Here is a 144,179-nt window from a genome sequence, read left to right as displayed (position 1 = left end):
AATAATGAGCCCTACATAGTCCTCCATACAGTATAATGGCCCCACATAGCCCTCCATACAGTATAATGGGCCCCACATAGCCTTCCATACAGAATAATGGGCCCCACATAGCCCTCCATACAGAATAATCGGCCCCACATAGCCCTCCATACAGAATAATGGGCCCCACATAGCCCTCCATACAGAATAATTGGCCCCACATAGCCCTCCATACAGAATGAATTGGCCCCACAGAGTCCTCCATACAGAATAACTGGCCCCACATAGCCCTCCATACAGAATGAATTGGCCCCACATAGCTCTCCATACAGAATAATTGGCCCTACATAGCCCTCCATACAGAATAATGGGCCCTACATAGTCCTCCATAGAGAATAATGGGCCCCACACAGTGATCCATACAGTATAATGGGCCCCACATAGTCCTCCATACAGAATAATTGGCCCCACATAGTCCTCCATACTGTATAATGGGCCCACATAGTCCTCCATACAGTATAATGGGCCCACATAGTCCTCCATACAGTATAATGGGCCCCACATAGCCCTCCATACAGTATAATGGGCCCCACATAGTCCTCCTTCCAGTATAATGGGCTCCACATAGTCCTCCATACAGAATAATGAGCACCACATAGCCCTCCATACAGTATAATGGACCCACATAATGCTCCATACTGTATAATGGACCCCACATAGCCCTCCATACAGAATAATGGGTACCACACAGCCCTCCATACAAAATAATGAGCCCCACATAGCCCTCCATACAGTATAATGGCCCCACATAGCCCTCCATACAGTATAATGGGCCCCACATAGCCCTGCATATAGTAAATGGGCCCCACATAGCCTTCCATACAGAATAATGGGCCCCACATAGCCCTCCATACAGAATAATGGGCCCCACATAGCCCTCCATACAGAATAATGGGCCCCACATAGCCCTCCATACAGAATAATTGGCCCCACATAGCCCTCCATACAGAATGAATTGGCCCCACATAGTCCTCCATACAGAATGAATTGGCCCCACATAGCCCTCCATACAGAATAATGGGCCCCACATAGCCCTCCATACAGAATAAAGGGCCCCACATAGCCCTCCATACAGAATAATGGGCCCCACATAGTCCTCCATACAGTATAATGGCCCCACATAGTCCTCCATACAGTATAATAGCCCCACATAGTCCTCCATACAGTATAATGGGCCCCACATAGTCCTCCATACAGTATAATGGACCCCACATAGTCCTACATACAGTATAATGGGTCCCACATAGTCCTCCATACAGAATAATTGGCCCCACATAGTCCTCCATACAGTATAATGGGTTCCACATAGTCCTCCATACAGAATAATTGGCCCCACATAGTCCTCCATACAGAATAATGGGCCCCACATAGTCCTCCATAGAGAATAATGGGCCCCACATAGTCCTCCATAGAGAACAATGGGCCCCACATAGTCCTCCATATGGTATAATGGGCCCACATAGTCCTCCATACAGTATAATGGCCCCACATAGTCCTCCATACAGAATAATGGGCCCCACATAGCCCTCCATACAGAATAATGGGCCCACATAGTCCTCCATACAGAATAATAGGCCCACATAGTCCTCCATACAGTATAATAGCCCCACATAGTCCTCCATACAGAATAATGGGCCCCACATAGTCCTCCATAGAGAATAATGGGCCTCGCATAGTGCTCCATACAGTATAATGGGCCCCACATAGTCCTCCATACAGAATAATTGGCCCCACATAGTCCTCCATACTGTATAATGGGCCCACATAGTCCTCCATACAGTATAATGGGCCCACATAGTCCTCCATACAGAATAACAAGCCCCACATAGTCCTCCATTCAGTATAATGGGCCCCACATAGCCCTCCATACAGTATAATAGGCCCCACATAGCCCTCCATACAGTATAATGGGCCCCACATAGTCCTCCATACAGTATAATGGGCCCCACATAGTACTCCATACAGTATAATGGCCCCACATAGTCCTCCATACAGAATAATGAGCTCCACATAGTCCTGCATGCAGAATAATGAGCACCACTTAGTCCTCCATACATTATAATGGACCCACATAATGCTCCATACTTTATAATGGACCCCACATAGCCCTCCATACAGAATAATGGGTACCACACAGCCCTCCATACAGAATAATGAGCCCCACATAGACCTCCATACAGTATAATGGGCCCCACATAGCCCTTCATACAGTAAATGGGCCCCACATAGCCTTCCATACAGAATAATGGGCCCCACATAGCCCTCCATACAGAATAATGGGCCCCACATAGCCCTCCATACAGAATAATGGGCTCCACATAGCCCTCCATACAGAATAATTGGCCCCACATAGCCCTCCTTACAGAATGAATTGGCCCCACATAGTCCTCCATACAGAATGAATTGGCCCCACATAGACCTCCATACAGAATAATTGGCCCTACATAGCCCTCCATACAGAATAATAGGCCCCACATAGTCCTCCATACAGTATAATGGGCCCCACATAGTCCTCCATACAGTATAATGGGCCCCACATAGTCCTACATACAGTATAATGGGTCCCACATAGTCCTCCATACAGAATAATTGGCCCCACATAGTCCTCCATACAGTAAAATGGGCTCCACATAGTCCTCCGTACAGAATAATTGGCCCCACATAGTCCTCCATACTGTATAATGGGCCCACATAGTCCTCCATACAGTATAATGGGCCCACATAGTCCTCCATACAGAATAACAGGCCCCACATAGTCCTCCATACAGTATAATGGGCCCCACATAGTCCTCCATTCAGTATAATGGGCCCCACATAGCCCTCCATACAGTATAATTGGCCCCACATAGTCCTCGATACAGTATAATGGGCCCCACATAGTCCTCCATACAGTATAATGGGCCCCACATAGTCCTCCATACAGTATAATGGGCCCCACATAGTCCTCCATACAGTATAATGGGCCCCACATAGTCCCCCTTACAGAATAATGGGCCTCACATAGTCCTCCATACAGAATAATGGACCCCACATAGTCCTCCATACAGAATAATGGGCCCCACATAGCTTTCCATACAGTATAATGGCCCCACATAGTCCTCCATACAGAATACTGGTCCCACATAGTCCTCCATACAGTATAATGGGCCCACATAGTCCTCCATACAGAATAATGGGCCCACATAGTCCTCCATACAGTATAATAGCCCCACATAGTCCTCCATACAGAATAATTGGCCCCACATAGTTCTCCATACAGTATAATGGGCCCACATAGTCCTCCATACTGTATAATGGGCCCCACATAGTCCTCCATACAGAATAATGGGCCCCACATAGTCCTCCATACAGAATAATTGGCCCCACATAGTCCTCCATACAGTATAATGGGCCCACATAGTCCTCCATACTGTATAATGGGCCTACATAGTCCTCCATACAGAATAATGGGCCCCACATAGTCCTCCTTACAGAATAATTGGCCCCACATAGTCCTCCATACAGTATAATGGCCCCACATAGTCCTCCATACTGTATAATGGGCCCCACATAGTCCACCATACTATATAATGGGCCCCACATAGTCCTCCATACAGTATAATGGGCCCCACATAGTCCTACATACAGTATAATGGGTCCCACATAGTCCTCCATACAGAATAATTGGCCCCACATAGTCCTCCATACAGTAAAATGGGCTCCACATAGTCCTCCGTACAGAATAATTGGCCCCACATAGTCCTCCATACTGTATAATGGGCCCACATAGTCCTCCATACAGTATAATGGGCCCACATAGTCCTCCATACAGAATAACAGGCCCCACATAGTCCTCCATACAGTATAATGGGCCCCACATAGTCCTCCATTCAGTATAATGGGCCCCACATAGCCCTCCATACAGTATAATTGGCCTCACATAGTCCTCCATACAGTATAATGGGCCCCACATAGTCCTCCATACAGTATAATGGGCCCCACATAGTCCTCCATACAGTATAATGGGCCCCACATAGTCCTCCATACAGTATAATGGGCCCCACATAGTCCCCCTTACAGAATAATGGGCCTCACATAGTCCTCCATACAGAATAATGGACCTCACATAGTCCTCCATACAGAATAATGGGCCCCACATAGTCCTCCATACAGAATAACGGGCCCCACATAGTCCTCCATACAGAATAACAGGCCCCACATAGTCCTCCATACAGTATAATGGGCCCCACATAGTCCTCCATACAGTATAATGGGCCCCACATAGTCCTCCATTCAGTATAATGGGCCCCACATAGCCCTCCATACAGTATAATGGGCCCCACATAGTCCTCCATACAGTATAATGGGCCCCACATAGTCCTCCATACAGTATAATGGGCCCCACATAGTCCTCCATACAGTATAATGGGCCCCACATAGTCCTCCATACAGTATAATGGGCCCCACATAGTCCCCCTTACAGAATAATGGGCCTCACATAGTCCTCCATACAGAATAATGGGCCCACATAGTCCTCCATACAGAATAATGGACCCCACATAGTCCTCCATACAGAATAATGGGCCCCACATAGCTTTCCATACAGTATAATGGCCCCACATAGTCCTCCATACAGAATACTGGTCCCACATAGTCCTCCATACAGTATAATGGGCCCACATAGTCCTCCATACAGAATAATGGGCCCACATAGTCCTCCATACAGTATAATAGCCCCACATAGTCCTCCATACAGAATAATTGGCCCCACATAGTTCTCCATACAGTATAATGGGCCCACATAGTCCTCCATACTGTATAATGGGCCCCACATAGTCCTCCATACAGAATAATGGGCCCCACATAGTCCTCCATACAGAATAATTGGCCCCACATAGTCCTCCATACAGTATAATGGGCCCACATAGTCCTCCATACTGTATAATGGGCCTACATAGTCCTCCATACAGAATAATGGGCCCCACATAGTCCTCCTTACAGAATAATTGGCCCCACATAGTCCTCCATACAGTATAATGGCCCCACATAGTCCTCCATACTGTATAATGGGCCCCACATAGTCCACCATACTATATAATGGGCCCCACATAGTCCTCCATACAGTATAATGGGCCCCACATAGTCCTACATACAGTATAATGGGTCCCACATAGTCCTCCATACAGAATAATTGGCCCCACATAGTCCTCCATACAGTAAAATGGGCTCCACATAGTCCTCCGTACAGAATAATTGGCCCCACATAGTCCTCCATACTGTATAATGGGCCCACATAGTCCTCCATACAGTATAATGGGCCCACATAGTCCTCCATACAGAATAACAGGCCCCACATAGTCCTCCATACAGTATAATGGGCCCCACATAGTCCTCCATTCAGTATAATGGGCCCCACATAGCCCTCCATACAGTATAATTGGCCTCACATAGTCCTCCATACAGTATAATGGGCCCCACATAGTCCTCCATACAGTATAATGGGCCCCACATAGTCCTCCATACAGTATAATGGGCCCCACATAGTCCTCCATACAGTATAATGGGCCCCACATAGTCCCCCTTACAGAATAATGGGCCTCACATAGTCCTCCATACAGAATAATGGACCTCACATAGTCCTCCATACAGAATAATGGGCCCCACATAGTCCTCCATACAGAATAACGGGCCCCACATAGTCCTCCATACAGAATAACAGGCCCCACATAGTCCTCCATACAGTATAATGGGCCCCACATAGTCCTCCATACAGTATAATGGGCCCCACATAGTCCTCCATTCAGTATAATGGGCCCCACATAGCCCTCCATACAGTATAATGGGCCCCACATAGTCCTCCATACAGTATAATGGGCCCCACATAGTCCTCCATACAGTATAATGGGCCCCACATAGTCCTCCATACAGTATAATGGGCCCCACATAGTCCTCCATACAGTATAATGGGCCCCACATAGTCCCCCTTACAGAATAATGGGCCTCACATAGTCCTCCATACAGAATAATGGGCCCACATAGTTCTCCATACAGAATAATGGGCCCCACATAGTCCTCCATACAGAATAATGGCCCCACATAGCCCTCCATACAGAATACTGGTCCCACATAGTCCTCCATACAGTATAATGGGCCCCACGTAGTCCTCCATACAGAATAATGGGCTCCACATAGTCCTGCATGCAGAATAATGAGCACCACTTAGTCCTCCATACATTATAATGGACCCACATAATGCTCCATACTTTATAATGGACCCCACATAGCCCTCCATACAGAATAATGGGTACCACACAGCCCTCCATACAGAATAATGAGCCCCACATAGACCTCCATACAGTATAATGGGCCCCACATAGCCCTTCATACAGTAAATGGGCCCCACATAGCCTTCCATACAGAATAATGGGCCCCACATAGCCCTCCATACAGAATAATGGGCCCCACATAGCCCTCCATACAGAATAATGGGCTCCACATAGCCCTCCATACAGAATAATTGGCCCCACATAGCCCTCCTTACAGAATGAATTGGCCCCACATAGTCCTCCATACAGAATGAATTGGCCCCACATAGACCTCCATACAGAATAATTGGCCCTACATAGCCCTCCATACAGAATAATAGGCCCCACATAGTCCTCCATACAGTATAATGGGCCCCACATAGTCCTCCATACAGTATAATGGGCCCCACATAGTCCTACATACAGTATAATGGGTCCCACATAGTCCTCCATACAGAATAATTGGCCCCACATAGTCCTCCATACAGTAAAATGGGCTCCACATAGTCCTCCGTACAGAATAATTGGCCCCACATAGTCCTCCATACTGTATAATGGGCCCACATAGTCCTCCATACAGTATAATGGGCCCACATAGTCCTCCATACAGAATAACAGGCCCCACATAGTCCTCCATACAGTATAATGGGCCCCACATAGTCCTCCATTCAGTATAATGGGCCCCACATAGCCCTCCATACAGTATAATTGGCCCCACATAGTCCTCGATACAGTATAATGGGCCCCACATAGTCCTCCATACAGTATAATGGGCCCCACATAGTCCTCCATACAGTATAATGGGCCCCACATAGTCCTCCATACAGTATAATGGGCCCCACATAGTCCCCCTTACAGAATAATGGGCCTCACATAGTCCTCCATACAGAATAATGGACCCCACATAGTCCTCCATACAGAATAATGGGCCCCACATAGCTTTCCATACAGTATAATGGCCCCACATAGTCCTCCATACAGAATACTGGTCCCACATAGTCCTCCATACAGTATAATGGGCCCACATAGTCCTCCATACAGAATAATGGGCCCACATAGTCCTCCATACAGTATAATAGCCCCACATAGTCCTCCATACAGAATAATTGGCCCCACATAGTTCTCCATACAGTATAATGGGCCCACATAGTCCTCCATACTGTATAATGGGCCCCACATAGTCCTCCATACAGAATAATGGGCCCCACATAGTCCTCCATACAGAATAATTGGCCCCACATAGTCCTCCATACAGTATAATGGGCCCACATAGTCCTCCATACTGTATAATGGGCCTACATAGTCCTCCATACAGAATAATGGGCCCCACATAGTCCTCCTTACAGAATAATTGGCCCCACATAGTCCTCCATACAGTATAATGGCCCCACATAGTCCTCCATACTGTATAATGGGCCCCACATAGTCCACCATACTATATAATGGGCCCCACATAGTCCTCCATACAGTATAATGGGCCCCACATAGTCCTACATACAGTATAATGGGTCCCACATAGTCCTCCATACAGAATAATTGGCCCCACATAGTCCTCCATACAGTAAAATGGGCTCCACATAGTCCTCCGTACAGAATAATTGGCCCCACATAGTCCTCCATACTGTATAATGGGCCCACATAGTCCTCCATACAGTATAATGGGCCCACATAGTCCTCCATACAGAATAACAGGCCCCACATAGTCCTCCATACAGTATAATGGGCCCCACATAGTCCTCCATTCAGTATAATGGGCCCCACATAGCCCTCCATACAGTATAATTGGCCCCACATAGTCCTCCATACAGTATAATGGGCCCCACATAGTCCTCCATACAGTATAATGGGCCCCACATAGTCCTCCATACAGTATAATGGGCCCCACATAGTCCTCCATACAGTATAATGGGCCCCACATAGTCCCCCTTACAGAATAATGGGCCTCACATAGTCCTCCATACAGAATAATGGACCTCACATAGTCCTCCATACAGAATAATGGGCCCCACATAGTCCTCCATACAGAATAACGGGCCCCACATAGTCCTCCATACAGAATAACAGGCCCCACATAGTCCTCCATACAGTATAATGGGCCCCACATAGTCCTCCATACAGTATAATGGGCCCCACATAGTCCTCCATTCAGTATAATGGGCCCCACATAGCCCTCCATACAGTATAATGGGCCCCACATAGTCCTCCATACAGTATAATGGGCCCCACATAGTCCTCCATACAGTATAATGGGCCCCACATAGTCCTCCATACAGTATAATGGGCCCCACATAGTCCTCCATACAGTATAATGGGCCCCACATAGTCCCCCTTACAGAATAATGGGCCTCACATAGTCCTCCATACAGAATAATGGGCCCACATAGTTCTCCATACAGAATAATGGGCCCCACATAGTCCTCCATACAGAATAATGGCCCCACATAGCCCTCCATACAGAATACTGGTCCCACATAGTCCTCCATACAGTATAATGGGCCCCACGTAGTCCTCCATACAGAATAATGGGCCCCACATAGTCCTCCATACAGAATAATGGGCCCCACATAGCTTTCCATACAGTATAATGGCCCCACATAGTCCTCCATAGAGAATAATGGGCCCCACATAGTCCTCCATACAGTATAATGGGCCCCACATAGTCCTCCATACAGTATAATGGGCCCCACATAGTCCTCCATACAGAATAATGAGCCCCACATAGCTTTCCATACAGTATAATGGCCCCACATAGTCCTCCATACAGAATACTGGTCCCACATAGTCCTCCATACAGTATAATGGGCCCCACATAGTCATCCATACAGAATAACGGGCCCCACATAGTCCTCCATACAGTATAATGGGCCCACATAGTCCTCCATACAGAATAATGGGCCCACATAGTCCTCCATACAGTATAATAGCCCCACATAGTCCTCCATACAGAATAATTGGCCCCACATAGTTCTCCATACAGTATAATGGGCCCACATAGTCCTCCATACTGTATAATGGGCCCCACATAGTCCTCCATACAGAATAATGGGCCCCACATAGTCCTCCATACAGAATAATTGGCCCCACATAGTCCTCCATACAGTATAATGGGCCCACATAGTCCTCCATACTGTATAATGGGCCTACATAGTCCTCCATACAGAATAATGGGCCCCACATAGTCCTCCTTACAGAATAATTGGCCCCACATAGTCCTCCATACAGTATAATGGCCCCACATAGTCCTCCATACTGTATAATGGGCCCCACATAGTCCACCATACTATATAATGGGCCCCACATAGTCCTCCATACAGTATAATGGGCCCCACATAGTCCTACATACAGTATAATGGGTCCCACATAGTCCTCCATACAGAATAATTGGCCCCACATAGTCCTCCATACAGTAAAATGGGCTCCACATAGTCCTCCGTACAGAATAATTGGCCCCACATAGTCCTCCATACTGTATAATGGGCCCACATAGTCCTCCATACAGTATAATGGGCCCACATAGTCCTCCATACAGAATAACAGGCCCCACATAGTCCTCCATACAGTATAATGGGCCCCACATAGTCCTCCATTCAGTATAATGGGCCCCACATAGCCCTCCATACAGTATAATTGGCCCCACATAGTCCTCCATACAGTATAATGGGCCCCACATAGTCCTCCATACAGTATAATGGGCCCCACATAGTCCTCCATACAGTATAATGGGCCCCACATAGTCCTCCATACAGTATAATGGGCCCCACATAGTCCCCCTTACAGAATAATGGGCCTCACATAGTCCTCCATACAGAATAATGGACCTCACATAGTCATCCATACAGAATAATGGGCCCCACATAGTCCTCCATACAGAATAACGGGCCCCACATAGTCCTCCATACAGAATAACAGGCCCCACATAGTCCTCCATACAGTATAATGGGCCCCACATAGTCCTCCATACAGTATAATGGGCCCCACATAGTCCTCCATTCAGTATAATGGGCCCCACATAGCCCTCCATACAGTATAATGGGCCCCACATAGTCCTCCATACAGTATAATGGGCCCCACATAGTCCTCCATACAGTATAATGGGCCCCACATAGTCCTCCATACAGTATAATGGGCCCCACATAGTCCTCCATACAGTATAATGGGCCCCACATAGTCCCCCTTACAGAATAATGGGCCTCACATAGTCCTCCATACAGAATAATGGGCCCACATAGTTCTCCATACAGAATAATGGGCCCCACATAGTCCTCCATACAGAATAATGGCCCCACATAGCCCTCCATACAGAATACTGGTCCCACATAGTCCTCCATACAGTATAATGGGCCCCACGTAGTCCTCCATACAGAATAATGGGCCCCACATAGTCCTCCATACAGAATAATGGGCCCCACATAGCTTTCCATACAGTATAATGGCCCCACATAGTCCTCCATAGAGAATAATGGGCCCCACATAGTCCTCCATACAGTATAATGGGCCCCACATAGTCCTCCATACAGTATAATGGGCCCCACATAGTCCTCCATACAGAATAATGAGCCCCACATAGCTTTCCATACAGTATAATGGCCCCACATAGTCCTCCATACAGAATACTGGTCCCACATAGTCCTCCATACAGTATAATGGGCCCCACATAGTCCTCCATACAGAATAACGGGCCCCACATAGTCCTCCATACAGTATAATGGGCCCACATAGTCCTCCATACAGAATAATGGGCCCACATAGTCCTCCATACAGTATAATAGCCCCACATAGTCCTCCATACAGAATAATTGGCCCCACATAGTTCTCCATACAGTATAATGGGCCCACATAGTCCTCCATACTGTATAATGGGCCCCACATAGTCCTCCATACAGAATAATGGGCCCCACATAGTCCTCCATACAGAATAATTGGCCCCACATAGTCCTCCATACAGTATAATGGGCCCACATAGTGCTCCATACTGTATAATGGGCCTACATAGTCCTCCATACAGAATAATGGGCCCCACATAGTCCTCCTTACAGAATAATTGGCCCCACATAGTCCTCCATACAGTATAATGGCCCCACATAGTCCTCCATACTGTATAATGGGCCCCACATAGTCCACCATACTATATAATGGGCCCCACATAGTTCTCCATACAGTATAATGGCATAGTCCTCCATACAGTATAATAGCCCCACATAGTCCTCCATACAGAATAATTGGCCCCACATAGTCCTCCATACAGTATAATGGGCCCACATAGTCCTCCATACTGTATAATGGGCCCCACATAGTCCACCATACTGTATAATGGGCCCACATAGTCCTCCATACAGAATAATGGCTGCTCTGGTCTCTTCATATATCACCTATGGACACACGTGCCATCTCCTCAGCACTGACCCCGCCGCCACTCTCCTTTGCACGCACGCCGCTTCAGCACTAGCTCCGCCTTGGAGGGCGCACGGCCTGGTGAGAGTGCGTGTATGCAGAGAGTGGCGGCGGCGGCAGCGATGAGGGGGGGGGTTGTCCGAGGGCTGAGGAGTGGATGCGCGTGCAGAGGAGAGATGCGACGGCGATAGAGCTAAGGAGATGACGTTCGTGCCCTCTCTGGCACGTATGCCATAGGTTCGCCACCACTGCCCTAGGGTCTCCACAGATAGCGGGTATTGAGGATACCTACTACTTCTGCACCACCAGATTCTACACCAACTGAAAGGAAAACTGTTTTTGTCATCAGTATAACAAAGGGTTCTTTACAGTAAGAGCAGCGAATCTTTGGAATGCTCAACCACAAGAGCGAATAATGAGAAACACGGTGATGAAGGAATATAGAATGTATGTTTGATAAATAAGATCTAATGCGTTCCTACACTTATATTTTGATTCTCTTCAGTGCCCCACTGTGCATTGATTCAGTACTATGTTAAGCTGGAACTTGTAGTGCATTAATGTTCCAATCTGTTCTGTACCTCCTGTAGCTACACCAAGTGAAAAATACTGTGCTGTCTTCAGTATAGGAAAGGGTTCTTTACAGTAAGAGCAGTCAAACTTTGGAATGCTCGACCAGAAGAGCGAGTAATGGCAAAAACTGTGATGAAGGAATATACTGTAGATTGGATGCCTCGTAAAGGATCCATTGTTCATATGACCTAGTAGAGGATATGAATGTTATAGAGGGGTCTCCTAATGAAGGACCTGCAGAAAAACACTAAAGGGAAGTTTTGCATGTATGAATTGAGCACTATCCTTTGTTACAACCAATATTCATTTTCTTCCATGTGGAAGGAAAGTTCTTTTTACCTGGAGGAGGCAGCGCTCTTGTCACTTGGTGCAAAGAGGGGCACCTGTAATGTGTGAGATCCGAGTGCTGTTATGGCTGACATGAGCATTGGGGGATGGTCTTTTATTTTGATTGCCGCTACGTAACACTGCATTCTGGCTCATAGAAGTGGGGGGGTCTCAAGTAAGGGACCTCCACTATGATGACCTGCTAAAGACATATGAACGAGGGCTTTTATAATAGGACACCTTTAAATTAATTAATTACTGTATATACCATCTCTTTCCAACATTTGACTGCTCTTACTGTAAAGAACCCTTGCCTATATTAATGATAGAACATTTTTGCTTTTATATGAAAATGCCTGACTTTCCAATGCTTTCCCTACCAAAATCAGCTGTTTGCAATAAAGTCAGAGCAAGAACCAAAGGGTGATGAACTGATCGCATGGCAACAATGATTTGTAACAGATTGTCTCTGATAGTACAACCCCTTTAACAAAAAGTCAAGACATCTCATCATGACTAATGAAAGTGAGAATTATTATTAAAAGGGGGGTAATGTTAAATTGATCCATTCACTTCTTTTTAAAGTGTCAGAATTTGGCAACAATCTGTTACTGTGTAATCTTTGGATGTGAATGGAGAAGGAAACAAAAGTTGTTGACAAATAATTAAAGCAAAATATGTTACAGATTTTCTGCAGATTTTAGTGATGAAATAGAAATCCAGCCTTAGATCAATTATTCACCTCTGTAAGGGCGAATTCATCATTGGGTCTCAGCTGTGCTTGCAGCCACTTGTATCCATCGGTCACACACACAAGAGTATTCATCATTTTTATTTCATGAATCAATAGTACATATGAAAACAACAAGCTTCACAATATATCTTATCAGAGAAATCTGCTTTCTTCTCCTCCTGAACTGATGTTTCACTCTGTAAACTCAGTGCAGACCGGTTTTCCCATTAGTGAGGTAGGACATGACAGTTGGTGCTCATAAAGTGCTATGGAGGGTAAAGGAGGAGGAAGAAGAAGCTAGAGACAGACATTGACATTCTGCTGCAAGTTCTCCTGAAATTACACTTATAGTTCTCCATAGAACTTTACGAGCACCAACTGTCATCTCCTATATCAGTAATGGGAAAAATAGTATTTACTGATCACATATTTTACCTGTGAATTGAGAACTTTCAGAATGAATGTTCGGTTGTTTTTGGGGCTCCGGCTCTACAGAATTGGGTGCCTGTGCAAATACCCAGTTTTCCACCCCCTAAGAACTGGCACATAGACTGATAATGGGAGATGATTGGGTCCATGACTCCTCAGCGCACCCATATAATGCACCCAATGTAGAGTGACAGCCGCACAGTATAGGAAGCGTCAGCAGCGTTTAGCCCCCGCGGCGCCTCCTTTCTTTCTGGGATAGGGGATAGGATGAGACTTGTTGTATTAGTGTGCAATTAGGTATTACTAGGTTGCTCTGGGACTTGTAGTGCCTTGCTGCTCATTGCATACTTCTCTATTCCTAAATGTATATATCCACTACTCAGCTATGCTGGGACTTGTACTAACTGATTATTCATTGTGTAATTATGGATTACTAGCTTATTCTGGAACCTGTGGTGCTTCAGTATTCCTGATAATACTTAGTGATTCTGTTCAGTGCTCCACTGTGTATTTATTTAGTATTAGGTTAAGCTGGGACTTGTAGTACGTCAATGTTCCAGTGTGTTATTATCATTCAGTTTAGGTTCCTATGGGACTTGTAGTTCCTCAGTGCTCCACTATATATTTATTTATTGCATGGTTATGCTGGGACTTCTAGTACTTGAGTGTTCACTGTGTTGTTATTTATTACTTGGTTATGCTGGTACTTGTAGTTCCTCACTGTTCACTGTGTATTTAATTATTGAACGTTTATGCTGGGACTTCTAGTACTTGAATGTTCACTATGTTATTATTTATTGCTAGGTTATTCTGGGACTTGTAGTACTTGAATGTTCACTATGTTATTATTTATTGCTAGGTTATTCTGGGACTTGTAGTACCTCAGTATTTTTACAATAATACTTTGTGATTCTATTCTGGAATGTGCAGTTTCTCAGTGTTCCATTGTGTATTTTATTATTGCATGGTTATGCTGGGACTTCTGGTACTTGAGGGTTCAGTATGTTATTATTTATCACTTGGTCATGCTGGCACTTGCAGTTCCTCATTGTTGACTGTGCATTTAATTATTGCATGGTTATGCTGGGACTTCTGGTATTTGAGGGTTTAATATGTTATTATTTATTACTTGTTATGCTGGGACTTGTAGTTCCTCTGTGCTGTTTTTTTCCACATTCTGCTCTATTTAATCCATTAACTCTCAGGATGCTGTCCATTAACTATGGAATTGAATGTTAGATATTTTCTGACCATTAAATCACAGGAGCATCCAACCAGCGTTGATTCTTTCCACTCCCCTTTGAAAGGCGGGAAGTGACTTGGCGATTACCCATCACCCCGTCCCACAGCGAAATAGGAGATGGAAAAGTGGTCCTACTATTGCCCATGGTGTTAGCCTTGTGTCCCTATGACAACACTTCCTGCTCACTTTGTTATCATAGAGGATCTGAGCTTCTCTGCAATCAATCTGCCAGGAGATTCATTATTCTGGTTACTGTGGAAAGATATTAGATAAGTTACATGTTTTCCTGGTCATCTATAATCCAGATAGGCAGGACTCAATGTCGGGCAAAGCATTAATATATCTGGATTGGAGAAGAGACGGAAGCAATGGAAATAAAATGTATTCTGGAAACGTGAGTCAGTACAGACAGGGAAGAGCGGGTGAGCGGCATAGCTGAGAAGTGTGAACAACTCCGGGAAACACCGTGTTACCTGGTACGGGAAGCACCTGCTGTCTATCGGTGTCCTAGAAAACCAACAATCGGCCACTTCCCAGCAATCGAAGCAAATGAGCAACTAGGTCACAAATGACAATTTACCAAAAATAAAGATATTTCCAGCTTTGCTTCTGAGATTGTTGAGGCTCGGTATGAGCTCTATATGATTCAGTTTTCTATGGAAATGTGGAATATTGAAAATCCTATGGACATGACAGGCTTCCCTGGAAGACCCTCTACTACAGGGGTCACATATAGCAGATGCAGAGATTGTCGTCACACCAAGACCCTGAGAACAGCAGTGATATAAATTCTGGGATAAGGGGCTGTTATAGACCCTGCACAGGGGACCAGGAGAGGCAGCTCCACAGGAAAAGAGAAGATCTTAGAACTTCTGCAGAACTTTGCAAAAACTAAGACTGTAGCTCATTGCTGCCATCTAATGGTAAACATATAAACCTACAACCCCAAAGTTCAATGCTCTGAAGTTGTTTTAAGTTTATGAAATGGATAAAATTGCAAAGTATTTGTAAAAACAAGTAATCTCTTATTTAAAAAAAGAAAAAAAATAAAGATAAAAAAAATAAATAAAACTTTTTATTTTATAGTGTACTGTGCACGGACTACCACTTCTACATCACTACTCCACCGGTCCTTATTGCTGTTCCAAAATGTTGACGACTTCTCTATTATTTGGTTTTTCTACACGACAGATTACTGAATTCCTCAGATCTCTGAGTAGTTTCAGTAATGAGTATAATTTATAGAATTATTATTTACAGTGGCATGTAAAAGTTTGGGCGCCACTGGTCAAAATTACTGTTATTGTGAACAGTTAAGCAAGATAAAAATGAAATGATCTCTAAAAGGCCTAAAGTTAAAGATTACACATTTCCTTTATATTTTAGGGAAAAAAAAATTAAAAATATATATGTAGTCAATTTTTATATTTTAAAAATTACAAAAAGGAAAATGGGCCGATGCAAAAGTTTGGGCACCTTTGGAGATTTGCGTGCCCACATAACTTTGACCAAGGTTTCAGACCTTAATAAGCCTGTTAGAGTAAGGGCTCTTTCACATGTCAGTATCTCTGTTACAAGTGGTGACAGTTTCCACACGTGCCGGAGACACTGACACACGTAGACTCATTCAAATCTATGGGTCTATTCACATGTCAATGTGTTTTCACGGACCGTGTGTCCATGGTCAAAACACGCTGACATGTCCGTTTTTTTACACACTGCACGGGCCGCAAAACGTCCCACACACTGAAGACACACGGATGACATCCATGTGTCATCCATGTGACACGTACCAGCACCTGAGAATTAGCATACAGGTAGCGCTGTTCGCAAGCGCCGGTTGCTGAACACTGCCCTCATCATTGTTCGCTGCTGGCGCTGCGATCAGCGCCAGCAGGGACAATGATGAGAGTAGTAGTAGTGTCTTCTCCCGCTGTATCCACCTGTAAAAATAAGAATAAAATAAAAAAATACTTATACTCACCTATGCGAAGATGTCCCCCGCTGTAATCCACCTGACCTATCACGAGAATGACTCGCTTCAGCGAGCGCGCCCCGGCGCTGCGCTGAGCTCAGTAAGTGACAGGAAACCGCTCCGGGGCTACTCACTGCAGGAGTAATTCTCAGCGTGAGCGGTCACATTGTTCTACTGTTCAAAGACACCTGTACAAATATGGCCTTCATGAAAGAGTCATCAGAGGAAAACCTCTCCTGCGTCTTCACCATAAAATTCAGCATCAGAAGTGCAAAATAAAATCTAAACAAGCCTGGTGCATTTTGGAAACAAGTCCTGTGGACCGATGAGGTTGAAATGGAACTCTTTGGCCATAATGATCAAAGGTATGTGTGAGGAGCTGGCCTTGTTATAAAGACTATTGGACCAATGCACGTAGAGTGGAATCCACGGCTCTAAGGGATGCAGACTTTTTAAAGCACGGAGCACCAGTTACGTCAAACTTATTGTTATGTTTTATTAGAGACTTGCTTGCTCGTCATTTTAAGTGCACTAATGTCACTTGAAAAGTGTTCAGCCTCTGGAATCAATGTTTCCATTCAGTGACAGTAAGCAGAGGAAGACTCCTGTATCTTATGCATACATAAGGCCAGACAGGAGATAGGTAAATGTAAAAGCAATCATTCCCGCAGGGGCCTCAATTAAGCCATTGTTCTTCTAGTCACAAGTCCCATTGTGTGGATGGGGGAAGTAGACCCAGTGGAGCTGTCACCACATGTGATGGGCTCCACATCAGGAAAATACCTCCATCAATGCACAGTTAGCTAAGGGGGAGGGTGTGAACACTTCTGCTCATACAGGAGCCTGATCCCAGGAGGAGAACAATAAGCCACATGTTTAGTGAGACAGTTAATGCAGTGACGCCATCCCTGTATGGATGGCCTATGGAAATTCGAGATCAGCTGCTGGATGGAGCTTGATACACATTCTACGGTCATTATATCTATAATCTAAATGTGAGGTACTATCTTAAGGACTGTTGTTGCCAGCTGGAGCAGGCGACATGTGCTACGGTCGTAGTATGGAGCATGGACTGTGACAACAGACTATACTGGCGAGACATGCAAGAGCTATGGGCCAACCAAAAGTTGGGAGACAGTTCCACTGCCCCTGTACCAGGCGATACTCACTATCGGCCCCAGGATGGGATCTTGTCGACTGGGGACATTGCATTGTGACTGTCTATCTGGAATTGCTGTAAGACCATGGATGTAAGGAATAAAAAATAGTTGCATTATTAACCTGCCTAAGTGATTATTACAACCCACAACCTCAGATCTTCATAGTATATGTGGAGAAAAAAGGGCACAGAATTTCAGGAAAATAACATCTCGCCAACCATTAAGCATGGGGAAGGATCAATCAGGCTTTGGGGTCATGTTGCAGCCAATGGCACGGGGAACATTTCAAAGGTAGAGGGAAGAATGGATTCAATCCAATTTCAACAAAGTATTAATGCAAACATAACACCACCTGTAAGAAAGCTGAAGTTGTAAAGAGGATGATTCTACAAATGGAGAATGATCCTAAACACACATCAAAATCCACAATAGACGACCTCAAAAGTCACAAGCTGAAGGTTTTACAATGGCCCTCACAGTCCCCTGATCTGAACAGCATTGAAAATCTGTGGCTAGACTTCAAAATAGCAGAGGATGCAAGACGCCCCAGGAATCTCACAGAACTGGAAGGATTCCTCAAGGAAGAATGGATGAAAATCTCTCAAACAAGAATGGAGACACTTGTCTGATTGCAAAAAAGTGCTTACAAGCTGTGATACTTGTAAAGGGGGCGCTACTAGGCACTAACCATGCAGGGTGCCAAAACTTTTGCATAGGCCCATTTTCCTTTTTGTAATTTTTAAAATGTAAAAGATGAAAATATATATATTTTTTTGCCTAAATTACAAAGGAAATGTGTCATCTTTAACCTTAGGTCTTTTAGACATCATTTTATCTTCAACTTGCTTAACTGTTCACAATAACAGTAATTTTGACCAGGGGTGCTCAAACTTTTACATTTCATTCCCTATTGAGCTTGGTGCTGGTTACTACTGTCTATAACATTCTGGCAGATCTGCTGCATGACGAACGTTAGCGGCACCCAAAAAAACTCTACTGGCTTATAACAGTGTCCGTCGGGTTACTGAGGTGTCTGTCATTTTGTCTGAAATAATCAAGTAGGAAATGAAAAATCTGTGAAAATAGTGAGTGAGCGATAGTATGTCTCCTCTATGGGTGACTGCACTGTAATAAACTTTACCAGCCACTTCATCCACATGTGATGATGATTATCCACCATCTCCTCTCCGGGGGCAGCAGAAATCAATGCATCCTGCCCTGTGATCCCTCACACCACCCCATTAATGTACTTTCTATGGGTCTCGGTTGTACATTTATCATCCTCATTAATATCCATTAACTCCAGTGTCATGTAATGTATGCGGGAAATAGAATGGAAATCAATGCTCCACATGGTTCAGACGGTCATTATCAGGCTGGACACGTGCCTCCATACATGGAATTAAATGTCACACTCACATCAATGTATAGCGGTCTCTGCAGGGGCCCTGTGCTGCCCCCACCGCTTCATCCAGGAACAAAAAACCAAGCAATGTGAACTGAGGTCTAAGATGGTAGACATGCAAGAATTAGGAGCATGTTCACACTAGCAAAAAGAAGCAAAACCTACAACAGACAAAAATATATCTCATACCCTACCATCATTATATATAAATGTAAAGCAAAGTTGCATAATAAATATAGGGTACTTAGTGAACTATTTTTGATCAAAAAAAGTATACAAGTCGTCCCACCAGCGGCAAGGTGACCCTAAATTGGGACGGTACCTATACTGCCTATATTAAAAACCTTACTGTATATCAAAGTTGAAGTAATGCATATAAAAGGGTAGACAAATAGGACCGGGTCCCAACTCCAGACCACCCAGGCCCGTGGTAAGCTACATATATACCAGTCAGCTCAACAAAGGGGATGCCACACCCTTAAATTGCACAGAATGCAAACAAGACAAAAAACCAAGCAATGTGAACTGAGGTCTAAGATGGTAGACATGCAAGAATTAGGAGCATGTTCACACTAGCAAAAAGAAGCAAAACCTACAAAAGACAAAAGACAAAAATATATCTCATACCCTACCATCATTATATATAAATGTAAAGCAAAGTTGCATAATAAATATAGGGTACTTAGTGAACTATTTTTGATCAAAAAAAGTATACAAGCCGTCCCACCAGCGGCAAGGTGACCCTAAATTGGGACGGTACCTATACTGCCTATATTAAAAACCTTACTGTATATCAAAGTTGAAGTAATGCATATGTAGCACCCTGAGGATTCGGCTGCTACAGGGGTTTTACACCTCAAGCCAGAGGTGTGGTATTCCACTCCCGGGTAAGGATGGAGTGTGGAACTGAGCTCAGTTAGCTGCATACACTACATACATCCCATTTCCGGGGGACAGATCGACGGTACTCCCACCAGTATATGTGCAGGTACGACAGTGTCTGTCCCTGGCTGGAGTGGGAGGGGGGTGGAACATCCCAGTAGTGTAGGGGCAGATAGGGGGAGCAGTCTGGGTAAGGCTAGGAGCTCATTGGGTGCTGGTCACCTGAGCTCACACATAGAGGGAGTATATAAGGTGGGCACCATCTTAGGACAGGGTCAGTCTGTCAGGAGAGTGCTGAGGAAGAGTTCAGCCAGGAGGGCTGACAGGGAGCTGTGGCTCCGGCTGGGCCCAGCTCCAAGGCCATGTCTGCAGAGAGAGAGAGGAGAAAGGAAGGCCCAGAGAGGAAAGAAGAAAGAACCCCAAGACCCCAGAATACAGACAGAAGGGTGAAGGGTTGGCGGACCAGGGTACCGGAACCCAAGCTGGCAGAGGCCAAAGCACACCTTAGCCAGGAACCGGAGGTCGTGGTCAGGATCTGCCACGACCCTCACCAAATCCACTAGAAAGGCACACCAAGCATAGGGTCAGGGAACCCAGAAGAGGTGCAACCAACAAGAGACCCGAGGGAGCCGGACATAAGTGGATCCCTGGTGGGAACGGCCAGTAGAAAGGGAAAATCAGAAAGGAGCTCAGGACCACGCTCCAGAATTGCTTGGGGGTTGGCCGAGTCCAGGACCTGGTGGACGCAGCACGGCTCGGGTGGTCACTCAAGGCCAGAGTGACCAAAAGGAACATCAGTAAGTAAAAACCCCTGAACTGCACAGCCCGACTCTGAGTCTTCTTGCTTAACTCTCCTGCACCTTCACAACCACCATCCTCTACATCTGACCCCCTGAGGCTATACCCCTCCCGTTGGGGGTTATACTACCACAGCTGCACACATACCGCCAGCCTCAGCGGACCCTTCTGCAGCGGCGGCCCTTTTGACCGCAAATCAACGGGTGGCGTAGTCGACACTAAGAACATCTAACAACATCTACAAAAGACTGCCGCACACTGAGTTTGACACCCTGGGCACGGACCGGGTCGCCGCCACTCGGAGACTACAACCCCCATCTGATCCGGTTCCGGGTATCCCCAAACAGCACTGGCCCAGGGGGCGCGTCACATATAAAAGGGTAGACAAATAGGACCGGGTCCCAACTCCAGACCACCCAGGCCCGTGGTAAGCTACATATATACCAGTCAGCTCAACAAAGGGGATGCCACACCCTTAAATTGCACAGAATGCAAACAAGACAAAAAACCAAGCAATGTGAACTGAGGTCTAAGATGGTAGACATGCAAGAATTAGGAGCATGTTCACACTAGCAAAAAGAAGCAAAACCTACAAAAGACAAAAGACAAAAATATATCTCATACCCTACCATCATTATATATAAATGTAAAGCAAAGTTGCATAATAAATATAGGGTACTTAGTGAACTATTTTTGATCAAAAAAAGTATACAAGCCGTCCCACCAGCGGCAAGGTGACCCTAAATTGGGACGGTACCTATACTGCCTATATTAAAAACCTTACTGTATATCAAAGTTGAAGTAATGCATATAAAAGGGTAGACAAATAGGACCGGGTCCCAACTCCAGACCACCCAGGCCCGTGGTAAGCTACATATATACCAGTCAGCTCAACAAAGGGGATGCCACACCCTTAAATTGCACAGAATGCAAACAAGACAAAAAACCAAGCAATGTGAACTGAGGTCTAAGATGGTAGACATGCAAGAATTAGGAGCATGTTCACACTAGCAAAAAGAAGCAAAACCTACAAAAGACAAAAGACAAAAATATATCTCATACCCTACCATCATTATATATAAATGTAAAGCAAAGTTGCATAATAAATATAGGGTACTTAGTGAACTATTTTTGATCAAAAAAAGTATACAAGCCGTCCCACCAGCGGCAAGGTGATCCTAAATTGGGACGGTACCTATACTGCCTATATTAAAAACCTTACTGTATATCAAAGTTGAAGTAATGCATATAAAAGGGTAGACAAATAGGACCGAGTCCCAACTCCAGACCACCCAGGCCCGTGGTAAGCTACATATATACCAGTCAGCTCAACAAAGGGGATGCCACACCCTTAAATTGCACAGAATGCAAACAAGACAAAAAACCAAGCAATGTGAACTGAGGTCTAAGATGGTAGACATGCAAGAATTAGGAGCATGTTCACACTAGCAAAAAGAAGCAAAACCTACAAAAGACAAAAGACAAAAATATATCTCATACCCTACCATCATTATATATAAATGTAAAGCAAAGTTGCATAATAAACATAGGGTACTTAGTGAACTATTTTTGATCAAAAAAAGTATACAAGCCGTCCCACCAGCGGCAAGGTGACCCTAAATTGGGACGGTACCTATACTGCCTATATTAAAAACCTTACTGTATATCAAAGTTGAAGTAATGCATATAAAAGGGTAGACAAATAGGACCGGGTCCCAACTCCAGACCACCCAGGCCCGTGGTAAGCTACATATATACCAGTCAGCTCAACAAAGGGGATGCCACACCCTTAAATTGCACAGAATGCAAACAAGACAAAAAACCAAGCAATGTGAACTGAGGTCTAAGATGGTAGACATGCAAGAATTAGGAGCATGTTCACACTAGCAAAAAGAAGCAAAACCTACAAAAGACAAAAGACAAAAATATATCTCATACCCTACCATCATTATATATAAATGTAAAGCAAAGTTGCATAATAAACATAGGGTACTTAGTGAACTATTTTTGATCAAAAAAAGTATACAAGCCGTCCCACCAGCGGCAAGGTGACCCTAAATTGGGACGGTACCTATACTGCCTATATTAAAAACCTTACTGTATATCAAAGTTGAAGTAATGCATATAAAAGGGTAGACAAATAGGACCGGGTCCCAACTCCAGACCACCCAGGCCCGTGGTAAGCTACATATATACCAGTCAGCTCAACAAAGGGGATGCCACACCCTTAAATTGCACAGAATGCAAACAAGACAAAAAACCAAGCAATGTGAACTGAGGTCTAAGATGGTAGACATGCAAGAATTAGGAGCATGTTCACACTAGCAAAAAGAAGCAAAACCTACAAAAGACAAAAGACAAAAATATATCTCATACCCTACCATCATTATATATAAATGTAAAGCAAAGTTGCATAATAAATATAGGGTACTTAGTGAACTATTTTTGATCAAAAAAAGTATACAAGCCGTCCCACCAGCGGCAAGGTGACCCTAAATTGGGACGGTACCTATACTGCCTATATTAAAAACCTTACTGTATATCAAAGTTGAAGTAATGCATATAAAAGGGTAGACAAATAGGACCGGGTCCCAACTCCAGACCACCCAGGCCCGTGGTAAGCTACATATATACCAGTCAGCTCAACAAAGGGGATGCCACACCCGGTCCTATTTGTCTACCCTTTTATATGCATTACTTCAACTTTGATATACAGTAAGGTTTTTAATATAGGCAGTATAGGTACCGTCCCAATTTAGGGTCACCTTGCCGCTGGTGGGACGGCTTGTATACTTTTTTTGATCAAAAATAGTTCACTAAGTACCCTATATTTATTATGCAACTTTGCTTTACATTTATATATAATGATGGTAGGGTATGAGATATATTTTTGTCTTTTGTAGGTTTTGCTTCTTTTTGCTAGTGTGAACATGCTCCTAATTCTTGCATGTCTACCATCTTAGACCTCAGTTCACATTGCTTGGTTTTTTGTCTTGTTTGCATTCTGTGCAATTTAAGGGTGTGGCATCCCCTTTGTTGAGCTGACTGGTATATATGTAGCTTACCACGGGCCTGGGTGGTCTGGAGTTGGGACCCGGTCCTATTTGTCTACCCTTTTATATGCATTACTTCAACTTTGATATACAGTAAGGTTTTTAATATAGGCAGTATAGGTACCGTCCCAATTTAGGGTCACCTTGCCGCTGGTGGGACGGCTTGTATACTTTTTTTGATCAAAAATAGTTCACTAAGTACCCTATATTTATTATGCAACTTTGCTTTACATTTATATATAATGATGGTAGGGTATGAGATATATTTTTGTCTTTTGTCTTTTGTAGGTTTTGCTTCTTTTTGCTAGTGTGAACATGCTCCTAATTCTTGCATGTCTACCATCTTAGACCTCAGTTCACATTGCTTGGTTTTTTGTCTTGTTTGCATTCTGTGCAATTTAAGGGTGTGGCATCCCCTTTGTTGAGCTGACTGGTATATATGTAGCTTACCACGGGCCTGGGTGGTCTGGAGTTGGGACCCGGTCCTATTTGTCTACCCTTTTATATGCATTACTTCAACTTTGATATACAGTAAGGTTTTTAATATAGGCAGTATAGGTACCGTCCCAATTTAGGGTCACCTTGCCGCTGGTGGGACGGCTTGTATACTTTTTTTGATCAAAAATAGTTCACTAAGTACCCTATATTTATTATGCAACTTTGCTTTACATTTATATATAATGATGGTAGGGTATGAGATATATTTTTGTCTTTTGTAGGTTTTGCTTCTTTTTGCTAGTGTGAACATGCTCCTAATTCTTGCATGTCTACCATCTTAGACCTCAGTTCACATTGCTTGGTTTTTTGTCTTGTTTGCATTCTGTGCAATTTAAGGGTGTGGCATCCCCTTTGTTGAGCTGACTGGTATATATGTAGCTTACCACGGGCCTGGGTGGTCTGGAGTTGGGACCCGGTCCTATTTGTCTACCCTTTTATATGCATTACTTCAACTTTGATATACAGTAAGGTTTTTAATATAGGCAGTATAGGTACCGTCCTAATTTAGGGTCACCTTGCCGCTGGTGGGACGGCTTGTATACTTTTTTTGATCAAAAATAGTTCACTAAGTACCCTATATTTATTATGCAACTTTGCTTTACATTTATATATAATGATGGTAGGGTATGAGATATATTTTTGTCTTTTGTCTTTTGTAGGTTTTGCTTCTTTTTGCTAGTGTGAACATGCTCCTAATTCTTGCATGTCTACCATCTTAGACCTCAGTTCACATTGCTTGGTTTTTTGTCTTGTTTGCATTCTGTGCAATTTAAGGGTGTGGCATCCCCTTTGTTGAGCTGACTGGTATATATGTAGCTTACCACGGGCCTGGGTGGTCTGGAGTTGGGACCCGGTCCTATTTGTCTACCCTTTTATATGCATTACTTCAACTTTGATATACAGTAAGGTTTTTAATATAGGCAGTATAGCTACCGTCCCAATTTAGGGTCACCTTGCCGCTGGTGGGACGGCTTGTATACTTTTTTTGATCAAAAATAGTTCACTAAGTACCCTATATTTATTATGCAACTTTGCTTTACATTTATATATAATGATGGTAGGGTATGAGATATATTTTTGTCTTTTGTAGGTTTTGCTTCTTTTTGCTAGTGTGAACATGCTCCTAATTCTTGCATGTCTACCATCTTAGACCTCAGTTCACATTGCTTGGTTTTTTGTCTTGTTTGCATTCTGTGCAATTTAAGGGTGTGACATCCCCTTTGTTGAGCTGACTGGTATATATGTAGCTTACCACGGGCCTGGGTGGTCTGGAGTTGGGACCCGGTCCTATTTGTCTACCCTTTTATATGCATTACTTCAACTTTGATATACAGTAAGGTTTTTAATATAGGCAGTATAGGTACCGTCCCAATTTAGGGTCACCTTGCCGCTGGTGGGACGGCTTGTATACTTTTTTTGATCAAAAATAGTTCACTAAGTACCCTATATTTATTATGCTACTTTGCTTTACATTTATATATAATGATGGTAGGGTATGAGATATATTTTTGTCTTTTGTAGGTTTTGCTTCTTTTTGCTAGTGTGAACATGCTCCTAATTCTTGCATGTCTACCATCTTAGACCTCAGTTCACATTGCTTGGTTTTTTGTCTTGTTTGCATTCTGTGCAATTTAAGGGTGTGGCATCCCCTTTGTTGAGCTGACTGGTATATATGTAGCTTACCACGGGCCTGGGTGGTCTGGAGTTGGGACCCGGTCCTATTTGTCTACACTTTTATATGCATTACTTCAACTTTGATATACAGTAAGGTTTTTAATATAGGCAGTATAGGTACCCTCCCAATTTAGGGTCACCATGCCGCTGGTGGGACGGCTTGTATACTTTTTTTGATCAAAAATAGTTCACTAAGTACCCTATATTTATTATGCAACTTTGCTTTACATTTATATATAATGATGGTAGGGTATGAGATATATTTTTGTCTTTTGTAGGTTTTGCTTCTTTTTGCTAGTGTGAACATGCTCCTAATTCTTGCATGTCTACCATCTTAGACCTCAGTTCACATTGCTTGGTTTTTTGTCTTGTTTGCATTCTGTGCAATTTAAGGGTGTGGCATCCCCTTTGTTGAGCTGACTGGTATATATGTAGCTTACCACGGGCCTTGGTGGTCTGGAGTTGGGACCCGGTCCTATTTGTCTACCCTTTTATATGCATTACTTCAACTTTGATATACAGTAAGGTTTTTAATATAGGCAGTATAGGTACCGTCCCAATTTAGGGTCACCTTGCCGCTGGTGGGACGGCTTGTATACTTTTTTTGATCAAAAATAGTTCACTAAGTACCCTATATTTATTATGCAACTTTGCTTTACATTTATATATAATGATGGTAGGGTATGAGATATATTTTTGTCTTTTGTCTTTTGTAGGTTTTGCTTCATCCAGGAACAGTACCACTTGGGGCTGCTGGTCATTTGTGGAACTGCAGCTCAGCCCCATTAATGAATATGGATTGGAAAGAAACCTTCCTGTCATCCCCACATTGCTGTATAAAAGGTAAACGAGTCATTCAAAAGCCTGGAAAGATGTTTTTAGTCCGACGCGAGTTTCACATAGAAATGCTTCGTCCAGGGATCAATGTGAAACGCGCGTCGGGTGTGGTGGATCCCCGAAGCAGCTACGGAGGTAGAATGAGATTTTTATCCCTTTATATTCGCTTGTAGTCACTCTGTATCCTAGAACATTGATTATTGGAACATGGCTAACATGGATATACTATTTATTGTCAGATTCATTATTACTTGGTCATCCTACAAAGGATTCAAATGTATGTATATTAATTCTGAAATATTCTTACCACAAGGTTGTTGATTAATTATTCTTTTTCTGGATGAATTGTTTAATGTAAATATGTATCTCTTTAAGGTATTGACGCATATGGGTATTCTTTGATTATAACAGATACTTTTATAGTCCGATAGCTAGCAAAGACCATTTTACTCATTATCCAGGTGTACCCACCTTGTGCCTTATTTGTGGTCTGTCTCTATTTTTAAATGTTGCTGCTATTGTTCATCCACATCTTCTTGTCATCCATACGTCTATCTCTTCTCATCCGTCTTTTCTTCACACATCAAAATTTTAAATAAGTAATAATTGGAAAAAATCAAAATTTCAGTGGATCCATTAATAAAACCGGATGCCATGGTGTCCTCATGACAGATTATTTTAACGCAACAGTTCAGCATAATGGGCGAAACTTACCAAATAACAGGTCAGGGTGCCGGGTACTGGAGTGAAATTGTGTAAACATTTTACGCAGTATGAGAAGTTGCAAATGCTGAATTAGGCTAAAACATGTGGCAAACCAAAACCACAATGGTACGGCCGAAAAAAAAAATCTGATGAGACCAAATAGAAAACTGAAACATGTGCAAATTAAATTAATGTATAAAAGTGCAAATAAAAAGTCACTATCAGGCCACGGCCCCACTATCTAATAATAATCTTTATTTTTATATAGCGCCAACATATTCCGCAGCACTTTTACATACATTATCATCACTGTCCACATTTGGGCTCACAATCTACATACCCTATCAGTATGTCTTTGGAGTGTGGAAGGAAACTGGAGAACCCGGAGGAAACCCACCAAACATGGGGAGAACATACAAACTCCTTGCAGATGTCCTTGGTGGGATTTTAACAATCGCCACACTCGTGCCTCGCCCTACTTTCCCTGGCGTATGGCTACGGCTAGGGATGGAAGGAGATAAGCACTAGTCAACCTACACTAAACACTTTAGACAACAAGAGTAGACAAAACAGGGGGAAATAACTTAGCTTTAGATTACTCCAAAAATGCACACGGCCTCAAGTTCCAGAGAGGATGAAACACTGCTCCTGCTAAGCCTCACAAGTAGAAATGAATATAGCCGGTGACTCCCTCTCAGACGCACCAGGTATATACACACCCAGGCCAGAGAGCTAATTAGCAAGAGGGAGGTAGCCGTTCGGTCCTAAAGACAGCCTCTTATCTAAGAAGCTGTCTGCAATGCCAAACGTACAGATCTCCCGCAAACATCTGCAGGGCGACTGTCTGTCACCTATGACACACCCGTGAAAATACCCCCCTCACCCTCTACGAATGGCCTCAGGACCAGGTTTCTCAGGAAAAGAGGTCTGGAATGAGTGAACCAATCTGGGAGCGTTCACCCCTGACGCTGAAACCCACATCCTCTCCTCTGGACCATAGACTTTCCAGTGCACCAAGTATTGTAGAGAGCGACGTTTGAGACGAAAATCTACAATCCTCGAAATCTGGAACTCCAGATTACCATTACTGAGGTGGTGTTAGAGGTGAGGGCTCAAGAGGTTCCACATACCTTTTGAGTAAGAACTTTTGGAACACATTGTGGACCTTAAGGGCCTGAGGAAGTTCAAGACGAGACGCTGCTGGGTTAATGACGGCGGTTATTTTATACGGACCAATAAACCTAGGTCCCAGCTCCCAAGAAGGAACTTTCAATGTTATATTCCTGGTAGACAACCACACAAAGTCATTCACATTCAGGTCCAGACCTGGCAAGCGTTTTCTGTCAGCCATACGTTTATACCTGTCACCCATGGTCTTTAAATTACTCAGCACACCCTGCCATACCGAGGAGAGCGACGAAGCAAACCGTTCCTCCTCAGGAACTCCTGAAGTTCCTCTCCCACTGACGGTGCCAAACTGTGAATGATAACCGTATGCACCGAAGTACAGTGACCTGCCAGTGGATTCTTGACAATGATTATTGATGGCAAATTCTGTCAGCGGTAAGTAGGATGCCCAATCCTCCTGATTTTCGGAGGAGAAACACCTGAGGTGGGTCTCCAAGTTCTGATTGACACGCTCGGTCTGACCATTCGACTGAGGGTGGAAGGCAAAGGAAAAGGACAGTAGCACCCCCAATCGAGAACAGAATGCCTTCCAGAACTTGGAAACAAACTGGGTCCCCCGATCAGACACCACATCGGAGGGAACCCTATGAAGTTTCACAATCTCATTTATGAACACCTGAGCAAGTGCTTGGCATTGGGAAGTGCAGGTAATGCGACAAAGTGAACCATTTTACTGAACCTATCTGCAACCACCAAAACCATCGTTTTTCCTGCAGAAACTGGTACGTCAGTAATAAAATCCATGAATAAGTGTGTCCATGGCCTACTAGGGATAGGTAGTTTCAGAAGAGTACCAGACGGACGGGTATGCGAAACCTTAGAACGCGCACAAATACTGCAAGCAGCTACGTGTTTAATTACATCCCGATGCAACCCCGGCCACCAAACGACGAGAGAGGAGGTCCGCGGTTGCTTTACCACCTGGATGCTCAACAAGCATAGAGTTATGATGTTCCTTGATTACTTTACGGCGCTGATCAGATGGTACAAATCACTTTCCTGAAGGGCAGGATGCAGGGGCGACACCCTGAGCCTCCAACACCTCACCCTTCAGTTCAGGATAAAGAGCCGAAGGCAGGGTTCTCATGGTCACCACCACCAGGGAACCTCCGGGACAAAGCATCAGCCTTGACATTTTTGACCCTTGGATGAAAAGTGACAACAAAATTGAACCTAAAAAACTGGGACCATCTGGCTTGCCTAGGGTTGAGACGTTTAGCTGACTGGAGATATGATAGGTTCTTATGGTCAGTAATAACAGTAATAGGATGGACAGCCCCCTCCAACCAATGTCTCCATTCCTTGAACGCCAATTTGATTGCCAAAAGATCCCTAGTACCCACGTCATAATTTCTCTCAGCCGAAGACAATATTTTACAAAAGAAGGAACATGGACACCATTTACCAGGGGACGAACCCTGAGACAACACAGCCCCAACCCCGACATCCGAAGCATTGACCTCCACAAGAAAGGGTTGATAAACATTGAGTTGACTTAGTATAGGTGCAGTGACAAAATGATTCTTTAAGGAAGAAAAAGACTGGAGGGAAGCATCCGACCATTTGGAGAAATCAGACCCCTTCTTAGTCATGTCAGTAAGTGGTTTCACTATAACAGAGTAATTTTAGATAAATTTCCTGTAAAAATTAGTAAAGCACAGAAAATGTTGTAGAGCCTTCAGGTTCTCGAGAAGTTCTGCATGGATCTTCTCTGGATCCTTCCGAAAACCTGAAGATGACAACAAGTACCCCAAAAACTGCACCTCCTGAACAGCGAAAACACATTTTTCTAGTTCGGCATAAAGTTTGTTATCCCTTAATATCTGGAGCACCTGCTTAACATGCCCCCGATGGGTCTCAAGATAAGGTGACTAAACCAAAATATCATCCAGATAGACCACAACAAACTTCCCCACCAAGGGATGGAAAATATAATTTATGAAATGCTGGAATACCGCAGGTGCATTGGTCAAACCAAAAGGCATAACCAGACTCTCGAAATGTCCTTCCGGGGTATTGAACGCTGTCTTCCATTCGTCCCCTTCTCTGATTCTAACCAGATTGTAGGCTCCCCTTAAATCCAACTTGGAGAATACCTTAGCTCCCACAACCTGGCTGAACAAATCAGGAATAAGAGGAAGAGAGGAAGAGGGTATGGATCACGGATGGTAATTTGATTTACTTCCCGGAAATCTAAACAGGGACGTAGACCGCCATCTTTTTTCTTCACAAAGAAGAACCCTGCCGCCACGGGCGAAGATGAGGGTCTGATATGTTCCTTATCCAGATTTTCCGCAATGAAATCCTTCATGGCTTGTCTCTCAAAATCAGAAAGATTATACAGTCTGGATTTCGGTAGTTTAGCTCTGGGAGTCAGGTTAATAGGACAGTCATAAGCACGATGAGGAGTCAAATCCTGACACCCCTTCGTAGAAAAAACATCTTCAAAACCAGACAGAAAAGCAGGTAATATTTCTGTAGAGACAGCAGCAATGGAAACATTCAGACAGTTCTCATTGCAGTAATCTCTCCATTCAGTAATCTCCCTGGATTGCCAATCCACCAACGGATTATGTTTAACAAGCCAAGGTATACCCAAGACAATCGAAGTGGGAAGATTGTCCAGAACATAGCAAGGGATGATTTCACAATGAACTGACCCCACCCTCAGTTTTACATTATGTACAATCTGAGTAAATGCTTTCTGTGCAAGTGGCGCCAAGTCAATGGTAAAGATGGGAATAGGTTCAGCTAAAGCACAGCAAGCAAGACCATGAGTTTTCAAAAACTCAGCATCAACCATGCTGACTCCGGCTCCACTGTCAACAAACACAGACATTTTTTCGATTTTGCTCCCTAGCACCACTTCTGCTGGCAGGACAAAGTGGGAACTGCAGTTTGGCCACAAATGCACCCCTTGTTTATCCAACTCCAGACTACCAAGAGTTAATCGAGTCTCCTTTTGTTTAGGAATTGAAGGAAAGGTCCCAACAAAATGTGCCTTTTTCCAACAAAAAAAACATACGCCTTTTTTCTTGCAAATCTCCGGGGAGATGTATGATTTAGAGACACCCCATAACTGCATGGGTTCCTCCACCTCCCCTAGCACTGGTTCACCCCCAGACCGCTCCCTTGGCAGAGGTACACAACCCTGATAAGAAGGCCCTGGAGAAGGTGGTCGCACCTATGTATCCTGAAGGCGTCTATCAAAACGTATGGCCAAAGACATGGCAGCATCCAAGGACTGAGGGGTTTCATATACAGCCAAGGCATCTTTCAACCTTTCAGTAAACCCCTCACAAAATTGACTTCTAAGGGCTGAGTCATTCCATTTGGAATCCGTTGCCCATCTACGGAATTCCGAACTGTACGACTCCACTGACCGAATCCCCTGCTGAAGGCGACGTAGCTTAGACTCAGCCAAGGCAACTCGGTCAGGGTCATCATAGATGAGGGCAAGAGCTCCAAAAAACCCTCCACAGACAGGAGACAAACCGAGTCCTGTGGTAACGAAAACGCCCATGACTGAGGATCGCCCTGCAGTAGAGAGATCACAATACCAACCCGTTGCTCCTCATTACCGGAGGAGTAGGGATGAAGTTTGAAATACAATTTGCAGGCCTCGTTAAATACAAAAAACCTGTCTCTACCTCCTGAAAACCTGTCCAGGAGGGCAACCTTGGGTTCAGGCTGGACAGGCCTACCTGCAGAGACCCCCACATTGGCGACCTGTAACCGCTGGAGTTGCTGCTGAACCTCACAGCGGAGGTCATTCACCTCCAGAGACAGATGGTGGAACTGCTCTGCGAGCTCTGCAACTGAACCCATACCAAGGGATAAAGGAAAAAAAAAAGTGCACGGCCCAAAAACACACAAAGAAAGTCGGTTGTTTTTTTTTCCCTTTTCAAAAACGTGCTCGGCAGGCTATAATGTCACACCAGGTGTTAGTGCAACACAGAGGGAAAAGGGAAAGGGAGCCCAGACAATAGGGAAAGAGGGAAGTGGAGACTAGTGTTGAGCCACCCCTGTAGTGTTCGAGTTCGGTTCGGTTCGTCGAACACCCGTGTGTTCGCCGAACTGTTCGTCGAACTGTTCGTCGAACACCTTCGAACACCGTTAAAACCAATGGCAGGCAAACAAAAACACATAGAAACACATAGAAAACACCTTCAAAGGTGTCCAAAAGCTGACAAACTGCTCTGAAGACACAACTAACACATGGAAAAGTGACAAGTACATATAGTCATGCGAAAAGAAAAGAGGTGGAGGAGTAAAAGGAGGGGGAGACACAGATATAGGCATGTCATGCCCTTCTAAAATCCAAAAAGTGAGAAGCCGACACGTTCAGTCCGCTCCTGCCTGTGCCACCTCCGTGTCGCCGGGTTTGTGCCAGAGCCGCGGTGAACCCTGACGGCCAGCCCCCCTCTCCCAATACTGGTGCCTGTCCGCTGGTGGATCGAGCGAGCCCCCCTGTGGTGGAGGCAGCTCTAAGCTTTTTAATTTAAATTGTCTCTCTAATTTGAATGAATACACTTTAAATCCATTTACAAGGATCTATTGGAGGGCAAGTCTCATGCCAGCAGCAGCGTAATTCCAGCTCCAGTAGCGTCCACTAAAGCTGCTGCAGTTAAAAAGATTTTATAAGGATCGAGCTCGGCTGTCCACCGCAAGCGTTCCTACTGCCAGTCCCAGCCCCTATGCCTTGGGGTGCCTCCTGATGCTCTTCACTGAGTATCCCGTGGTCCCGAAGCATTTCCTTTGAAAAAATTAAGTGTCAAAACTACAGGTGGTGTAGCTTGCTTAACAGCCGGGATAATCCGCTGACTAGCAGACACTGCTACTAGGCACAAAGTATTTCCTGGGCTAGATGCAGTTAAAAATTTGTAATTAGATACTCTCGTTGGATGCTGAGAAAGCATTCCATAGAGTCTCCTGGCACGCCATATATGATTCTCTTAAAAAGCTTGGGGTAGGGGTCTAGGGGACCCTTTTATAGCCAAAATCACGGCCCTGTATCGCAATACGTCACCTAGGCTGAAGATAAATGGAACTGTATTACCCTGAGGGCTCGGTTGCTACAGAGGTATTGCACCTCACCCAGAGGTGTGATATCTCACTCTCAGGTAAGGATGGAGTGTGGATCAGGACCCGACACCTGCATGCATTACACCACATTGCCGTGGGGCAGGGCGACCAATATGCCCCTGAGATGGTCACGACAGTCCCTGTCCCTGGCTGGAGTGGGGGGAGGGAACACTGAGGAAGGGGAACCCTGTAATGCAGGAGCAGGGAGGAAGCAGTTCCTGGGTGTAATGAGAAGGGAGTATAAAAGGTGGGCACCATCTTAGTTCAGTGCAGAGAAGTCTGAGCAGAAGTGGCAGGGAGCAGGGGCTCTGCATGAGCTCTGCTCCGGAGGCGGGCCTAGTAACAGAGGCCCAGGCCTGGAAGAGGGAGGAGGAAGGAAGAGGAGCGGAGAAGGCTCCAGGAACGAGGAACGAAGGGATCCCAGGGGTGCGGACGGGCGAGTCGCCACCGCACGCCCGAATCCACCTGCGTGGAGGGGTCAGGCCAAAGGGGGAGACCGGTCCCCGAAACTAGTGGAGGCAGGAAACGACCCTCAGCTAGAAACCGGAGGCTGTGACATTTTATGTGGCGCAGCCCCTCGCTACACCCGCTAGGAAGGCACCACATAGGGTCAGGGAAACTGGTGCCAAGTTTACCAAGAGGAGGCCCGAGGCAGCCGGACAGAAGGGTTGGTAAGAAAGGCCAGACAAAGGACACACAAAGGGGGTCCTGTGAAGCGCTCCAAAGTTATCTGGGAGTTGTCTGAGCCCCTCACCTGGTGAGCACAGTACGACGTGGGCAGCCGTTACCTGCAGACGTGGTCTGGATAATAAGAACTGTGAGTAAAGGCCCTGGACTGCATCACTGACTCCGTGTCGTTACTGCTGCTGCCCTAAACCATCACCCCCATCCTCCGCATACACTGCCCTGAGGCTATACTCCTCCTGTGGGGAGTTATGCTACGCTCTGCTGCACCCGCAACACCAGCCTCAGCGGTCTGCCCCGGAGCGGCGGTTCACTCTGACCGCAATCCACGGGTGGCGTAGTCGGACATTTAAACATCAAAACCACATAAATAGTTCCGCCACTGGTTTGACCGCCCTGAGCCACGGAACCGGATCGCCGCCACGGAGACTACAACCACCAGCATCCACCAAAAAGGGTCCGGCTCCGGGTGTCCCAAGGCCCAGGGGGCGCGTCAGAACATTTTCATCACCTTTCACAATCACCAATGGGACAAGGCAGGGATGTTCTCTGTCCCCTCTCTTATACATCCTAGTGACGGAGCACCTGCTCTCATCAATTCGCCATAACCCCAATATTAGGTGGATTGAGGTGGGAGGCACCGAGTACAAGTGCTCTCTATTTGCTGATGATGTCCTAGTATATATCACTCAATCACATATATCCATCCATGCTGTTATGGCTGAAATAGATCACTTTGTTACATGGTCAAAATTTAAAATCAATGCAGCGAAGTCTGAGGCCCTCGATGTCTCCCTCCCCAAATCCATATAGGATTCCATCCAGTCCAACTTTCCCTTTGCCTGGCCCTCACAGGGTATCAAATACTTAGGAATTCCTATTCATAGAGACCTCTCCCATCTATGTTATCTTAATTTTGGGCCCTTTATTGAACAACTCCATACAGACCACGGTTGGCAAGTTAGAACTGTAAGATTCACTACGTGAACCACTGGTGTTTTGTGGAAAAGCACATGTACACTGCGTTCCAAATTATTATGCAAAAAGTGTTTAGGAGTGATAAGGGAAGAATTTGTTTGTTTGTCAGTTAAACTCATTGATGGTGATGTGTGTCAGGGCTCTTTATATCACTGTAAGCAATTGCAGACACCTGTGCTAATTAGTTTGGCAGGTGTGTCCAATGAAAGGCAAGACTACTTAAGAAGGCTGTCTCACATTATTAAGCAGCCTACATTTTCTGCCAAAATGGGAAAGAAAAAGGATGTGTCGGCTGCTGAGAAGCAACAAATTGTGGAGTGTTTAGGTCAAGGCATGACTACAATCAACATTGTGCGATGATCAGGATGAAGTGTCTTGGCAATCAAGAAGTATGTAGCTGATTCACAGTACACACGTGTGCGTGCTGATAAGGGCAAATTGAGGACTCTTTCCTACAGGCAATTACGTCAGGTTAAAATAGCAGCGGCAAAAAAGCCTTGTCATAGCAGCAGACAAGTTTTTGAAGCTGCTGGTGCCTCCAACGTCCCCCGAACAACAAGATGCAGGGTCCTTCAGAGGTTTGCAGCTGTGCATACGCCATCCTGTCGACCTCCTCTATCCACTTCACACAAGCAAAAACGGCTCCAGTGGGCCAAACATTACATGAAGACTGATTTCAAAACTGTTTTGTTCACGGATGAGTGCCGTGCAGCGCTCGATGGTCCAGATGGATGGAGTGGAGGATGGCTGGTTGATGGACACCCCACGCAAACACGGCTACAGCGCCAACAAGGAGGAGGTGGAGTAATGTTTTGGGCTGGAATCATGGGGAGAGAGATTGTCGGCCCCTTTAGGATCCCTGAAGGCGCTAAAGATGAACTCCATAATGTATGTGGATTTTCTCAAACAGCACTTCCTGCCATGGTTCAAGAAGAAGAACCGTGTATTTCACAGCAAGATCATTTTTTTGCATGATAATGCACCATCTCATGCTGCACATAAAACATCTGCATCTCTGGCTGATATGGGCATAAAAGGGGACAAACTTATGGTGTGACCCCCATGCTCCCCTGACCTCTACCCCATTCAGAACCTCTGGAGCATCATCAAAAGGAGTGTCTATGATGGCGGGAGGCAGTTCACATCTAAGCAACAGCTCTGGGAGGGTATTCTGTCCTCATGCAAAACAATTGAAGCAGAAACCATCCAAAACCTGACAAATTCAATGGACGAGAGAGTTCAGAAGCTCCTTTCGAACAAGGGGTCCTATGTGAAAATGTAACATCACCTAGAATAAAGTTTTGAGTTGAAAACTGTTTGATTTCAGTTTCTAACAACCTGCTAATGCTTATAATTTCAAAAATGACCATTTTTTTGCTCTTTATTAAAATGAAAAGGTTGATCGAAAAGTTTGGGGGATCTAAGAGTGTGGCAACCCAGTAGTCATGATTACTTTGAATTCTGACAATATGACGGTCATGTTGCAGGTAGTGCAGCAAGAAGGCACTTATGTGTCTTGCGCATCTCGGAGCCCCAAAATTATTTTCCGGGCTAGATGCAGCTAAAAATTATTATTAATTTTAAATCTGGTGGAGCTTAGTATAGATGGCCTAATAGGATCAGTGCTGCACACTGCTACAAAGCCCAAATTATTTTCCAGCCAAGATACAGATAAACATGATTATTAATTTTAAATCTGGTGGAGCTTAGTATAGATGGCCTAATAGAATCAGTGCTGCACACTGCTACAAAGCCCAAATTATTTTCCAGCCAAGATACAGATAAACATGATTAGTAATTTGAAAGCTTAAAACGGTTGGTAGGGTGATTTTAACCAATCATCCATCTTTTACTCTCACCAGGATGACACAGGGGTAGAAAAGTCGTTTCGGATCCATGATTTGTTCATCTTTATGAACGTGAGTCTGTCTACATTATCAGTGGAGAGCCGCGTGCGCTTATCTGTCAGCACACCACCAGCAGCGCTGAACACACGTTCAGACAGAACGCTGGCTGCGGGGCATGACAAGATCTCCAAGGCGTAAGTGGCTAGCTCCGGCCATTTATCCAGATTGGAAGCCCAAAAAGAGCAAGGGTCTAGTGACACAGTCATGGCTTCAATGTTTACTTGGAGATACTCCTGTACCATCGTCTCTAGGCGTTGACTATGTGTCAGACTTCTTGTCTCCTGTGGCCTTGCAAAGGATGGGCTAAAAATGTGGTGAAATGATTGCGCAAAATTGATGTTACCAGCAGATACTGTGGTTCTGTTACGGTTTGAGTGCTGAACACTTGACGGTCCCACGGTTGGCAAGTTGGAACTGTGAGATTCACTACGTGCACCACTGGTGTTTTGTGGAAAAGCACATGTAAGATTCTGCAACAGTCTCTGCTGATACTCCTGCATGCGTGCATCCCTTTCTATAGCAGGAATAATTTCTGCAAATTTACTTTTGTACCGGGGATCTAACAGTGTGGCAACCCAGTAGTCAGGATTATTTCTAATTCTCACAATTCGAGGGTCATGTTGCAGGTAGTGCAGCAAGAAGGCACTCATGTGTGTTGCGCATCCAGGAGCACCAAGTCCCTGTTGTGTTGGTGGCGAGGTAACAATCATGCTTCCTTCCTCTGTCCTCTCCCCCCAACCTCGCACAACAGAAATGTGATCAAGGTCTCCCTCATCTGATGAGTCTTCCATCAGTTCGTCCTCCACTTCTTCCTGGGCTCCTGCACCTTCCTCACTAGTTTGGCTGCTACCATGCGCCCTGGTAAAACCATCTCCCCCACCCTCACATGCCTGACGCCTTGGTGCTGCCGACCGTCTGGACCTTGCAGATGTTAGCCCTTCCGCATACAACTCCTCCTCCTCTACTTCCTCCACCTCCTCTTGTGCCACCACCTGACTCCGAATTCTGTTTAACATGTGCTCCAGCATGTAAATCCCCGGAATAGTCATGCTGATAATGGCATCGTCAGCACTAAACATCTTCGTCGCCATTTCAAAACTGTGCAGAAGGGTGCATAGCTCCCTGATCTGAGACCACTCCTCCAGTGTGATTTGCCCCACCTCTGGATCTCGTTGGCCCAGGCTATACGTCAGAACGTATTGCACCAGGGCTTGTCGGTGCTGCCACAGTCGCTGCAACATGTGCAGAGTTGAATTCCACCGGGTAGGCACATCGCATTTTAGCCGGTGAAGTGGAAGGCCCAACGACTTCTGTAGAGATGTAAGTCGCTGAGCTGCGGGATGCGAACGGCGGAAGTGAGCACACAGCGACCGTGCCCTCTGCAGAAGGCCATCTAGTCTGGGATAGTGGGCTAAAAATTGCTGGACAACCAGGTTCAACACGTGAGCCATACAAGGCACGTGTGTGACATTGCCCCGGCGAAGGGACGCACCCAGGTTTGCAGCATTGTCGCACACGGCCTTCCCTGGTTTCAGGTCCAGTGGAGACAACCATTCATGAAATTGGTTCTCCAGAGCTGACCACAACTCCTCAGCTGTGTGACTCACATTTCCTAGACATTTCAAAGTAAAAACCGCCTGATGACGTTGAGCCCTACTGCCAGCATAGTAAGGAGGTGTGCAGGATCCCTTCTGCGCAGTTAGAAAGCTTGTGGCATGACCAGACAGGCTTTGGGTGCAGGTGGAAGACCGAGAGGAGGTTGAGGAGGCAGAAGCAGTGGAGGAACTTTGACATAAAGAGGATTGACGCACAACTCGTGGGGACGGCAAGACTTGGACAGCAGCCCCTTGTCCTGCTGTCACCATAGTTACCCAGTGCCCAGTCAGCGACATGTAACGCCCCTGTCCATGCCTACTCGTCCAAGTGTCTGTGGTGAAATGCACCCTGTCACACACAGAGTTTCTCAAAGAAGCGGTGATGTTGTGTGCGACATGCTGGTGGAGCGCAGGCACACCTTACTTTGAGAAGTAGTGCCGACTGGGCATCTGGTACTGGGGCACTGCAACGGACATAAGGTCTCGAAAATCCTCTGTGTCCACCAGGCGGAAAGGCAGCATTTCTGTAGCCAAGAGCTTGCAGATGGTGAAATTCAACCTCTTAGCTTTCTCATGGCTAGGAGGAAATGGTCTTTTACTTGTCCACATCTGAGGGACCGAGGGCTGGCTATTGTGCTTAGACGGGGTTGATAAGGGTGTCCCCGGCAAACTGCCGGTCTGTGAGGAAGATGCAGGCGGACATGTTAGGTTGCCTTGATCCAAAGGTGGTGCTATCGATGTCGGACAGCGCTCAACACCAGCTGGTGTTACCACCTCCAAAGAAAATGATGACCTGCCAATCACGCTGGCTGTTGCGGGTAAAGAGGTGGCAGGTCTGCGCCCCAAAACAGGTGTGACTGCTGTCCCCCCAGTCACAGAGGATGAAGAGGCCGCGGATGCACAAGATATGGCAGACGGTGGTTGGCCCGGCCGGCTAGGCCGCATTGTAGCACACTGAGCTTCCCACTGCAACTTATGCTTCATGTCCATGTGCCGGTTCATGCATGAAGTACTCAAACTATGTATTTTTTGGCCTCTACTTAGCTTTTGCTGACAAATGTTACAGATAACACAAGTTGGGTCATCTTTATCGATCTGAAAAAATGCCCAGGCTATGCAAGGCTTAGCACCCATGCGACCTGAAGAGCCACCACGACTTGTGGTGAGAGGCAGAGTTGTGTTTGAGGATGCAGTTGTTGACGTGCTTCCAGTACTACGTCTCTGTCCAGGAAGGCGCAACCTGACCTCGCCGTCACTAGCATCTTCCTCCACCTCCTCTGCTGACCTCATCTCTTGGCTGACTGTGGGTTGACAGTAAGTGGGATCTCCAACCTCATCATCATCACCCTGTGCGTTATCACACCCGTCGTCCTCAGAGCCAACCTGTTCCTGCCCTGACAAAAAACTAAGTTTGGCTGGAAGATGGTCTTTCTTCTGCAGATGTTACTGTTGCTTTAACACCTACCCCACGGACACAACCTTTTTTCCCCTTCCCAACACGCCTATTCCCCTTTACACCAGCAGCAGGCCTTTTTCCACTCATTTTGGTGGTTAACTAATTCACAACTCTGGAGTTGTTTGCACAAAAAAACAATGGATGGGAACCGAGCAGAGCTGAGTGGCCAAACTGTAGTATTAGGCCAAAACTATTGGCTGGGTTAGATGCAGAAAAAAATTATATTCAATTTGCAACCTGATGGAGGTCAGTATAGATGGACTAATAGAACAAGTCCCACACACAGCTAGAAGCCCAAATATTTTTTCAGAGGTAGATGCAGAAAAAAATATATTCAGTTTGCAACCTGATGGAGGTCAGTATAGATGGACTAATAGAGAAAGTCCCACACACTGCTAGAAGGCCAAATATTTTTTCAGAGCTAGATGCAGACAAAAAATTATTTTGAATTTGCAACCTGATGGAGGTCAGTATAGGTGGACTAATAGAACAAGTCCCACACACTGCTAGAAGGCCAAATATTTTTTCAGAGCTAGATGCAGAAAAAAATTATATTCAGTTTGCAACCTGATGGAGGTCAGTATACATGGACTAATAGAGAAAGTCCCACACACTGCTAGAAGGCCAAATATTTTTTCAGAGCTAGATGCAGAAAAAAATTATATTCAGTTTGCAACCTGATGGAGGTCAGTATAGATGGACTAATAGAGAAAGTCCCACACACTGCTAGAAGGCCAAATATTTTTTCAGAGCTAGATGCAGAAAAAAATTATATTCAGTTTGCAACCTGATGGAGGTCAGTATAGATGGACTAATACAACAAGTCCCACACACAGCTAGAAGCCCAATATTTTTTCAGAGCTAGATGCAGAAAAAAATTATATTCAATTTGCAACCTGATGGAGGTCAGTATAGATGGAGTAATAGAACAAGTCCCACACACAGCTAGAAGCCCAAATATTTTTTCAGAGCTAGATGCAGATAAAAATTATTTTGAATTTGCAACCTGATGGAGGTCAGTATAGATGGACTAATAGAGAAAGTCCCACACACTGCTAGAAGGCCAAATATTTTTCAGAGCTAGATGCAGAAAAAAATTATATTCAGTTTGCAACCTGATGGAGGTCAGTATAGATGGACTAATAGAACAAGTCCCACACACAGCTAGAAGCCCAAATATTTTTTCAGAGGTAGATGCAGATAAAAATTATTTTTATTTGCAACCTGATGGAGGTCAGTATAGATGGACTAATAGAGAAAGTCCCACACACTGCTAGAAGGCCAAATATTTTTTCAGAGCTAGATGCAGAAAAAAATTATATTCAGTTTGCAACCTGATGGAGGTCAGTATAGATGGACTAATAGAACAAGTCCCACACACAGCTAGAAGGCCAAATATTTTTTCAGAGCTAGATGCAGATAAAAATTATTTTTAATTTGCAACCTGATGGAGGTCAGTATAGATGGATTAATAGAACAAGTCCCACACACAGCTAGAAGCCCAATATTTTTTCAGAGGTAGATGCAGAAAAAAATATATTCAGTTTGCAACCTGATGGAGGTCAGTATAGATGGACCAATAGAGAAAGTCCCACACACTGCTAGAAGGCCAAATATTTTTTCAGAGCTAGATGCAGAAAAAAAATTATATTCAGTTTGCAACCTAATGGAGGTCTGTATAGATGGATTAATAGAACAAGTCCCACACACAGCTAGAAGCCCAATATTTTTTCAGAGCTAGATGCAGAAAAAAATTATATTCAGTTTGCAACCTGATGGAGGTCAGTATAGATGGACTAATAGAACAAGTCCCACACACAGCTAGAAGGCCAAATATTTTTTCAGAGCTAGATGCAGATAAAAATTATTTTTAATTTGCAACCTGATGGAGGTCAGTATAGATGGATTAATAGAACAAGTCCCACACACAGCTAGAAGCCCAATATTTTTTCAGAGGTAGATGCAGAAAAAAATATATTCAGTTTGCAACCTGATGGAGGTCTGTATAGATGGATTAATAGAAGAAGTCCCACACACAGCTAGAAGCCCAATATTTTTTCAGAGGTAGATGCAGAAAAAAATATATTCAGTTTGCAACCTGATGGAGGTCTGTATAGATGGACTAATACAACAAGTCCCACACACAGCTAGAAGCCCAATATTTTTTCAGAGCTAGATGCAGAAAAAAATTATATTCAATTTGCAACCTGATGGAGGTCAGTATAGATGGACTAATAGAACAAGTCCCACACACAGCTAGAAGCCCAAATATTTTTTCAGAGCTAGATGCAGATAAAAATTATTTTTAATTTGCAACCTGATGGAGGTCAGTATAGATGGACTAATAGAGAAAGTCCCACACACTGCTAGAAGGCCAAATATTTTTTCAGAGCTAGATGCAGAAAAAAATATATTCAGTTTGCAACCTGATGGAGGTCAGTATAGATGGACTAATAGAGAAAGTCCCACACACAGCTAGAAGCCCAAATATTTTTTCAGAGCTAGATGCAGAAAAAAATTATATTCAATTTGCAACCTGATGGAGGTCAGTATAGATGGACTAATAGAATGATGCTATGCCCAAAAGATTTTACTTCACTAGGTGCAGTAAAAAAATTGGTATTCTATACACAGGTGGTATATCTTGCAACACAGATAGGCTACTCCACTGACTAACACACTCTGCAATAGGCCAAAAAGGATTAGCTTTGCTAGATTCAGCCAAATGCTGTGAAAAAAACTTGCACAGCACTGGCACAGACCTGCCTGGCAAAAACTGATAGGAACTGATGTAACCTAGTCCTGAAAAGGACTCCAATTACAATTAGTCTTTACTCCCAACCTATCTATTTAAGAGCACAGACCTGTCTGATAAAAGTCATAGGAAATGCTGTAACCTAGTCCTTAAAAGGACTGCAATCACAACTATTCCCTACTCCCAAGCTATCTGTAGATGTGTGCGAAAATTGGCTTGAAATTAACAAGGTATAGCGCACACAGCAACAGCGGTGCCGTCTAACACGCAGCTGCAGCAGTGAGAAAATGGTGGCGACGGGGAAAATGGCTTGGTCTTATAGGGCAAGGACATGTGACATACACAGCCAATGACACATGCCCTTGCTTGTGTGAAAAAAAGCACTTCGCTCCGTGTGTGCGCTGCTGATAGGCTGACAGATTGCACCTCCCCACTGTAAATGCGGGAAAGAGAAAAAAAAATGGAGATCTTCATTATTCCTGCAGAGATCCATCCCCTGCCCCTCCCCCCACCCCGCTGTACACTCAAACTGCGTATTAACATTAATTTTCATCATTACTGAGAAAAAATCCAGTTATGATTTTGGTGCACGAACAGTTATCGAACATAACCTCGAACAGCCGAATTTTTCTCAAATCGTTCGTGTTCGCCGAACGGCTCGAACACCGCCCAAAACAGCTCGAATTTGAGATTGGCGAACAGTTCGAGTAGAACAACGCTCATCTCTAGTGGAGACCTCCTAGTGTGGTCTAGCGTCACCCTGTCTCAACTACCGTCCCTATATTGCCTCTTCAGCAATCACCGCATGTGTGCCTCACCCAACTTTTCCTGGCTAGGGATGGAAGTGTAGCACCCCGAGGGCTCGGCTGCTACAGGGGTATTGCACCTCAAACCAGAGGTGTGATATTCCACTCCCGGGTAAGGATGGAGTGTGGACCAGGACTCTGTAAGCTGCATGCACCACACACACCCCATTTCCAAGGGACAGCTCAACTGTGCTCCCACTAGACAGAAGTGCAGGCACGACAGCATCTGTTCCTGGCTGGAGTGGGGAGGGGGGAGGAAAACCCAGTGGTGTAGGAGCAGATAGGGGTGGGTCTCTGGGCATAGGTAGGAGCCCATTGGTTGCTAGTCACCTGGGCTCTGGTGTCAGAAGGAGGTATAAAAGGTGGGCACCATCTTAGAACAGAGTTCAGTGCAGTGCAGAGAAGAAGCTAAGAGTGAGAGGAGAAGACAGGAAGCAGAGCCCCTGCATGGGCTCTGCTCTGCAGGCAGGCCTTGTCAGGAGGCTGGAGCCTGAGAGAGAGAGAGAAGAAGGAACAGAAAGGACAGTAAGAAAGGAAGCAAGGAACAGGAACACAGAGAAAGGCCCAGAGACACGAGGACAGAAGGAACCCCATATGCCCAGGAGATACAGGGTGAAGGGTTGGCAGAACAGGGTACCGGAACCCAAATTGGTGGAGGCGACTAATCCACAGCCAAAACCGGAGGTTGTGACCACATCTTGGTGCGACCCCTCACTACATCCACCAGGAAAGCATACCACATAGAGTCAGGGAAACCGGAGAGAAGTTTCGCCAACAGAAGGCCCGAGGAAGCTGGACAAAGGTGGGTCACTGGTGGGGACGGCCAGAGAAAGGAAAGGAAGGAAGTCATGTGCCACGCTCTGGAATTGCCTGGGAGTTGGTCGAGCCCCTTGCCTGGTGGACGCAGCACGGCTTGGGCAGTCACCGCCGGTACCGAGGTGACTAGGACCAGTAAAGAACTGTGAGTAAAGCATTGGAAACTGCAACCACACATCTCTGTGTTTCATCGCCGCACCAGCACCATTAGTACTGGGACGCTCACACCATCACTACCATCATCTACTCTAGCTGCCCTGAGGCAATACTTCTCCCGTGGGGAGTTATCCCATTCTTGGCTGCGCATATAACATCAGCCTCAGCGGTCTGCAGCGCAGCGGCGGTCCCCACTGACCGCAATCCACGGGTGGCGTAGTCGAACACTTATTACAACACAAATAGACTGCCACTGGTTTGACCGCCCTGGGCACGGACCGGGTCACCGCCACGGAGGACTACAACCCCCAGCGATCCGGCTCCGAGTATCCCCCTGCACAGCACAGGCCCAGGGGGCGTGTCAGAAGGAGATGAGCACTAGTCAACCTCCACTAAACACTTTAGACAACAAGGGTAGACAAAACGGGGAAATAACTTAGCTTTAGATGACTCCGAAAATGCACACGGCCTCAAGCTCCAGAGAGGACAAAGTACTGTTCCTGCTAAGCCTCACAAGTAGAACTGAATATAGCCGGCGACTCCCATTCAGACACACCAGGAATATATACACCCAGGCCAGAGAGCTAATTAGCAAGAGGGAGGTAGCCACTCGGTCCTAAAGACAGCCTCTAATCTAAGAAGCTGTCTGCAATGCCAAACGTAGAGATCTCCTGCAAGCCATTGCAGGGCAACCGTCTGTCACCTCTGACAAACCTGTGACATCCACACTATCAGTATTTGGCCAGGGCCCAACTATAGGTATTTGGCCACGGCCCCACTATCAGTATTTGGTCAGTATTTTTTCTCAGGAGTGGGAGCCCAAACCTGGTGGGGAACAATCAGAGAAAAGGTAGAATAGAAACAAGTCACCAATTCTGCATTTATCACCCACTCCTGGTTTTGGCTCCCACTCCTGAGAAAAAATACTGACCGAATACTGACCAAATACTGATAGTGGGGCCGTGGCTTTAGAACTATTTATTACTCCAGAAAAAAACAGTTGCAAAGGCATTAAGCTGTAGATGCAATGAAGCAAGTGATAAAATACAGTCATGGCCGAAAGTGTTAACACCCTTGAAATTGTTCCAGAAAATTAAGTATTTCTCCCAGAACATTATTACAATTCCACATGATTTGTTATACACATGATTATTTCCTTTGTGTCTATTGGAACAACCTAAAAAACTGTGAAAAAGGAAAATTGGACATAATTTCACAGACAACTCCAAAAATGGGCAGGACAAAATTGTTGGCACCCCGAACTTAATATTTGGCTGCACCCTTTGGAATAAATAACTGCAATCAATAACTTCCTATAATCCTTTGGTAATCTTCAGATTTCATGGTGTCTTGCACACAGTCAAGTCACCCAGTGTCAGAGGCAGCGAAACAACCCCAAAACATGTGTGTACCTCCACCATATTTGACTGTAGGTACTGTGTTCTTTTCTTTGTAGGCCTCATTCCGTTTTCGGTAAACAGATAGAGCTTTTTGGCAAAGCACATCATTCTATCTTGGTCTCTTCTGTCCACAAGACGCTTTCCCATAAGGATTTTGGCAAACTGACGTCTATCTTTTTATGTCTGCCAGCAGTGGGGTCCTCCTGAGTCTCCTGCCATAGCATTTGATTTCATTCACATGTGGATGGATGGTTCGTGCTGACACTGATCCACTCTGAACCTGCAGGACAGCTTGAATATCTTTGGAACTTGATTGGGGCGGCTTATCCACCATCCGGACTATACTGCATTGCAAAATTTCAGCAATGTTTCTCTGCCGTCCACGTCCATGGAGATTAGCTACAGTGCCATGGATTGTAAACTTCTTTATTATGTTGCGCACTATGGACAAAGGAACATCAAGATCTCTGTAGATGCAATTGTAACCTTGAGATAATTGATATTTTTCAGCAATTTTAGTTCTTAAGTCCTCAGACAGTTCTCTTCTCCTCTTTATGTTCTCCAGGCTTAGCATGGCACACACATTGCCAAGATTAAGTCTTCTCCCATTTTTTCTGGTTTCAGGTGTGATTTTCATATTGCATACACCTGTTACTTGCCACAGGTGAGTGTGAACGAGCATGGGATGCTGGAAACAAAGTTGTTTACACACAATTTTGGCAAGGTGCGAACAATTTTATCCGGCCCATTTTGGGGTTTTGTGTAAAATTATGTCCACTTTGCCTTTTTTCTTCTGTTTTTTTTGTATTGTTCCAATACACACAAAGGGAATAAACATGTGTATAACAAAACATGTGGAATTTTTTGGGTGAAATACTTAATTTTCTGGAACAATTTCATGGGTGCCAACACTTACGGCTATGACTGTATCTGCTGGTGGAAGACAAAGTGTATGGAGCAGCCGAAAGGAGTTTTAAAAATCTCATAGGAAACGAACAGAAATCCATAACAATGAGCATTATACAAAACATCAGGATTCTCTTCGCTGCCCTATAGGAGCAGGGGCCTAATTCATCAAATTACTGAAACTTCTGTAATAAAAACTAAAATAAGCAGCGAATGTAAAAATATTGCGAGATTTATTCAAGTGAGGACATAAGACAATCCAGTGTACAGACACATTGGATTCGGCCAGGTGACGAGCCTTTACTACGTTCCCCGGGACATCCAACTCTTGTCCTAAGCAGCACTTTATAGGGAGATGAGAGATACAGAATATATTCTGTGCAACTATGAGAATCAGGACAATGGCTAATAATATAATGCCGAATATTAGACCCAGACCCCGGGTGGAAAGCGTCATGTTATTGTGTCATTTCAAGTGTAACCTACATAAAAAGTTGAGTCATTTTGGAAATACTTTACAACCCTAAGTTACATCCTGTATTATACTCCAGAGCTGCACTCACTATTCTGCTGGTGCAGTCACTGTGTACATACATTACATTACTGATCCTGAGTTACATCCTGTATTATACTCCAGAGCTGCACTCACTATTCTGCTGGTGCAGTCACTGTGTACATACATTACATTACTGATCCTGAGTTACATCCTGTATTATACCCCAGAGCTGCACTCACTATTCTGCTGGTGGAGTCATTGTGTACATATATTACATTACTGATCCTGAGTTACCTCCTGTATTATACTCCAGAGCTCCACTCACTATTCTGCTGGTGCAGTCACTGTGTACATACATTACATTACTGATCCTGTACTGATCCTGAGTTACATCCTGTATTATACTCCAGAGCTGCACTCACTATTCTGCTGGTGCAGTCACTGTGTACATACATTACATTACTGATCCTGTACTGATCCTGAGTTACATCCTGTATTATACTCCAGAGCTGCACTCACTATTCTGCTGGTGCAGTCACTGTGTACATACATTACATTACTGATCCTGAGTTACATCCTGTATTATACTCCAGAGCTGCACTCACTATTCTGCTGGTGCAGTCACTGTGTACATACATTACATTACTGATCCTGTACTGATCCTGAGTTACATCCTGTATTATACTCCAGAGCTGCACTCACTATTCTGCTGGTGCAGTCACTGTGTACATACATTACATTACTGATCCTGTACTGATCCTGAGTTACATCCTGTATTATACTCCAGAGCTGCACTCACTATTCTGCTGGTGCAATCACTGTGTACATACATTACATTACTGATCCTGAGTTACATCCTGTATTATACTCCAGAGCTGCACTCACTGTTATGCTGGTGCAGTCACTGTGTACATACATTACATTGCTGATCCTGTACTGATCCTGAGTTACATCCGGTATTATACTCCAGAGCTGCACTCACTATTCTGCTAGTGCAGTCACTGTGTACATACATTACATTACTGATCCTGTACTGATCCTGAGTTACATCCTGCATTATACTCCAGAGCTGCACTCACTATTCTGCTGGTGCAATCACTGTGTACATACATTACATTACTGATCCTGAGTTACATCCTGTATTATACTCCAGAGCTGCACTCACTGTTATGCTGGTGCAGTCACTGTGTACATACATTACATTACTGATCCTGAGTAACATCCTGTATTACACTCCAGAGCTGCACTCACCGTTCTGCTGGTGGAGTCACTGTATACATACATTGCATTACTGATCCTGTACTGATCCTGAGTTGCATCCTGTATTATACTCCAGAGCTGCACTCACTATTCTGCTGGTGCAATCACTGTGCACATACATTACATTACTGATCCCGAGTTACATCCTGTATTATACTCCAGAGCTGCACTCACTGTTCTGCTGGTGGAGTCACTGTGTACATTATATTACATTACTGATCCTGACTTACATCCTGTATTATACCTCAGAGCTGCACTCACTATTCTGCTGGTGGAGTCACTGTGTACATATATTACATTACTGATCCTGAGCTACATCCTGTATTATACTCCAGAGCTGCACTCACTATTCTGCTGGTGCAGTCACTGTGTACATACATTACATTACTGATCCTGTACTGATCCTGAGCTACATCCTGTATTATACTCCAGAACTGCACTCACTATTCTGCTGGTGCAGTCACTGTGTACATACATTACATTACTGATCCTGAGTTACATCCTGTATTATACTCCAGAGCTGCACTCACTATTCTGCTGGTGCAGTCACTGTGTACATACATTACATTACTGATCCTGAGTTACATCCTGTATTATACTCCAGAGCTGCACTCACTATTCTCCTGGTGCAGTCACTGTGTACATACATTACATTACTGATCCTGAGTTACATCCTGTATTATACTCCAGAGCTGCGCTCACTATTCTGCTGGTGCAGTCACTGTGTATATAGATTACATTACTGATCCTGAGTTACCTCCTGTATTATACTCCAGAACTGCACTCACTATTCTGCTGGTGCAGTCACTGTGTACATACATTACATTACTGATCCTGAGTTACATCCTGTATTATACTCCAGAACTGCACTCACTATTCTGCTGGTGCAGTCACTGTGTACATACATTACATTACTGATCCTGAGTTACATCCTGTATTATACTCCAGAACTGCACTCACTATTCTGCTGGTGCAGTCACTGTGTACATACATTACATTACTGATCCTGAGTTACATCCTGTATTATACTCCAGAGCTGCACTCACTGTTATGCTGGTGCAGTCACTGTGTACATACATTACATTACTGATCCTGAGTAACATCCTGTATTATACTCCAGAGCTGCACTCACCGTTCTGCTGGTGGAGTCACTGTGTACATACATTGCATTACTGATCCTGTACTGATCCTGAGTTGCATCCTGTATTATACTCCAGAGCTGCACTCACTATTCTGCTGGTGCAATCACTGTGCACATACATTACATTACTGATCCCGAGTTACATCCTGTATTATACTCCAGAGCTGCACTCACTGTTCTGCTGGTGGAGTCACTGTGTACATTATATTACATTACTGATCCTGAGTTACATCCTGTATTATACGTCAGAGCTGCACTCACTATTCTGCTGGTGGAGTCACTGTGTACATATATTACATTACTGATCCTGAGCTACATCCTGTATTATACTCCAGAGCTGCACTCACTATTCTGCTGGTGCAGTCACTGTGTACATACATTACATTACTGATCCTGTACTGATCCTGAGCTACATCCTGTATTATACTCCAGAGCTGCAATCACTATTCTGCTGGTGCAGTCACTGTGTACATACATTACATTACTGATCCAGAGTTACATCCTGTATTATTCTCCAGAGCTGCACTCACTATTCTGCTGGTGTAGTCACTGTGTACATACATTACACTACTGATCCTGAGTTACATCCTGTATTATACTCCAGAACTGCACTCACTATTCTCCTGGTGCAGTCACTGTGTATATACATTACATTACTGATCCTGAGTTACATCCTGTATTATACTCCAGAGCTGCACTCACTATTCTCCTGGTGCAGTCACTGTGTACATACATTACATTACTGATCCTGAGTTACATCCTGTATTATACTCCAGAGCTGCACTCACTATTCTCCTGGTGCAGTCACTGTGTACATACATTACATTACTGATCCTGAGTTACATCCTGTATTATACTCCAGAGCTGCACTCACTATTCTCCTGGTGCAGTCACTGTGTACATACAGTACATTACTGATCCTGAGTTACATCCTGTATTATACTCCAGAGCTGCACTCACTATTCTCCTGGTGCAGTCACTGTGTACATACATTACATTACTGATCCTGAGTTACATCCTGTATTATACTCCAGAGCTGCACTCACTATTCTCCTGGTGCAGTCACTGTGTACATACATTACATTACTGATCCTGAGTTACTTCCTGTATTATACTCCAGAGCTGCACTCACTATTCTGCTGGTGCAGTCACTGTGTACATACATTACATTACTGATCCTGAGTTACATCCTGTATTATACTCCAGAGCTGCACTCACTGTTCTGCTGGTGGAATCACTGTGTACATTATATTACATTACTGATCCTGAGTTACATCCTGTATTATACTCCAGAGCTGCACTCACTATTCTGCTGGTGTAGTCACTGTGTACATACATTACACTACTGATCCTGAGTTACATCCTGTATTATACTCCAGAACTGCACTCACTATTCTCCTGGTGCAGTCACTGTGTACATACATTACATTACTGATCCTGAGTTACATCCTGTATTATACTCCAGAGCTGCACTCACTATTCTCCTGGTGCAGTCACTGTGTACATACATTACATTACTGATCCTGAGTTACATCCTGTATTATACTCCAGAGCTGCACTCACTATTCTCCTGGTGCAGTCACTGTGTACATACAGTACATTACTGATCCTGAGTTACATCCTGTATTATACCCCAGAGTTGCACTCACTATTCTCCTGGTGCAGTCACTGTGTACATACATTACATTACTGATCCTGAGTTACATCCTGTATTATACTCCAGAGCTGCACTCACTATTCTCCTGGTGCAGTCACTGTGTACATACATTACATTACTGATCCTGAGTTACATCCTGTATTATACTCCAGAGTTGCACTCACTATTCTCCTGGTGCAGTCACTGTGTACATACATTACATTACTGATCCTGAGTTACATCCTGTATTATACTCCAGAGCTGCACTCACTATTCTCCTGGTGCAGTCACTGTGTACATACATTACATTACTGATCCTGAGTTACATCCTGTATTATACTCCAGAGTTGCACTCACTATTCTCCTGGTGCAGTCACTGTGTACATACATTACATTACTGATCCTGAGTTACATCCTGTATTATACTCCAGAGCTGCACTCACTGTTCTGCTGGTGGAATCACTGTGTACATTATATTACATTACTGATCCTGAGTTACATCCTGTATTATACTCCAGAGCTGCACTCGCTATTCTGCTGGTGGAGTCACTGTGTACATACATTACATTGCTGATCCTGTACTGATCCTGAGTTACATCCTGTATTATACTCCAGAGCTGCACTCACTATTCTGCTGGTGCAATCACTGTGTACATACATTACATTATTGATAATGAGTTATATCGTGTATTATACTCCAGAGCTGCACTCACTGTTCTGCTGGTGGAGTCACTGTGTACATGCATTACATTACTGATCCTGTACTGATCCTGAGTTACATCCTGTATTATACTCCAGAGCTGCACTCACTATTCTGCTGGTGCAGTCACTGTGTACATACATTACTTTACTGATCCTGAGTTACATCCTGTATTATACTCCAGAGCTGCACTCACTGTTCTGCTGGTGGAGTCACTGTGTACATACATTACATTACTGATCCTGTACTGATCCTGAGTTACATCATGTATTATGCTCCAGAGCGGCACTCACTATTCTGCTGGTGCAGTCACTGTGTACATACATTACATTACTGATCCTGAGTTACATCCTGTATTATACTCCAGAGCTGCACTCACTGTTCTGCTGGTGGAGTCACTGTGTACATACATTACATTACTGATCCTGTACTGATCCGGAGTTACATCCTGTATTATACTCCAGAGCTGCACTCACTATTCTGCTGGTGCAATCACTGTGTACATACATTACATTACTGATCCTGAGTTACATCCTGTATTATACTCCAGAGCTGCACTCGCTGTTCTGCTGCTGGAGTCACTGTGTACATACATTACATTACTGATCCTGAGTTACATCCTGTATTATACTCCAGAGCTGCACTCACTATTCTGCTGGTGCAGTCACTGTGTACATACATTACATTACTGATTCTGTACTGATCCTGAGTTACATCCTGTATTATACTCCAGAGCTGCACTCACTATTCTGCTGGTGCAGTCACTGTGTACATACATTACATTACTGATCCTGAGCTACATCCTGTATTATACTCCAGAGCTGCACTCACTATTATGCTGGTGGAGTCACTGTGTACATACATTACATTACTAATCCCGAGTTACCTCCTGTATTATACCCCAGAGCTGCACTCACTGTTCGGCTGGTGGAGTCACTGAGTACCTTATATTACATTACTGATCCTGAGTTACATCCTGTATTATACCCCAGAGCTGCACTCACTATTCTGCTGGTGGAGTCACTGTGTACATACATTACATTACTGATCCTGAGCTACATCTTGTATTATACTCCAGAGCTGCACTCACTATTCTGCTGGAGCAGTCACTGTGTAGATACATTACATTACTGATCCTGAGTTACCTCCTGTATTATACTCCAGAGCTGCACTCACTATTCTGCTGGTGCAGTCACTGTGTACATACATTACATTACTGATCCCGAGTTACATCCTGTATTATACCCCAGAGCTGCACTCACTATTCTGCTGGTGCAGTCACTGTGTACATACATTACTTATCCTGTACTGATCCTGAGTTACATCCTGTATTATCCCCCAGAGCTGCACTCACTATTCTGCTGGTGCAGTCACTGTGTACATACATTACATTACTGATCCTGAGTTACATCCTGAATTATACTTTAGAGCTGCACTCACTATTCTGCTGGTAGAGTCACTGTGAAGATGACGCGCCCCCTGGGCCGTGGGGTATCGGTGCCGGGCCGGTCGTTGCTAGGGGAGATGTCACAGTGACGGTGACCCGGTCCGTGACCCAGGGCGATCAATAAAAGGGGTTATTTACATGGGATTTATAGTTCTTGTATAGAGTTTGTGATGCCACCTGTGCTATGCGGCTATATGGAGCCGCTGCTGCGGAGCAGGTCCTCTGGAGCTGATGTTAATGCAGCAGAGTTGGTTCAGCTCTCCACAGGTAGAGCTAAGCTCCAGGGGGGTGCAGTGATGTTATTGTTGCTGTGCAGTGTAGTGCAGGGAATGATGGCGCAATAATAATTCACAGAGACAGTGGGGTGCAGTCTTCTGGATTTACTCACAGTTCTCACTTTGATCCTGGTTACAACTGCAGATCATAACTTCCCAAGTCGTCCTGTGCTTACTCAGGGAGGGGTTCAGCCAACCCTCAAGTACCTCCGGAGTACATAACGGGACCCCCTTCTGTGTGTTCCTTCTGGCCGTCTCCCTGCACTGCACACCTAGTGTCCCAATCCAGTGACCACGGACCTTGTCGGGCAACATCTTCTCTGTCCCCTGGGTCCTCTATGGCCACCTTCTTGGTGATATAGATGTGGCTTTTGGCTGCAGTACCTGAAATGCTGTACCCTCCGGTTACCTAGTTGAACGTTGCAATTCTCACTAGTTAGGGGCCGGTCCCCTCTGCGACCCGATCCCTCCACCTGATTTCTGCAGGCTGACCCAGCCGGGTCATCAGCCTCGTACTGCGGGAGCATGTCCTTTCTCTCCTTCACCATTCTGTACACCTGGAGGGCATACCACCCGCGCTCTCCCTTGTGTCGGGTAAAGGTGACGCGGTCACCGGGGTAGAGGTCTCGGCCGGGATGTCCCTGTCGGAGATGGGGTTCGACGTCTCGCCGATTTACAAAGATGTCCCGGTCCATCTGCGGCTCTCTGACGAAGACCCACCCGGCTTCCAGGTCCAACTTCATCACTATCCCCTCCAGACGGGGACTGGATGTGGTAGATCTAGTCTTGCGGGCCCGGGTTTTGGCCGCCATGTTCAGGGCCTCCATCTGCTCCCACCGCACCTGCCCGTCATGACGCTCCTTCTCTAGCTGCAGGAGCTCCCGTCTGCAGTGCTCCTCCCTCCTGAGGGTCTGGGTCTGGGTCTCCCACGGGAACCCCATGAGGTCGCCCTCCCGGTTGTCCCACCGAAACTCCTCTCCTCCTTGGCATGCAACCGGGGGTGCAGGTGTGACGCCCTGCTGCGCATGTGACGCGCCCCTGGGCCTGTGTCGCGCTGCGTTGCGCATGCGGGAGCTTACCCAGAGCCGGATCTCTTGAGGGTTGTAGTCTCGTGGCGGTGATCCGGTCCGTGCCCAGGGAGTCAGACTAAGTGGCGCTGTATTAGCGGTAGATGTTGGACGACTACGCCACCCGTTGAGTACAGCTAAGGAGCTGCTGCTGCAGGGCAGACCGCTGAGGCCGGTGGTAGGATTGTGCAGCGTGATAGTATAACCCCCAACGGGAGGGGTATGGCCTCAGGGCAGCCGACGTGGATGATGGGGGTAGCAGGCACCACTCAGAGACGGTAGTTCAGGGTCTTTACTGGTGACAACGATAGACCCTCCCGGAGTACTGGCTAGCGATTGGGGCCTGGTCAGTCCTTGAGCAGATGGGATCTCCCCTGGCCAGGCGGAGTTGTAGGCCTCCCAAACTAACGATACTCTTCTGGCTACCTTGCTAGAAGCGGGTATAAGTAGCCCACGTCCCTGAGTGTACCGTGTGGTGCTCACCCGTATGGCCGGTGACTCGGGGCCTTCTAGTAGCTTCCGCTCCACGACGGCGGTGCTGGTCCCACGCGTGTGACCGTGCCTTCGGGTTTCTGGGCCAGAGGACCTGCAATCCCCTGCCGGTCGGTTTCTGCTGCTGGATAGGAGTTAGTCCCCACAGCCTCGGACTCCGGGTCCGGTGATAACTTCTCAGTCAGGGCGAGCTCTGCAGCTGCCAGCCCCTGACTCCTTGTAGCACTGCTCCCACAGAGCTCCTGATGTTCTTTCCTATATCTGCTTCTCTTCTCTGTCTCTACTTCTTCTCTACTCATTAACCCTGCCTCAGCCCTAGGTTTATATAGGGGAAGTTCTTCCCCTCCCAGGACTGGGCAGGAGGTGTGGCATGCACAGGATCCCTGACCAAGAGACCTCCCACCTGCTCTCAGACATAACATTGCCGTTACTGTGGAAACCAGACCCCTGGGGTGCCACATTCCCCCCTAGTGAAATTTAGTACTCCGGGACTAAACATATTTTTAGAAAAACATAACAAGGTATAAACAATAATAATACAATAAGAAAAACACATAAAGATGGTTACGGCGTGTCCGCAACCGGGTGCAGTCTTTGAAGAAAAGCAAGGTGTCCATTTCACCAAAACAGGGAGACGTAACCAGGTAGGGGTCTGTCCTGCCCCGAGTCCTTAACAGTCTTTAGTCCGTCCTGGGTTACGCTCCAACTATACACAAAGGATTCCCGGTAAATCCACCAAGGACTCCTATAAATAACTAGAAACACATAATTATACACAAGCAACAAGAAAAACAGGTAACCACAAATAAAACAATTTATACACTTCAAATCCTCCAACGTGCGGGTAACTGGCCTCTAGTGGCCCTAGTGGACCTACGGAGCTGACTGTCTAGCCCTGAACTACAGGGTGTAGGAGCTGTCAAGGGTAAACTGGGCAGCTGTCTACCGGCTCTTTGACTCACTAGGGGTACGGCAGGCTCACTATAAGCAGAGGGTTGATCCTCCTGTTCTGCTTGTGTGGAGTCTTCTGCCTCCTGGACCGGCTGCTCTTCCAGCTCTACCTGTTGCTCCGTAGGCACTTGGGATGCTGGTTGGAGGAACGTGAGGACGGGTACCACAACTGCACCATTGACTTGAGTCCAGGACCGAGGGAAGTCTCCGAGCACAGTACTAACCATATCTTCCCTTTCCTCTACGGGTCGATGGTCTTCTTGTTCCTCTTCAGGGTTCCGTAGCTGTTCAGGACACTTCTTCAGGTGATCCCGGGATACAATGGCTATGGTCTCCCCTCCGTCTTTACTGATGGTACAGACTTTCGGGTTCTTGTGGCTTGAGGGCAGTACGGTGTACGGGTCCTTCTCCCACTGGTCGTCCAACTTGTGGAGCCATCTTTTCCTCTTCAAGACCTGCTCTCCGGGTACCAGGGGAACAGCGGGAGCATACTGGTTGTAAGTTTTCTCTTGTCTTTCCCTAGCCTGACAGAGACTTCGCTCCACGCTCTCCTGTACTTTCCGGTACTGCTGCTGCCTCTCTCTGTCCCAGTCTGCTTCTGGTGAAGTGTCCTCGGGTGTCAGGACTCCCATTTCCAGGTCAACAGGTAACTTACCAGGTCTCGCCCTCATTAGGTAAGCCGGGGTACAGTTGGTGGAACCTACCGGGATGTGGTTGTATAGGTCCACTAGATCGGGCAGCTTCTCAGGCCACAGACTGCGTTCTTCCAGGGGCAACGTTTTCAGGAGATCCATTACCACCTGGTTCATTTTCTCACAAAGTCCATTAGTTTGCGGATGATAGGGTGTCGTCCTTATCTTCCGGCAGCCATACAGATTGCAGAATTCCCGGAAGACCTCCGCTTCAAAGGCAGGTCCCTGGTCCGTCAGCACTTGGTCCGGGTACCCGTGTGGACGGCAGAAGTGCTGCTGGAAGGCTCTAGCTGCTGTTTGAGCCGTTAAGTCCTTAACGGGGACGACAACCAAGAACCGGAAGTAATGATCCACAATGGTTAACGCATAGACGTAGCCACTTCTGCTTGGGGTCAGTTTTACATGATCCAAGGCTACCAGTTCCAACGGCTGCCGGGTGACGATGGACTGCAGGGGAGTCTTCTGGCTGGCACGGTCCTTCCTTCTTAGGTTGCACGGGCCACAGTCTCTGCACCACCTCTCGATGGTTCCCCTCATGCCTACCCAGTGGAACCGCCCACGCAGCAGGAACTCCAGCTTCTTCCATCCGAAGTGTCCAGCCCCGTCGTGGTATGCTTCCATCACCATGGCTGCGTCTCTCCGTGGCACCACTACTTGCCAGATTAGTTCATGCGTCCAGGAGTTAACCATTCTGCGGCACAACTTCCCCTTGTAAAGGAACAGTCGACTCTTCTCAGCCCACAGTTGCTTGGCTTCCTCCGGAGCGTCTGGGTCAAGGCGAGCCTCTGGCCGAGTCAGCATCTCCTTCACCAGCCGGACGGCAGGGTCACTGTCTTGCGTTTCCTCCCAGTTGTAGTGAGGCAAGGGGTTAAACGTAGCAGCTTGCTTACTCCTTACCCGATGGGAATACTGGATAGTCCCATGACGGTGGAACGCGGGGAGTTCAACTTCTTCCAGTCCCTCTGGATCTTCTCCTACGTCCGGTAGGTTTGGCATCCTGGACAGGGCGTCCGCGTTGGTATTGGAGCGTCCTGCCCGGTATTTGATTGTGAACTCGTAGTTGGACAGACGGGCCATCCATCTCTGCTCTAGGGCACCGAGTCTTGCAGTGTCCAGGTGTGTCAACGGGTTGTTATCCGTGTACACGGTGAACCGGGAAGAAGCGAGGTAGTGCTTAAAGCGTTCGGTGACTGCCCACACCACTGCCAGGAACTCTAGCTTAAATGAGCTATAATTCTCAGGGTTTCTTTCGGTGGGTCGCAGTTTTCGGCTGGCGTAAGCGATTACTCGTTCTTTCCCCTGCTGGATCTGGGACAGCACGGCTCCTAGCCCGATGTTACTTGCGTCGGTGTAGAGGATAAAGGGCTGGCTGTAATCAGGGTACGCCAGGATTTCATCCCCCGTGAGGGCCATCTTCAGCTGGCGGAAGGACTCTTCTTCTAACTTCTCCCATCTGAAGGGTGGCTTCTGGTTCTTGGCCTTCCGGGACTGGCCTATCAGGAGGTCCTGCATAGGAGCTGCCTTTTTGGTGAAACCGGGGATGAATCTGCGGTAATAGCCTACCAACCCGAGGAACTGCCGCACTTCCTTTACACTGGAGGGACTTGGCCATTCCTTAATTGCGGTGATCTTATCAGGGTCGGGAGCCACTCCATCAGCGCTCACCACGTGTCCCAGGTACTGCACCTTTGGTTTCAGGAGGTGACACTTGGAGGGTTTCACCTTTAGGCCGTAGCTTGCCAGAGCTTCGAACACTTCCGCCAGGTGTTTCAGGTGGTACTCATACGTCTTGGAATATACGATGACATCGTCCAGGTACAACAGGACCGTCTCAAAGTTTCTGTGGCCCAGACAACACTCCATTAATCGTTGGAAGGTTCCTGGTGCATTGCAGAGTCCGAACGGCATGCAGGTAAACTCGCTAAGTCCCATCGGGGTGGTGAATGCGGTCTTCTCCCGGTCCACCTCTGCTACAGGAACCTGCCAGTACCCACTAGTGAGATCCAAGGTAGAGAAGAAGTTAGCAGATCTTAAAGCAGCCAAAGACTCCTCTATCCTTGGTAAGGGGTACGCATCCTTGTGTGTGATACGGTTGATTTTCCGGTAATCTACACACATCCTCATGGTGTTGTCTTTCTTTTTGACTAAGACTAGTGGAGCTGCCCAGGGGCTACAGCTATCCCTGATCACCCCAGCCTCCTTCATGTCTCTAAGCATCCCCTTGGCGTGTTGGTAGTGTGCAGGGGGTACGGGTCGATACCTCTCTTTTATGGGAGGATGGTCTCCCGTGGGGATGTGGTGTTCTACCCCCTTGACTCGCCCGAAGTCTAACGGGTGTTTACTAAACACTCTCTCGTACTCTTGCACCACCCGATAGACTCCCTGTTTCTGGTGTGAGGGAGTGGAGTCAGTACCCAAATGTAGTTGCTGACACCAGTCCTCCATTGTTTTCTGAGAGCCGTTACCTTCCTCCGGGGAAGATGGAGGCAAGGGTTCTACGGACTGTATGGAATCTTGATTGATGGTATACAATTTGGCTAGCGTGGCATACCGGGGCAGGTACACTTCCCTCTTCCCGATATTTATTATGCGAACGGGCACCCTCCCATGGCGTACATTGACCACCCCCCGTGCTGTCAAAATGGTGGGCCTACTGTCTGAGTAAACTGGTTCTACCATTGCCTGGTAATCTCTACCTCTCAGACCAATAGCTGCCCGGCACCAAATCATCATTTCACTTTTCGGGGGCATGGCAATAGGGAAAGGGTCACACATTCGCACGCTACCAATCTCACCACCGGAGAGTTCTAGCTGTTGCCGTCGCATCAGTGCCCGGATCTCTTTCTGGAGCACTCGCTGCTGGCCGGAGCTGGCGTTCTTGGCAACCTGCTGTAAAAGGAAAATCACCTCTGCAAGACAATTTTCAATTACATTAGTTCCTAGAGTTATCTTTGGGTGACTCTCGTGTTTGTCAATGTCTACAATGATCAGTCCCTGTGCTGCCAGTTCGACTCTACCGATTTTAATGGTCACCTCTTTAAATCCAATCTGTGGCACGGGCTGACCATTGCTGGCGATGATACTCAAGTCGTCGTCAGGGTAGCGGGTGATATCCGAGTCATTCCAGTACTGCTTGAAGAGCACGTACGGGATGGTGGTGACCTGTGACCCGGTGTCCAGTAGGGCACTCATAGGAATGCCATCCAGTACCACGGGTAAGACTGGACGTCCTCCCACATATTTGTCGCGCCAGTTCGATGGGCCTGGTGATCTTTTTCCTGGGGGTTGGCCCTCTACCCCAGGTTGTGCCAGTTTAAAGGACAATACCTTGCCATATGTCCGGGTTGATTGCAGCGGCGGCAGATGGGTCGTCCGTCCTCGTTGTATCGGTCGCTGGGTCTTCCTCTGGCCGGTGGGGTCCTCCTTGGTCGACGCCACGGGATGTCCTCCGGTCCGGATGCCAGCTGGATCTTCCCTGGAGTGGAAACCTGTAAAGACTGCACAGTTCGGGTTAGCGCAGCAACGCTTTTAGCTAGCTCTTGGACCTGATGGTGCAGGTCTGGAGCCGGGTCATTGTTCAAAGCCTGCGCATCAGCTCCCACAGGCCCTGCCGACAAGGGCGCCGCCTCCTGGTGGTAAGTGGTAGTGGGGCGTCTGGGGGTCACAACGCCACCTGGTGCCGGTTCTCGAAGCACCCGGATGGCTCTGTCCTTGAACTGTGCAAATCCCAGATGAGGGTCCTGTAAGGCCATTGCCCGCAACTGGGTTCGGTGGGCATTGCAATATAAACCCTCTATAAATTGTTCAGTCAACAGCCTGTCCTCGTCTCCCAAGCCGTCAGGGTCGGTCTGCTTAATGGCTCTCAGGGCCTCTTGTAGGTTCAGGGCATAGTCCCTTATACTCTCATGTGCCCGCTGTTTGCACCCGTAGAATCTAAGCTTGATCTCGGCTGAGGTGCGGGTATCAAAGGTGTCCCTCAGCCGGGTTAGTATCCCTGCGACAGTCCTCCCCCCAGGTGGCCAGGTCTTTACCTCCCTTTGGGCTGCTCCGGTTAATTGGGCCACCAGGATGCTCACTTTTTGCTCCTCTGTGAGGGGGTACACCTGGAAGAGGCTATCCAGCTTTTCTCTAAAGTCATGCAGGGTATGTGACTCCCCTGAGTACTGGGGTAGCCAGGCTGCCCCCGGGATATAGGGCATGGTGAAAGGCATGACCGCAACAGCGGTGGCGCTGGCGGGGATTGAAGCGGTGAAGCTCTCCTCCGTATCCGACATCCTTCTCCCCCCTAGTGGACCGTGGCCTACCTTGCGATGATCCTCTTCCGTAGGCCGCGGCTCCGCAGTGGATCGTCAGGGTTGAAGACCTTCCGTCGCGCTCCTGTGACGTCGGCGTCTGCTGGGCTCCTTCCAGGACCTTATGCAACGTCCGGACGTGAGGCGGGGCTTCAGTTCTCGCGCGCTTTCGGAGTCCACGCCCCTCTTCTTCCCGCGCGGCGTCCTCAAGATGGCGTCCAATGGCGGGAAAACTCCACGTATGGCGGGAAGAAGGCCGAATATGGCGCCGGATGGCGGGAAAACTCCACCGATGGCGGGAAGGAAGCGGAAGATGGCGCCGGATGGCGGGAATCTTCACCACAGGTAAGTTTGAACAGTCTTTTTCAGGCACGCAGTACCCGGTGGTTGCGGGCACAAAATCCTGCCGACTACGCCAAAAGTTGACGCGCCCCTGGGCCTGTGTCGCGCTGCGTTGCGCATGCGGGAGCTTACCCGGAGCCGGATCTCTTGAGGGTTGTAGTCTCGTGGCGGTGATCCGGTCCGTGCCCAGGGAGTCAGACTAAGTGGCGCTGTATTAGCGGTAGATGTTGGACGACTACGCCACCCGTTGAGTACAGCTAAGGAGCTGCTGCTGCAGGGCAGACCGCTGAGGCCGGTGGTAGGATTGTGCAGCGTGATAGTATAACCCCCAACGGGAGGGGTATGGCCTCAGGGCAGCCGACGTGGATGATGGGGGTAGCAGGAACCACTCAGAGACGGTACGGTGTAGTTCAGGGTCTTTACTGGTGACAACGATAGACCCTCCCGGAGTACTGGCTAGCGATTGGGGCCTGGTCAGTCCTTGAGCAGATGGGATCTCCCCTGGCCAGGCGGAGTTGTAGGCCTCCCAAACTAACGATACTCTTCTGGCTACCTTGCTAGAAGCGGGTATAAGTAGCCCACGTCCCTGAGTGTACCGTGTGGTGCTCACCCGTATGGCCGGTGACTCGGGGCCTTCTAGTAGCTTCCGCTCCACGACGGCGGTGCTGGTCCCACGCGTGTGACCGTGCCTTCGGGTTTCTGGGCCAGAGGACCTGCAATCCCCTGCCGGTCGGTTTCTGCTGCTGGATAGGAGTTAGTCCCCACAGCCTCGGACTCCGGGTCCGGTGATAACTTCTCAGTCAGGGCGAGCTCTGCAGCTGCCAGCCCCTGACTCCTTGTAGCACTGCTCCCACAGAGCTCCTGATGTTCTTTCCTATATCTGCTTCTCTTCTCTGTCTCTACTTCTTCTCTACTCACTAACCCTGCCTCAGCCCTAGGTTTATATAGGGGAAGTTCTTCCCCTCCCAGGACTGGGCAGGAGGTGTGGCATGCACAGGATCCCTGACCAAGAGACCTCCCACCTGCTCTCAGACATAACATTGCCGTTACTGTGGAAACCAGACCCCTGGGGTGCCACACATGGTGCCACAGAACCCGGAAGGATGCACAGATGGATTTCTCCACAAGAGGCCCTTACTACATGCAAACACCTCCACCTTCCACCTCATACCAACAGAGGGAGCCCTGATAGGGATATATAAAGGGAAGGTGGAGCCAGGCAGCTCAGTGTGAGCTACAGAGAGTTTAGAGTGTGCTCAGGATGTAGCAGCACGCACGCTGCTGTGTGAGGCAATCTAGGCCTCCAGCAGCCCTGAAGCCTAGTGAGGGCCCCGAGCGTGGCCGAAGGCGAGAGGAAGGAAGGAGTGATAAAGGGGGCAGAGGAGCATAGTAAGCTCACCCCGATATATATACCGGACACCGGGTCCGAGCCTACAGGGACCCTTTACGCCCAGTAGGGACAACCGGAACCCCTGGAGTACAACAGGTCCCAGGAACACCAAGCTGAACTCATATACAGGACTAGGAATCACGAAGGCCCCAGCGTCCAGGGAGAGTGATTGCCAAAAGAAAGTCCTACTACCAAGTCAGCAGGTGAAGGAGAGATCTAGCATAGAAGCCAGGCCTAGTTCCAGGCAGGTCAGGAGCTTACACAGAGGCAGACACGGATCAGGAGGCCTTATACCCGCTCCCTGGGGAGAAGTCCAAAAGTGCGCCCTTCACCTAGAGTACCCTGGACTGTATCTACCAGCTGTACCAGTAAAGGTAACGAAGCAAAACCCCCTGTCTCTGTCCGTTACTCCTGCTGCGTTCTCTACCTGCACAACAACGCCCAGCGCACCCACCATCTATCTATCTACACTGCCTTGAGGCCCGCTCCACCTGTGGGGAGCTGTACCATCTTTAGCTGCCTTGTCACCTGTCTCAGAGGACTGCTGCAGCGCTGGTGACCTTCACCAGACACCACAGGTGGCGTCACGAATTTCTCTGAACTTTGTTAGTAATCTCTACCCCTTTTGTGCACTGTCCGCCCTGGGCCAGCCACCGTGATATACAGTACAGACCAAAAGTTTGGACACACCTTCTCATTTAAAGATTTTTCTGTATTTTCATGACTTTGAAAATTGTAAATTCACACTGAAGGCATCAAAACTATGAATTAACACATGTGGAATTATATGCTTAACAAAAAAGTGTGAAACAACTGAAAATATGTTTTATATTCTAGGTTCTTCAAAGTAGCCAGCTTTTGCTTTGATGACTGCTTTGCACACTCTTGGCATTCTCTTGATGAGCTTCAAGAGGTAGTCACCGAAAATGGTTTTCACTTCACAGGTGTGCCCTGTCAGGTTTAATAAATGGGATTTCTTGCCTTATAAATGAGGTTGGGACCATCAGTTGTGTTGTGCAGAAGTCTGATGGATACACAGCTGATAGTCCTACTGAATAGACTGTTAGAATTTGTATTATGGCCCCAAAAAAAGCAGCTAAGTAAAGAAAAACGAGTGGCCATCATTACTTTAAGAAATGAAGGTCAGTCAGTGCGAAAAATTGGGAAAACTTTGAAAGTGTCCCCAAGTGCAGTTGCAAAAACCATCAAGCGCTACAAAGAAACTGGCTCACATGAGGACCGCCCCAGGAAAGGAAGACCAAGAGTCACCTCTGCTTCTGAGGATAAGTTTATCTGAGTCACCAGCCTCAGAAATCGCAGGTTAACAGCAGCTCAGATTAGAGACCAGGTCAATGCCACACAGAGTTCTAGCGGTAGACACATCTCTACAACAACTGTTAAGAGGAGACTTTGTGCAGCAGGCCTTCATGGTAAAATAGCTGCTAGGAAACCACTGCTAAGGACAGGCAACAAGCAGAAGAGACTTGTTTGGGCTAAAGAACACAAGGAATGGACATTAGACCAGTGGAAATCTGTGCTTTGGTCTGATGAGTCCAAATTTGAGATCTTAGGTTCCAACCACCGTGTCTTTGTGCGACGCAGAAAAGGTGAACAGATGGACTCTACATGCCTGGTTCCCACCGTGAAGCATGGAGGAGGAGGTGTGATGGTGTGGGGGGGCTTTGCTGGTGACACTGTTGGGGATTTATTCAAAATTGAAGTCATACTGAACCAGCATGGCTACCACAGCATCTTGCAGCGGCATGCTATTCCATCCGGTTTGCGTTTAGTTGGACCATCATTTATTTTTCAACAGGACAATGACCCCAAACACACCTCCAGGCTGTGTAAGGGCTATTTGACCAAGAAGGAGAGTGATGGGGTGCTACGCCAGATGACCTGGCCTCTACAGTCACCAGACCTGAACCCAATCGAGATGGTTTGGGGTGAGCTGGACCGCAGAGTGAAGGCAAAAGGGCCAACAAGCGCTAAGCATCTCTGGGAACTCCTTCAAGATTGTTGGAAGACCATTTCTGGTGACTACCTCTTGAAGCTCATCAAGAGAATGCCAAGAGTGTGCAAAGCAGTCATCAAAGTAAAAGGTGGCTACTTTGAAGAACCTAGAATATAAGACATATTTTCAGTTGTTTCACACTTTTTTGTTAAGTATATAATTCCTCATGTGGTAATTCATAGTTTTGATGCCTTCAGTGTGAATGTACAATTTTCATAGTCATGAAAATACAGAAAAATCTTTAAATGAGAAGATGTGTCCAAACTTTTGGTCTGTACTGTATATATACTGTCCCCAAACAGTAAGGCCCCCGGGGGCGCGACACAGGTGTAGGTGCTAGAGGGAGTCCTTGCTGGTCCTCGAACTTGGCGGACCAGTCATAGCCGGGGCTTAAGTACACACACTCGGGTGCGGGGGCAGGTGGCCCTGGGAGGGGGCCTAGAAGCAGGTCAGCGGAGCAGGCGCCCGGGATTGGAGGTTCCGCCAGGGGGCCCAGGAGCAGGTCAGCACTCTCAGCACCCGGGACAGGGAGACTCCTCTTACCTTCTCCCGCGGCCGCTCCTGTGCTGTTTTCTGTCTCCTGGCCCGTTCAGGCTCCTCCCGGGCTGGGACGCTGCCGGTGGAACGCAGCACTGGCTGCTGCCGGGTCACGATCTTCCCCAGCAGCTCCTCCTTCCAGCTAGCGATGGCATCCTGCTGGGCCCTCTCCATCCTGCAGCCTAACTCCTGGACCTCGGCATGGAGGAACTCAGTATCCTCCAGGGATAGTTTAGCAATTGCCTCCTCCAGGGTGAGAGGCATTTCAGATAGCTGCAGGCCATGGACGGGAGCTTGCTCCTGACTCTCCTCCATGCTGCCTGCCGGGTGCGGTCTGTCTAGACGGCTGGAGACTCCGCCCTGTCTCCCCGGTTTCTTCTCTCCTCTCCCCTTTCGGGGGCGATTCCATGGCAACTTGCTGTCGGCCACACCTAGGAGCAGCCCCCCAGCTTGATGGACACATCTACATACATGGTCACTGCTGCTCGAGGCTGGCCCCGCTTTTGGCGCCATTCTGGACCCCGGCCCACGATGGTAGGTGGTTTCTTGCTGTCTTTAATCACGCACATAATGGCGCCCGTTCTTCTGGGGCGGGCGCCACGTTCAGTATCAAACATAGTCTCTAGGCGCACAATACCCGGTGATAACGGGTGGGTTCATATCCTGTTCGTGACGCCAAAGATGACGCGCCCCCTGGGCTGTGGGGTACTCGGTGCCGGGCCGGTCATTGCTAGGGGAGATGTCACAGTGGCAGTGACCCGGTCCGTGACCCAGGGCGGTCAATAAAAGGGGTTATTTACATGGGATTTATAGTTCTTGTATAGAGTTTGTGATGCCACCTGTAGTATGCGACTATATGTAGCCGCCGCTGCGGAGCAGGTCCTCTGGAGCTGATGTTAATGCAGCAGAGTTGGTTCAGCTCTCCACAGGTAGAGCTAAGCTCCATGCGGGGCGGTGATGTTATTGTTGCTGTGCAGTGTAGTGCAGGGGATGATGGCGCAATAATAATTCACAGAGACAGTGGGGTGCAGTCTTCCGGATTTACTCACAGTTCTCACTTTGCTCCTGGTTACAACTGCAGATCATAACTTCCCACGTCGTCCTGTGCTTACTCAGGGAGGGGCTCAGCCAACCCTCAGGTACCTCCAGAGTACATAACGGGACCCCCTTCTGTGTGTTCCTTCTGGCCTTCTTCCTGCACTGCACACCTAGTGTACCAATACAGTGACCGCAGACCTTGTCGGGCGACATCTTCTCTGTCCCCTGGGTCCTCTATGGCCACCTTCTTGGTGAGATAGATGTGGCTTTTGGCTGCAGCACCAGAAATGCTGCACCCTCCAGTTACCTATTTGAATATTGTAATTCTCACTAGTTAGGGGCCGGTCCCCTCTGCGACCCGATCCCTCCACCGCCTGGTAGATTCGGCCGTACGGGTGGCATCCAGCACTGCCTGCACCCCTGGGATCCTTTCTTCACTCCTGGAACCTGCTCTCTGCTCCCGTTCCTTCCTCCTCTCCTTCTCCTGGGCCTCCTCACTAGGCCCTTCTCCTGAGCAGAGCTCCTGCAGAGCTCCTGCTCCCAACTCTTCCTCTCACTGAAGACTGTCTGCTTCTGACTGGACCTGACTCCTTCTAGATGGTTCCATCCCTTTTTATATCACTTCTTTCAATGCTCCCCTGATCTTCTTCCTCCACCCACACCCACTACATGGTTCCCCCTACTTTGGTTCCCCCCACTCTAGCCAGGGACAGGGCTCAGCAGAGAAGCGACGCATCTTGCCCCTTCTGCTGGTCTGGAGTAGTGTAGTGTTGGATGCAGGTGTTAGGCACTTTAGGTACGCCAGCAGGCAAATCTATAAAAAAAATAGTAAATACAGATTGCCTAGGTGCCACGCTGTATAGCACTGAGGTTCAGCAGGTCACTAATGTTTGCATAATATTTAAATGTTTTGTACTGTCTGGGTGAAAATATACACTTAAATAAGTAAAACAGTTCTTTTGGGATCAAACTGTGTAAGAGTTGGTTTTCTCACCCGTGGCTCCGCCATGTACTGAAGAACCCTCCCGCTACACGACTTACACAGTCACTATGTACATATATTACATTACTAATCCTGTACTGATCCTGAGTTACATCCTGTATTATACTCCAGAGCTGCACTCACTATTCTGCTGGTGCAGTCACTGTGTACATACATTACATTACTGATCCTGTACTGATCCTGAGTTACATCCTGTATTATACTCCAGAGCTGAGCTCACTATTCTGCTGGTGCAGTCACTGTGTATATACATTACAATACTGATCCTGAGTTACATCCTGTATTATACTCCAGAGCTGCACTCACTATTCTGCTGGTGCAGTCACTGTGTATATAGATTACATTACTGATCCTGAGTTACCTCCTGTATTATACTCCAGAGCTGCACTCACTATTCTGCTGGTGCAGTCACTGCGTACATACATTACATTACTGATCCTGAGTTACATCCTGCATTATACTCCAGAGCTGCACTCACTATTCTGCTGGTGCAGTCACTGCGTACATACATTACATTACTGATCCTGAGTTACCTCCTGTATTATACTCTAGAGCTGCACTCACCATTCTGCTGGTGCAGTCACTGTGTACATACATTACATTACTGATCCTGAGTTACATCCTGCATTATACTACAGAGCTGCACTCACTATTCTGCTGGTGCAGTCACTGCGTACATACATTACATTACTGATCCTGAGTTACCTCCTGTATTATACTCTAGAGCTGCATTCACTATTCTGCTGGTACAGTCACTGTGTACACACATTACATTACTGATCCTGTACTGATCCTGAGTTACATCCTGCATTATACTCCAGAGCTGCACTCACTATTCTGCTGGTGCAGTCACTGTGTACATACATTACATGACTGATCCTGTACTGATCCTGAGTTACATCCTGTATTATACACCAGAGCTGCACTCACTATTCTGCTGGTGCAGTCACTGTATACATACGTTACTGATCCTGAGTTACATCTTGTATTATACTCCAGAGCTGCACTCACTATTCTGCTGGTAGAGTCACTGTGTACACTCGTACATTACATTACTGTACTGATCCTGTACTGATCCTGAGTTACATCCTGTATTATACTCCAGAGCTGCACTCACTATTCTGCTGGTGCAGTCACTGTGTACATACATTACATTACTGATCCTGTACTGATCCTGAGTTACATCCTGTATTATACCCCAGAGCTGTACTCACTATTCTGCTGGAGAAGTCACTGTGTACATACATTACATTAGGAACAGTACATGATATGTAATGTATGTACAGTGACTCCACCAGCAGAATAGTGAGTGCAGCTCTGGAGTGTAATACAGGATGTAACTCAGGATCAGTAATGTAATGTATGTACAGTGACTCCACCAGCAGAATAGTGAGTGCAGCTCTGGAGTATAATATAGGATGTAACTCAGGATCAGTAATGTAATGTATGTACACAGTGACTGCACCAGCAAAATAGTGAGTGCAGCTCTGGAGTATAATGCAGGATGTAACTCAGGATCAGTAATGTAATGTATGTACACAGTGACTCCACCAGCAGAATAGTGAGTGCAGCTCTGGAGTGTAATACAGGATGTAACTCAGGATCAGTAATGTAATGTATGTACAGTGACTCCACCAGCAGAATAGTGAGTGCAGCTCTGGAGTACAGCTAAGAATTTGTACTCAGTGACTTGTCTTTCTATGTAGATTGTTTCTGTATATTAAGTTGTGGGATAATAATTTAATGTTTAATTACAGCAGGAATCCAATGTATAATAATTACAAAGTGCCGTGTGCCTGGTGGGAGTTTTCACAGATTTGCTTTTCAGTGTCAGGTTTATTATTGGGGTCTCGGGTCGGGAATGGATGATGGAGGAATATTCAACAGTTGGACTTCAGATGCTGCAACAAATCCAGCACTTTGGTCGGGTTTGTAAGATCCGGGTGCTGCAAGAGAGGAGAGAAATGAGTTATTCACAAGTCTCCTCACTACGACGGGCACGAAGAGAATCCGGCAAGATGTATATGTGGCGCCCCTGAGGGTTCAGTCGCCACAGAGGTACTGCACCTTACCCAGAGGTGTGGTGTCTCCTTCTCTCAGGTAAGGAGGGAGTGCTGCCCAGAACCCCAACACCTGCATCCAACACTACACTACTCCAGGCCGGCTGGAAGGGCAAGATGCATGTGCACAGTGCTAAGCCCTGTCCCTGGCTTGAGTGGGGGGAACCCAAAGGTAGGGGGAACCAGTAGTGGGTGTGGGTGGAGGAAGCAGTTTAGGGGAGCACCATAGAAGGAGGTATATAAAGGGAAGCCATCTTAGGGTGGCAGTTCAGGACAGAATGTTCAGTCAGTGAGAGGAGAGAGTGAAGACAGTCTGGGAGCTGAGTCTCTTTAGCAGCTCTGCTCCACAAGTAGGGTCTAGTGCTAGAGGCCCAGGAGGGGAGCAGAGGAGGAAGGCTCCGTTGTACTGAAGGGATCCCAGGGGGTAGAGCGAGTGCAGGACGGCACCCGTACGCCCCAAATCTGTCTGAAGACAGAGGGATCAGGCCGCAAGAAGGGGACCGGCCCCTGGACCAGCCGTGTTACTCCAGGTCTCGGCTGGAAAAACCGGAGGCTTCGGGCTTTTATAGTTCAGTTGCCAAAGCCTCATTCTAGTCACCGTGAGGGTCAAGTAGGTCCGGGAACTCCAGTTTGACAGGAGGGACTTCAGAGCACCTGAGCGGGATTGTGAGTGGGGAAGCGCAGGGCAGAAGGGAGAAGACCCAGCGTGAAGTCGGTCTAGAGAGGAACACAAGGAAGGGGGTTCCGTCAGGTGCTCCTAACCCACCTGAGGAACAGCTGAACCCCCGGTCTGGTGAACACAGCGCGACGTGGGAGGCTGACACCTGTATAGTGCACCAGTGGAACCAACAATATCTACACTGCCCTGGAGCTAGCTCTACCTGTGGAGAGCCACACCATCCCCACTGCAGTAACATCAGCTCCAGAGGACCTGCTCCGCAGCGGCGGCTCCCTTTAGCCGCATTCCACAGGTGGCGTCACAAACTTTATAAATCCCCTATAAATAGAAAACCCCCCTTTTTATTGACCGCCCTGGGTCACGGACCAGGCCAGCCACCGTGATATCCCCCACCAGCATCCATAGGCCCAGCTGCCGAGTACCCCCACGGCCCAGGGGCGCATCATATACGGCTGCGTACAGTATAGAGGGAGCTTCACCTATGTACCACAATACAGTATATAGAGCAAGTGATCAGACGAATCCCAAAATGTCGCCACATCTGTAAAAGTTCAATCAATATGCAAAGTTATTTGACCCCGTAAAGCAGGAAAAAGGGAAATAAAAAATGACAGAATTGCCGAAAATCTTGGCGAATATTCAGACAGTCAAAATAGCCTGTCACCTGTGCAGCAATGTTATTATCTGCAATGATTGGGGAGTGATTGGATTGCTGCAGGTCTCGCCCCTCTGGTATAACACCCCTTTAATAAATGGGTAACTTTTTGTTTTTGGGGTGGAGGAGGTCAGCAGTACTCACCGCAGCCTGCAGTGCTTGGTCCAGGTCCTCTATGATGTCCTCCGCATCCTCTAACCCTATGGAGAGGCGGATGAGCGTGTCGCTGATGTTCAGGACGGTCCGTTCCTCCTCTGGCACGGAGGCGTGGGTCATAATGGCACTAGAGGGGGAAACAGGCGATAATTATACGGCCCATAAAGTGCTGGAAATAGACGAGGCACTTACAAGCCCATCTGTCCGCCCGCTCCGTGCACATTGTGCTGGAGGATCTGCGGATGGAGCATCAGGAGCCAAAGTCATAAACTGCTGGATAAGGGGGAAATAAAAGCCGAGCAAACGGGAGGGATAAAAAAAAGTCAACTAAAAACTCCACGAAAAGTTCTGCAAAAAGCTGAATGTAAAAGCAGCGATCAGATTCTGTGCAAAACTTTTCCTGGAGTTTTGATGGCATTTGTCTCTGTTCCTCAGCAGTTATTGCACACGTGTCTGATACAGTCACATCTGGGTGCTGGGGTCAGAGACCCCTCTACTGTATAAGAAAGAAGTTGTCCGCCTTTGGGGACATTTTTTTTTTTCATTAAATGCATGTATCTGGGGCTAACAATCAGTTTTGCATTTGGGTTTCATGAAAAATGTGGCACTGTTTGCCTTCTACAGCCTCTGAAGAAAGAGTTAACTAAGAGTCCATCAGTGAGCTCCTTCTGACAGTCTAACTGGAAAGTTTGTAACTATTATCCGTCATTTTCTCAGCTTGTCTCCATTTATTTATGATATCACAGATGAATGTGCAAGAAGACAAAGAGCCTGGAAAAGTCAAACAGTGCATTTAAGTAAGACAATTGTCCCCAGAGGTGGAGAATTCCTTTAAGTCTTCAATCAGGGGCAAAACTATAATTCTGAGCACGGACTGAAGATCACGGCCATAGAGAGTCAGTGTCAGGAATACTTACGGATGCTCGGCCAGACTTTCATATCCACCAAGACTTTCGGCAAGTGTAAGTAACTGTGGGGTCAGAAGTGAGAGGGGTTTACAATTAGAAATAATAAAACACAACAGAAGATGCCAAGTATTTCCAGATTAGAAGCTGCAGGGTCACATACTGGAGCAAAAGGCATGTGTATGGCATATAAATGGCGCCCCTATGTGTCTATAGGAGGTGTCTGGTATTGCAGCTCAGACTCTTTCACGTGACCTCTGCAATTCCAGACGCAGCTGAGGATACCGGTGTCTGCTGATATTTTTTTTCTAGAAACGGCTCCGCTGTCATCTCATTCTGGACAATCGCTTTACTCTTTGGTGACATCCATCATGTGCGCTCTGCCTGTAGGGGGCGCGCTCTGCCTGTATGGCATGTGCTCTGCCTGCAGGGGGCATGCTCTGCCTGTAGGGGGCGTGCTCTCTCTGTATGTGGCGTGCTCTGCATGCAGAGGGCGCCCTCTGCCTGTAGGGGGCGCCCTCTGCCTGTAGGGGGCGCGCTCTGCCTGTAGGGGGCGCCCTCTGCCTGTAGGGGGCGTGCTCTGCCTGTAGGGTGCGTGCTCTCTCTGTATGTGGCGTGCTCTGCATGCAGAGGGCGCCCTCTGCCTGTAAGGTGCGCGCTCTGCCTGTAGGGGGCGCACTCTGCCTGTAGGGGGCATGCTCTGCCTGTAGGGGGCGCACTCTGCCTGTAGGGGGCATGCTCTGCCTGTAGGGGGCGTGCTCTCTCTGTATGTGGCGCGCTCTGCATGCAGAGGGCGTGCTCTGCCTGTAGGGGGCGCCCTCTGCCTGTAGGGGGCACGCTCTGCCTGTAGGGGGCGCCCTCTGCCTGTAGGGGGCGCGCTCTGCCTGTAGGGTGCGTGCTCTGCCTGTAGGGGGCGCCCTCTGCCTGTAGGGGGCATGCTCTGCCTGTAGGGGGCGCCCTCTGCCTGTAGGGGGCGCGCTCTGCCTGTAGGGGGCGTTCTCTGCCTGTAGGTGGCACCCTCTGCCTGTAGGGGGCGCGCTCTGCCTGTAGGGTGCGTGCTCTGCCTGTAGGGGACGCCCTCTGCCTGTAGGGGGCGCCCTCTGCCTGTAGGGGCATGCTCTGCCTGTATGGGGCGCACTCAGGAGCCGTATTATACAGCCAGTATCCGAGGCTTTGATCGCAGCAGTGTAACCGCTTAGATGCCGCTGTCTATCACGACCCTAGCATCTAAGAGGTTATGAATTGGGGTAGGAGAGCCGGGTGTCACTCTCTTCATGGACAGCAATATTAAAGTGATTGTAGGTTTATCTCCTCTATAGAGGATTTTTTTATATATATATATATATATATATATATATATATATATATATATATATATATACAGTACAGACCAAATGTTTGGACACACCTTCTCATTTAAAGATTTTTCTGTATTTTCATGACTTTGAAAATTGTACATTCACACTGAAGGCATCAAAACTATGAATTACCACATGTGGAATTATATACTTAACTAAAAAGTGTGAAACAACTGAAAATATGTCTTATATTCTAGGTTCTTCAAAGTAGCCACCTTTTGCTTTGATGACTGCTTTGCACACTCTTGGTATTCTCTTGATGAGCTTCAAGAGGTAGTCACCGGAAATGGTCTTCCAACAATCTTGAAGGAGTTCCCAGAGATGCTTAGCACTTGTTGGCCCTTTTGCCTTCACTCTGCGGTCCAGCTCACCCCAAACAATCTTGATTGGGTTCAGGTCTGATGACTGTGGAGGCCAGGTCATCTGGCGTAGCACCCCATCACTCTCCTTCTTGGTCAAATAGCCCTTACACAGCCTGGAGGTGTGTTTGGGGTCATTATCCTGTTGAAAAATAAATGATGGTCCAACTAAACGCAAACCGGATGGAATAGCATGCCGCTGCAAGATGCTGTGGTAGCCATGCTGGTTCAGTATGCCTTCAATTTTGAATAAATCCCCTACAGTGTCACCAGCAAAGCATCCCCACACCATCACACCTCCTCCTCCATGCTTCACGGTGGGAACCAGGCATGTAGAGTCCATCCGTTCACCTTTTCTGCGTCGCACAAAGACACGGTGGTTGGAACCACAGATCTCAAATTTGGACTCATCAGACCAAAGCACAGATTTCCACTGGTCTAATGTCCAATCCTTGTGTTCTTTAGCCCAAACAAGTCTCTTCTGCTTGTTGCCTGTCCTTAGCAGTGGTTTCCTAGCAGCTATTTTACCATGAAGGCCTGCTGCACAAAGTCTCCTCTTAACAGTTTTTGTAGAGATGTATCTGCTGGTAGAACTCTGTGTGGCATTGACCTGGTCTCTAATCTGAGCTGCTGTTAACCTGCGATTTCTGAGGCTGGTGACTCGGATAAACTTATCCTCAGAAGCAGAGGTGAATCTTGGTCTTCCTTTCCTGGGGCGGTCCTCATGTGAGCCAGTTTCTTTGTAGTGCTTGATGGTTTTTGCAACTGCACTTGGGGACACTTTCAAAGTTTTCCCAATTTTTCGCATTACTGACCTTCATTTCTTAAAGTAAGGATGCCCACTCGTTTTTCTTTACTTAGCTGCTTTTTTATTGCCATAATACAAATTCTAACAGTCTATTCAGTAGGACTATCAGCTGTGCATCCACTAGACTTCTGCACAACACAACTGATGGTCCCAAACCCATTTATAAGGCAAGAAATCCCACTTATTAAACCTGACAGGGCACACCTGTGAAGTGAAAACCATTTCCGGTGACTACCTCTTGAAGCTCATCAAGAGAATGCCAAGAGTGTGCAAAGCAGTCATAAAAGCAAAAGGTGGATACTTTGAAGAACCTAGAATATAAGACATATTTTCAGTTGTTTCACATTTTTTTGTTAAGAATATAATTCCACATGTGTTAATTCATAGTTTTGATGCCTTCAGTGTGAATGTACAATTGTCATAGTCATGAAAATACAGAAAAATCTTTAAATGAGAAGGTGTGTCCAAACTTTTGGTCTGTATTATATATATATATATATATACAGCTCTGAAAAAAATTAAGAGACCACTGCAAAATTTTCATTTTCTCTGATTTTTCTCTTTATAGGTCTATTTTTGAGTAAAATGTACATTGTTGTTTTATTCTATAAACTACTGACAACATGTCTCCAAAATTCAAAGCTAAAAATTTTGTATTTATTTGCAGCAAATGAAAAATCGTCAAAATAATAAAAAAGAAACCGTGCTTTCAGGCCTCAAATAATGCAAAGAAAACAAGTTCTTATTCATTTAGAAACCACAATCCTCATGTTTTATCTCCGGAAGAGTTCAGAAATCAATATTTGGTGGAATAACCATGATTTTTAATCCCAGCTTTCATGCGTCTTGGCTGCTTTCCACCAGTCTTTCACGCTGCTTTTGGGTGACCTTATGCCGCTCCTGCAGTTCTTCTTTGATTGATGGCTTGTGACTATCCATCTTCCTCTTGATTACATTCCAGAGGTTTTCAATGGGGTTCAGGTCTGGAGACGGGGCTGGCCATGACAGGGTCTTGACGTGGTGCTCCTTCATCCACACATTGATTGACCTAGTTGTGTGGCATGGGGCATTGTCCTGCTGGAAAAAAACAGTCTTCAGAGTTGGGGAACATTGTCTGAGCAGAAGGAAGCAAGTGGTTTTTCACGGATAACCTTGTATGCGGCTTGATTCATACGTCCTTCGCAAAGATGAACCTGCCCAATTCCAGCCTTGCTGAAGCATCCCTAGATCATCACCGTTCCTCCACCAAATTTCACAGTGGGTGCAAGACACTGTGGCTTGTATGCCTCTCCAGGTCTCCATCTAACCATCAGACGACCAGGCGTTGGGCAAAGCTGAAAATTAGACTCATCAGAGAAGATTACCTTACTCCAGTCCTCTAGTACCTTACTTCAGCCTGGCTCTCCTTTGCTTCTCATTGATGGAAGGCTTTTTTCTAGCTTTACATGACTTGAGGCCTATAGGAGCCTGGTACCAACTGTTCCTGCCGTGCTCTTCATCCCCACTGCCATTTGCCATTCCTTTTGTAGGTCACTTGATGTCATCCTGCGGTTGCTGAGTGACATTGGAATAAGATGGCGGTCATCCCGGTCAGTGGAGAGTCGCTTTCGCCCTCTGCCGGTCTGTAGCTTTGTTGTCCCCAATGTCTGCTGCTTGACCTTGTGGTAATGGACTGCCGTCTTCGGATGGAGGCAACATGACGCTCCCTGTATCCCTCCGCTAGTGAAGCCAGAATTGAGCCCTTCTTTTCCTCACTCAAGACTTTTCTTTCCACCTCCTTTGGCATGGTGAAAAGTTATTTTTTCATTCCAATTACTTTTGGGCTATTCCTAGCACTTGTTTTGCCATCCAGCTTGTCCTATTGCTGGAGGATCGTGAAGACCACAGCAGTGTTTTTTTATACTTTCCCTCGTTACATAAGATTTGGTTCAGGTGATCACCTAATCAGAAGCACATTAAGTAGAATGAGGTGGACGGTGGATGGAATTCAACTGACACTGGAATGGAAAGGCCGTCAGACATGTAGAGAAAACTGGGCAGTGGTCTCTTCATTTTTGCCAGAGCTGTATATAAGTCTTAAAAAAAATAATGTACAAAATTCTAAAGGTTTACATCACTCTTATTGTCCCCAGAAATATATATACATAATTCTGCAAAGTAATAACATAGAAATCTATGTATCCTATAAGGTAAATGCTGAAAATATATATCAGAAAGTCATATAAACCTCAATATGGCACCAATAAACTCTACAGCTTGTACTGAAAATAAAAGCCCTGACTTTGGCTTCAGACGTCTTATTCTAAGACCTAAAAATATTGTAAAGTTTTAAAGTTCTAAAGTCATTTTTACTGAAAAGTGAATATTGAAGAAATAAACAAAAACAAAACAAAATCCAACCCTCAATAAATCCACCACTGGTTCTTGTATAATTTTACCCCAGTTTTAAGTGCATTATATAATAAAATGAATGGAGTCATTCAAAACTACAACTCGTCCCGCAAAAAAAAAAAAAAAACCTTATAAGGATTTATGATGGCAGAAAACTAAAAAAAAGAGTGATGAGAAAAAAAAAAAAAAAAAAGTCTCCCCGGGTGAAGAGTCATGTAGGACCTCTATCACCACGTTTACCTTTATGCTCTTCAGGAAGGTCTTGGCGTGTTCCAGGCCGCCTTTAATGTAGAAGGTGATCATCCCCGGCACGCCGGTGCACTGACGCTTGGTGAGCTCGTACTGCGGGTGGGATGGAAGCCCTGAAAGAAAACCGGCGCAACATTAGTAGCCTAAAAGCCCGAGGTTTTGCTTAACAAAAAAAACAAAATGTCACAAAATCAGTGAGCAGAGGATACGGTCTACGCCAAGTCCTCAGGCCCCATAATCCTCCCAACCCAGAGAGATCGATGGTCTCTATGCACCAAAACTTAGGCAGGGTCAGTCTTACTCCTGGCAGGAGCCACAGTTAGGGTGCAGGTGCTACAAAATAACAGGACTTGGATGTCATACCTGTCTGGTACAGACCTGTAGGGTCTGGCCGTGCCGCTTAGCCGGGTATAGGGGGCCATAACATTTTGGAACTAAACTTACAAAAGTGTCATTACCGGAGTACTGCACTGATTGCTCTGTGGGAAGGAGTATGCACATGAGCTCTCCTGCAGCTAGAAGAAAGCGGTGTCTATAGTGCCCCCTATAGGTAACGTCTCTATAAAGACCCCCAGGAATATCAGCCAAACCAGACTCGGTGCTTTACCTGGAAACAAGACTTTCTCAACACGAGGATCTCTCGCCATAAACATGGCCACAGCCATTGCATTGTAGAAATGCTGCTTCATCCTGAGGGGTAAAGTCTTCAGTCCGCGGTTACAGAGATAACAATCAAACGGGGAAGGAATGGCGCCAAGAGCTGCGAGAGACAACACCGCTCAGACACGGTCAAACATCTGACATTCGTAGCAAATGTGTGCAACGTCGTTGTGCAAAATCAAGGAAAAATGGCAAATCCACAACGTGCACTGGAATCCCTTCGGGCGCGTTCCCTCCACATGTGAAGTGGGGTGAGGAAGACCCCAATCATTAGCAAAGCCCTGAAATCTGTTACAGAACAGTAGAGGAGCCCAGTGTGATGATAGAACTTAAAATCTTAATAAGCCAGACAATTAGATTTGTTAATCCAAGAGAAATACCTTATAGTGTTTTATTAGAGATTGTTGGCTGTGTTTTATTAATGTTTTGCTTGCTCGTCAGTTTATGTACACTAATTTACCTTGTAAAGTGTCCAGCATTCCACTAATCTCATTAGTATCTCAGGGGCCTCTAACCATTTTTCAAAAATCGTCTAGGCCTATTGTGTAAGTGTTGAAAGAAGTTCCTTCAGAGCCTTCACCACAGGGAGTCTCACATGTAGACCCAGGTGAAGCGGTCGACCTGAGAAAAATACCTCCACTAATCCACACTTTGCTTTGAGGGAGGAGGGTGAGGGCAGTTCTACCATTTAGGGGGCTGAGCCCAGAGAAGCAGAAGGGACATGTGTTTTTTGTAGCAGTCAGACTTGAGGAGAATCAAGGAGAGTCAGAAAGACTTTACCAGAACAATGAGATACATCTTTCAGGACAGCAGATGGATTGCATGGCAACCAAAGAGACACAGATTTGTATTCTACATGATTCTAGTCTAAGGGTATCGGCCCTGAATGAAAAGATACGGATTTGCTCCATTTGACCATCAGAGAGACATGGATATGTTGTTTGGGGTTGCCAGGAGGGACCCACCGGTCGTCTGGCTCTATGGAAACTCTCGGAGAGGCCAGGTTGGGACCCTCGGGACTGATAGCTTCCTAAGCTTGCCGCTACCTCCTCTCTGTGGGGGCCCGCCAGAATCGGGGGGGCCACTGGTTGAGGTAGTCAGCCCTGGAAGCCTCCAACGGTTCAGCTGTTCTATCCCAGGCGGGCGGAAGAGGAAGGGTGAGACTGTGTAATGTTGTACAATCTTGGGTATTTGCTGGGACTGTTCTGTGTGTTTATTGTTCGCTTTGTGGTTAAATAAAGTATTGCCACGCTGTTTTACCATCACCCTGTGCTGTTTGTTACGCCCACTGAAGACCCCGGGTCTTCACACCCTGGGAGCAGGAGATTTATCAGTGGCAACTAGCAAAGAACTAAATGTTTGTAGCAAGGCGCGCCGGATTTATTTATTTTTTTGTTGTCTTGCATTTTTGTGCCAAATTCATCAAAACAGCTGCACAATTTTTGATGCATTGGAGTAAATTCAAAGGTGATTTTTCTTTTTTTAATGGTATTTTTGCACCTTTTTAGAGTAAAAAAAAATAGGGTAAAAAAACTGGAGTAGAATTGTGAAAAAAAAATGCAACATTACGAAAAGTCGCCACTTATAAATTAGCCGAAAACACTGAATAATCAAAAACACAACCGTGATGCTGAACGGGTAAAAAATCTAAATCAAAGTAACATTGGCTTACAAAAAAGGCACAAATTAAATTCTGAATAAAAAAAAAAATTACCATAAGGGCAGATGCCGACGACTGTATTTTCAGTCCAAGTGCAATGTGACAAAATATCCGATTGCAATCGGACCAATATTAGTCTATGGGGCCGTGCACATGTCCAATTTTTTTTTTCCTCGGACAGAGTCTGTCCAAGGGAAGAAAAAAAAATACTGCATGTGAGAGTTTGATCTGATATTCGGCCATGCGAGTCAATAAGTGCGTGAAAAACCTCAGACTGCACCCGGATGACATCTGAGTGCAGTCAGATTTCCATGGACTGAGACAATAGAGTAGATGGAGAAGTTTTTCTCCATCTTCTCATTTGAGAGAATCGGATCAAAGTATGATCACACTGATCAGAGCGTGATTTGCATAATCAACCCGATTCCCTTGAATAAGAGAGTACACCATCACCTGCACCCAGCCCTATTTGTACTGCAGAAAAAAAGGTGCAAAACAATAATGACTCTGTCCCATCATGTACTTTTGGCTCTGCAGTACCTCTATGTGAGGTCATAGTGTGCTCCATATTATGGGGAGATCTTCCTCTACACACCCGGAGATCGCTCACTTCATTAAACATTTTGCTGCCTTATCCCAGGACTAATATTATATATAATAAACAAGTTTTCCTGCCACAGATTTTGTGGTGCCGCTTGGTACTGCTCTGCGTTATTGGACTTAAAGGCGTTCATCTGAGAATAGCCCAATTTTCGGATCCCAACGCAGCTGTCTAATCGCATTGGAAAACTTTATGAACTATTCCCCCTGCAACCACAACTGCTGTATAAAGTTTGCTTTTCATCTCTAGCTCCCCCTAGTGGTGGTTTGTATGAACTTCATCAGAGAGTTAGAACAGGAAAAAAGTTTCCAATCCTAATCCTGGCAATAAAACTTCATTACACCTACACTCATCATTCTGAAGAAAGCTTAACCTTTCATATAATTTGTCGCAGTTCACAGAAATCAATCCCATGATAACATCGCTGTGGCCTAAAATACCAAGAGATAAAAAGTTATTAATGTCAATACAATTTCTTAAAGAATATTCAGAATTACACTTTTTTTTCTCTCTACAGCTTTGTAAAACTCATGTATTAAGTCCCTATATGATCACATGGGTTTCTCAAACACACACACACTGCGCTCTGGTGGATAAAGCTGATACTTCCTCATAGTACAGCAGATTTGCTTACCATTCATGTATTTGGTTGCTGAGTACATACAGATATCCGCTCCTAGAGCCAATGGTCGCTGGAAAAAGGAAAGATAAAAAAGGAAAGGAAAAAATGTAATTTGCAGTGTTTACTATACAAAATAAACCACATTAAGCTCTGTGTACATGAGTTTTTGGAGCAGAAACTAAGCGGAGACTCTTAAAATCTCAAAACCTTTGCATTTCAACTCAGTTTCTGCTCCGAAAACTCAGCAAGAAGACTCCATGTGCACACAGACTAAAACAGATAATATTTAGAAATCTTCCAGTAAAAGTTATGAAACTTTTAAACTTTAGGATTTGCTCGCAGCAAAACGCAGAGTTTTCCTTTTTATTTGCAAACATTGGGGAAAGTGCAAACTACGAAAAACTCGTGCTGATGTTTGAGGGACAGTCCGGATTTAGCACATTTGCCGCGCCATCACGTGTGCAGCGCTGTTTAGTCTCTTATCACATCTGACATTCCATGGATTCGATTCGCTACAAATGATTCTGTCTCCGCCCATTTGGAATGCAAATGTATCCACTTTAATTGTCCGGGCTGTTACTTAGCGACAATCACCTGGAAATAGGCGGACATGAAGGTGTTATCCACGGCCAGGATGGCGTCCTGGTGCTTGTGGATGATGTCCGCACAGCCTTGGATATCGATCACCGTTAGGGTCGGGTTCGTTGGGGTTTCAATCCAGACAAGCTTGGGTGCAAAAGAAAATACGTTATTGGGTAAATCCACGTTAATTAGTTCAGCTTTCGCTAATCTCTTCCCCTACGTGATCCGTCCTTCAGGTCAGCTGCAATGTGACGCACATGTCTGGGGTCCAGCAGCTCTGAAATGTCATTTATCAATACTTTACTTAAAATTACTCCATTTTAATAAAAATATTTTTTATTTTTATAGCGCCAACATATTCTGCAGCACTTTATAATTTTAAGGGGGCGGCTTGAACAGACAAAAAAGACAATTACAGAATAAGTGACGCGCCCCCTGGGCCAGTGTTGTTTGGGGGATACCCGGAGCCGGATCAGATGGGGGTTGTAGTCTCCGAGTGGCGGTGACCCGGTCCGTGCCCAGGGTGTCAAGCTCAGTGTGTGGCAGTCCTACAGATGTTACTGGATGTTCTTTAGTGTCGACTACGCCACCCGTTGATTTGCGGTCACTACGGCCGCCGCTGCAGCAGGGTCCGCTGAGGCTGGTGGTGTGTGTGCAGCTTCGGGTAGTATAACCCCCAACGGGAGGGGTATAGCCTCAGGGGGTCAGTTGTAGAGGGTGGTGGTTGTGGTGGTGCAGTGAGAGTGGTAATAAGACTCCGAGTCGGGCTGTGCAGTTCAGGGTTTTACTTACTGCTTTTGTGTTGGTCACTCCGGCCTTGAGTGACCGCCCGAGCCGTGCTGCGTCCACCAGGTCCTGGACTCGGCCAACCCCCAGGTGATTCTGGAGCGTGGTCCTGAGCTCCCTTTCTGACTTGTCCTTCTCTCTGGCCTTCCCCACCAGGGATCCACCTAAGTCCGGCTCCCTCGGGCCTCTTGTTGGTAAAACCCTTGTCTCTGGGTTCCCTGACCCTATTCACGGTTTGCCTTCCGGGTGGATTTAGTGGGTGGTCGTGGCAGATCCTGCCCATGACCTCCGGTCTCTGGCTAAGGATTAGGGCCCTCCACCAGCTTGGGATCCGGTACCCTTGTGCCAACTCTTCACCCTCTGGTCTAATTTTGGGTTCTTGGAGTTCCCTCTTCTCCCCCTCTGGGTCCTTCTTTCTCCTCTCTCTCTCTCTTGGCCTTGGAGCTGGCTGAGCTGCTCTGCTTCTCTGACTCAACTCTGACAGACTGACCTTGATCTAAGATGGTTCCCACCTTATATACTCCCTCTATGTGTGAGCTCAGGTGACCAGCACCCAATGAGCTCCTAGCATTACCCAGACTGCTCCCCCTATCTGCCCCTACACTACTGGGATGTTCCACCCCCCTCCCACTCCAGCCAGGAACAGACACTGTCGTACCTGCACATTTCTCTAGTGGGAGTACCATTGGTCTGTCCCCCGGAAATGGGATGTATGTAGTGCATGCAGCCTACTGAGCTCAGTTCCACACTCCATCCTTACCCGGGAGTGGAATACCACACCTCTGGCTTGAGGTGTAATACCCCTGTAGCAGCCGAATCCTCAGGGTGCTACATTCCCCCCTGGTAAATCACAGCACGTCCTCGGGCTGTAAGATATAAAAACATCCAAAACATACAATTTTTTTTTTTCATAAACATAAACATATAAAACATCACATAAAACTTTTCATAAAAACTCTTCATAAATAACGTCTCTTGCTCCTCCGGCCACGGTGCAACTTGTGACCGGGAAAAGCGCGACAGTCTCTTTAAGAAAAACAACAGTTTACTATAAAACCGGTAGGGGGCGCCTTAGGAAGCGCAACTATATACAAGGGGAATATGGCCGCTCTCAGTCCTCGGCCAGGTAATGGGAATAGGGACACACGGGTTAACAGTTCACTCTTGTCCCAACGGGGACTTATTTAAAGCAGCAACAGTTCACTGTACCCCGATGGGTAACTATTTACAGTCTCTTTACCGTACTTTAACGACGGCGTCCTCCTGCTCCTTCTTTGGATTTAGACCCGTCCGGGTCCTCCTGCTCCTCCTCACACCGCAGCTCCTCCTCCGTCAGGCGATGTACATGGAGGGCGTAAGGTCCTTTGGCACATTTGTGCCGGGTGAACGTGACCTCGTCCCCTACGTACAGGTCACGACCTCTGTGTCCCTCCGGCAGATGGCTTTCTACGTCTCTGCGGGTGACAAAGACGTCGCCGGGGGTATGATGGTCTTTTATGAAGCCCCACACATGCTGCAGGTTGAATTTAATCACAGTCCCGGTGGTACGGGGACCATGAGCTGCACGGGGGTTCCTCCTGGTCCGGCTCTTCTGCTCCGCGCTCCTTATCTGTGCTTGTTGTTCCCGGACCCGCCTCTCTCTCCGCTCCTTCTCGAAGACCTCGAGCTGCTGGCGGCAGCACTCTGCACGCTCCGCTGCGGCCGCCCGAGTCTCCTGAGTGAACCCCATGAGGTCTCCTCCGGTGGGGTCCCACTCAAACTGTGCCTCCTCTAGCGGGGGCTGGGTCCTCCTGACGGGCTTCGGAGCCGGAATCAGGGGCTCATCTAGGGGTCTTTCTTTCCGGAGTCGGGGATGGTGAAACTCCGGTGGCCACACAAAGGGCTGCCCATCCGGGCACGTATGCTGGGCGAACAGGTCCTCACCCAGGTGCGGTACTTTAGGTGTTATGGGCGCTGTGGTGGTAGCGGCGCCCGGCTTGACCAGGCCTTGCGACCAGGCTTGGGGCACGCTAAAGGAAAAGGGCACCGTAAGAACGCCGGCGCCCGTGGTTACTCGGCCCTGCGACCAGGCTGGTGGCTCCGCGGAGGTAGGGGGCGCTGTTGGAATGGCGGCGCCCGGGGGTACTAGGCCTTGCGACCAGGCCAATGGTATTTCCTGCTTTGCCGCGCTCAGGGTCGAAGCGCGTGACGTCACAGGGGTCGCGGCCGCGGTTTCCGGTTGAGGCCTAGTCTGCGGCGGTGACGATGCAGCGACGGGCACGGCAGGGGGAATTTCGGGCTCTGCGACGGGGAGCTGGGGCAGGCACGCGGTTTCCCGGCTCGGGGTAGAGACGTCCCCTTTACCTGCCTCCATTCGTTCAGCTCCCTTCTCGGCGCCGTCTCCGGCCTTCACTCCTCCTGCACCATCCTCAGAGGCGGTCTGTCTCCTCGTCTTGGGTGGCGTGCTCCGCTGACAGGTTTCGGTCCGCTGGGCCATCTCTCGGCTCCACTCCGCCAACGTCTCTCGCTGCACCCGGGCCATCCTCCGTGCGAGGCCCTCCAGCGCAGTCTGTGCACACTCCCGGTCTCGGGGGAGCTGTGCCAGGACCTCCACTAGGCCTAGTGGGGTTGTGGCTTGTAGCAGGCTCCTGACCACTGGGTCGGTGCTGCCTGACTCTCCCTCCATCTCCGGGTAGGCTTTCTCTGGACTCCTCTCCAGACTTCTTGTCTCCGGGTGCGCTCTCTCCAGACTGCTCCAGGCGACACCCATCTTCGTTCTCCTGTCCTGTCTCCGCCCACATTGAGGGTGGTCCCGGGGCAACTTTGTGATTGTCAGTTCCAGGGGCAGTTCTCTCACGCTGATGGACACTTCCAGCATCACAGTCTCTGTTGGTGGGCGCGGTTTCCGCTTTTGGCGCCATTCTTCGACCTGGCCCACGATGGGAGGTGACCTCTTAACACCCTCTGGCACGCCCATAATGGCGTCCGCTCTTCCAAGGCGGGAAATCTTTGGAAATGGCGGGAATCGTCTCCCAGTGGCGGGAAACTCCATGGATGGCGGGAAAAAGCTGCAAATGGCGGACAACCGGCGGGAAACGACCTGTGATGGGGTCCGTTGGCGGGGACCCTCCGGAACCGGCGGGAGACTTCTTTTTAAGGTAACGATGAACTTTTCTTCAGGCACGCAGTACCCGGTTGTTGCGGGCACGTAATCCTGCCGACTGCGCCAAAGTTGACGCGCCCCCTGGGCCAGTGTTGTTTGGGGGATACCCGGAGCCGGATCAGATGGGGGTTGTAGTCTCCGAGTGGCGGTGACCCGGTCCGTGCCCAGGGTGTCAAGCTCAGTGTGTGGCAGTCCTACAGATGTTACTGGATGTTCTTTAGTGTCGACTACGCCACCCGTTGATTTGCGGTCACTACGGCCGCCGCTGCAGCAGGGTCCGCTGAGGCTGGTGGTGTGTGTGCAGCTTCGGGTAGTATAACCCCCAACGGGAGGGGTATAGCCTCAGGGGGTCAGTTGTAGAGGGTGGTGGTTGTGGTGGTGCAGTGAGAGTGGTAATAAGACTCCGAGTCGGGCTGTGCAGTTCAGGGTTTTACTTACTGCTTTTGTGTTGGTCACTCCGGCCTTGAGTGACCGCCCGAGCCGTGCTGCGTCCACCAGGTCCTGGACTCGGCCAACCCCCAGGTGATTCTGGAGCGTGGTCCTGAGCTCCCTTTCTGACTTGTCCTTCTCTCTGGCCTTCCCCACCAGGGATCCACCTAAGTCCGGCTCCCTCGGGCCTCTTGTTGGTAAAACCCTTGTCTCTGGGTTCCCTGACCCTATTCACGGTTTGCCTTCCGGGTGGATTTAGTGGGTGGTCGTGGCAGATCCTGCCCACGACCTCCGGTCTCTGGCTAAGGATTAGGGCCCTCCACCAGCTTGGGATCCGGTACCCTTGTGCCAACTCTTCACCCTCTGGTCTAATTTTGGGTTCTTGGAGTTCCCTCTTCTCCGCCTCTGGGTCCTTCTTTCTCCTCTCTCTCTCTCTCTTGGCCTTGGAGCTGGCTGAGCTGCTCTGCTTCTCTGACTCAACTCTGACAGACTGACCCTGATCTAAGATGGTTCCCACCTTATATACTCCCTCTATGTGTGAGCTCAGGTGACCAGCACCCAATGAGCTCCTAGCATTACCCAGACTGCTCCCCCTATCTGCCCCTACACTACTGGGATGTTCCACCCCCCTCCCACTCCAGCCAGGGACAGACACTGTCGTACCTGCACATTTCTCTAGTGGGAGTACCATTGGTCTGTCCCCCGGAAATGGGATGTATGTAGTGCATGCAGCCTACTGAGCTCAGTTCCACACTCCATCCTTACCCGGGAGTGGAATACCACACCTCTGGTTTGAGGTGTAATACCCCTGTAGCAGCCGAATCCTCAGGGTGCTACATAAGCATAACTCAGATATTGATAGAAGTGAGGGCCCTGCTCGCAAGCTTACAGTCTATGAGGAAATAGGGGGGGACACAAAAGATAAAATGTATAAATAATGTGTGATAAAGCCATAATATGCTAAATAGGGTCAGTACAAAGCACTACATGAACTGGTCACCAGCCAGTATGTGGACAGTACAGACAGAGGCTAATCAGTGCATGGATGCTATGAACATGATTTTGAAGAAAATTTTGATATGGGCCAAACTATGACAGTTAGATAAGTATGTTAAGGCGATAGGCCAGTCTAAAGAAATGAGTTTTTAGGGCATTCTTAAAGCTGTGGGTATTGGGAATTAATCGAATTGTCCTGGGTAGTGCGTTCCAAAGAATTGGTGCAGCACGTGACGCGCCCCCAGGGCCGTGGGGTACTCGCCGGCCGGGCCTTATGGCTGCTTTAGGGGTAGATCATCACGGTGGCTGGCCCGGTCCGTGGCCCAGGGCGGTCACTGAAAAAAGGGGAATTATTAGGGGATTTTGTCGTGACGCCACCTGTGGTGTCTGGTGAGGATCACCAGCGCTGCAACAGTCCTCTGAGGCAGATGGTAGGGCAGCTTGTGATGGAACGGCTCCCCACAGGTGGAGCAGGCCTCAGGGCAGTGTAGGGGAAGATTGAGGAGGTGCGCTGGGCGTTGTAGTGCAGGGAGGGAAATGGTACCGGCGAAATGAAGGAGCGGAGGCAGTTAAGTGCAGTCATCCGAGTTTACTCACAGTTCCGTTCAAGTTCCTCAGGTGCACAGTACTGATGCAATCCTCCCGCGTCGCACTGCGTTCACCGGGCAGGGGTTCAGTCCTTCCTCAGGCAGCTCGGGTGCACCTGGCAGAACCCCACTTTCACATGTACCTTCCTAGACCGACTTCACGCTGGGTCTTTACTCCCTCCTGCACTGTGCTTCCCACTGTGAATCCTGTTTGGGTGCTGTGAGGTCCCCCCTGTCCGTCGGAGTTGCTCAGACCTGCTCGACCTTACTTTTGGATTGAAGTGAGAGTTTGGCTCCCGCTATAGAAGTCAGAAGCCTCTGGTTTTTCCAGCCGAGGCTTGAAGCTGCACGACTGGGCCAGGGGCCGGTCCCCTTCTTGCGGCCTAGATCCTCCTGACACTTGGCAGGTTCGGGGTGTACGGGTGCCGCCTGCACTCGCCGTACCCCCTAGGATCCCTTCAGTAGAACGGAGCCTACTCCCTGCTCCCCTCCTGGGCCTCAGTCCTGGGCCCTTGTAGTGGAGCAGAGCTCCTAGAGAGACTCTGCTCCCAGACTGCTCTCCAGCTACTAGTCTGACTGTCTATTCTAAGATGGCTTCTTTTTATGTCTTTACTGTATGAGTGCTCCCATGAATTACTTCCTCCACCCACTGGCTCCCCCTACCTTTGGGTTCCCCCCACCCCAGCCAGGGTCAGGGCTCAGCAGAAAACTACATTGCGTCTTGCCCCTCCTGCTGGCCTGGGATAGTGTAGTGTTGGATGTAGGTGTTGGGGTTCCATGCAGCACTCCCTCCCTACCTGAGAGAAGGGAGGCACCACACCTCTGGGCGAGGTGCAGTACCTCTGTGGCGACCGAACCCTCAGGGGCGCCACATTCCCCACTGGTAAAACACAGCATGTCCGCAGGCTGGAACAAAACAAAAACAAGGATATTTGACATACAAAATTTTTGAATGCATTCGCATATAAGACTGTAAAACATTCTTCCCTTTATGGGAGGCACATCACTTTTAAACGTTACATTTGTAAAACATTATAAGAGCACTTTTCATATAAAACATTTTCAAGAGAGTTTCTGCACCAGGGTGCAACAGCAGCAGAATGAGGGACCCGTCCGCAAACCCTCAACGTAGGCCCTGGGCATGGCTGCAGGGCATAGATGATCCAGATACTGGACCTCGTCTTCCGCCACGCCAAACGGGTTTTTGTTCTGAGGTAAAGATTGCACTTATAAAACCAATAGGGTGCACTTTAAGAAGTGCTAAACTTTTTACAATAGAAAGTTTGTAGGGAGATCACTGTCCTCTTCCCTATTGTCTCTATACCCTTATGGGTACCTAAGAAAACACATTATTATTCAACATGTTAAACTCAGCACCCGGACTGGTGGCTATATACAGTAATGCTGTCCCAGTACTACGCCTAGTACTGGGGACCCCTCCTGGGGTATTCTTCGTTTTTCCCTAACCCAGCCGGGTCAAGAGGGACTTCCTGCAGCGGTGCATCCTTGCTGGCATGGTACACTTGCAGGGCATACCAGCCACGCTCACCATGGTGCCAGGTGAATGTGACTCGATCTCCCGGATACAGGTTCCGGTCGGGATGGCCTTCTTCCAGCTCAGGCTCCACATCCCGCTGGTTGACGAAAATGTCCCTGCTGAACTCGGGACTACGGATGAAGCCCCACCCAGCCTTCAAATTAAACTTAACGATGAGGCCTTCCTCGCGGGGGCTGGGGTGGGCTGTCTGCGCCTGGCGGACTTGTGTGGCACCCCAGAGGGTCTGGTTGCCACAGTGGTAGTAATACCATGTCTGGGAGCAAAACAGGGGTTTCCTGGTCAGGACTACATTACATGCAACACCTCCTGCCCCAGACCAGGAAGGGGATGACCCTGCCCTTTATAACTGGGTCTGGAAGCGGGGTTAGCTCAGTTAGAGTCTAGCAGTTAGAGTCTAGTGTGAGGAGTGAAGTAGGACACGAAGGAGCAAGGAGCTGAGGACTGGAGCTGGCAGAGCTCGTTCTGGCCGGAGTACATACAGAGAACCGGACACCGGAGTCCGAGGCTGTGGGGATTGCATACCCAGCAGCAGAAACCGTATGGCAGGAGATTGTAGGTCTCCTGGCCCCATCAGAAGCCCGGAGACTCAGCCACACGAGAGGATCAGTGCTGCCACAGAGGAGCGAGGAATACACGGGATCCGAGTCGCCAGCCATACGGGTGAGCACAGCACGTTACACTAGGGGACGTGGGCTACAACACGACTATAAGCGGGATAGCCAAAGAGTACAGTCAGAACGGCAGGCCTACAACTCCATCTGGCCAGGAGGATTCTAGGATTGCTCCCAGACTGACCAGGCCCTCATCCCTAGCAAGTACTCCCGTTGGGGCCTATATAATTGCCACCAGTAAAAACCCTAGGACTGCACTGCAACGACTCCGTGTTGTCATTACTGATCCCGGCACTATCACCCCCATCATCCATACACGCTGCCCTGAAGCTCCACTCTTCCTGTGGGGAGTTACATCACCTTGCTGCACACACCACCAGCTTCAGCGGATTGCTCTGCAGCGGCGGTTCCCAATAACCGCATTCCACAGGTGGCGTAGTCGGACTATATATAACAGACACCCATAGACTACCCTGGTTTGACCGCCCTGGGTCACGGACCGGGTCGCCGCCACGGTGACTACAATCCCCAGCATCTACAGGCCCGGCTCCGGATACCCCCCACGGCCCAGGGGGCGCGTCACTTGCGCCTTGGCGGACTTGTCGCGGGCCTCCAGACGTTCACTGCGCGCTCCCCGCGCGCGTCGCTCCCTCTCTAATTGCCGGAGCTCCCGCCGGCAGAATTCCTTCCTCTGCAGGGCGGCGGACTCTGTTTCCTGGGTGAACCCCATCAGATCTCCCCCCCGGTTGTCCCAGCATAACTCCTCTCCGCCGGGGCAGGCAACCGGGGGTGCTGGCATTGGGAGGATCGGGCACGGCTGCTGATCCTCGTAGCGGGCCGACCAGTCAAAGACTGGCGCGCCGTAAATCCATTCCAGCGCCGGAGGCGGAGGTGGTGGGAGGGCTCCCAGTAACAGGCCCACGGCTTTAGCGCCCGGGACCAGGGGTTCCGGAAGGACGCCGTATGGGGGACCCTCCGATGCAGTGCACAGAGGTGGGGGTTCCGGAAAGGCCCTTGGTGGGGGGTTTTCGGGTTCCGCGCCCGGGGGTGGAGGTTCCAGGCTGCATAATGGTTATGGCCAGAGTGCGGCAGCATATGGCGGGGGCTGGGGCAGGAGGCTCAGGAGCAGGTCGGCGCTGGCAGCGCCGGAGCTGGGGATTCTCTCCTACCTGCTCCTGGGTTCCACATGGCCTCCTGGTTTCCTGTGGGCTCCACCGGGGCTGGTGTGCGGCTGCTGGCATCCGGTCTCACTTTCCGGCGGGCGGCTAGTTTCTCCAGCAGCTCACTTTTCCACCGGGCGACCGCTGCCTGCTGGGCTTGCTCCACCTGTTGGCCCTGCTCGAGGACCTCGCTCTCGAGGAACTCCACATCCCCCGGGGATAGCTTCTCCATGTCTTCCTCCATGGTGGAGGGGGTGGCTTGGTGCAGCGGCAGGCCAGAGGCAGAGGCTTGGTTTTTGCTCCCTTCCATCTCGGCTGCCGGGTGCAGTCTGGCTAGACGGGTTGAGGCCACTCCCTGTCTCCATTCCTTTTCTCCTCCTCCTCTCCTCTTTTGGGGGCGGTCCCATGGCGATTTGCTGTCTGTCACTCCCTGTGACGGCCTTCCTGCCTTGACGGACACATCTATGCGGACAGTCACAGTTGCAAGGGGCAGGGTATGCTTTTGGCGCCCTTCTGGGACCCGGCCCACGATGGGAGGTTCCATATTGTTGTCTTTGATCACGCACATAATGGCACCCGTTCTTCTGGGGCGGGCGCCACATTCAATGTAGTAAAACAGTCCTTAGGCACACAATACCCGCTGATAACGGGCTGGTCACGCATCCTGTTCGTGACGCCAGAAGATGACGCGCCCCCAGGGCCGTGGGGTACTCGCCGGCCCGGCCTTATGGCTGCTTTAGGGGGAGATCATCACGGTGGCTGGCCCAGTCCGTGGCCCAGGGTGGTCACTGAAAAAAGGGGAATTATTCGGGGATTTTGTCGTGACGCCACCTGTGGTGTCTGGTGAGGATCACCAGCGCTGCAGCAACAGTCCTCTGAGGCAGATGGTAGGGCAGCTTGTGATGGAACGGCTCCCCACAGGGCAGTGTAGGGGAAGATAGAGGAGGTGCGCTGGGCGTTGTAGTGCAGGGAGGGAAATGGTACCGGCGAAATGAAGGAGCGGAGGCAGTTAAGTGCAGTCATCCGAGTTTACTCACAGTTCCTTTCAAGTTCCTCAGGTACACAGTACTGACGCAATCCTCCCGCGTTGCACTGTGTTCACCGGGCAGGGGTTCAGTCCTTCCTCAGGCAGCTCAGGTGTACCTGGCGGAACCCCACTTTCACATGTACCTTCCTAGACCGACTTCACGCTGGGTCTTTACTCCCTCCTACCCTGCGCTTCACACTGTGAATCCTGTTCGGGTGCTGCGAGGTCCCCCCTGTCCGTCGGAGTTGCTCAGACCTGCTCGACCTTACTTTTGGATTGAAGTGAGAGTTTGGCTCCCGCTATAGAAGTCAGAAGCCTCCGGTTTTTCCAGCCGAGGCTTGAAGCTGCACGACTGGGCCAGGGGCCGGTCCCCTTCTTGCGGCCTAGATCCTCCTGACACTTGGCAGGTTCGGGGTGTACGGGTGCCGCCTGCACTCGCCGTACCCCCTAGGATCCCTTCAGTAGAACGGAGCCTACTCCCTGCTCCCCTTCTGGGCCTCAGTCCTGGGCCCTTGTAGTGGAGCAGAGCTCCTAGAGAGACTCTGCTCCCAGACTGCTCTCCAGCTACTAGTCTGACTGTCTATTCTAAGATGGCTTCTTTTTATGTCTTTACTGTATGAGTACTCCCATGAACTACTTCCTCCACCCACACCCACTACTGGTTCCCCCTACCTTTGGGTTCCCCCCACCCCAGCCAGGGTCAGGGCTCAGCAGAAAACTACATTGCATCTTGCCCCTCCTGCTGGCCTGGGGTAGTGTAGTGTTGGATGTAAGTGTTGGGGTTCTGTGCAGCACTCCCTCCCTACCTGAGAGAAGGGAGGCACCACACCTCTGGGCGAGGTGCAGTACCTCTGTGGCGACCGAACACTCATGGGCGCCACACACGCGAGAAATCTTGGAGACCGGAGTGGGAGGTTCGGATTAAGGAGGATTTTAGTTTTAAGTCATTGGCAGAATGGAGGGCACGGGAAAGGTGGTAGACTGAGACAAGGGAGGAGATGTAGGGGGGTACTGAATCGTGGAGCGCATTGTGGGTAAGAGTGATAAGTTTATATTGAACTCTATATTGGATGGGTAACCAATGCAATGACTGGCACAGGATAGAGGCATCGGTGTAGCGGTTGGAGAGAAATATGATCCTGGCTGCTGCATTCAGGACGGATTGGAGAGGGGAGAGTTTAGTAAGAGGGAGACCGATTAGTAGAGAGTTGCAATAATCGAGGCGAGAATGAATAAGAGCGACAGTAAGAGTTTTTGCCGAGTCAAAGGTGAGAAAAGTCCTGATTCTTGAGATGTTTTTGAGGTGTAGATGACATGAACGAACGAGTGATCTGATGTGAGGAGTGAAGGAAAGATCTGAGTCAAAAATGACCCCAAGACAGCGGGCTTGTTGCTGGGGAGTAATGGTTGAGCCACAAACGGAAATGGCAATATCGGGCACAGGTAGGTTAGTGGAGGGAGGAAAGACGAGTAGTTCAGTTTTTGACAGATTTGATGTTTTTGAGGTGTAGATGACACAAGCGAGTGAGTGATTTGATGTGAGGAGTGAAGGAAAAATCTGAATCATGTATGACCCCCATTTTGCCACTAATTAAATAATAGGGCATTCATATAGACTCTTGTTCCTCAATAAATTTATTTTTATTGGAGGAAAGTCATGAGAAATCTAGAATAGAAGTCATATGCAGATTAAGCTAGAAGTGCACTGGGGTGTGGCCATGCACTTCATGTGTTTCTCCCAAGGGCAGGACTGTGTCGGCCCATCGTGCAAGGGTCTTCAAACGGTTCGGTAAATGATGATTGGCTACTGCCAAAAATTTTGGAGGCTAGATTGTTTTCTTCTAAGACTAAGGGTTCAACATGTGCACTTCTTAAAGGGGATTTCTACCTTTATAAACAAAAATAATAATAATAGTACTCCCCAAATAATTGCAGACCTTTAAAACAACAAGCACGGCTAGTAGTCGCTCTCCCCGGATCCAGTGCCGGCTCCTCTGCTCTGCTCTGGTCTTAGTGTATTGGCTACAGCGGTGATCTAACGACTACAGCACACGTCACCGCTGCAGCCAATCGCCTGAGTTCAACAACTCGTGCTGGCTACATCCCTTTAAAGGGATTTTCCAGGACAAATTTATAAGAAATATTTGGATGGTCTGGGGCTGACAAATGTCCACTGCCTATTGGTGAGATCAGTAATTGGACTCGCGGGGGCAGCTGCACCCATTCCCTCATTCTTCTCCCTGGGCTCAGGACCGCTGCAGCCCATCGGTCCAGAGTGATTCCAGGTGTGACTACGAGTCACGGAGAGCCGTCCTGAGTCACCACATCTCTTACCTTGGTATCTGGGGTGATTGCTGCTTCCAAACATTTCAGATCAGAGCAGTCAACGAAAGCCACCTTCAGGCCCATTTCTGCCGCGATTCTCCTAAAATATCGGTTTGTTCCTGCAAAGAAAAAAAATTATAGGGTGACTAATCTTATGTTATCCGGATATAGCATCACCTGTAATCAGTGAAGGACCCCATAGTCTATAGACATCAGATAAATGTCGGCCAAAGCCACAAATTTCAGACTGAACTGCCACCATCTTATGCATATGGGGGTACCTCGACTCTTCCCTGGTGTCAAATGTTGGGAGTGAGAAGGATGGGGCATATTGGAAGTAAACATGCCTGATCCCTTGAGCTGTCAGGAGATAAGCTGCTGCCAGAGGTCGGGAAGCTGCTTATTCCCCTCTCCCCATTGGGAAAACATGCACGCTCAGCCAAGCTTAGCATGCATGTGTATGGAGAGGAGAAAAGGAAAAGTGTCGGCTGACAGCTTCCTAAAGTGTGCGGCCAGAAAATGATACGTCCTAGATAGTTCTTGTTTGGCAATCAGGAAACTTTTTCTGATTTTGGACATTAATGTTGGGTGAATAAAGCTGGAAAAGTCTGAAGATTTTACTGAGAACACGATATGCCCCGACTTTAGCAGATCTGACATATTCTGTGGATTTCTGCACCGGGTGTTGGATCTTGGGTCACTTTCGGCATCTCGTACATTATTGTGCTTTAATGAAAGTTGTCCTGAGCCGTTACCTCCGTACACGTCGCTGGTGCAGATGATCTGGTCTCCAGCTTTCAGAAGGTGGGCGACGTTCAGTGTCGCCGCCAACCCGGACGCATAGGCCAAACCTGGACAGAAAGAAACGTCATCGTAACGAAACACCGAGGACGAGACTGCAAAAATACATCCAATATAACATTTCCCCATCTTGCAAAAAAAGAAGTTGTTAAACATATTCACAACACGTTCAGAATGCGTGGGGTTGTAGTGTGCAGGGCAGTCGCCGGCAGGCTGCACGGATGTGCCTGGTTGGAGACAACTAAAGCCACTGTGGGGGCAACTAGTGAGGAGCCATTAAGAATCAGCCATGGCAAGTCAACCTCTGAGCTTATGGTGCATTTAGTAGATAATTGGCAGATGAGCATTCGTAGGAACGTTCGTTCCCGAATATTGACCTGTGTAAATATGTTAGCAAAAAAATACGAACTTATTTTTGTTCTGATTGCACCGCGGATCAATGATTTCCTATGCGCTTGTGCACACAGGAGAATTTCCAAACAATTCACAGGTCCATGTGTAAATGGAAAAAAATAATAATATTTCAGCATGTACAATGCATGTAAATAGCAGCAGCTCGGGCAGCCGTCTGCCACGTGGATGAGCGCACAGAGCGGCACGTGGAGCCGGTCTTGTCTGCAGGGTGTGGACATGACGGTGTGTGAGGTTCAGCACTCGCCGGAGTGTAACCTTATCGGTGTGAACAGGACATGTGCTGCCAATAACATGATGCTGCCGATAACGTGCTGCCGATAACATGATGCTGCCGATAACATGATGCTGCCGATAACGTGCAGCCGATAACATGATGCTGCCGATAACGTGGTGCCGATAACATGATGCTGCATGGGGACAGTATCAGAGGCAGTTGTGTCCCCTTCATTGTCCTGTGTAAACGGAGGCAAACCAGCGCCGAACGCACTTTATATAGCTGGTCGGTACCATGGCGAGTAAATGCAGCTTTTGGGACAATCCCTTTGTCCTTTTTCCTTGGGTATTGATGTCTCTGGTTACTCATGTGCCATGAAAGGCTTTGTGCATGGAGTAACATCATCTTAAAGGGGGTGTCCAAAATTAGAAAAACATGTCTGCTGTCTCACAACCACCACCCACATCTATGTGCCCCATTCCCACATGTAATAAATGTTGTGTGGCCGGAAGCAGTTTACCTTTTTAATATTATTAGGGTGCAAGGAGCCTGAGCCGCAGGAATCTTCTGATCGCCGGCAAGGGCCTCATTCACTAAAGGGCAATCTGCATTGTTCTGCATTAAGGATTACTTTCACCTGATGCCACCTCGTACTTAGTGATGAGCTGCTGATGAGTCCCCGCCCAGTATGTTTCACGGTTATTAGACACCCAATAAAAAACATGCGGGGATCGCTCGTGCATGGCAGGCAATCGCCGCGAGTTTTTTTGGGCTGTATAACAGCTGCAAAACATATGTGGTGGAGACTCAAGCACCTGCGATACATACCCGCATCGGGTACATACCCGAGCACCCGAAGCAAACTCAAGTAGCGAGCACTTTTTGTAAAAATCCCCACCCAAGCACAACCCTAACCCCAATCCTAATACAACCCCAACCCTAGCACAACCCTAACCCTAACACAACCCTAGCCCTAGCACAACCCCAGCCCAACCGTAACCCTACCCCAACCCTAACCCTAGCCCTAACCCTAGTCCCAACCCTAGCCCAACCCTAACCCTAGCCCAACTAATGCCACCTCGTAATTAGTGATGAGCGAATATGTTTGAAATCCGATCTCAAAAGTTAAATTCGGGACGAATGTGGCACATTCGGATTCGTGATCGGAAAGGCGAGCATTTTTACTTAAATTCAGTAAAATCAGCACCATTCGGCGAATAAGTGCGGGAACGTGATTCCGAGGCAACTACAGCGTTTTAAACAGATTGGCTAGCATAGTGCTTGTGTATGATGAGCGGGGGGACGTGGTAGATGAGTGGTGGGGCTGAGGAGAGCTCAGAAGAGGTCAGATCAGCAACACGCTTGTAATCTTTTATATTTTTCCTGTAACTTTAAGTGAGGAAAGCGAAATCAGAGCGCAGGAAGCATCCACACTGTCCAGACACAAGTGCTTCTGCCATTGGCTGCTGAAATCACATGGTCCTCTCTATATAAGGAGCGGCCATGTTCCCTGATCGCCATATTATGCATGTCACAGCTTACAGACGCTGCTGCTGAGTGTGCTCCTATTTAATGAGAGATATTAGCTAGATAGATGAGCGCTTGTTTGGAAGTCTGATAGTGTAGATAAGTCCTCTGCTATGTGACTATGAAATCAACCTTGCAGCACTTTTTTTTTTCTTGTGCAATTACTGAGATTCAGACAGAAATAGCAGGGCCCATGCCATAGAACTGTGCTGTGCACTGCTTGTATTGTGCTCTATGCACCAGTATCCCTTCAATCTATTTTTTCACTTGCTAATGTGATATAGCAAGCAAACCCTTGTAGCCTACCTTTTGATTTTGTGGGGTTGAAATTCAGCTGTATGTAGACTCTGCAGAGCTTCTCAGTGCAGAGCACAAAAACCTTTATTTTTCATTTGCTAAAGTGATAGTGCAAGCTATAGTAGCCCACTTTGGCATTTTTGTGGGTGAAATTCAGCTGTATGCACAGTAAAAAAAAATGTCTGTTGCTAGGCAGAGTCCAAAATATTTTTTTCTGTCGCAAACGTGATACACTCTGCTAAAAGCCACCTACTACTTTAGTGGCGGTGAAATTCAGCTGTATGCAGAGCTTATGCAGAGTAAAAAAATCTATTTTTTTGATGTTCCTAACGTGATACAGCAGGCTGGATCTGAGTTTGAAATATCTTGGAGCAGGTATTTTATGTTATACAGGTTTTATCCACAGTAAAAAAAAATACTTTCTTCTGTTACTAATGTGATACAGTAGGGGACATCTCAGTTTGAAAAAGTTTGGAGAATATCTCCTATGTCCTATAGGCCTCATCCACAGTAAAATAAAAACTTTGTTCTTTTCCTAATGTTATACAGCAGGGGACATCTCAGTATGAAATAGTTTGGAGAATATCTCGTATGTCCTATAGGCCTCATCCACAGTAAAAAATACTTTGTTCTTTTCCTAATGTTATACAGCAGGGGACATCTCAGTATGAAATAGTTTGGAGAATATCTCCTATGTCCTATAGGCCTCATCCACAGTAAAAAATACTTTGTTCTTTTCCTAATGTTATACAGCAGGGGACATCTCAGTATGAAATAGTTTGGAGAATATCTCCTATGTCCTATAGGCCTCATCCACAGTAAAAAAATACTTTGTTCTTTTCCTAATGTTATACAGCAGGGGACATCTCAGTATGAAATAGTTTGGAGAACATCTCGTATGTTATATAGGCCTCATCCACAGTAAAAAAAATACTTTCTTCTGTTAGTAACATTATACAGCAAGCCATATCTTACCTTGTCATTTAGTGACGATAAAAATCAGGTGTGTGCAGAGCTATTGCAGAAGAAAAAATCTAATTTTGTTTTGCTAATAGTGTGCTCCTACCACAGTATCTGAGCAACATGAGTGGCAAAAAGAGAGGTCGTGGTGGAAGGAGGAATAGGCTTGGTGTTCAAGGTCTACATGAGGTAGGTCAGAGGCGTAGCTAGGGTTTCAGCTCAGGGGGAGGGCAAAACATCTGAGTGGGCCGCTAGCAAGGTAACCGTGTGTACGACTACGGTGGCACACCCTGATTGTGGGTAAAGAGGAACCTCAGCAAATGACCGCACTGTTACTGAAAATAAATCTCTATATAAAAACCAACACTAATATTACCACCATATGTGACCATATAGTGGTAGTTGCCAGACCTGCAGACCATACAAGTAATTACAGTACAGGTATATATAGTAACTTACAGCTGATGATCTTTCTGGTGGAGTAGTTCATTTTCACCTCTTTTCCATCTGGCCCAGACCGACATGAAAACTTCTAGTCACGACTCGTCTGCAGAGATTACAACGAAAACACATTTGACTTCTCACACATCCAGCCCCGTTCCCATCTATTCCCAACCTGCACAAACTCCTCATCCTGCTGATACCCCAATACACCGTATGTGTCCCTATTACTGCACCTGCTGTGTGGTACAATAACAGTGCTCCTCTCACTGCTCCGGATAATAATGGGCACCACTGTGCCCTTTACAAAGTAATAATGCCTCCTTTGTGACCTCTAGATGGTAAAATTGCTCCCTTGAAAATATTAATGTCCTGTGCAAATGCCCTAGAAAAATGTCCACATTTTGCCCCTTTGATGGTTATAATACTCTGAGTGCTCCTAGAACAATAATGCTTCTTAAGTGCCCACTTAACATTTAATAATGTCTACTGGCTCCTCATATATATATAGCTCCTCTAAATATGGTATAGTGGACCCATAGTACCCTTATATAGAGTATGATGTCCCCACAGCTCCCCTATATACAGTATCATGGACCCATAACTCTCCTATATACAGTATAATATCCCACAGCTTCCTTATACAGAGTATGGTGGGTCCACAGCTCCCATAAACATACAACCACCGTAAGTACATGAATTCAGCACCAGAACCACAATTGGTAAATTAATGCAGTGCCAGAACCACCGTCAGTAGATGAATACAGCACTAGAACCACACTTTGCCTCCTCTGCATACTGCCCACCAGATACTGTGCCTTCACAGTAACATCCCTCTTATACAATAACAGTCCCTATAACCCTCGGCTCTATAAGATGCTTACTTTTCCCACTTCGGTAGTAGGGTGACGGCGGCAGCAGGGTGACAGCCACAGTAGGGAACCAGTGGCAGAAAGGTGACAGCCTCAGCCGGGTGACGACCTCTGATTACTTATGAATTGGTACATTTTACATGATCAGAACCACGGTCAGATCCACTGTTAGTACATGAATCCAACTTCTTTATACTGTCCCCCCACCTCTCCATATTGTCCCAAAAGCTCTCACCTCCCCCCACGCTTCTATCTCTACATCCTGTGCCACCACTTTTCCTTATTGTTCCCCACACTCTCATCTGTCTATACTGTCCCCCCACGCACCCATCTCTAGATACTGTGCCTCCATATCTCCATATTGTCCCATAAGCTCTCACCTCTCCATACTGTCCTGCCATGCTCCCATCTTTACATACTGTTACCCCACTTCTCCATACTGTGCCCTCACTTCTCCATATTGTCGCCCACGCTATCACCTATCCATACTGTCCCCCCATGCTCCCATCTCTACATACTGTTACCTTTTCTCCATATAATTGTGGCGCCCCTGAGGGTTCGGTCGCCACAGAGTTATTGCATCTCATCCAGAGATGTAGTACCTCACTCTCAGGTAAGGAAGGAGTACGGCTCAGGACCCTAACACTGCATCCACTACACCACATTTCCGGGGGACAGGGCGATAATGCTCCCATGAAAGAGCACAAGTGTCCCTGATCCCTGGCTGGAGTGGGGAGGAACCACCTAGAGAGGGGGAACTATGTAGTGGGTGGGTGGAGGACGTAGATCCTGGGAGCACAGTAGTAAGAGGTATAATAGGTAGGAACCATCTTGGTTCATCAGTCGGGAGTAGAAGAGTCAGTGGGAGAGTTCAGTACCAGTCAGTCAGACTGAGGTGCTGACAGGGAGCAGAGGCTCTGTATGAGCTCTGCCCCACAGGCAGGCCCAGCCAGAAGGCCTGAGCCTGGGAGAGAGAGAAGAGGTAGCAGGACGGCTGCAGGAACAAGGAACCGAAGGGACCCCAGGGGTACGGGCCGTGCAGCAAGCCACCCGTACGCCTGCCGCTGCAAGGAGGTAGGGGGGTCAGGCCAAGAAGGGGAACCGGGTCCCTCAACCAGCAGAGACTACAGGGCTCAACTGGGAACCGGAGGCTGCAGCACTTCAAGTACAGGAGGCCGCCCACACCAGCCACCAGGAAAGTAGCCACATAGGGCCAGGGGACGGAACACACGTCGCCCGCCAAGGTCCGAGGACACTGGACAGAGGTGCCGCTAGGTGTGAGGTACAAAGAGAGAGGCCAGAGAGGACACACTGAAGGGGGTCCTGATAAATGCTCCAGAGATACCTGAGGGTCGACCGAGCCCCTCACTGCGTGAACACAGGCCACCGTGGGCTCCTACACTGGCTCTGTATCTGGAACTGCTACAATCGTGAGTAAAGACCTGGGACTGCACTATCTTACTCCGTGTCATTACTGACTACCTGCACCATAACCACCATCATCCCTACATGCTGCCCTGAAGCTACACTCTTCCTGTGGGGAGTCACATCATCTTGCTGCACACACACCATCGGATTCAGTGGACTGCTCCGCAGCGGCGGTTACCAATAACCGCAATCCACAGGTGGTGTAGTCGGACGCTGATATTTGTACACATAGACTACCCCCTTGGTTTGACCGCCCTGGGTCACGGACCGGGTCGCCGCCACGGTGACTACAACCCCCAGCGTCTACAAGGCCCGGCTCCGGGTGTCCCCACGGCCCATAATCCCCTCACACTCCCACTTTTCCATATGGTCTCCACTAGCTCCAAATACTCCATCCTGTTCCCTCATGTCTCCACATTGTCCCATATGCTCCCACCTCTCCATACTGTCCCCCCACTTCTTCATATTGAACACCCATTTCTCCATATTGTCCCGCAACGCTCTCATTTCTCCATACAGCCCCCCACCTCTCCATAATGTCCCCCACTTCTCCAAATGGTCCCCCCACTCCTCCATATTGCCCCCCATGCTCCCTCCTCTCCATACTGTCCCAACACTCCTCCATCTGGTGCACCCACCCCCATGCAGCTACCTCTCACAATATTCCACACTGCCCCATATGCAGGCATGACGCATTCTTTGCCGTTCAGCGGCTCAGTGATCTGACAGCAGCAGAGTGAGGTCAGCAGTGTGTGACCTCTTCACTCCACTGCATGTTGGGCTCAGGAGACGACGAGCACTCACCTCCTTCCAGCGCTGCACTGTTGAAGAGAAGTGAATATGTAGCACCCCGAGGACTCGGCTGCTACAGGGGTATTGCACCTCAGACCAGAGGTGTGGTATTCCACTCCCGGGTAAGGATGGAGTGTGGAACTGAGCTCAGATAGCTGCATGCACTACACTCACCCCATTTCCGGGGGACAGAACAACGGTACTCCCACCAGATAGATGTGCAGGTACGACAGCGTCTGTCCCTGGCTGGAGTGGGGGGGGGGGAGGAACATCCCAGTAGTGTAGGAGCAGATAGGGGAGGGACTCTGGGCATAGGTAGGAGCCCATTGGGTGCTAGTCACCTGGGCTCGGGTGTCAGAGGGAGTATATAAGGTGGGCACCATCTTTAGACAAGGTCCTTTTTGGGTCTGCTCTGTGCAGAGAGGAGCTCAGCCAGAGAGGGCTGACAGGGAGCTGCGGCTCCGTCTGGGCCCAGCTCCAGAGCCAGGCCTGAAGCAGAGAGAGAGAGAAGGAAGAAAAGGAACACAGAGAAAGGCCCAGAGACGCAAGCATAGAGGGAACCCTGAGATCCCACGAGAGAACTAAAACGGGTGAAGGGTTGGCAGAGAAGGGTACCGGATCCCAAACTGGTGGAGGTTAATCATCCTTAGCCAGGAACCGGAGGTCGTGGTCAAGCTTTGGCACGACCCCTCGCCACATCCACCAGGAAGGCACGCCACATAGGGTCAGGGAAACCGGAGAGAGGTTTTGCCCCCATAAGGCCCGAGGAAGCCGGACAAAGGTGGGTCCCTGGTGGGGACGGCCAGTAGGAAGGAAGAGAGGGGAGCTCTGGACCACGCTCTGGAATTGCCTGGGAGTTGGCCGAGTCCCTGACCTGGTGGACGCAGCACGACTCGGGTGGTCCTACGGTGCACAAGGGACCTGATAAAGAACTGTGAGTAAAGCTTTTGAAACTGCACTCCCCGCCTCAGTGTTCCGTCGTCACACCTGCACCATCGGCACTGGGACGCCCGCACCATCACTCCCATCATCATCTCTAACAGATCTGCCCTGAGGCCATACTCCTCCCGTGGGGAGTCATCTCATTCTCAGCTGCACAAACAACACCGGCCTCAGCGGTCTGCCGTGCAGTGGCGGTTCCGTGACCGCAATCCACGGGTGGCGTAGTCGAACATTCTAACATCTACTGCTAAATACTGCCACTCAGTTTGACTCCCTGGGCACGGACCGGGTCACCGCCACGAGACTACTACCCCTATCTGATCCGGCTCCGGGTAAGCCCCCGTGTGCGCGATGCCGCACGACACCGCAGGCCCAGGGGCGCGTCAACTTTGGCGTAGTCGGCAGGATTACGTGCCCGCAACCACCGGGTACTGCGTGCCTGAAGAAAAGTTCATATTTACCGTAAAAAGGAGTCTCCCGCCAATTCCAGAGGGTTCCCGCCATCGGACGCCATCTCGGGTCGTTTCCCGCCGTTTGCCCGCCATCTGCAGCCTTTTCCCGCCATCCACGGAGTTTCCCGCCATAAGGAGACGATTCCCGCCATCTGAGACGATTTCCCGCCCTGGCAGAGCGGACTCCATTATGGGCGTGCCAGAGGGTGGCAAGAGGCCACCTCCCATCGTGGGCCAGGTCCAAGAATGGCGCCAAAAGCGGAAACCGCCCCCACCAGCAGAGACTGCAATGATAGAGATGTCCATCAGCATGAGGGGGCTGCCCCTGGAACTGACTGTCACCAAGTTGCCCCGGGACCACCCTCAAGGGGGGCGGATAGAGAACAAAACAGAGAAGATGGGTGCGGCCTGGAGGAGTCTGGACAGATCGCACCCGGAGATGGAGGAAGAGTCTAGCAGCACTGACCCTGTGGTCCGGAACCTGTTGCAGGCTGCCACCCCAGAAGGCCTGGTGGAGATCCTGGCACAGCTCCCTAGAGATCGGGAGCGTGCACAGACCGCGCTGGAAGCCCTGGCCCGGAAGATGGCCCAGGTACAGCAGGAAGCACTGGCCGAGTGGAGAAGGGAGATGGTCCAGCAGGCTGGAACCCGCCAGCAGAGGATGCCACCCGCAACGTGGAGCGTGTCTGCCCCTGAGGATGGTGCAGGAGGGACGAAGGCCGGAGACGACGCCGCGGAGGGAGCCGCAGGGATGGAAGCAGGTAATGGGGACGTCATCACCCCGTGCCCCGTAGCCGTAAGCCTGCCCCAGCTCCCCGTCGCAGAGCCCGAAGTTCCACTTACCGCGCCCGTTGCCGCACCGCCGCTGCTTCCAACTAGGCCTCAAGCGGCAGGAGCCGCGATCATGCCCTCTGTTACACCACGCCCCTTTACCCTGAGCGCGGCAAAAGAGGAAGTGCCCCCGGCCTGGTCGCAGGGCCGAGTACCTCCGGGCGCCGCGGTCCCCACAGCACCCTCCTCCCGGAAGGCGCCATACCTGAATCCAGACAGGATGCCTACGGCCTGGACGCAAGGCCGAGCGCCCCCGGGCGCCGCTGCCCCTACAGCGCCCTCTACCTCCACCGTGCCACCCCTGGGTGAAGATCTGTTCGCACAGCATACTAGCCCGGACGGGCTGCCTTTCGTTTGGCCACCGGAGTACGTCAACCCCCGACTCCGGAAGGAATGGCCTCTGTGTGAGCCTCTGATCCCGGCTCCGGCGCCAGCCAAAATTGTTCCGCTCCCGCTGGAGGAGGCCCAATTTGCCTGGGACCCCACCGGTGAAGACCTCATGGGGTTCACCCAAGAGACCCGGGTGGCCGCAGCCCAGCGTGAGGAGTGTTGCCGTCAACAACTGGAGGTCTTTGGGAGGGAACGGCGAGAGAGGCGGATCCGCGAGGAACGGCTGCAGGTCCAAAGCGCGGAGCAGAAACGCCGGGCCCGACGAAACCCCCGTACGGCCCACGGTCCCCGCGCCACCGGGACTGTAATAAAATTTCAACTGGAGAACGGCTGGGGCTTTATCCGGGATCACCGAACCCCCGGCGACGTCTTTGTCACCCGCAGGGATGTCGAGTCTCACCTGCCGGAGGGACACCGAGGACGTGACCTTTACTCAGGTGATGAGGTCACCTTCACCCGGCATCAGTGTGCCAAAGGACCATACGCCCTTCATGTGCACCGGTTGACGGAGGAGGAGATGCAGGATGAGGAAGACCAAGAGGACCCGGACGGGTCTGAAGACTACCCTCAGAAGGAGACAAGGAGAGGATACCGCTACTGAAGGGAAGTAGCATAAACAAAGTACTGTATATAGTTACCCGTCAGGGTATGAGAACTGTTGCTGAGTGAAGTGTGGTCCCCGTTGGGACTAGTGTGGGACTGTTTAAAGAACTGTTTCCTGTGTGCCCCTAATCCCTTACCAGGCTGAGGACTGTGAGCAGCCATTCCCCTATTCCCACTGGCCGAGGACTGAGAGCGGCCATACCCTGTAAATAGTTGCGCTTCTTCAGGCGCCCCCTACTGGTTTTATAAGGAACTGTTTTTCTACTAGTGACTGTTGCACTTTACCTGGTCACAAGTTGCACCGTGGCCAGAAGAACAAGAACGTTCTATATGAAAGAGTTTTATATTGAAAGTTAATGCTGCTAAGATTATAATATAAAAAGTTACCTGTAAAGTTATATTTTCTGATAATGTTTTTTATGATGTTTTATACCTGTAGAGTTAAAAGAGAAAAGTACCTCCCATAAAGGGATGAGTTCGTAGTTAATGTTTTATATGTTAGCGTATACTTTAAAAATTTTGTATGTTTATTATGTTTTGCTCTTTTCCAGCCCCAGGATGCGCTGTGGTTTACCAGGGGGGAATGTAGCACCCCGAGGACTCGGCTGCTACAGGGGTATTGCACCTCAGACCAGAGGTGTGGTATTCCACTCCCGGGTAAGGATGGAGTGTGGAACTGAGCTCAGATAGCTGCATGCACTACACTCACCCCATTTCCGGGGGACAGAACAACGGTACTCCCACCAGATAGATGTGCAGGTACGACAGCGTCTGTCCCTGGCTGGAGTGGGGGGGGGGGGAGGAACATCCCAGTAGTGTAGGAGCAGATAGGGGAGGGACTCTGGGCATAGGTAGGAGCCCATTGGGTGCTAGTCACCTGGGCTCGGGTGTCAGAGGGAGTATATAAGGTGGGCACCATCTTTAGACAAGGTCCTTTTTGGGTCTGCTCTGTGCAGAGAGGAGCTCAGCCAGAGAGGGCTGACAGGGAGCTGCGGCTCCGTCTGGGCCCAGCTCCAGAGCCAGGCCTGAAGCAGAGAGAGAGAGAAGGAAGAAAAGGAACACAGAGAAAGGCCCAGAGACGCAAGCATAGAGGGAACCCTGAGATCCCACGAGAGAACTAAAACGGGTGAAGGGTTGGCAGAGAAGGGTACCGGATCCCAAACTGGTGGAGGTTAATCATCCTTAGCCAGGAACCGGAGGTCGTGGTCAAGCTTTGGCACGACCCCTCGCCACATCCACCAGGAAGGCACGCCACATAGGGTCAGGGAAACCGGAGAGAGGTTTTGCCCCCATAAGGCCCGAGGAAGCCGGACAAAGGTGGGTCCCTGGTGGGGACGGCCAGTAGGAAGGAAGAGAGGGGAGCTCTGGACCACGCTCTGGAATTGCCTGGGAGTTGGCCGAGTCCCTGACCTGGTGGATGCAGCACGACTCGGGTGGTCCTACGGTGCACAAGGGACCTGATAAAGAACTGTGAGTAAAGCTTTTGAAACTGCACTCCGCCTCAGTGTTCCGTCGTCACACCTGCACCATCGGCACTGGGACGCCCGCACCATCACTCCCATCATCATCTCTAACAGATCTGCCCTGAGGCCATACTCCTCCCGTGGGGAGTCATCTCATTCTCAGCTGCACAAACAACACCGGCCTCAGCGGTCTGCCGTGCAGTGGCGGTTCCGTGACCGCAATCCACGGGTGGCGTAGTCGAACATTCTAACATCTACTGCTAAATACTGCCACTCAGTTTGACTCCCTGGGCACGGACCGGGTCACCGCCACGAGACTACTACCCCTATCTGATCCGGCTCCGGGTAAGCCCCCGTGTGCGCGATGCCGCACGACACCGCAGGCCCAGGGGCGCGTCAACTTCATCTGAGCACAGGGAAGAGGGAGCGCTGTGCAGCCGTGGTTCTGCTTAAGCATATCGGCGTAGTATAGCTCCAGATGGGCGCCCCGTGGTGTGCCCCCCCCTGAACACGGGGCTCGGAGCAACCACACCCTCTGCCACCCCCGGTAGCTACACGACCGGGGTAGGTGGTAATGTTAGTGAAAGCACTAGTGAACCAACACCATCATGTCCTATCCGAAGACAACTGACAACTTCTGTTACTGGATGGGCTACTCCACTCTCTTTGTTTGGCAGCCACACAGCAATACGCCTTGTTGATTAGGGTCAGAAAGAGCATGTGCTCCAGTGGATGGCAAGCGCTGCTTCAAATGGCCTCTTTTTTTTTTACACCAGCTCGTGCACCGGCACAACAGAGTGCAAGTCTGACACGTGGTGAACGACTGGAGAGGATGGTGCAGGAGTATCTAGAGCTCAATATGAATACCATCAGGGAGGATTTAGACCCTTTTACATTTTGGTCTTCAAAAATGGATAAATGGCCTGAGCTCATCTGTCAGGCCTTGGAGGTTTTATCATGCCCTGCAGCCAGCGTTCTCTCAGAACGTGTCTTCAGCGCTGCTGGTGGTGTCCTGACGGATAAGCGCAGCCGGCTGTCCCATGAAAGTGTAGACTGCCTAACTTTTATCAAGATGAACAAGTCAGGGATCTCCAAGGACTTTTGCACCCCAATCTCAGACTGTAAAGACTGGGCGATGTTGTAATTTTTAGTGTGCTGCATTGATCTTGTGGAATTGCAGTCTGTGATATGGCTTCTGTGCCTGCTGCTGCAGGTTTTAGGCCCTAATTTTTTTTTAAATGTGAACACTGCTGATTGTGTCTCCATCTGCTGGGTTGGCTGTAGTTGAAGAGGTGTCGGTCCCCATTATACTACTTATACTCTAGTGAAATTGATGCCACTTTGGTGGTTTTAGGCCCTAATTTTTTAAAATGTGAACACTCCTGATTAAGTCTCTATCTACTGGGTTGGCTGTAGTGGAATAGGTGTCGGTTCCCATTAAAATAGTTATACTCTTTGGTGTAGATATTGTTCTCACAGGGGTACACAGGATGAAATAGAAATTGGTTTTCTTTCTACCGTGTAATATAAAACAGGCTATATTTCATCTTTTAATTCTTTGGTGCAGATATTGTTCTCCACACAGGGGTACGCAGACATGATAAACTCAAAATTGGTATAGAAAGCAGACTACATCTGAGCATAAAATTCTTTGGAGCAAATATTGTTCTCCATACAGGGGAAAAAAAATTGGGTCCGAGCAATTTCTCGACCATCATCCCCAAACATTAACCCCTGGGTGGGGGGAGGTGATCCTGAAGAGACTCAGATACCTGAGGGTCACGCGGACTTTACTGTGCTGTCAGGGCAAGGAGAGGAGGAGGGTAACTGTCAGGGCGAGAAATGGGATAACACATTGGATGACGTTGAGGTTGTGTATCCCGCAGGTTGTGTCTGCAGCTCGCAGGGACGGCAACAGTTGCCTAGCCTGGGCCTTTTTTGAGACCGCAAAGGATGAGTCAACTCATGTTATCTGCAAACTTTGCAAGAAAAAAATCAGTAGAGGGAAAAAGAGCAATTATTCAACTACTAAATGCATGAACCTTCACATGCGCAATCAACATGCATTACTCTGGCAGTCTCACTGAGATAAAATGCAGACCTCAACAACCATCAGCCACCCCATCAACCGCATCTGCTGCTTTTTCCTCCTCCTCTGTTACCGTGCCAAGTATTGTCACACAGGTGTCCCACCGAAATACCTCCGGTTCTTTACTCCTTCCAGTCAGGCTGAGTAAGAGCCCGTCAGCTGTCTACCCATAATTTGATGTGTTTTGGCAGCTTTTGGGCCCATTTGAAGGTGGGTTTCTTTGCCCCTCATTGAATTCTATGGCGTTTGACAATGTTTGACGAATATTCAACAAATAAATCGGCGAATATTGCAGATTCGACTATCGTAATCTGAACCGAATATTGAAACATTCACTCATCTCTACTCGTAATAAAACAGTTACCAATGTCAGTGGTAGAAGTTAAACTTTGACTTGTCAGAGCCTTGGGCAAATCTCCAAGTTAAGATAAAGCAAATAGTCAGCGTGTATGACGGTGAAGTATTTCATAACGGCTTATTTATCAGGAATGGCCGCCGCCGCCAAGTGAGAGCTGCGCTGTGATTGACAACTGGGGGGTTGTGATAAGTGAGGCTGGAGGGGTCCGTCAGGGATGGAAATAGCGTAGGATTTAGTGTTGCACCATCGCTGTGTAAATGTGTAATAACGGACGGCTTCACATCCACAGATGGATGGATGGACGGACACCCTGCGGGGCTGCACATGGCGTCCCTGATCCTCAGGACATCTGTATTCTCCCCTAGAAGAAAAGCAAAAGGAAGGCAAAATCCATGTGTGATATTCACCCCACAATGTAATTTTCTGTCTGAACTTTAGGAGAAATATAAAATCGGAGTCGCGTTATTTGTGCCGTACTACAGCGCGGATCACTAATATTCCCGTGTGCACCAGGACTTAATTTCCATTCAATCTTCAGGAGGGAATGTATCGAAACTTTTGGAAAAGTTTTTTTTTTTGCATAAAAATAGTCACATGTCATTTATTGCGCAAAAAAAAAGTGACTTTTGGATATTTTACAACACTGCCACCTCTTTTAAGACTAGAGGGTGCTGAAGCAAAAAACAACGATCACATGGCCCATATTGTAGGAAATATGAAAAAACTTTATTAAAAAAATCTTTTTTCAATTATTACAGAGTGTCCGGAGAGACAAAACAAGTGCCAAAATGACATGCAAAGCTTTAAAACATACTTAAAAACAAGCAGGTGGCACGCAAGGTGCAGGTGTCTCGTCTCACAAATCACCTTCTTCCCTAATGTCATGTGATGAAGAGATTATATCAAAATACATAGGGAGAACATAAAGAAGCCCAACTATGTACTATGAGTAGCCATATCCCAAAAGTATCACACATGATCACATTTCATCATCATTACCTTGGTGGGAGACGTGGAGCCTGCACAGTGCGTGATTCCCCGACGCGCGTTTCGGCGCTAATGCCTTCCTCAAGGGGACTACTGTGGCTAAACAGCTGGTCCTTTAAGTATAGAGTCGTGCAGATTGCTGGCCAATGGGGCGGCCGCCGCCCCCAACGGAAGTTACAGATCACATGTTCGTTGTCATAGTAGTACGCAACGCTACCCAGTCATGCACAGCGTGCTTTCCCCACTAGTATTAAGGGTACAGCTACTAGCTGGGTTTACAGGCAGGGCAGGCAGCTGTCTGCGGGTTCTTTGGCTTACCGCAGGCATGGCAGGCTCACTGTCAGCAGAGGGTTGACTCTCCTGGGCTGCTGGCAAGGGTTCTTCTGCCTCCGGGGCTGCTTGTTCTTCCTGCTCTCCTGTAGGCTCTTGCTGGGTAGGCTGAAGGAAGTGTAGGACGGGTACCACTATGGCATCGTTTATCCGAGTCCACTTCCAGGGGAACTCTCCGAGAACTGTGCTGATCATTTCTTCCTTATCCTCTGCGGGTTCAAGGTCATCTTGATCTTCGCTTGGACTCTGTAGTTGCTCGGGGCACAGTTTTAGGTGGTCTCTGGAGATGGTGCTAGTGGTTTCTCCTCCATCCTTGGTAATCACACATACCTTCGGGTTGTTGTGGTCGGACTGCAGTACTGTGTATGGGTCTCTCTCCCACTAGTCGTCCAGCTTGTGAAGCCATCTCTTCCGCTTCAGGACCTGCTCTCCTGGCTCCAGGGGACCAGCAGGGGCGTGTTGGTTGAAGAGACTCTCTTGCTTTTCTCTCGCTTGAGCCAGACTCCTCTCAACACTCTCCTGTACCTTCTTGTACTGTAGCCGCCGTTCTGTATCCCAGTCCGCATCTGGGGAGGTGTCCTCGGGTGTCAGGACTCCCATCTCCAGGTCTATCGGCAGCTTACCTGGTCTTGCTCGCATCAGGTAAGCCGGGGTGCAATTTGTAGCATTCCCCGGGATATGGTTGTACAAGTCAATCAGGTCTGGCAGCTTCTCCGGCCACAGGCTGCGTTCTTCCAGGGGCAACGTCTTGAGGAGATCAATGACGATATTGTTCATTTTCTCACACAGCCCGTTGGTTTGCGGGTGGTAAGGCGTTGTCCGAATCTTCCTACAGCCGTAGAGGTTGCAGAACTCCTGGAATACTTCAGCCTCAAACGCTGGACCTTGATCTGTCAAGACCTGTTCCGGATACCCGTGTGGGTGGCAGAAGTGTTGCTGGAAGGCTCTGGCTGCTGTTTGGGCTGTCAGGTCTTTAACAGGAACCACCACCAGGAACCGGAGTAATGGTCCACAATTGTCAGGGCATAGACGTAGCCCGACCGGCTTGGAGCCAATTTCACATGGTCCAGAGCTACCAGCTCAAGAGGCTGCCTGGTGACGATGGGCATCAAGGGTGTCTGCTGGTTGGTACGGTCCTTCCTTCTGAGGTGACATGGGCCGAAGTCCCTGCTCCACTTCTCTATGGTCCTTCTCATACCGACCCTGTAGAACCGCTCTCTCAGTAGGAACTCCAGTTTCTTCCACCCGAAGTGTCCCGCTCTGTCGTGGTAGGCCTCCAGGACCATCGCTGCATCTCACCTTGGGACCACTATCTGCCAGGTCAGCTCGTGCGTCCGGTGGTTGACAAGCCTTCTGCACAGCTTACCCTCGTAGAGGAATAGCCTGCTTTTCTCCTTCCATATCTGCTTGGCTTCCTCTGGAGCGTCCGGGCCAGGGCTAGCGTTTGCCTGGGTTAACAGGTCTTTCACCAGGCGTATTGCAGGGTCACTATCTTGCGTTTCAGCCCAGCCGTGGTGGGGTAAGGGGTTGAACATGACGGTGGTTAGGTCTTTGTCTCTTACCCGGTGAGAATACTGAGTGGCCGTACCGGTGGAAAGCAGGGAGCTCTACTTGCTCCAGCTCTTCCGAGTCTTCTTCTCCTTCGGGTAGGCATTCTTGATAGGGCGTCTGCGTTGGCGTTGCTCCTGCCTGCCCGGTACTTGATTGTGAAGTCATAATTGGATAGCCGGGCCATCCACCGCTGTTCTAGGGCACCTAGTCTTACATTGTCCAGGTGTGTCAGCGGGTTGTTGTCCGTGTACACAGTGAACTTTGCGGAGGCCAGGTAATGCTTAAACCGTTCTGTGACGGCCCACACCACTGCCAAGAATTCTAGCTTGAAGGAGATGTAATTCTCCGGGTTCCTCTCGGTGGGCCTCAGCTTCCGGCTGGCATACGCGATCACCCTTTCTCTGCCCTGCTGGTTCTGTGACAGTACGGCTCCCAGCCCCACATTACTGGCGTCTGTGTGGAGGATAAAAGGCAGGCCATAATCAGGGTAGGCCAGGATCTCATCCCCCGTTAGGGCCATTTTCAACTGGCGGAAGGACTCCTCTTCCGGCTTGTCCCACTTGAAGGGTGGCTTTTGGCTTCTGGTCTTGGATTGACCTATCAGGAGGTCCTGCATTGGAGCCGCCATCTTTGTGAACCCGGGGATGAACCTTCGGTAGTAGCCTACCAACCCGAGGAATTGCCTCACTTCTTTGATGTTATAGGGGCTTGGCCAGCTCTTGATGGCTGTAACTTTGTCGGGGTCGGGGGCTACTCCCTCAGCACTCACCACGTGTCCTAGGTACTGGACCTTTGGTTTCAACAGGTGACACTTTGAGGGTTTCACCTTCAGGCCATAGCCTGCCAGGGCTTCGAACACCTCTGCCAGGTGTTTTAGATGGTCCTCGTAGGTCTTCGAATAGACGATCACTTCGTCCAGGTAAAGTAGGACCGTCTCGAAGTTTCGGTGCCCTAGACAGCATTCCATCAGCCTCTGGAAGGTCCCTGGTGCGTTGCAGAGCCCAAAGGGGATACATTTGAATTCGCTCAATCCCATTGGGGTGGTGAAGGCGGTCTTCTCCTTGTCAGCCTCTGCCACAGGAACCTGCCAGTACCCGCTAGTAAGGTCCTAAGTAGAGAAGAAGTTAGCTGATTTTAGGGCTGCTAAAGACTCCTCTATCCTAGGTAACGGGTACGCGTCTTTATGGGTGATACGATTGATTTGTCTATAGTCCACGCACATTCTCATGGTACCGTCTTTCTTTTTTACCAGAACCAAGGGGACGGCCCAGGGGCTACAGCTATCTCTAATGACCCCAGCTTCTTTCATTTCTCTCAGCATGCCCTTTGCGTTCTGATAGTGTGCAGGGGGTACAGGTCTGTGTCTCTCTTTTATCGGTGGGTGACTCCCCGTGGGGATGTGGTGTTCTACTCCCTTTACTCGGCCGAAGTCTAGCGGGTGCTTACTAAAAATTCTCTCGTACTCCTGAACCACCCGGTAGACTCCTTGTTTTTGGTGCAGGGGAGTGGAGTCAGCACCCACATGGAGTTTCTGGCACCAGTCCTCCTTGTGTTTCTGGGAGCCATTACCCTCCACCGGGGAAGATGGAGGCAAGGGTTCCACGACCCTGATAGCATTGTGTTCGATGGCAAACAATTTGGCTAGTGTAGCGTACCGGGGCAAGTGTACTTCCCTTTCCACGATGTTAAGATCCGGACGGGCACCCTTCCATGGCGGACATCAACCACCCCCCTGGCTGTCAAAATGGTGGGCCTGCTGTCTGAGTACACGGGTTCTACCATGGCTTGGTAGTCTCTTCCTCTTAACCCGATTGCAGTCCGACACCAGATCATCATTTCGCTTTTGGGAGGCATGGCAATGGGGAACGGGTCGCTCATCCTCACGCTACCGATCTCACCACCAGACAGTTCTACCTGTTGCCATCTCATCAGGGCTCTTATCTCTTTCTGGAGGACCCTCTGTTGGCTGGAGCTCGCATTCATCGCCACCTGCTGTAAAATCACAATTACTTCTGAAAGACAGTTTTCAATCACATTAGTACCCAAGGTTATTTTAGGGTGACTTTCACGACGGTCAATGTCCACAATGATCACTCCCTGTGCCGGCAGTTCGACCTTACCAATCTTGATAGTCATCTCTCTGAACCCCACCTGCGGCACGGGTTGGCCATTGCTGGCGATGATGCTTAAGTCATCGTCTGGATAGCGTGTTATGTCAGCGTCACTCCAGTACCGCTTGAAAAGTACGTAGGGGATTGTAGTCACTTGAGACCAGGTGTCCAGCAGTGCACTCATGGGGATACCGTCCAGCACTACGGGTAAGACCGGGCGTCCCCCCACGTACTTATCACACCAATTAGACGGGCCTGATGACCTTATGCCTGGGGGTTGGCCCTCTGCCACAGGTCGGACCTATTTAAAGTACAGTACCTTGCTATGTGTCCTGGCTGACTGCAACGGCGGCAAATCGGCTGTTCATCCTCAGTGTAACGGTCGGCGGGCCTCCCTCTGAACGACGGGGTCCTCCTCTGTCGACGCCACGGGACATCCTCCGGACTGGAAGCCAGCTTGATTGGTCTTGACGGTTCCACCTGCAACGACTGTACGGTCCTGGTCAATGCAGCCACACTCTTTGTTAGCTCTTGGACCTGATGGTGCAGGTTTGCAGGCTGGGATGGATTTAGGGCCTGTGCAACAGCCCCCACAAGGTCTGCGGGGTAGGGCGCTGCCTCCTGGTGGTAAGTGATGGCAGGGCGCCGGGGAACTACAGCGCCACTTGGTGCGGGTTCTCGGAGCACCCGATGGCCCTATCCTTGAACTGCGCAAAAGTCAAATCGGGGTTCTGTAGGGCCATGAGGCACAGCTGGGTTCTGTGGGCGCTGGACAGAAGACCTTCTATGAACTGGTCAGTCAACAGTTTATCGGTGTCCTGTATGCCGCCAGGGTCAGATTGTTTGATTGCTCCCAGAGCTTCTTGTAAATTTAGGGCATAGTCTCTGATACTATCTTGGGCTCGCTGCTTACAGCCATAGAACCGCATTTTGATTTCTGCTGAGGTACGGGTATCAAAGGTACTCCTCAGCCGGGTCAGAATGTCCTTTACAGTCCTTTTCTCTTCATCTGACCATGTTTTCACTTCTCGCAGGGCTGCACCGGTTAGCTGCACCGTCAGAATGCTCACTTTCTGTTCTTCTGTCAGGGGATAAACTTTAAATAAACTGTGCAGTCTTTCCTTAAAGTCAGTTAAGGTATGGGATTCCCCTGAGTATTGGGGCAGACAGGCTGCTCCGGGGATGTAGTGCATGGAGAACGGCATCACCGCTGCTGCAGCCACGCTGGTGGTAGAAGGCCCCTCCGTGTCCGTCATCTTCCTCCCCCCTAGTTAACCGTGGCCTACCTTCCGACGATCCTCTTCTGTAGGCCGCGGCTCCGCTGGTGCTGCTCCGGGAGAGGACCTTGCGTCGCGTCCTGGTGACGTCAGCGTCGCTCTCTCTCCTTCCAGGACCTTGCGCAGCGTCGGTGCTTAGGGAGGGGCTTCAGGTCTCACGCGGTTTGGACATCCACGCCCCTCTTCTTCCCGCTCGACGTCCTGAAGATGGCGTCCGATGGCGGGAAACGACTGAAGATGGCGGGAGACGACTGAAGATGCCGGGAAACGACTCCGAATGGCGGGAAACTTCCTTTTGAGGTACGTGTACAGTCTTTTTCAGGCGCGCAATACCCGTTTGTGGCAGGTTGGTCACAATCCTGCCGACTACGCCAAAGCTGACTCGCCCCCTGGGTCATGGGGCACCCGGAACCGGGCTTCAGTGCAATGTTGGGGGTAGTAGTGGCAACCCAATCCCGTGGCTCAGGGTGGTCAGACCAGATGCTGTGGCAGTCTATTTGTAGGGTTTTGAATGTCCGACTACGCCACCCGTGGATTGCGGTCAGGGATGACCGCCGCTGCAAGGCAGACCGCTGAGGCTGATGTTGGTATGCAGCACAGAGATAGGATAACTCCCCACGGGAAGAGTGTAGCCTCAGGGCAGTGTAATAGGATGATGGGGGTGATGCTGCAGGCCGCAATAATAAGGGTTCAGAGTCTGCTTCAAACAGTCCAGGGTCTTTATTGTAGTTAGTACTAATGACCCAACAGGAGTACAGGGTAGGGATGGACCTGGGTGTCTGAGAGCATTCGGGTGAGCCCCACTGGTCAGGGTGAGTGGGTAGGCCTACCGTTCTCTCTCTGCCCTTGCTGACTATCCCCCTTTTCGTGGTGTGATAGCCCACGTCCCTGAGCTGGCCGTGTACTACGCCTGTATGGCTTGCGACTCGGGCCTTAGGTACATGTAGCTTCTTTGTGCTGTACGGTCCCTCTGTGTGGCGGAGCCTCCAGGCTTCTCAGGCCAAGGAAATCCCTTGCCGGTGGGTTATCTGCTGCAGGGCTTGCAACCCTGACAGCCTCGGACCCCAGTGTCCGGTTGTGTAGTTCTCTCTCAGCCAGGACCGGCTCTCGTCGCCTCTGTCCCTGGCTTGCTGTTCCTCCTCTGCCTCCCGGACTCCTCAGCTGCTGCTGACCTGTCCCTTTCCTCTGGGAACCCTTCTGGATGCTTCAGAAGTGGGTCCTGGTCTCCCTAACCCTGCCCTCAGTTCCAGCTTTTATAGGGGCAGCCTGATCCCCCTACTGGCCTGGGACAGGAGGTGCTGCATGCTAATGGTCCCTGACCAGGGAACCTCCCTCCTGCTCTCAAACACAGCCTTTAATATTTGTGGCATCCAGGCCTGGGGTGACACATTTGCAGGAAATCCTGGAACAGTTTCCATTGTTATGAAACTCACCACATGCTCTCCAGGACTACGCTGCTTGAAGGTGGTGGAGAGGGAGATGGGTGGCACCACGGCCATAGAGGTCCATTGCTCAGGCTCCTGCCCTGTGTTGATAGCCTCAATGGCAAAGTGTTTAAATGCTCCCAGGTAGCCCTGTGTGAGGCAATGCTTGCCCTTCTGGTCCTGCATGCTGCTGGATGTGGCAGTGGGCTCAGTGCTTACCTCTCCTTATGAGCCAGATCTGGTCACATGGCATTGGCGGAGGATGAAGGCATGAAGGCGTAGTCAGCACCATCATCACTGGAGGAGGAGAGCGACTGCCCTCTATCCTCTGATGTCACCAGCTTCACAATGGACAGGTGCACAGTCTGTGATCACCTGTGAAAAAAGACAAGAGAAAGAAATAAGAAATACACTGATACAATGTAAGAATACAGCACTATTCACTAGAGATACAACACGATTCACAAGAGATACAATGTAACAATAACACGTGATTCACAAGGGATACAATGTAACAATAACACATGATTCACAAGAGATACAATGTAACAATAACACATGATTCACAAGGGATACAATGTAACAATAACACGATGCACAAGAGATACAATAAAACATTGTGCACAAGAGATACAATGTAACAGTAACACAAGTGCACAATGAAACATGGAGCAGAAAAGGGCAACATGAAGGGACTCCAATACTTAGGATATGAATGTAGTAAATCATTCTAGAAGGGGCAGCAACAATTGGAGATGCCTAAGTACTATGGGGGTTTGTCTTAAAATAAGCATTAATTACCTTTCTGTAGAAGCCCTTTAACTACTGGAAAATGTATCCTGAGCCCCCCTGTGTACAGGACAGACAGAGATAACCATGTACAAAGCTCGATCCTTTCTAACATCCTTAAAAACACCGAATGCAGCAAAGGGCGACCACTGTAGACAAAGATTGTTGGTCCGGTGACCATGTCAGAAGTCCATGGTTACCAGACGAAGATTCTGCAATGTTCTTCGGGCCGCCACTCCAATGCCACTCCAATGCCAAGTCACCAGGCCCAGATGACATACACCCCCGGGTACTAAAAGAATTAAGTAATGTGATAGACAAACCGCTGTATCTTATATTCAAGCACTCTTTATGGACAGGGACTGTCCCACTAGACTGGCGCCAAGCAAATGTGGTACCAATATTCAAAAAGGGGTCTAAAAGTGACCCTGGGAACTATAGGCCCGTCAGCTTAACGTCTGTTGTGGGTAAATTGTTTGAAGGATTTCTTAGAGATGCTATTGTAGAATATCTTAATGATAATAACTGTCTAACTCCATATCAACATGGATTCATGAGGGATCGCTCCTGATCGCCTTCTACGAGGAGGTGAGCTCACAGCTGGACCGGGGAGAGTCAGTGGATGTTGTAGACCTTGACTTCTCCAAAGCGTTTGATACCGTGCCACACAAAAGGTTGGTATATAAAATGAGAATGCTTGGTCTGGGGGATAATGTGTGCAAGTGGGTAAATAGCTGGCTGAGTGATAGAAAGCAGAGGGTGGTTATCAATGGAGTAAGCTCAGGGGGTGTCAGGGTTACTAGCGGGGGGCCTCAATGGTCTGTCTTGGGCCCTATATTATTTAATATATTTATTAATGATCTAGTGGAAGGGTTGCATAGTAAAATAGCAATATTTGCAGATGATACTAAACTTTGTAAAGTAGTTAATACAGATGAGGATAGGGTACAGCTACAGGAGGATTTAGATAAATTGGGGAGTTGGGCCAAAAAATGGCAAATGGGGTTCAATGCCGATAAATGTAAGGTCATGCACATGGGAAAGAAAAACAGCAGTCACCCATACATATTAAATGGGAAACCGTTGGGGAAATCTGACATGGAGAAGGACCTGGGCGTCTGGGTTAATAGCAAATTAAATTGGAGTGCCCAGTGTCAGGCAGCAGCTGCGAAGGCAAATAGAGTCATGGCATGCATCAGAAGAGGAATAGGGGCATATGATGAGAACATTGTTCTTCCTCTGTATAAAGCGCTGGTAAGGCCGCACTTAGAATATTGTGCACAGTTCTGGGCTCCGGTGCTCAGGAAAGACATATTGGAGCTAGAGAGGGTACAAAGGAGGGCGACTAAGGTAATAAAGGGAATGGAGGGACTAGAATACCCAGAGAGGTTGTCAAAATTAGGCCTATTTACATTGGAAAAGAGAAGGCTTAGGGGAGACCTCATAAACATGTATAAATACATCAGGGGGCAGTACAGAGATCTCTCCCATGACCTGTTTATACCAAGGATGGTGACAAAGACGAGGGGGCACACTATGCGTCTGGAGGAAAGGAGGTTCCTGCACCTGTGTCACCCTGCCTGGATGCCACAAAATGTAATAAAGCTGTGTCTGAGAGCAAGGGGGAGGTTCTCTAGTCAGGGGAACATTAGCATGCAATGCCTCTTGTCTCAGGCCAGTAGGGGGAGCTGGCTGCCCCTATAAAAGCTGGTACTGAGGGCAGGGTTAGGGAGAACCAGATGACCTGTCTCAGGACTGAGACGTGTCTCAGCAGAGCAGGGACAGACAGTTGCACTGCACCTAAGAGGAAGTGTGGCAGGAGGAGAGCCACAAGCCAGAGACAAGAGGCGAAGAGAGCCTGTCTTGGCAGAAAGAGGACTTCATTTACCAGACTTTGGTGTCTGAGGCTGGAAGGATTCCACATCCCCCAGCAGATAACCAGTTCGCAAGGGACTGTATATTCCTTGGCCTAAGAAGCCTGGAGGCCCTGCCACAACCGAAGGGACCAGTAAAGCCGTACAAGGCTGGGAGCAGAAAGGAACCCACGTCGCAGGCCATACAGGCGAGAATACACGGAAAGCTCAGAAACGTGGGCTGTTACCCTATAACGAGGAGATAGCCAGAAGGAGCGCAGAAAGCACGGTAAGCCTACACCCTCACCCTGACCAGGGCCAATTTCCCCGTTGCTCTCAGACATCCAGGTCCCCTCCTAGCCGGGACTGTTTATGGGTCAGTTTACCTGTTGTAGTAAAGACCCTGGACTGCAACTTGTTGTCTGTGTGCTCCTTGCTCCTCCAGCACTATCAGCACTGGGATTCTCACTACCATCACTCCCACCATCCATTATACTGCCCTGGGGCCGCACTCTTCCCGTGGGGAGTCACACTACCCTAGCTGCACACCTCATCAGCCCCAGCGGTCTGCATGCAGCGGCGGTTCCTAATAACCGCAATCCACGGGTGGCGTAGTCGGACATTATCAGCAGAACGTAGCAGACTACCATTGGCCTGACCACCCTGAGCCACGGAACCGGGTTGCCACTACTACTCCCACCGTTTCCCTAATTGCCCGGATTCGAGTGCCCCACGGCCCAGGGGGCGAGTTAGCTTTGGCGTAGTCGGCAGGATTTCGTGCCCGCAACCACCGGGTACTGCGTGCCTGAAAAAGACTTTCGTAACTTACCTGTGGCGAAGTTTCCCGCCGTCCGGAGTCGTTTTCCACCATCCGGAGCCGATTCCCGCCATCAGACGCCATCTTGGACCGTTTCCCGCCGTCCTCTGCCGTCTTCCCGCCATCCGCAGCTGCTTCCCGCCATCGGACGCCATCTTCAGGACGCCGCGCGGGAAGAAGAGGGGCGTGGACGTCAAAACCGCGCGAGGTCCGAAGCTCCGCCCCACGCGCCAACGCTGCGCAAGGTCCTGGAAGGGAGAGAGAGCGACGCTGACGTCATCAGGACGCGACGCCAGGTCCTCGTCCATAGCAGCAGCAGCGGAGCCGCGGCCTACAGAAGAGGATCGTCGGAAGGTAGGCCACGCTTAACTAGGGGGGAGGAAGATGTCGGACAAAGAGGCGCCCACTACCACCAACGCAGCTGCAACAGCGGTGATGCCCTTTTCCCTGCCCTACATCCCTGGAGCGGCCTGGCTGCCCAAGTACTCAGGGGAGCCCCATGCCCTAACTGACTTCAAGGAAAGGCTATACAGTTTGTTCCACGTTTACCCCCTGACAGAGGAACAGAAGGTCAGCATATTAACAGGGCAGTTAACTGGCGCAGCCCAGCGGGAGGTAAAATCATGGCCCACTGAGGAGAAAAGGACTGTGAAGGGTATTCTGGCCCGGCTGCGGGGTACCTTTGACACACGTACCTCCGCTGAGATTAAAATGAGGTTCTATGGATGTAAACAGCGGGCACAGGACAGCATCAGAGACTATGCCCTAAATCTGCAGGAAGCCCTGAGGGCTATTCAACAAACTGACCCTGGCAGTGTGCAGGAAACGGATAAGCTGCTAACAGAACAATTCATAGAAGGTCTGCTGTCTAGCGCCCACAGGGCCCAACTGCGCCTCATGTTCTTTCAGAACCCCGACCTGACCTTTGCCCAATTTAAGGACAGGGCCATAAGGGTGCTCCGTGAATCTGCAACCAGTGGCGCTATAAACCCCCGGCGCCCTGCTCTCACCTACCACCAGGAGGGGACGCCCTACTCTATGGACCCCGTGGGGGCTGATGCAAAAGCCCTGAACCAAGCCCCGTCGAAAGACCTGCACCACCAAGTCCAGGAGCTGAGCAGGAGCGTCGCGGCGTTGACCAGGACCGTCCAGGTGTTGCAAGTGGACCCACCAAGACCCATCGAGCTGGCTTCAAGTCCGGAGGATGTCCCGTGGCGTCGACAGAGGAGGATCCCGTCGTTCCGAGGGAGGCCCACAGACCGCTACGCAGAGGATGGACAGCCCATTTGCCGTCGATGCAACCAGCCCGGACACATTTCCAGGTACTGTAATTTAAACGGGTCCAACCTGGGGCAGAGGGCCAACCCCCAGGCATAAGATCACCAGGCCCTTACAATTGGCGTAATAAGTACGTTGGGGGCGCCCGGTTTTACCCGTGGTGCTGGACGGTATCCCCATGAGCGCCTTGCTGGATACTGGGTCACAAGTAACCACTATCCCTTATGTACTTTTTAAGCAGTATTGGACTGATGCTGATATCACACGGTATCCAGACAGTAACTTGAGCATCATCGCCAGTAATGGCTTACCCGTGCCGCAGATGGGGTTCAAGGAGATGACCATTAAAATTGGTAAAGTTGAACTGCCGGCACAGGGAGTGATTATTGTGGACATTGACCGTCGTGAAAGTCACCCTAAAATAACTGTGGGTACTAACATAATTGAAAATTGTCTTTCAGAAGTAATTGTAATTCTACAACAGGTGGCGGTGAATGCTAGTTCCAGCCAACAGAGAGTTCTCAACAAGGAGATAAAAGCCCTGCAGGTAGAACTGTCTGGTGGTGAGATCGGTAGCGTAAGACTGAGTGACCCATTCCTTATTTCCATGCCTCCCAAAAGTGAAATGATGATCTGGTGTCGGACTGCAATCGGGTTGAGAGGTAGAGACTACCAAGCCATGGTAGAACCCGTGTACTCAGACAGCAGGCCCACCATTTTGACAGCCCGGGGGGTGGTTGATGTCCGTCATGGGAGGGTGCCCGTCCGCATCCTCAACATTGGGGAGAGGGAAGTACACTTACCCAGGTACGCTACACTCGCCAAACTGTTTGTCGTCGAACACAAAGCTATCAGGGCCGTGGAACCCTTGCCTCCATCTCCTCAGGCGGAGGGTAATGACTCCCAGAAACAAAAGGAGGACTGGTGCCAGAAACTCCATGTGGGCGCTGACTCCACTCCCCTGCACCAAAAACAAGGAGTCTACCGGGTGGTACAGGAGTACGAGAGAGTCTTTAGTAAGCACCCGCTAGACTTCGGCAGAGTAAAAGGGATAGAACACCATATCCCCACAGGGAGCCACCCACCAATAAAAGAGAGACATAGGCCTGTACCCCCTGCACATTATCAGAATGCCAAGGGTATGCTGCAGGAAATGAAAGAAGCTGGGGTCATTCGAGATAGCTGTAGCCCCTAGGCAGCCCCCTTGGTTCTGGTGAAAAAGAAAGACGGCACCATGAGAATGTGCGTGGACTATAGACAAATCAACCGTATCACCCACAAAGATGCATATCCGCTGCCTAGAATAGAAGAGTCTTTAGCCGCACTAAAATCAGCTAACTTCTTTTCTACTTTGGACCTTACTAGCGGGTACTGGCAGGTTCCTGTGGCAGAGGCTGACAAGGAGAAGACCGCCTTCACCACCCCGATGGGACTGAGTGAGTTCAACTGTATGCCTTTCGGGCTCTGCAACGCACCAGGGACCTTCCAGCGACTGATGGAATGCTGTCTAGGGCACCGAAACTTCGAGACGGTTCTCCTTTACCTGGACGACGTGATCGTCTATTCGAAGACCTACGAGGACCATCTAAAGCACCTGGCCGAGGTGTTCGAAGCCCTGGCAGGCTATGGCCTGAAGGTGAAACCATCGAAGTGTCACCTGCTGAAACCAAAGGTCCAGTACCTAGGGCACGTGGTAAGCGCGGAAGGAGTGGCCCCCGACCCTGACAAGGTCACGGCAATCAAGAGCTGGCCAAGCCCCTCGAACATCAAAGAGGTGAGACAGTTTCTCGGGTTGGTAGGCTACTACCAGGGTTCATCCCTGGGTTCACTAAGATGGCAGCTCCTATGCAGGACCTCCTGATCGGACAGTCTAAGTCCAGAAGTCAAAAGCCACCCTTCAAGTGGGATAAACCGGAAGAGGAGTCCTTCCGCCAGCTAAAGATGGTCCTCACGGGGGATGAGATCCTGGCCTACCCTGATTACGGCCAGCCTTTCATTCTCCACACAGATGCCAGTAATGTGGGACTGGGAGCCGTACTGTCCCAAAACCAACAGGGCAGAGAACGGGTGATCGCATACGCCAACCGGAAGCTGAGGCCCACCGAGAGGAACCCGGAGAATTACAGCTCCTTCAAGCTAGAATTCTTGGCGGTGGTGTGGGCCGTGACGGAATGCTTCAAGCATTACCTGGCCTCCGCAAAGTTCACCGTGTACACGGACAACAACCCGTTGACACACCTGGACAATGCAAGACTGGGTGCCCTGGAACAGCGGTGGATGGCCCGTCTCTCCAACTATGACTTCGTGATCAAGTACCGGGCAGGCAAAACCAATGCCAACGCGGACGCCCTATCAAGGATGCCTCACTTACCTGAAGGCGACGAAGACCCAGAAGAGCTGGAGGAGGTAGAACTCCCCGCGTTTCACCGGTATGGAGCCGCTCAACACTCTCACCGCGTGAAGGAGGAGGATCTAACAACTGTGATGATGAATCCCCTACCTCACCACAGCTGGGCCGAGACCCAAGATAGTGACACTGCAGTCCGCCTGGTGAAAGATCTGCTGACCCGGGAAGACGCCCGCCTAGATCCAGATGCCCCAGAGGAAGCCAAGCAGCTATGGAAGGAGAAGAGCAAGCTGTTCCTCTACGAAGGCAAGTTGTGCAGAAGGATTGTTAACCACCGGACGCACGAGCTGACCTGGCAAGTCGTGGTCCCAAGGCGAGATGCAGCTATGGTCCTGGGGGCTTACCATGACAGAGCGGGACACTTCGGTTGGAAGAAACTGGAGTTCCTACTAAGAGGAAGGTTCTTTTGGGTCGGCATGAGAGGAGCTGTGGAAAAATGGTGCAGAGACTGTGGCCCTTGTCACCTAAGGAGGAAGGACCGTACCAGCCAGAAGACACCCTTGAGGCCCATCGTCACCACGCAGCCTCTTGAGCTGGTAGCTCTGGACCATGTCAAATTGGCTCCCAGCCGGTCAGGATACATCTATGCCCTGACAATCGTGGACCACTATTCCCATTTTCTAGTGGTGGTCCCGGTAAAGGACTTGACAGCCCAAACAGCGGCCAGAGCCTTCCAGCAATACTTCTGCCATCCACACGGGTATCCGGAACAGGTCCTGACAGACCAGGGTCCAGCGTTCGAGGCTGAAATCTTCCAGGAGTTCTGCAACCTCTATGGCTGTAAGAAAATACGGACAACGCCTTACCACCCCCAAACCAACGGGATGTGTGAGAAGATGAACAATATAGTCATTGATCTCCTGAAGACGTTGCCCCTGGAGGAACGCAGCCTGTGGCCAGAAAAATTGCCGGACCTGGTAGACATGTACAACAACATCCCGGTGAACGCTACAAACTGCACCCCGGCTTACCTGATGCGAGCTAGACCAGGTAAGCTGCCCGTAGACCTGGAGATGGGAGTCCTAATACCTGAGGACACCTCCCCGGATGCGGACTGGGATACGGAAAGGCAACTGCAGTACAAGAAGGTACAGGAGAGTGTGGAGAAGAGCCTGGCCCAAGTGAGAGAGAGGCAAGAAAAACTCTTCAATCAACACGCCCCTGCTGGTCCCCTAGAACCTGGTGAGCAAGTCCTAAAGCGAAAAAGAAGGCTACATAAGTTGGACGACCAGTGGGAAAGGGAACCCTACACCGTACTGCAGTCTGACCACGACAACCCAAAGGTGTGCGTAATCACCAAGGACGGAGGAGAAACCACTAGCACCGTCTCCAGAGACCACCTCAAAAGATGCCCCGAGCAACTCCGTAGTGCAGAAGAGGATCAGAGTGACCTTGAACCCGCAGAGGACAAGGAAGAAATGATCAACACCGTACTCGGAGAGTTCCCTCAGTCCTGGACTCGCATAAATGATGCCATAGTGGTACCTGTCCTGCATTTCCTGCAACCGGCACAGCAACAACCAACACCAGAGCCGGAAGGTGAAGAGGAGCAAGCGGTTCCAGAGGCAGAAGAGCCTGTACCAGCAGCCCAGGAGAGTCAACCCTCTGCTGACAGTGAGCCTGCCATGCCTGCGGTAAGCCAAAGGACCCGCAGACAGCTGCCTGCCCTACCTGTACACCCAGCTGGTAGCTGTACCCCTAACGCTAGTGGGAAAAGCAGAGTCAGTCCACCACCAGACAGTGGGTTAAGGAGGTCAACCAGGAGCACAAAGGGACAGATACCCGCTCGCTGGAGAATATAGGGTGCACTAAGATTGTAAATAACCCTGTTGCCAAATGTTGAATTGTTTGCCAAGTTACATGCATGTTTGGTAATTCTGTGTTTCAGTTTCTTGCAGCTACCGTAAGGACTCACAGGTTATGGACTTTTTGTAACCGGGACCTTGTATGGACTGCGTTCGGAGCCTAACCAAGGAATGAACTAAGACTGTGAAGGACTTGGGGTAGGACAGACCCCCACCTGGTTAAGGCTCCCCGTTGTGCTGGTGATATGGACACCCGGTCACAGGCCACACTGTGACCTTAAGAACTCAATTTGTGCGTCGTCTGTCTTTTAATGTTTTATGGTTATGCATATTGTCTTTGTTTATTGTTTAGTCCCGGAGTACTAAATTTCACTAGGGGGGAATGTGTCACCCTGCCTGGATGCCACAAAATGTAATAAAGCTGTGTCTGAGAGCAAGGGGGAGGTTCTCTAGTCAGGGGAACATTAGCATGCAATGCCTCCTGTCTCAGGCCAGTAGGGGGAGCTGGCTGCCCCTATAAAAGCTGGTACTGAGGGCAGGGTTAGGGAGAACCAGATGACCTGTCTCAGGACTGAGACGTGTCTCGGCAGAGCAGGGACAGACAGTTGCACTGCACCTAAGAGGAAGTGTGGCAGGAGGAGAGCCACAAGCCAGAGACAAGAGGCGAAGAGAGCCTGTCTTGGCAGAAAGAGGACTTCATTTACCAGACTTTGGTGTCTGAGGCTGGAAGGATTCCACATCCCCCAGCAGATAACCAGTTCGCAAGGGACTGTATATTCCTTGGCCTAAGAAGCCTGGAGGCCCTGCCACAACCGAAGGGACCAGTAAAGCCGTACAAGGCTGGGAGCAGAAAGGAACCCACGTCGCAGGCCATACAGGCGAGAATACACGGAAAGCTCGGAAACGTGGGCTGTTACCCTATAACGAGGAGATAGCCAGAAGGAGCGCAGAAAGCACGGTAGGCCTACACCCTCACCCTGACCAGGGCCAATTTTCCCGTTGCTCTCAGACATCCAGGTCCCCTCCTAGCCGGGACTGTTTATGGGTCAGTTTACCTGTTGTAGTAAAGACCCTGGACTGCAACTTGTTGTCTGTGTGCTCCTTGCTCCTCCAGCACTATTAGCACTGGGATTCTCACTACCATCACTCCCACCATCCATTATACTGCCCTGGGGCCGCACTCTTCCCGTGGGGAGTCACACTACCCTAGCTGCACACCTCATCAGCCCCAGCGGTCTGCATGCAGCGGCGGTTCCTAATAACCGCAATCCACGGGTGGCGTAGTCGGACATTATCAGCAGAACGTAGCAGACTACCATTGGCCTGACCACCCTGAGCCACGGAACCGGGTTGCCACTACTACTCCCACCGTTTCCCTAATTGCCCGGATCCGAGTGCCCCACGGCCCAGGGGGCGAGTTACACCAGCATAGAAGGGGATTCTTTACGGTCAGAGCCGTGAGACTCTGGAACTCTCTGGGAGAGGAAGTGGTGATGTCCAACTCACTTAATGAGTTCAAGAGAGGCCTGGACGCCTTTCTTGAGAACAATAAAATTACATCTTATGCTTAGTGATAGTTAATTAATCCAGGGATTTAATCTGACTGGCAGATTGGAGTCGGGAAGTGAATTTTTCCTCAATGATGTAAATTGGCCTATACCGCATGGGTTTTTGTTGCCTTCCCCTGGATCAACGCTGCGGAATAGCTGCTGTGCACAAGAAATAGGCTGAACTGGATGGACGCTTGTCTTTTTTCGGCCTTATAAACTATGTAACTATGTAACTATCATCTTAGACGCCTCTGTTCTTTACAAGACCCCCAATAAATCATTATATGACGAGATCCTAGTAAACACCAGAGGCGCCTATGATTGTAGCATTGTAGAGGAAGTTCACGGGATGGTGGTCCGGTTTCCACGGAGAACAGACATGGTAACTGGACCAGTGAATATACAGTGCTGCTAACCATTATTGTCACACCTTCATTTTTTTTTCATAGACTGAACAATATCTTCAGAAATAAATGAAAATGTACCAAAGTTATATCCTCAGGATTTTTGAATTAGTATTCCAAAGTAATACAACAAGAAAACATTGTTTTTCCACTTCCATGTTGCATTTTCAAAGAAGAAACAGAATAAACAGCATGTGCAGCAATAAAGGCACCCCTAATTAATACCTGCCTGCACACCCTTTGGCATTGATGACAGCCTCTGAACGTTTCTTGTAGCCATCTACTGTATAAGCTTCTTGCACTTCTCAGCTGGAGTTTTCTCCTACTCTTCCTTTGCAGTTTGTTCAAGCTCTTGAATGTTTGCACGGTTCTTTTTCCCTATGGCAGATTTCAGCTCATCTGTCACGCACGATGTGGGAAAGATTAAGTGCAACACAAAAGGAAGAGGGGAAGGTAGTCCAAACACTAGGGAAAGGGGGAGTGGAAACCCCTAGGCAGATCTAATTTCACCCTAGCTTCCCTATATTGGTTCCAAACCAAATGCCGAAAAGGAAACCTAAGCCCTGTATATCCCTAGAGCTAGGCCCTAAATAGGAAGGGGGAGGGGTGACCACTAGTCAGGCACCACTACAAACTAAAGACAACAAGGTAGTTAAACAAAGGGAATAAACTTAGCTTGAGCAGACTCCAGAGGAGTAACGCCAACAGTCCTCCAAGAGCACCAGGGAAGAAGCTAGTCACCTGCTAGTGTTCCAAGCCTGCAGCAAGGTTCATAGTAATATCATTGGTGACTCCCTGAAGCAGACTGAGTGTTTTTAAACACTCAGACCAGGGTGTGTTAATCAGAGCAGGAGGTAGGTAGCCCCTGAGTCCTAAAAGAAGACGGATTAAGAATGCATCTGCAATGCCAAAAGATGTGACCTTCTACAGACAGATTCAGAACGAATGTTTATTACACCTGAAACACCCTTGACAGTACTCCCCCTTCTGCGAGTGGCCTCTGGACACTCAGGACTAGGTTTCTCAGGATAAGAGGTGTGGAATGCACAAACTAACCTGGGGACATTCACCTCTGATGCTGAAACCCACATTATTTCCTCTGGACCATAACCCTTCCAGTGCACCAAGTATTGTAGGGAACGACGTTGGAGATGAGAATCTACAATCCTCGAAATCTGAAACTCCAAATTACCATTAACCATGACTGGGGGGACGGTAGAGATGAGGACTCAAGAGGTTCTACGTATTTCTTGAGCAGAGACCTGTGAAAGACATTGTGGATCTTAAGGGCCTGAGGTAGCTCAAGACGAAACGCTGCTAGGTTAATGATGGCAGTTATTTTATAGGGACCAATAAATCTAGGTCCCAGCTTCCAGGAAGGAACCTTCAACTTGATATTCCTAGTAGACATCCACACAAAGTCATTCACACTCAGGTCCGGACCTGGTGAGCGTTTCCTGTCAGCCATATGATTGTACCTATCTCCCATGATCTTCAAATTACTCAGAACCCCCCCCCCCCCCCGCCACACTGAGGAAAGTGATGAAACAAAACGTTTCTCCTCAGGAACTCCTGAAGCCCCTCCCCCACTAAAAGTACCAAACTGTGGATTGAAACCGTACGCATCAAAAAATGGTGACCTGCCAGTAGAGTCTTGGCAATGATTATTAATAGCAAATTCTGCCAGCAGTAAGTAGGATGCCCAATCCTCCTGGTTTTCGGAGACAAAACATCTGAGGTAAGTCTCCAAATTCTGGTTAATGCGCTCGGTCTGCCCATTCGACTGAGGATGGAAGGCAGAGGAAAAGGACAGCTGCACCCCCAGTCGAGAACAGAACACTTTCCAGAACTTGGAAACAAACTGGGTCCCCAGATCTGACACCACATCAGAGGGAACCCGGTGAAGCTTCACGATCTCATTTATAAACACCTGAGCAAGAGTCTTGGCATTTGGAAGTGCAGGTAATGCGACGAAGTTAACCATTTTACTGAACCTATCTACAACCACCAAAACCACAGTTCTGCCTGCAGATACTGGTGGGTCAGTAATAAAATCCATGAACAGGTGTGTCCATGGCCTGCTAGGAATAGGTAGCGGAAAAAGAGTACTAGACTGACAGGTATGCGATACTTTAGAATGTGTGCAAGCACTACAAGCAGACGCATGTTCAATGACATCCCGATGCAACCCCAGCCACCAAAAACGATGAGAAAGGAGGTCTGCAGTTGCCTTACCACCTGGATGACCAGCAAGCACAGAGTTGTGATGTTCCCTAATTACTTTACAGCACAGATTAGATGGTACAAATAAACTTCCTGAAGGGCAGGAGGCAGGGGCGTCCCCCTGAGTCTCCAACACCTCACCCTACAATTCAGGGTACAATGCCAAAATGACTACCTCCTTCTGTAAAATCGGGGCTGGGTTCTCATGGTCACCATCACCAGGGAAGCTCCAGGACAAAGCATCAGCCTTGACGTTTTTGACCCCTGGACGAAAAGTGACAACAAAATTGAACCTAGTAAAAAACAGGGACCATCTAACTTGCCTAGGGTTGAGACGTTTAGCCGACTGAAGATATGACAGATTCTTATGGTCTGTGATAACAGTAATGGGATGGACAGCTCCCTCTAACCAAACTCACCATTCTTTCAACGCCAATTTAATCGCCAAAAGCTCCCTATTACCCACGTCATAATTTCTCTTAACCAAAGTTAATTTCTTAGAAAAGAAAGCTCATGGACGCCATTTACCAGGGGATAGACCCTGAGACAACACAGCCCCAACCCCCACCTCTAACGCATCTACTTCCACAATAAAGGATTGGGAAACATCAGGTTGACTGAGTATAGCTGCAGTGGCAAAACAGCTCTTTAGGGAGGAAAAAGGCTGCAGGGTGGCATCCCACCATTTAGAAAAATCAGACTCCTTCTTAGTCATGTCAGTGAGGGGTTTCACAATTAGCGAATAATTTAGGATAAATTTCCGGTAAAAATTAGTAAAACCCAGAAAACACTGTAGAGCCTTTAGGTTCTCGGGACGGTTCCAATCAAGAATAGCATGGATCTTCTACGGATTCATCCGAAAACCCGAAGATCACAACAGGTACCCCAAAAACTGCTCCTACTGGACGCCGAAAACACATTTTTCTAGTTTGGCATATAATTTCTTATCTCTTAATATCTGAAGCACCAGTTTAACATGCACCCGATGTGTCTCAAAATCAGGTAAGTAAAACAAAATATCATCCAGATAGATCACCACAAACCTGCCCACCAAATGATGAAAAATATCACTTATGAAATGCTGGAACTCTGCAGGTGCATTTCTCAGACTGAAAGGCATAACCAGACTCTCAAGGGTATAGAACGCCATTTTTCATTCATCCCCTTCTCTGATTCTATCCAGATTGCCGGCTCCCCTTAAATCCAACTTGGAGAACACCTTAGCTCCCACAACCTGGCTGAACAAATCTAGAATCAGATGAAGAGGGTATGGATCTCGGATGGTAATTTGATTCAATTCTCGGAAATCTAAACAGGGACGTAGACAGCCATATTTTTTCTTCACAAAGAATAACCCTGCCGCCACGGGCGAAGATGAGGGTCTTAGATGTCCCTTCTCCAGACTTTTCCCAATGAAATCCTTCATGTCTTGTCTCTCAGGGCCAGAAAGATTATACAATCTGGACTTTGGTAGTTTAACTCCGGGGGTCACGTTAATAAGACAGTCATATGCACGATGAGGAGGCAAATCCTGACACCCCCTCTCAGAAAAAAAACATCCTCAAAACCAGACCAAATGCAGGTAAGGTTTCTGTAGAGACTGTAGAAAGGGAAATATTTAAACAGTTCTCATGGCAGTAATCTCCCCAATCAATGATATCCCTGGCTTGCCAATCCACCAACTGATTATGTTTCACCAACCAGGGTAGACCCAATGCAATTGGAGTGGGAAGACCGTCCAGGACATAGCATGGAATTATCTCACAATGAACCGACCCCACACTCAGTCTTACAATATGTACAATCTTAGTGAGAGCTTTCTATGCAAGTGGCACTGAGTCGATGACGAAGATGGGAATGGGCTTAGCTAAAGTACAGCAAGCAAGACCATGAGTTCTCACAAACTCAGCATCAACCATGCTGATCCCAGCTCCACTGTCAACAAACACAGAAATGTTCTCAGTTTTGCTCTCTAGCACCACCTCTGCTGTCAGGACAAACCGGGAACTGTTATAAGGATATAAATATATGTATATTTGTGGAAGTTATATGAATATGTAGCTTCCTACTTATATATGTATTAAGAATTGCTGTCATCCAAAATGGCCTCCCATCTGCCCTGTGCCATGTTATACCGGTTACCTCATCCTGATCAAAAGTCCACATGCAATGGTCAGTTGGAAAAATACTAATTATTCTTGACTAACAAATTAACCTGATAATACGGACTTTGCTAATGAACTTTATTGCTTTAAGGGAAATAACAATTATAAAGATAACTAACCATATTGATTGAACTTTGAACTTGACGTGCAAGACGCCTTGACTTAATTAATAAACCATAAAAGTAATAAAAGGTAATGGGACGTGGGCGACAGATGTCAGCACGAATTAGGAGATAAGTAGATAATGTGGAAACTCTCTGATTTTCTCTATGAAAACCTATGTATTTCGATCAATAAATCAGAACTCATTCTTGACACTACTCAGTGCTCATCTGTAATTTCTCTGGCCGTATATCCTATATCCAATTTGGAGGCAGACAATTAAGAAGAGAACACACCTTTCGTGTGCCTTAACATTTGGCGCCCAACGTGGGGCTAAGACGTTCAGGCAATGGTCATCCGCAATAGGACCTCCAATCACAGAATGGACCACTTGAAGGAGGAGATTGCAACTCCAAAATAGGTAAGAAAATTAATTATCTTATCTAAACCCTCCGATGTCTCCATGCTGAGATAAAAGGTCAGTCGGCTGTCAGACTCTCGGACACATAGTGACCGATCGCTGATAAGTCCCAGCTCTTGTTGAACCCGGTCACATAATTTCCTTAATTGTCTGCCTTATCTGCTTTGTCTCTCTCTGCTGTGCTACTTGCATCTGTGAATGTTGAATATTGCTCAGTAGAAAGCCCGCTAATCTCTACATGATAGAGTTGTTAACTTTGCAGTAATTTCAATTACTCTGAATCAGTCTCAGGGATAAGCTGATACTTTTCCTGAGCGCCAGTCTCGAGGGGGAGACTGGGTGCATCAGTGGTGTAGTGGACTGTACGTATTGGTGGTACAGTTAATGACCTGTCCGTTTCCGCAGACGGTTGGTACCGTTAAAGTGGTTGAAATAATCACTTAAAAGCCTGAAGTAATATTTCCATATATTCTCATCTGTTACTTGTAGAGTGTGCTGATGTAATTGAAACAGCCTATATGTGGTGTGTGTACATTTTGCATATAGAATAGTGTAGAATTTATAACATCGAATCCAGATTGGCGGTAACAGGGATTAGAGGTGTTTGGTTAAACATTCACAGTTGGATAGTATTGCAAAGTCCGGCATTAGCATCAATATAAGCTGTTTTTATCTTTTTATATTGTGTGTATGATTTGCCGGCAGGCGGCGTACCAGAAGCTAGCTTATAGGCATAGTGTAGATAGTGTAGTATAGAGTAGTTTAGTTAGAGTTTTGAATTTCACTCTGTATACACTCATTGTGAGATTAGAAAATTAGTTATAAACTGGTTTGTTTTTTGCATACTTCAGAACTGTAAAATAAAGTGTTAAAGTATTTACGTAGAGAGTTACTTAAAAGAAATAAGATTGTGGTTGTTTTAACTTGAATAATTCAGATATCACTTGAGAGCTTGAGATCAAAGTTTTCTGTGGTTAATTATTCACTAAGCTGCATTTTTTTATGTCCATGTGTGACACTCCTGTTATAGCAGAAGATGAGGTCCCCCAAGTTCAAAGACCCCATCTATGCTATATAAGTCTGACGGTTACCTTAGGTCTAAAACAACAACTAAATGTTCATTCCTTGTATCAATAGAAACTAATGTGTCCTTGCTAGTCATCAGAATGTGTCTGATTAAACGTTTCAACACAAGTATAGGCATTACGAGAACAGAAACCAGCTTTTTGTTTGCACAGCTAAATTGTATGATCGGACCATATATGGTAAATCCGTTTCTGCCTCCAGGGTGTATATAAACCCTATGCTTTGTAATAAAGTTAGAGTCTGTCGACGCATACTACCTGTCTTCTGTCTTATTCTCTCCGGGCCTGTATACTAAAGGATAGAAGAACCAGAAAGCAGTGACGACAAGCTGGCGCCCGAACAGGGACCTGAGTTAATCTGCCCAGGGGTGCTCGACCGGTCCGAGATGTGGGACAAGTGAAGCTCTCTGTTGGTGATATATACAGCGCTGAGGTAAGAATAACTGTTATATTCTACCTAAATTATATCACTACATAGAAGAGACTCCCTCACCCCCGAGCGGTCGGCTCCCAGGTAATTCACAGATTGTTGTCTGGCTCAGGTCCCTTTGAACCAGTAGAATCCCCTCAGATAAATTGTCAGTCCTGCCTTCTATCCTTTGGAAAAACTTAAGAATGACAGCATGGATCCGATGATTGTGTTGTGGGTGTGTCTCGGGATCGGTGTTTTTGGTCTGTTTTTCTGGTTGGCGTATAAGTCCTGAAGGGCAAGTAGTGGCGTGGTTCAGAAATCTTTGTGGCCCATTGTCTAAGTGATTGAGGAGTCTACTCTGAGTGAGGAGAACCGAAAGAATGGGGAACCAAAATGCCAAAGAAGGCGTTACAGCCAAAGACTTAGTAGTACGCAGAGAAGGGAAACAGGCACTGATTGGAATTGACAAAATATTGTGTAAGGCGGGAATGAATGAAAATGGAGAGATGAACGGAGAGAAATGGAAATCCTTCTTTAACTCCTATCATGGATGGCTGAAAGATAAGGGTCTGTTGGAGACAGTGGATGTATGGATGAATGCATGTGCTCATTTTGAAGGAAGAATTGAAGAATTAGGAAACGGATGCTACAGACTGACAAAAACCGGAATGTCAGATTTTCCTCCCTATATGCCCCCGACGTCACACCCACCCCAGTACCAGAATTCCCAGGAACCCAATTGCTGGGTTTGCCCCAGATGTGGACAGCAGAATCCCTTGACTGTAGATATCTGTGTGGCATGTGGAGGACCGAGACCCCACCCAGCAAGTCTATTCCCAATGAGGATGGTAGTTGTGCCAGGAGCACCGGGAGCAGCAGCAGCAGTAGGGGACGCAGTTGTTCCAGGTCAAGAAGCCCGTACAATGTTAATGTATAGACCATGGAGTCCCTCAGAACAATTGGCGTTGATTTCCCAGTTGCCAGATCCGTCCCAGTCCCCGATGGGTTTTGCCAGAATGATAAGAACCATACAGGATACAGTACAGACCAAAAGTTTGGACACACCTTCTCATTTAAAGATTTTTCTGTATTTTCATTACTATGAAAATTGTACATTCACTATGAAGGCATCAAAACTATGAATTAACACATGTGGAATTATATACTTAACAAAAAAGTGTGAAACAACTGAAAAAATATGTCTTATATTCTAGGTTCTTCAAAGTAGCCACCTTTTGCTTTGATGACTGCTTTGAACACTCTTGGCATTCTCTTGATGAGCTTCAAGAGGTAGTCACCGGAAATGGTTTTCACTTCACAGGTGTGCCCTGTCAGGTTTAATAAGTGGGATTTCTTGCCTTATAAATGGGGTTGGGACCATCAGTTGTGTTGCACAGAAGTCAAGTGGATACACAGCTGATAGTCCTACTGAATAGACTGTTAGAATTTGTATTATGGCAAGAAAAAAGCAGCTAAGTAAAGAAAAACGAGTGGCCATCATTACTTTAAGAAATGATGGTCAGTCAGTGCGAAAAATTGGGAAAACTTTGAAAGTGTCCCCAAGTGCAGTTGCAAAAACCATCAAGTGCTACAAAGAGACTGGCTCACATGAGGACCGCCCCAGGAAAGGAAGACCAAGAGTCACCTCTGCTTCTGAGGATAAGTTTATCCGAGTCACCAGCCTCAGAAATCGCAGGTTAACAGCAGCTCAGATTAGAGACCAGGTCAATGCCACACAGAGTTCTAGCAGCAGACACATCTCTTCAACAACTGTTAAGAGGAGACTTTGTGCAGCAGGCCTTCATGGTAAAAACCACGGCTAAGGACAGGCAACAAGCAGAAGAGACTTGTTTGGGCTAAAGAACATAAGTAATGGACATTAGACCAGTGGAAATCTGTGCTTTGGTCTGATGAGTCCAAATTTGAGATCTTTGTTTCCAACCACCGTGTCTTTGTGCGACGCAGAAAAGGTGAACGGATGGACTCTACATGCCTGGTTCCCACCGTGAAGCATGGAGGAGGATGTGTGATGGTGTGGGGGTGCTTTGCTGGGCACTGTTGGGGATTTATTCAAAATTGAAGGCATACTGAACCAGCATGGCTACCACAGCATCTTGCAGCGGCATGCTATTCCATCCGGTTTGCATTTAGTTGGACCATCATTTATTTTTCAACAGGACAATGACCCCAAACACACCTCCAGGCTGTGTAAGGGCTATTTGACCAAGAAGGAGAGTGATGGGATGCTACGCCAGATGACCTGGCCTCCACAGTCACCAGACCTGAACCAAATCGAGATGGTTTGGGGTGAGCTGGACCGCAGAGTGAAGGCAAAAGGGCCAACAAGTGCTAAGCATCTCTGGGAACTCCTTCAAGATTGTTGGAAGACCATTTCCGGTGACTACCTCTTGAAGCTCATCAAGAGAATGCCAAGAGTGTGCAAAGCAGTCATCAAAGCAAAAGGTGGCTACTTTGAAGAACCTAGAATATAAGACATATTTTCAGTTGTTTCACACTTTTTTGTTAAGTATATAATTCCACATGTGTTAATTCATAGTTTTGATGCCTTCAGTGTTAATGTACAATTTTCATAGTCATGAAAATACAGAAAAATCTTTAAATGAGAAGGTGTGTCCAAACTTTTGGTCTGTACTGTACGTACAATGCAACTAGGTTTGATTTACAAGGGGTACTTAAGGGAAAATTGGTAGATGAAGCCCGCTATGATAGGTTGACGGACGAAACTTACAAGCAGTATAGCAATAGGACCAGACCCGAAGACGCAGAACCCAATAATGCAGCGGCCGGAGTCCTGTTCACAACAGCATTGCTAAAAGCATGTAAAGACAGGCAGGGAGAAAGGCAGGTTACACTAGAAGACCGAGTTCAGGGTAAGGAAGAGGACCCCAAAGACTACTTTTGGGCTCTAAGGAAGACTTGGTCGGAAATGGGGTTCATTCCTGAAAATAAGACTAGTGAGAGGGTATTAGCAAGTGCTTTCATGAACGGACTAAAGAAAGAGATTGCAGAAAAGGCAAAAGCAAGTAGACCAGACTGGAGATCAGTGAAGGCAGAGGATTTGGCCAGGATAGCTCAGGGTGCACAGCATGACATAATACAGGCAAAGAGAGCTGCCAGAGTACACATAGTAGAGACGACCCCCAGAAACAACAGAGGCAGAGGACGGACTACAGGAGGGGGACAGAGACTATGTTACGGATGTAGAAAGCCAGGACATTTTAGAAAGGACTGTAGGACCAACCCGTATCCAGATGCTCAGAGTACGGGTCCTCCAGCCAACCAAACAACGCCCCCATAGGATGAGGGTAGCTTGCACATGAACCCCCTCATCTCCTTACCCCCAACTCCCAGTTGTATAGTGCAGGTGAACCTACCAGGGGGACATGAAATCGATTTCCAAGTAGATACGGGGGCCGACAATTCAGTAATTACGCGAGGTGATTGGCCATACACTGACACTGATTTTTCACATCATGTCATTGCCACCCCCTTCAATTCCCCGTCTGTCCTGCTCCCTGTCACTAAAAAAATTCCCCTGCAAATTCAAGCAGCTACTGTACATAGCCAGCTCATGGTATCGCCCAGAGGCCAATGTAACCTTTTGAGAAACGATGTATTGTCTCAATTAAAAGCACATATCGAATATCATCCTGATGGCACCGTCACCATGACCCCAGGTTTAAAACCAAGCACCCTTTGCAAAATAATGTCACTAGATATTGCCAGCATAGAAGAGACAAACGATTTTCCCCTGATATTGAAGCAGGCTGTACCCTACAACTTTTGGGCCTCAGACAACACAGATGTTGGTAGGTTAAGAGTTCAACCAGTAATGGTGAATCTAAAACCAGGAGCCATCTTGCCTCAACAGAAGCAGTATCCCCTTAGCTCGGCTCAGGAGAATGCCATAGCCCAGCAAGTCCAAAAATTACTACACAGGGGAGTCCTAGTCAAAACCCAGTCCCCTTGAAACACTCCCCTGTTCCCAGTAAAGAAAAAGAGCGTGCCAGGACAACCAGCCGCATATAGAATGGTCCATGACCTCCGGTTGGTTAACAAAGCCACAGAACTTCTAACACCAGTTGTGCCCAACCCGCATACTCTTCTGTCACAGATACCTTCTAACTCTCTTTGTTTTTCAGTGGTCGATTTGGCAAATGCATTTTTCAGTGTACCATTACATCCTGACTGCCAGTACCTGTTTGCTTTCACATTCCAGGGTAGTCAATATACATGGACAGTGTTGCCACAGGGTGCCCAGAACTCCCCCACCATGTACACTGCAAGTCTGCAGGAAATACTGGAAGGATGGTCTGAACCACATATCGTTGTTCTGCAATATGTCGATGACCTGCTCATTTGTGCCCCCTCCAGGAAACAATGTCATAACGCAACTATATCGCTTATGTTGTTTCTCTATCACCCTGGCTGCAAGGCGTCGAAAGATAAGCTTCAGTTTTGTAAATCTTCAGTCACCTTTTTGGGTCATTGCATTACACCAGGAGCCCGCCATTTGACAAATGCACGTAAACTAGCAGTACAGGCATTCACCGTCCCCATTAATGTTGCAGCCCTCAGAACTTTTCTTGGACTGGTCTCCTATTGCAGACAGTGGATTCATGCCGTCTCTGTTTTAATGCAGCCCCTCTATGACTGTCTTACCCCAACACCTTTTGTACTAACACCAGAGGCAATAGACTGTTTTTATTCTCTCAAAAAACGTATTTTGGCCGCTCCAGCTTTGGGTACACCTAATTATGAGCTCCCATTTACTCTGTACCTTCACGAGCAAACTGGACATGCAGCAGGAGTTTTAACTCAAACACACGGTGATAATCAGAGACCTGTTGCCTATTTTAGTGGCAGATTAGACGCGGTAGCCAGAGGTGCACCATCCTGTGTACGTGCTCTGCATGCTGTTGGACTTCTACTCCACAAATCTGCAGACATTGTTCTAGATCATCCGCTCACCGTGCTAACACCTCATGATGTCTACACTATATTGAATCAAGTGCAACCCGCTCACCTCTCGGCAGCACGTCATCTCAGGTTACAATGTGCACTGTTAATGCCTCCCAATGTTTCTTTACAGAGGTGTACTACCCTGAATCCAGCAACTTTGTTACCTCTCTCGGATCTGAAGGAGGGGTCAGGTACTGTGCTTTTTAAGGAAGATCCAAGAGAGGATGTTCCTCATGACTGTGTACAAATGATGGCACAAGAAAAGGCAGGTTTACCTACTGTATTTGAACATGAATTAGAAAATGCAGATTTTGAATTTTTTGCAGATGGATCCCGTCATCAGGACGATTCAGGTACTTTCCATACTGGATATGAAGTTGTCTCCCTCAATGCAGTAATCAAGGCAGAACCAATGCTCCCCCACCAATCGGCTCAAGAGGCCGAACTTAGGGCCCTAACCGAGGCCTGTAAATTAGCAGAAGGTAGTGTTGTTAACATTTGCACGGATTCTAGGTACGCATTCGGTATAGCGCATGATTTTGGTCCAATATGGAAATCAAGAGGTTTCCTGACGGCAGCAGGACACCCCATAAAGAATGCTGATGCGGTCCAGCAGTTAATTGATGCGCTACAATTACCCAAACAAGTAGCTGTCATAAAGGTAAGAGCACATACCAGACGCACCGACCAGGGAAGCAGAGGTAATGCGATGGCAGATGCAGCAGCAAAAACAGCAGCCTGCAAGCCGCAGCAAGGGTCAACAGTACGTCAGATAAGTGCCCCTAAAAACCCCTTTGTGTCGGAGGACATCTTATCCCAAATGCAGGCTCAGGCTCTGAAGGAGGAGGTTGATAAGTGGTTGAAGGAAGGTGCATGCCTGAATGAAGCAAATGGGGTATGGGGAAAGGGACACGACGATGCCTTCCAAGGGCACTGTAGCGGCTGCCCAGATGCTACATGGGCCGGTACACCAATCTAAAATGGCTGTGATGAATGTGATGCAGAAACATTGGGTGGCACCAGGATTCTCCAACTGTATTGGACAACTGATAAAAGGGTGCATGATATGTGCTACACATAATCAGGGTATAGTAGTTAAAACACCACCCAAACACCCCCCCCCGGCCCCTCTATTCATTCCAGAGACTGCAAATTGATTATATTCAGCTGCCGAAGTCAGGATCATGGGAATATGTGTTGGTCTGTATTGATTTGTTCTCAGGATGGCCAGAGGCTTTCCCGATTGCCAAAGCCACGGCTGCGGCAACCGCAAAGAAACTGCTTGCGGAGGTGGTCTGCAGGTATGGGGTACCAGAGGTAATTGAGAGTGACAGAGGTACACACTTCACGGGTGAAATAATGAATGAAGTAATGTCAGCTCTAGGAATTCAACAAGCATTCCATACCCCATATCACCCACAAAGTAGTGGTAAAGTGGAAAGACTGAATGGGACATTGAAATTAAAAATTCAGAAAGCCATGGCAGAGACAGGAAAACCATGGCCGGACTGTTTACCGCTTGCTCTGTTTTCAGTAAGATACACGCCCAATAAAAAGACTGGACTCTCTCCATATGAGATATTGTTTGGCAACGTACCCAGCCTAGGGTGTTTCTATCCGCAAGCATTAGAAATGAACAACCATGTGCTAAGTTCCTACGTAAGGGCTTTACACAAAAAGATCAAGCAAATACATGATAATGTTTTCAGTTCTCTTCCAGATCCAGATCAAGACTTTAGCAGCCATACGCTGCAACCTGGAGACTGGGTGGTTATAAAAAGACACATGAGGAAAAGCCTAGATCCACGGTTTGACGGACCCTTTCAAGTTCTGCTGACCACAAGCACAGCCGTTAAGCTAGAGGGAAAAGAGGCCTGGATCCACGCGTCCCATTGCAAAAAGATACTAGGAGACCCAGCAGACAAAGAATGAAGACATTGTTTATACTTACCTGCATCCTTGCGACCACAGGTGCATGGACTACGTTAGGCACCACAGATGGAGATGACAATAGATTCATTAAACACCATCTTGCTCTAATCGATGGACTAAAGGAGCAAAACCAGACTTCTGCTAATTGTTGGATATGTACACATGCCCCTGTGACGTCCACTAGCATACCCTTTCTCGCTGTCCCAGTCTCATGGGAAGAGATAAACTTTTGGGTGAACTGCTCAGATACTTTGGCCAATAATTCCACACAGAGATTTAAAGGTATCGGTCGGTGGTTGGCTGGTATAGTGCAAGCTATTTTTCAGGTTTTGCTAATGTGTCTTGCGGTTTATTTGGTTTTTAAGCTTTTTCTAATGTGTATTCAGCGTTGTACTAAAAGAAAAAGAAAATATAGAGATTCATATTGATAAATGAAGGAACAAAAGGACGGAATGTTATAGCAGAAGATGAGGTCCCCCAAGTTCAAAGACCCCATCTATGCTATATAAGTCTGACGGTTACCTTAGGTCAAAAACAACAACTAAATGTTCCTTCCTTGTATCAATAGAAACTAACGTGTCCTTGCTAGTCATCAGAATGTGTCTGTGTCATGGGTGTGTCGCCACGAAGATCGTCACGAGTACACAGCCTGACTTCTCGCAGCTGACTTGTTGGTGCTTTGTGTTTTTCGGCAGTGAGGGAGTTAATTCTCTCTCTCTCTGTGCTAGACGAGGTCCAGCCTCGCCCAGCTGCAATCAATACTGCTGTAGTGAGACTCCTTCAAATGCCTGCTGGTCTGTTTGGGAAGTGTCGGTGAAAGCATTTCATTCAGACTAACAGAGCGGATCGTGGTGGTTGGAGTTTCTGAGATAAGTGTATTTGGAGTGTTTTTTCCCTTCCTCGCTTTATCATTTATCTCCTTTCCCGTTGGTGTTCCCTCTGTTGTAGTTGTGTAGTTGTTGTATGCAAGGTGGTTTTGGTTTTTCCCTTGTACTGTCTCGTTCGTCTAAGTACTGTGTGTGGGCATATTATTACTTGTCCCCTTTTGTTGTGATCGGGGTCCTTCTCAGGACTAGATTACTTAGGTGCAGGGATCCTCAGGAGGTAGGGGTTACGCTGGCGGCCTGGACCTCTGTACCTTTAACAGTACCTCCAGGTTGAGGGACTAGTCAGGGCCCCAGCTTAGGGTCAGCTTAGGCCCCCTACCTCCAGTATACAGAGACAGCGTGACATTTTCACCGACCCACTTAGTTTTTCTCCAGCTACCATGGATCCAGTAGCCGGTCTAGCTCGGCAGTTGCAGAGTTTGTCCATGGAGCTGGCGGACGTTAGGTCCAAGGTTTTGCATCCTCAGGAGCAAGCCGGACCAGAACCTAAAGTAGCTCTCCCTGACAGGTTCACTGGGGGGCGGGACAAGTTTTTTGTTTTCCGGGAGGCATGCAAGTTGTACTTTCGGCTGCGGCCTCGGTCATCGGGGAGTGAAGAACAAAGGGTGGGAATTGTCATCTCGCTCCTACAAGGGGACCCACAATCTTGGGCGTTCTCTCTTCCCCCGGGCTCCCCAGCTCTCCAGTCAGTGGATAGGTTTTTCGCTGCTCTGGGACTCGTATATGATGACCCAGATCGGATCTCCCTTGCTGAGTCTAAGTTACGTAGGATCCAGCAGGGAGATCGTCCGGCGGAGGAATTCTGTTCGGAGTTCCGTAGGTGGGCCACGGACACCCAGTGGAATGACCCGGCTCTTAGGAGCCAGTTTTGTCATGGTTTATCCGACAAATTACAGGATGTGTTGGCACAGTATGACTCTCCCGCGTCACTGGAAGCCGCTATGGCCCTTGCTATTCGCGTTGACAGACGGCTTCGGGAGAGGTGCGGGATAACTCTACCCCCTGTGATGACTCCACCTCCTACAAGGTCCCCTCATATGGTGGTTCCCCTGGTCAGTCCAGAGGAGCCTATGCAATTAGGAGGGACATCATTTCGGGGGAGGGGACCGGTGGTGCGCCATAAGACCATAAGACAGGAAGGTGTTTCTTCTGCGGGAGAAAGGGACATTTTATTGGGGGGTGTCCATCCCGTCCCTTGCAGAGTGAAGAGTCGTCGGAAAACTGTTGATCCCAGGTTGTGTGGTGGACGGCAATCTGGGAGTAGGTATTTCGTCCCTAGGTTCGTCTCAGTTTCTCGTACCGGCGGAGGTGGTGGTGGGTACGAGAACTGAGAGGATATCTGTTCTTCTGGATAGTGGGGCCGGGGCTAATCTGGTTGATGCTCGGTTTGCCCGGGTTCAAGGTATGCGATTGAGTGAGTTGGCTAAACCCATCCCCATATTCTCGATCGATGCCAGGCCTCTCGGTCAGGGAAGTTTTTTGCAAGCTGTGCATGACGTAAAACTTCAAGTGGGGGCGATACATAAAGAACTGTTGTCTTGCTACGTGTTGGAGGGTCTTCCCACTCCTATAGTGTTGGGCCTTCCTTGGTTAGCTAAGCATAACCCGGTTATTAATTGGCAAACCAGAGAGATA

At 48.2% G+C, this 144,179-nt stretch overlaps 1 protein-coding gene across 2 annotated transcripts; it reads right to left on the bottom strand.

The window, feature by feature from the left end:
• Positions 1 to 70,201: 70,201 nt before the first annotated feature.
• On the bottom strand, positions 70,202 to 117,806 carry LOC141156475 (cystathionine gamma-lyase-like). 2 transcript variants are annotated; one of them, XM_073642677.1, is made up of 11 exons: positions 117,651 to 117,806; positions 95,633 to 95,728; positions 94,887 to 94,996; positions 82,269 to 82,400; positions 81,687 to 81,744; positions 81,400 to 81,483; positions 78,739 to 78,891; positions 78,123 to 78,244; positions 72,979 to 73,031; positions 72,050 to 72,188; positions 70,202 to 70,457 (listed from the first exon to the last, which is right to left on the bottom strand). In XM_073642677.1, exons 1-11 carry the CDS (start codon positions 117,724 to 117,726, stop codon positions 70,392 to 70,394), a joined length of 1,089 nt encoding a protein of 362 aa, XP_073498778.1. In that variant the 5' UTR covers positions 117,727 to 117,806; the 3' UTR covers positions 70,202 to 70,391. The 2 variants fall into 2 exon arrangements, with proteins under 2 accessions (XP_073498778.1, XP_073498779.1); XM_073642678.1 differs by lacking the exon at positions 81,400 to 81,483 and having other exon boundaries at positions 117,651 to 117,804.
• Positions 117,807 to 144,179: the final 26,373 nt, after the last annotated feature.

Source organism: Phyllobates terribilis, unplaced genomic scaffold (genome assembly GCF_046119375.1).
Source record: "Phyllobates terribilis strain yellow unplaced genomic scaffold, ASM4611937v1 Scaffold_8__6_contigs__length_399053987, whole genome shotgun sequence".
NCBI classification, from domain to species: Eukaryota; Metazoa; Chordata; class Amphibia; order Anura; family Dendrobatidae; genus Phyllobates; species Phyllobates terribilis.
Note: the sequence above shows the minus strand (reverse complement) of the source record. Positions and strands in the feature narration are given on the sequence as shown.

Coding starts and splice junctions, on each gene's coding strand:
- LOC141156475 (XM_073642677.1), bottom strand. CDS start 117,726: ATGATGGTGCTGACTACGCCTTCATGCCTTCATCCTCCGCCAATGCCA. Junction 78,245..78,738: donor TGAGAAAGTCTTGTTTCCAG/GTAAAGCACCGA, acceptor GTTTTCTTTCAG/GGCTTCCATCCCACCCGCAG. Junction 73,032..78,122: donor CCTTCCTGAAGAGCATAAAG/GTAAACGTGGTG, acceptor CTGACCCCACAG/TTACTTACACTTGCCGAAAG.